This window comes from Sturnira hondurensis, unplaced genomic scaffold, assembly GCF_014824575.4.
Source record: "Sturnira hondurensis isolate 20B ecotype Veracruz unplaced genomic scaffold, ASM1482457v3 Scaffold0011291, whole genome shotgun sequence".
NCBI classification, from domain to species: Eukaryota; Metazoa; Chordata; class Mammalia; order Chiroptera; family Phyllostomidae; genus Sturnira; species Sturnira hondurensis.
This window is the reverse complement of record NW_028083922.1, coordinates 4,774,920-4,919,098: the sequence shown is the minus strand read 5'-3', so window position 1 is coordinate 4,919,098 and position 144,179 is coordinate 4,774,920. Positions and strand designations below refer to the sequence as shown.

General features: G+C 41.4%; 1 protein-coding gene across 1 annotated transcript; it reads right to left on the bottom strand.

Annotated features, from left to right (window-relative positions):
- Positions 1 to 76,550: 76,550 nt before the first annotated feature.
- MAMLD1 (mastermind like domain containing 1) lies at positions 76,551 to 134,244 on the bottom strand. Its single transcript, XM_037059746.1, has 3 exons — positions 132,475 to 134,244; positions 79,991 to 80,075; positions 76,551 to 78,696 (listed from the first exon to the last, which is right to left on the bottom strand). The coding sequence occupies exons 1-3, from the start codon at positions 134,143 to 134,145 to the stop codon at positions 77,609 to 77,611; spliced, it is 2,844 nt and encodes a 947-aa protein (XP_036915641.1). The 5' UTR covers positions 134,146 to 134,244; the 3' UTR covers positions 76,551 to 77,608.
- Between the last annotated feature and the right edge of the window lie 9,935 nt (positions 134,245 to 144,179).

Sequence of the window (144,179 nt, the reverse complement as noted above, 5' to 3'; positions counted from 1 at the left end):
ACAACCACACCTAAAACAAGAGCAAACCAAGAGGACAGCTAGATCAGGAGTGGAACCATAGAAGCGAAGAACACATGGAGGGTTAGCAACAGGGGAGAGGGAGGAGGAGAAGTGGGGAGAAGGTACAGAAAATAGCATAGACAGTAGGTAGAAAATAGATAGGGGGGAAGGCAAGAATAGTGGGGGAAATATAGAATCTAAAGAACTTGAGACACGTGGTTATAAACTAAGGGGGGGGAGAATGGTGGGGGAGTGTGCGGGTGGAGGGGAATGAAGGTGGAGGGAATAGAACAACTATAATGGTATAATCAATAAAATATATTTTTAAAAAAGAAATAGTTGTATGTAGTAGGTGCACAAAAAATTTGTTGTATGACTGTTTGCTACACAGATACTTTTTTTAGTATATTTTATTGATTATGCTATTACAGTTGTCCCAGTATTTTTCTCCTCTTTATCCACATTCACACCACCCTTAGTTCATGTCATTGGTTATACACAAAAATTCTTTGGCTTCTCCATTTCTTATATTACTCGTAACCTCCCCCTATCTATTATGTAGCTACCATTTATACTTCTTATTCCCTGTATCTTCCTCCTCCCATACTCCCCTCTCCCCACTGATAACCCTCCATGTGATCTCCATTTCTATGATTCTGTTCCTCTTCTAGTTGTTTGCTTAGTTTTTGTTTTTCATGTTTTGTTGTTGATGGTTATGAGTTTGTTGTCATTTTATTACTTACATTTTTGATCATCTTCTTTTTCCTAGATAAGTCCCTTTAACATTTCATCTAATAAGGGCTTGGTGATGATGAACTCCTTTAACTTGACCTTATCTGGGAAGCACTTTATCTGCCCTTCCATTCTAAATGAGAGCTTTGCTGGATAGAGCAATCTTGGATGTAGGCAAAGGAATCCTTGCCTTTCATGACTTTGAATACTTCTTTCTAACTCCTTCTTGCCTGCAAGGTTTCTTTTGAGAAATCAGCTGATAGCCTTGTGGGCGTCCTTTGTAGTTAACTCTCTCCTCTCCTCTTGCTTTTAAGATTCTCTCCTTATCTTTAATCTTGGGAAACTTAATTATGATGTGTGTTGGTGTGTTCCTTCTTGGGTCTAATTTGTTTGGGACTCTCTGGACTTCCTGGAAGTCTATTTCTTTTGCCAGTTTTGGAAAGTTTTCCTTCATTATTTGTTCAAATGATTTTTCAATTTCTTGCTCTTCCTCTTCTTCTTCTGTCAGCCCTATGATTTGGATGCTGGAGTGCTTAAAGTTGTCCCAGAGGTTCCTAAGCCTCTCCTCATTTTTTTTTTGCATTCTTGTCTCTTCATTCTATTCTGGTTAGATGCTTATTTCTTCCTTCTGTCCCAATCGTTGATTTGAGTCCTGGTTTCCTTCCCTTCACTGTTGGTTCCCTGTATATTTTGCTTTATTTCACTTTGGGTAGACTTTATGTCTTCCTTTATTTTGAAACTGAGCTCAGTGAGTTCCGTGATCATCCTGATTACCAATGTTTTGAACTCTGCATCAGATAGGTTGTGTATCTCCTAGTCACTTAGCTCTTTTTCTGGAGTTTTGGTTTGTTTTTTCATTTGAGTAATATTTCTTTGTCTCAGCCCACCTGTTAAGTTGTAAGGGGGCTGGGCCTTAGGTATTTACCAGGACAGGGCAGCCCACCTCACTGCAATGTGGTGCTGTCTGTGGGGGAGGGCTCAGAGAGGGAGAAATGCTGTTCACTTGCTCCCCTCTAGCCCGACGTTCCAATGAACTCCCCTGAGAGACTGGGACTTTCTTCTGCCTTTGCAGCCCCCACAGTATTTTACAGCTAGAGGTTTTGAGTCTTTTGTTTCCTGGCGAGCCATCCCTACCTTGCCTGCATAGTCCACCATCTTACTACCAGTCCTCTCCACCCAGATGCCCGTCTCTGCTCTTCCTATGAGTCTGGATGAATGTTTCCTTAACTCCTTAATTTTCAGAGTTCCATGCAGTTTGATTTTATGGCAGTTTGGAACATCTATTGTTTTTAAACTGATTGTTATCCTTCTTTTGATTGCATAAGGAAGCAAAGTGTTTCTACCTATGTCTCCATCTTGATCAGAATTCTCAGATCTGGATCTTTAAAATAATTTCCCCCAAATGCCTCTAACTTGTGAAAAAGCAAACAAATCATTGCTAGTTTGATTTTTCTTCCAGTGGCTAGCATATTTATTTTAGGCCAAATTAAGTTCTGGTTTTATGTGAACTATGTACCCTTTGTGTGGCCTAGACCTTGAATAACCGTATCCATGGAAAACTGATCCCCAATGACAAACCCCAAACCCCCTTTTCTCCATTTTCAGTAATTCTCCAGGTTTAGATAGCTGCTAGGCTAGGTATGTGGTGGTCATAGCTACAGTTTCTCTGATGTCAGACCCTCAGTCAGGAAGCCCTAATATGGCAAATGTGCAGGCAGCTGTTTTTGAGACATGAACTCATTCTGCTCTGCCACCAGCAAAGGGAAAGCTCAGAGGGAAAGTATGCCAGGTTTTCTTAAAGGTAGCCTCAGAGAGAAAGAAGAGGGAAAGGCACAAGGACTGGGTATGACCTGGGGCAGGAGCTTAGGGTGTCAAGTGGGATGTCTTCTGGCATCTTCCTCAGGTGTTGTTACAGTTCCTAGGGACCATGCCTGCACTCTGAGAGGGAGCCCTGAATTGTTGTCATACTCTTCTCATTCCTGACTGGACCCCAGACCCACTATAGTGTTACCATTCTTGCTCCTCTCCCTTTTTTGTTGCTCATACCCAGAGGGAAGCACACAGTCAGCCAGCACCTTTCCATGTTGAGGCAATTGACCAATTCCACAGCCTCTTAGGGTTCTCAAGGCTTAGTGTCTGGTGTAGGTTTGGGCCCCTTTTAGAAATCATCTCCAGGTCACCTCTAACCTTCATGCTTTTATTCCTCTATTTCTCTCTTATCCCACTAGAGGCTGCTTCTCCTTTATCACACAGTTTTGAGGAAACAATAGGCTGCTTCAGTGCTTCAAGACACTGGGGAGATATTTTTATCTGAGGGGTGCCTCATACTTCAGACTCTGGTTACTAGACCCCCCCCCAACTCTTCCCAGACCAGATCTCTTTGGGGCATTGCCACACCTCACTCCCCAAAGTTCTCAGACTTAGAAAATAGAAATACAGATTACCTAGTTACATTTGAATTTCATGTAAATAATGATTATTTTAGTATAAGTTTATCTCATGCAATATTTGAGATATACTTATATTAAAATATTTTTTCTATTTGTTTGTTTGCTTATCTGTAATTCAAATGTAACTGGGTATCCTGTATTTAACCTTACACCCGATTCAGGCAGCTCAGTGACTCACAAGCTTAGGTTGACACAGGGCAGCAAGTCAGGCTTCTAGCCTGCACTGGTGAATGAAAGGATTGCGGTGTTTGTAAATGATTTGAGCTTTCCCACCCTTCTAAGTAAAAGGTTCTGCTGTGCTCTCCTCCTAAAGCCTGGCCTGTTCACCGTGCTCTGTGCCCGTAAAGTCATGCCTTGGGCAGAGCACTTACTGGCTTCCAGTATAATTATGGGTTTTCATGTCTTATTCTCCACTGGGCTTTGAGCTTCTTGAGAGCTGGGTGGGGCTCATTAATCTTGGCTCTTGTTTCCGACTCTTTCCCTCTTTATAAGATGCCTGGCAGAATTTGGGGCCCAGGGTGGGAAGACCTTAAAGGAACACACGCATTAAATGAACCAATGCCTCTGATTGCATATAAGTACAAAGGAGCTGACTTGTGAAAGTTAAAGCCTGGCATTGTTCTGCTTTATCCACTAGAATGATGGGTCCCTAAGGGCAGGAACCTTATTTCTTTGTCTCCTTATTCTATCCCCAGCACTAACCAAGTGCCCCAATACCCAGCAGGTACACAGTAAATGTCGGGAGCTGACCAGCAGCCGTCCCTTGACACAGTCGGGACGGATGAGATGCATCTGCACAGCAGAGGCAACTGTGGCTGGACTTCCTGTCTATCTCTCCTTGCATGTTTGTCTTTGCAATTAATAGGCAGTGGGATTTTTAGACACCTGCATTTCAGGTCCAATGATCCACATAATTCCAATGAAGTCATACAAAATAATTTCTTGGCCAGAGAACAAAGTCCCCCCCTAATGAAGTAGCCCCTGAATATCCAAAAGTTGATGGAGTAATAGCCCCTCCTCTACCTTGGACAGGAATATGTATTAATTAGAATTAGACAGGCAAAGAAACAGGAGAAGCTGGTTAGCTATCACAAACCAAGCACATACAAAAAATTACCAAGGAGTTAGAGTCCATATTACATAAAGGAACATTTTAGACAGAAAGATAGATAGCTAAGTTAAACATCACAAAGGCCTTATAATGAATTTCCTATAACCTCTGCCCAGTCTAGTGTACCCTTTTGCCCTATTCCAAATTCTAAGAGCTTTAATAAACAATAAGACATCTAAACTCTGTACATACAGCTATTTCTAATTGTCTGATTAATGGTTCTCCTGGTCAAAACAACTTTTGTTTAACATAACTGAAACTATGGAAATTCTTGTACTTTTCCTGGTTGCCCCTGTATTGGTTTTTTCTGCTTAATTGATCATGCCATGCACCCGTTCCTTTAATGTTATGTAACAATCTCCATAAAAATAAAGCCGAAATCAAACTCTAAGAGTTTGGTCAGACCCACAGAGGCTGGCTGTTGTCTGGTATCCAATTGGGTGTCTGACTCTTCATTCCTTGCCTGCACCGTCTGTCCTTCGGGGACCCTGAACCCTGTCAAGGCTGGACACAGGCAAGCAAACACACTGTTGCATGAATCAGCAGTTGTGTTCGTTATATATCCTGCCCAGTCCATTAACATTTCAGTTGTGCCTAGTAGCCATCTCCCATGGAGGAATGAGTTGACAGTGATTACCTCTACGAGAGTCAGAGGCAAAGCAGTTTGAAAAACCAGAGGACATAGGGAGGTGGTTTCCCTATCACAACTGGAGGAGGCCACAAGATCGGCTAAGGGTAAGGAGACAGGGCTTAATGAGGTGGGAGGCTTGCAGTGACTTGTTGGGATGGAGGGGGGCTAAGTCCTGAGAAGCCCAACTGGGGCTGCTGGAGAGTCTTCAGGGAAGGCAGCAGTGCTGAGCATTGGCAGGATGGCTTTCCCAGCCATCCTGAGCTGGGAAAGAGAGTGTCTGGCAGCTTCATGCCAGTGCTGGCAGCAGGACTGCGGGGATTCCTGAGAACCAGGTTCAGTGGTCATTCTGTCACCGGCTGGGGATAGGCAGTGAGCACACGGCCTGCCTGGCCAATGGGGAGGCAGCAAGCTCCATCATCAAGAGCATCTGTGGCTTGGAGCCTGGCCCACCACTGAGGGAACTACACGAGACCTTGGGGGCTGCCAGCCCTTTGGGAGCAAGTGACGGGGGTGCACGGTGTGGGAGAAGTACCAGGGCCATCCCACCACTTGGCCCCTGGGCACATGCCCCAGGTAAGGGTTTGGGGGACTGAGCTTTCCATTGGTCACAGTGTGGGTGGGAGCGGGAAGGGAGTCACTGCCAGCAACACAGGTGGGACTCCCACTCGAGCCAAGTACAGAGGGAAGCTGGTAGAGGGGAAGGCAGGCCTGCTGGTGGACCTCTGGGATGGAGGACTGCCTGCTCTCCCTCTGGGGAGGGCCTCTGATGACCACAAACTCCAAAGCCCACCCTGTACTCTGCCAGGTGCAGCTTTTGAGAACTTTCTTGCCCTGTCTCACATACCTGGAACCTGAAAAATGGCAGGAGAGGTACCCAAACTCTAGAGAATGGTTTGTGAGGGATCCCCACTATCTTTCACTACCAACACAAGGGCTGGGCCATTCACCCACATTACCATGGGACCTCACACCCAGAAGGTGCTGAAAGAGTGTTCATTGCTGAAGAAATGAATGCATGAACGAAACCTGGCAATTGTTGCTGAAGCTGAGGACCCGCCTTTTAAAGGGTGCCTCCTGACTGTGGGTGTCTCCATCTGAGAGACTGTGACAGTTCTTCAGTGCTTGTGGCTTTTAAAACAGGGTGGTGGAAGAGGACAATGTTGATTTCTTTTGCCAAAGAGGGGTGAGCTCAAGCTAAATAATTGCAGTGAACATTTTGTGGGGACATCATAAGTCTGCATAATGTGATAAAACAAAGCTCCTTTTTGTCCTGATGTCTACTCCTTCCAGTATCACTGTCCTCTAGCAGGGCTGTGGGACTCTCCACTTCAGGAGAGTGAGTATGGGTCCCTAACTCCATACCTCCACATCTTAGAGGTCCTCCAGTTCTTCCAGGCTAGCTTCACATGCTGCCTCCTTTAGAAAGCATCCTGCCTTCTTCTATCAAAGGCAACGAACCTCTCCTCCACCCCTGATACCCCCTGCACATTGTGTTGAGGTTCCACTTCTGAATATGCCCTGTCTCCTAGTGACTGAGAAGCTTTAGTTGAAATCTTAGCACCTCCACTTTCTAGCTTATATCTTTGAGCCACTTTACCTCCATCTATGAAACAGAGTGATCATAATAGCATGGCATTGTTGTGAATGCAATGACCCATAATAAAGCATCTGGCACAGAAGTGGTTCCTGGCAAATATCAATCTTTGGGATCCTACAGGGTAGGACTGTATCTTCTTTAATATCTTGCAGACAGCCCATGTAAGTGGGCACTCCAGGAAAATATGTTGATTGTGCTATTGCTCACTGCCTTATTTGACCAGGAATGATTCCCAAACTGACCAGGGCTGAGCTTGGAGGCTGTTGCCGAGGATGGGGAAAGGAGTGGAGGGGCTAGGCTGTCTGAGGGTAGTACTTCTAAAAGTATCAGCCACCAAAACCAACTGCTTTTGGAACTGGGTGTCCAGAGGGATCAACTCCCTTTAGCTTCCTCTACAGTCCAGCACAGACAAAAATCAGTGTACTTGGCTGTCTACTTCTTTTAGTACCACACACAAGATAGCTGCTTCTGGAGGTCTGGACCACAGGGCTGGAACTCAGGCAGGTTTCATTCCCTGCTGCAATTTGCCTAGTGACCTATATTTGTGCCCAGGCACCAGTCTAACTCCTGCCTGGTTTGGCTGAACCAAGGGTTTCCGTTTTAGCAAATAAAAATTCAGGATGCCCAGTTAAATTTAAATGTCAGATATACGACAAATAGTTTTGTAGTAAAGGTATTGTATGTTCCATGCAATCTTTGGGACATACTTACACTATGCAGTTATTTGTTGTTTATCTGAAAATCCAATGTAACTGGACTCCTTGCATTTTTCCTGGCAAATCTAGGGTTTGTCCAGCCGCTGAGGATTGGAAGGGAATCAACCTTGAGGGGTGGAGTGCGAGAGAACTGCTCCCACCAAAAGCACTTTGAATTGATGTCAGAACAATGACATGGGTTGTTCTGTTTTTCTTTGCATAGAAAAAAATTCCATGTTACTCAAAACAAAACAGAACGGTAAATTTTAGCTCTCTGCTTTATTCTATTGATGTTGATCTAGAACATGCCTAGATTCTGAAAGGGGCATTGACTGTTACACAAGTGGCTCTTTCATTTTTCTCTGCAACACTCCTAATGGTTGGTACTACTAGCTTGTTTCCTATTTGTAATGCACTCACATTGGATACACAGTGGCCATTTGTCTCTCCAGAGGTCCCTGCTCTCCTGGGCTCTTCAGATGCTCCAAGTAAAAAAGCCACTTTATCAAGTGGCCTGAGCCTCAGACTAAGGAAGAGATATTACCTACAAAAAAGGATAGTTAAATTTTCCCAAGTACCTCTGAAGTGTTGGGTCCTGTATGTTAAACAACCTCTAATCTTTACAACTCTGAGAGGCCACGTTGTTATTACCATTTGACAGATGGGAAAACTGGGGTACAAAGAGGGAAAATGTTTTGTGTGGTTTCATACAGCAAGTGAAAGGTGAAGCTGTAGTTCAGAATTGTTCTCTCTGAATTCAGTACCTAAACTCTTCCCCAATATCTTCTCTGTGAAACCTTGTGCCTGCCAGCTTGATCAACCCTGCTCCAGGCCTCAGTCTCCTTATTTATTAAATTAAGGGGGATAGACAGTTTTTTCTGAGATCTCTCCAGTGATTCTCGTTTCATAAGCATCAACAAAAAGATGAGTTCACTCACTGTTTTCATGTATGTGCTTGCTGCAGGGACAGAGTTTTCTGAGATATTTTTTTCTTTCCTCCAGAGCAAAACAACTGACCAACATTTATATTGCAAAGTTTGGACAGCAACTGGTGGGCTGCCTGTCCTGCATAGCATGGGCCTGGTGGTTGTACATACATACTGGAGTCAAGGTCTCATAGTATTTTCTGTGTAGGCTGTGTGCTGTTGCACAAAACCCTTGATCTCCAGGCCTGAATAGGAGTGGGGCATTAGGATTAGCTAAGTGCCAAAAATACACATAACCTACCTGCAAGTTATGAAGCATGGTCTTGGCCTTTCTGCCTGGACTCCACACTCCCCCAGACATCATGAGAACAGAGGAAAGCACAAGTCTGAAAGACTTTCTCTACACTTCCCTCCCAGATCTGTTCCAATGCAGCAAGTAGCCAAGACTCTTCATAGATGCCACCAAATACCTGCCCATCAGAAACTTAGTAGTGCCATGACTAGAGCTTGTTTGGGCCAGGCTGAGGAACAGAGGGTGCTGTTCTCTCTGAGTGGTGGCAACATCATGGTTATTGGTGTTCATAGCTTCCTTTTGTCCTTCTTTCTCTGACTAACTCTGGCCTGTTATTCAAGACCCAGTTCAGGAATCCTCTCCTCATGGGTCTTTCTAGTTACTTTGCAGTAAATGTTTGCCACTGGGGGCTGGGCCCACACCATGCAGAATGGTCCTCTACAGTGTGGTAAGCTAATATTTTCATGTCTTAGTTTAAATGTTACTTCCTCAGAGAGAAACCTTTATTGACTTCCCTGGCTAAAACCCACCCAGAATGACCCTAGTTATTCTTTTTCAGTGTCTACATAGCACTAATCACTACTGAAATCAAGTCATACATTTGTTTTTCTTTTAGATGAAAGTCACATAAAATAAAATTAACCATGTTAAAGTGTACAGTTCATTGGGATTTAGTGTATTCACAGTGTTGTACAACAATCACCTCTATTTATTTCCAAAAGATTTAATTATCCCAGAAATAAACCCCATACCCATTAGCAGTCTTCTGATTCCTCCTTCCCCCAACTCCTGGAAACGACTAATCTGCTTTCTGTCTATACGAATTTACCTATTTTAACTATTACATATAAATGGTATAATTAATAAGTGGCCTTTTGTGATTGGATTATTTCACTTTACATAATGTTTCCAAGGTTCATCCAATTTGTCTCATGGATTGGTGCTTCATTCCTTTGTATGGCTGAATAATATTCCATTGTATGGATAGACCACAATTTGGACATTCAGGTTGTTTTCACCTTTTGGCTGTTGTGAATAGTGCAACTATGAATGTTGCTGTACAAGTTTGAGTGAACATCTGTTTTCAATTATTTTAGGTATATAACTAGGAGTGGAATTGCAGGATCAAATGATGACTCAATGTTTAACTCTTGGAAGAACTGCCAAACTGCTTTCCAAAGTGGCTGCATTCTTTCACATTCCCACGATAAACATGCAAATGTTCCAATTTTCCCACTTCTTTGCCAATGCTTATTATTGGTCGTTTTGATTATAGCCATCCTGGTTCGTGTCATTTACAACCTGGTTGTTGTATTTGTTTTTATTTCTTCTTGTTCTTCCTTCCCAAAAGTGGGTTTCATGAGGCCAAGGGGTCACATCTGACCTGTTCTTTGCTAACCAGCACCTACTTCTGGCACATGATGGAGGTTGAGGAAGTGCATGAACAAATTTATTCAATTCATTCATGAATAAATCTTGAGCTCACAGACAAGGACCTAACATAGAGAAGGCCTGTAGTCGCTGTTTGTTGCTTGTCCTGAACAAATGGTCCCCAGATGTGATTGTCTGGCCTCCAAGGGAAGAGCCTTTCAGGGTCATCCAAATGGCTGGACCCAAGAAACTGTCTTGCCTTCATGGAACCTGGAGTAACAAAGCATGAACTGGACTCAGACTTAGCCCATGACAAAGACATCTGCTACAAATGAGGGTATAGAGGGAGGTACAAAAATAAGGGCAAGGAACCCCAGGAGCACTAAATCGCAAGCCAATTGCTCCTTTGCAGTCTTCTTTGGAAATTTTTCTTTTCTTTTCTTCTCTTCTCTTTTCTTTTTTTTACAAAGGAACATCCACATCACTTTATTGTTCAAACTTCTCAGTACTTTTACAAATTTTTTAAATTTATTTATCTTTAGAGGGGGAGGGAAGGAGAGAGTGAGAGAAATATCAATGTATGGTTGCCCCTCGTGCATCCCTTGCTGGGAACTGACCTGCAACCCAGGCATGTGCCCGGACTGGGAATCAAACCACAATCCTCTGGTTTGTAAGCCCGCACTCAATCTGCTGAACTACACCAGCGAGGGCCAAACTTCTTGTACTTTTGAGCAGAAGAAATATTTTCAGAAAAAGTGTTTAGTAAAGAAACAAACTTTAGACTCTTAAAGAAGGACAAAGTTTGAGGACACACAGTTCCCAATTTCAAAACTTGTAATAAAGTGTAATCAAGACAGTGTGATACAAACATAAGGATAGACATATATCGATAAAAAAATATTGAAGCGTCCAGAAATAATCTCTTACACTAATGGTCAATTAATTTTCAATGAGCAGGGGTTGGGAGAAACATATTATTTTCAACAAATGACAATGTACAATGATATATCCCTATACAAAATAATGAATTTGTACTTCTCCCTTACATTATATAAAAAAATAACTAAAAATGGATCATAGACCTAAATGCAAGAGCTAAAGCTAAAAAAATCCTCAAAAAATGCAAAAGTAAATCTTTGGAATTTGTTAAAACTAAAATATTTTGTGCTGCAAATGATATCATTAGGAAAGCGAAAAAATGAACCAACAAAATAGGAGAAAATATTTGCAAATATTATAGCTGGTAAAAGATTAGTATCTGAAATATATAAATACTTTGAGAACTCAATAATTAAGAGATATATCACCAAATTACAATTTTGGCAAAGGATTTGAATAGTCATTTCCCCAAAGAAGAAATACAAATGGCCAATAGGCACATGAAAAGATGTTCAACATTATTAGCAATCAGGGAAATTAATATCAAAATCACAATGAGATACCACTTATACCCACTACAACATTTTAAAATAAAAAAGACAGACAATGGCAATGTTCGAAATAATATGAAGAAATTGAAACAGTGGTGGCTAAAAAATTTTTTTTTTAATTTAATTATTGTTCAAGTACAGTTTTCTGTCTTTTACTCCCATCCCAGCCCAACCCCCTGGTGCTCCCCACCTCTCTCCCATTGCTCTCCCCCCCCCTTAGATTTTGTCCATGTGTCCATTATACTTGGTCCTGTGAATCCTTCCCCTTTTCCCCTGAAATTCTCTCCCCTCTCTCCTCTGGTCCCTGTCAGTCTGTTCTGTATTTCAGTATCTTTGGTTATATTTGCTTGCTTGTTTGTTGTGTTGTTTAGGTTCCTGTTAAAGGTGAGATTATATGGTATTTGTCTTTCACTGCCTGGATTATTTCACTCAGCAAAATGCTTTCCAGTTCCATCCATACTGTTGCAAAGGGTAGGAGTTCCTTCTTCCATTCTGCAGCATATAATTCCATTGTGTAAATGTACCATAGCTTTTTGATCCAGTCATTTACCGATGGGCATCTAGGTTGCTTCCAACTCTTGGCTATCGTAAATTGTGCTGCTATGAACATTGGGGTGCATAGGTTCTTTTGGGTTGGTGTTTCAGGGTTCTTAGGATATACTCCTAATAGTGGAATTGCTGGGTCAAAAGGCACGTTCATTTTTAGTTTTCTTAGAAAATTCCATACTGTTTTCCATAGTGGTTGTACTAGTCTGCAACCCCACCAACAGTGAACTAGGGTCCCCTTTTCCCCACAAGCTCTCCAGCACTTGTTTCTTTCTTTGTTCATGGTAGCCATTCTGACTGGTGTAAAGTGGTATCTCATTGTGGTTTTGATTTGCATCTCTCTGATAGCTAGCGATACGGAGCATATTTTCATGTGACTCTGGATCCTCTGTATGTCCTCCTTGGAGAAGTGTCTGTTCAAGTCCTTTGTCCATTTTTAATTGGGTTGCTTATCTTCTTACAGTGGAGTTGAGTGAGTTCTTTGTATATTTTGGAGATTAAACCTTTGTCTGAGGTATCATTGGCAAATATGTTTTCCCATACAGTTGGTTTTCTTTTTATTTTAATACTGTTTTCTTTAGCCATGCAGAAGCATTTAATTTTGATGAGACCCCAGTTGTTTATTCTTTCCTTTATTTCCCTTGCTCTAGGGGACATATCAGTAAAAATGTTGCTGTATGAAATATCTGAGATTTTCCTGCCAATGTTCTACTCTAGGTCTTTAATGGTGTCACAGCTTGTATTTAAGTCTTTTATCCACCTTGAATTTATTTTGGTGTATGGTGTAAGTTGATGCTCAACTTTCACTTTTTTTGCACGCAGCTGTTCAGTTCTCCCAACACCATTTGTTGAAGAGGCTATTATTAGTCCATTTTATGTTACTGCCCCCTTTGTTGAATATTAGCTTCCCATAGAGATTTGAGTTTATATCTGGGCTCTCTGTTCTGTTTCATTGGTCTATGTGCCTGTTTTTACACCAGTACCAGGCTGTTTTGATTACAGTGGCCTTGTAATACAGTTTGATATCAGGTATTGTGATCCCTCCTACTTTGTTCTTCTTTCTCAAAATTGCACCTGCTATTCGGGGTCTCTTATGGTTCCATATAAATTTTTGAAGTGTTTGTTCTATGTCTGTGAAATATGCCATTGGTACTTTAATAGGTATTGCATTGAATCTGTAAATTGCTTTGGGTGGTATGGACATTTTGATTATGTTAATTCTTCCAATCCATGAGCACAGTATATGTTTACATTTGTTTATGTGTTACTTAATTTCTTTCTTCAGTGTTCTGTAGTTTTCTGTGTACAGGACTTTTACCTCCTCAGTTAGGTTTATTCCCAAATATTTAATTTTTGTTTTTGCTATATCGAATGGGATTTTTTTCTTGATTTCTGCTTCCGCTGTTTCATTGTTGGTATACAAAAATGTCTTTGATTTCTGGATACTGACTTTGTATCCTGCTGTTTTGCCAAATTCGTTTATTACGTTGAGTAGTTTTGGGGTAGAGTCTATAGAATTTTCTATGTACACTATCATGTCATCTGCAAACAATGACAGCTTTGTTCCCTCCTTTCCAATTTAGATGCCTTTCATTTCCTTTTCTTGTCTGATTGCTCTGGCTAAAACTTCCAATACTCTATTGAATAGAGGTGTTGAAAGTGGACAACCTTGTCTTGTGCCTGATCTTAGTGGGGAAGATTTTAGTTTTTTCCCATTGAGTATGATGTTGGCTATAGGTCTCTCATATATGGCCTTTATTATATTGAGGCATGCTCCCTCTATTCCCACTTTGCTGAGTGATTTTATCATGAATGGGTGTTGTACCTTATCAAAAGCTTTTTCCGCATCTATTGATATGATCTTGTGATTTTTGTCTTTGCTCTTGTTTATATGAAGTATTACAAATACTGATTTGTGAATATCGAACCATCCTTGCATCCCTGGGATGAATTCCACTTGGGCATGGTGAATGATCTTTTTAATATATTGTTGGATGCCATTTACCAATATTTTGTTGAGGATATTAGCATCTATGTTCATCAGTGATATTGGCTGCAAGTTTTCTTTCTTTGTTGTGTCTTTACCTGGTTTTGGGATTAGGACGATGCTGGCTTCATAAAAAGAGTTTGGGAGTTTTCCATCATTTTCGATTTTTTGGAATAGTCTGTGAAGAATACAGGTTAGCTCTTCCTTAAATGCTTTGTAGAATTCTCCTGTGAAACTACCTGGTCCAGGGCTTTTGTGTGTCGAGAGTTTCTTGGTTACTACTTCAATTCCATTGGCTGTTATTGGTCTGTTCAGGCTTTCTGCTTCTTCTTCATTGAGTTTTTGAAGATTATATTTTTCTAGAAATTTGCCCATTTCACCTAGGTTTTCAAATTACTTGGCATACAGTTCTTCATAGCTATTTCTTACAATCCCTTCTATTTCTGTGGTGTCAGTTGTAATCTCTCCTCTTTCATTTCTGATTGTGTTTATCTGTGTCCTCTCTCTCCTTTTTTTGATGAGCCTACTTAAAGGCTTGTCTATTTTGTTTATCTTTTTTAAAAAACCAGCTCCTGGATTCATTGATCCTTACAAATTTGCTTTTAGTCTCTATGCCATTTAATTCTTCTCTGGTCTTGGTTATGTCCTTCCTTCTACTTACTCTGGGCTGTTTTTGTTGTTGTTCCTCAAGTTCTTTTAGGCGTTGGGTTAGGTTGTTTGTTTGAAATGTTTCTTTCTTTTTTTTAGATAGGTCTATATTGCTATGAACTTCCCTCTCAGGACTGCCTTCACTGTGTCCCATAAGTTTTGCGTTGTTGTTAGTTCATTTTCATTTGTTTCCAGAAACTTTTGGATTTCTTCCCTAATTTCAATCTTGACCCATTCGTTGTTTAATGTATGCCATTCAGTCTCCATAATTTTGGGTGTTTTGTTTTTTTTCTCTTGGGGTTGCTTTCCAGTTTCTGTCCCTGGTGGTTGGAGAAAATGCTTGGTATGACTTCAATTTTCTTGAATTTGTTGAGGCTCGTTTTGTGTCCTATCATGTGGTCTATCTTTGAAAGTGTTCCATGTGCATTTGAAAAGAATGTGTATTTAACTTCTTTGGGATGAAGGGCTCTACATATATCAGTTAAGTCCATTTCATCTAGGACGTTGTTCAATGCCACAATATCTTTATTGATATTGTATTTGGAAGATTTGTCTATTTTTGACAGTGGGGTGTTAAAATCCCCTACTATAATTTTGTTGCTTTTAATATCTTTCTTGAAGTCCTCTAAGATTTTCTTTATACATTTGGGTGCTCCTATTTGGGTTACATATATATTTATGATGTTTATGTCTTCTTGGTGGATTCTTCCCTTGAGTATTATGAAGTGACCTTCTGGGTCTCTCTTTATGGCCCTTTTTTTGAAGTCTACTTTGTCTGATATGAGTATTGCTACCCTGGCTTTTTTTCTTGTCCATTTGCTTGGAAAATTTGTTTCTAGCCCTTCACTTTTAGTCTGTGTAGGTCTTTTGTCATGAGGTGGGTCTCTTGTAGGCAGTATATGTATGGGTCTTGCTTTCTTATCCATTCAGCTATTCTATGTCTTTTTATTGGAGCATTTAATCCATTTATGTTTAATATTATTATTGATAAGTACTTATTCATTGACATTTTTGTACCTATGTTCCTTTCTGTCTTTCTCTCTTTTCCTTCCTTTCCTTAAAGCAGTCCTTTTAGCATCTCTTTGAGAGCTGGATTGGTGGAGGCGTATTCTCTTAGACTTCTTTTGTCTTGGAAGCTCTTTATTTGGCCTTCTATCTTGATTGAGAGCCTTGCTGGGTAAAGTAGCCTTAGTTCCAGGCCTCTGGTTCTCATTACTTGGAATATTTCCTGCCATTTTCTTCTTGCTTGGAGTGTTTCCATTGAGAAGTCAGTAGCTAACCTTATTGGGCCTCCCTTGTATGTTACTTCCTTTTTTTCTCTTGCTGCCTTTAAGATTCTGTTGGAACTTTTTTGTATAGCAGCTCCTTGGTAAGTTCCTTTTAGCTTTGCCTCTCCATCTCATGGTGTTCCTTTGGGATTTGGAGACTAGTTTCTGGGCTAATAGCCTAGGGAATTGAACTGCTTCAGGTGCATCTCCCAGTAATTGTCCCTCTGTTTCAAACAGAGGGGTGGGTCTTCTAGTTCTTCCTAGTGGGGAAAAGAGATGGCTTAGGGGGAGCTGGTGGTACTGAGACTTCTAGCCTGTCTGCCTTGACTCTTCCGTCCTTTAAAATGGGGCACAGTAAAGCTGGAAGGCTACTTATCTTGGGTGGCTTGGGCTCCACATAGCCCACAGGTGCCAAGGTTTTTCTCCCTGCTACAGCAACATGCACAGGCATTTTCAAAACAGCCCTTGGGAAACATTTTAATGGTTTCTCTAAAAATTAAGTACATAGAGTTACCATGTAACCCAGCAATTCCACTGTTATGACTATACCCAAAATAATTGAAAACAGATGTTAAAAAAACTTGTATTCAAATATTTGTAGAATTATTATTTATATTTACAATAGCCCAAACCTGCAAACAACCAAAATGTCCATCAATGGATGAATGCCTAAAATGTGATATTGCCACAAAATGGAATACTATTTGATCATAAAGAGGAATGAAGAAACTTCTGGTTAAGGTAGAGGGGTAGATAGACACGCTTTGCCTCGTTGTGCAACTGCAGAGAGAATTACAATTATTTCTCAAAACAAATAAGAACTGGAACCATCAGAAGATCAAGCTGTATGGAAGTCTGACAGCCAGGGATTTGAAGAAGTCACATTTGTCCATGTGGGTAGGAGGGGTGGATTTGTGAAGATGGGCAGAAAGGCATGGAGACAGTGTGGTGTGGAGAGGCAGCAGCAGCACTGGTGGTCCCACATTTATGTTTGGTGGGCAAAAGTTGGGAAGGATACCTTGGGAGCAAGCAATACCAACTGCAGGCCAGATGGCACAGCCCAAGGCTCCAGTACCAGGAAGATAAATCCACAACTTCTGGCTGTAAAAACCAGTGGGGGCTAGAGCAGCAGAAGACACTGCTGGATTTTCAAGATACTTCATTTAAAGGGTCTGCAAGGACTTAGAACATACCAAAACCTACCCACTGTGAGATTCACCACCAGGGCAACTGCTGGAAGGACACCAGTCACATACAGGAAGTGGGTAAAGTGACTAGAAATGGGGCAAGTGGCGAGCAAACCTTCAGAAACCAGACAGCTGCATTGTCCACTCTCTGAACCCTGCCCCCAACACAGGGCCACAAAATGGTGAAATGGGTTGCCCCACCCTGGCAATTACCTAAGGATCCATCCCACACAATTTATAGGTGCCCTCTACAAGGAGCCAAAGAAGATTTACCTCATACACAGAAACAAACACAGGGAGACTGCTGAATCGAGGAACAAAGAAATATGGCCCAAATGAAAGAACAGAACAAAACCCCAGAAAAAAACTAAATGAAACAGAAATAACCAATCTATAAGATACAGAGTTCAAAATACTGGTCATCGGGATGCTCAAAGAACTCACTGAGTATGGCAAAAACATAAGGCAAGAAATAAAGTTTTCACTAAGTGAAATAAAGAAAAATCTATGTGGAACCAACAGTGAAGAGGAGGAAGCCAAGAATCAAACCAACGATTTGGGACATAAGGAGGGAAAAAGTATTCAATCAGAATAGCAGGGAGAAAAAACAATTTAAAAAATTAAGTTAGACTTAGGAACCTCTGGGGCAACTTTAAACATACCAACATCTGAATCATAGGGGTGCCAGAAGAAGAGGAACAGCAAGAAATTAAAAACTTAGTTGAAAAATGATTAAAGCAAACTTCCCTAATTTGTTAAAGGAAATAGACATACAAGTCCAGGAAGCACAGAGAATCCCAAACAACTTGGACCCAAAGAGGACCACACCAAGACACTTCATAATAAAAACGCCAAATGTTAAAGAGAAAGGGAGAATCTTAGAAGCAGCAAGAGAAAGGAAGAGAGTTAATTACAAAGGAGTCCTCATAAAACAGTCAGCTGATTTCTGAAAAGGAACTTTGCAGGCTAGAAGGGACTGGCAAGAAATATTCAAAGCAAGGACCTACAACCTAGATTACTCTATCCAGCAAAGCTGCCATTCAGAATGGAAGGGCAGATAATGTGCTTCTCAGACAAGGTAAAGTTAAATGTGTTCATCATCACCAAGCCGTCATCACATGAAATGTTAAAAGGACCTTTTAAGACTTCTGCCAAGATGGAGGCATAGGTGGAAACACTGTGCCTTCTCCCACAACCAAGTTTGAATACAACAAAGGTTTGTTAAACAAAGACGCAGCCAAAGAACAGAAAATTGAACTATATGGAAGTCCAACAACAACGAACCATTCAACCGGGACTGGTAAGAGGGGCGGAGCCAGCACTGGAGCAGGGTCGGGCAGGAAAGATCCCCCAACCCAGGCTCTCAGGCAGCTGGAGTACCAGCGGGTGGCAGCTCGGACCCAGTGAAGGTGCGGGGAAGGGTGGCCAAGGTCACACATTTGCACGCACATAGACCAGCAGAGGAGTGGGCAGTGAAGCGGACTGCGCAGGCCCCAGCGGGCGAACCCAGTGAGTGCGCGAAGTGGCTGGCTGACCACAGTCACACATTTGTGTGCAGTGGGACGGACCCATGACCCAGTGGAAGGTGGCAGACCAGACCGCCACTGCTTTCCTTTGACCCCACCACCACATACAGCGTCACAACCCAGTGACTGAGTTGCCCCACCCTGGTGAACACCTAGGGCTCCACTCCTCATATGTAACAGGCATGAACAGTCCAAAATATGGCTCAAGAAGAACTCAAAGCCCCAGAACCTATAACTCTAAACAAAAAAGAAATAGCGAACCTCTCAGACACACAGTTCAAAACACTGGTGATCAGGATGCTCACAGAACTGGTTGATTATAGTCACAAATTAGAGGAACATAAGAAGGCTAAACTAATTGAAATGAAGGGAAATGCACAGGAAACCAATAGTAATGGAAAGGAAACTGGGACTCAAATCAATGGAGTGGACCAGAAGGAAGAACAAAACATCCAACCAGAAAGGAATGAAGAAACAAGAATTCAAAAAAATTAGGAGAGGCTTAGGAACCTCAAGGACATCTTTAAACGTTCCAACATCCGTATTATAGGGGTACCAGAAGGGAGAAGGACACAGCCACGAGTGGAAAACTCATTTGAACAAATAATAAAGGAGAACTTCCCCAGTCTGGCAAAGGAAATAGACTTCCAGGAAATCCAGGAAGCTCAGAGAGTCCCAAAGAAGGTGGACCCAAGAAGGAACACACCAAGGCACATCATTATTACATTAGCCAAGATTCAAATGAAGGAGAGAATCCTAGAAGCAGCAAGACATAAGGGAACAGTCACCTACAAAGGAGTTCCCATCAGCCTGTCAGCAGATTTCTCCAAAGAGACCTTACAGGCAAGAAGGGGCTGGAAAGAAGTATTCCAAGTCATGAAATCCAAAGACCTACAGCCAAGATTGCTTTATCCAGCAGAGCTTTCATTTAGAATGGAAGGATAGATAAAGTGCTTCTCAGATAAGGTCAAGTTCAAGTAGTTCATCATCACCAAGCCCTTATTATATGAAATGCTAAAGGGACTTATCTAAGAAAAAGAAGATAAAAAATATGAAAAGTGAAAGCGCAGCAAACTCACAGTTATTAACAACCATGCCTAAAACAAAAGCAAACCAAGAGGACAGCTAGATTAGGAGTGGAACCATAGAAATGAAGATCACATGGAAGGTTAGCAACAGGGGAGTGGGAGGAGGAGAAGGGGGGATAAAGTACAGAAAATAGCATAGACAGTAGGTAGAAAACAGATAGGGGGAGGGCAATGATAGTAGGGGAAATATAGAATCTAAAGAACTTGAGACATGTGGTCATAAATTAAAGGGGGGAGGAATGGAGGGGGGTGGTGTGCAGGGTGGAGGGGAATGAAGGGGGGAATAGAACAACTGTAAGGGTATAATCAATAAAATATATTATTTTAAAAAGGACCTTTTAAGAAAAAGAAGAAGATCACAACTGTGAACATCAAAAGGGCAACAAATTCACAACTATCAACTGAATCTAAAAAAACAAACTAAGCAAACAAACAGAACAAGAACAGAATCATAGATATAGACATCATTTGGAGGGTTGTCAGCTGGGAGGGGAAAGGAGGAGAATGGGGGGAAAGATACAGGGATTAAGTCACATAATTGTCAGGTACAAAATAGCAAGAATAGTATAGGAAATGAAGAATCTAAAGAACTTATATGCATGACCCATGGACATAAACTAAGGTGGGGATTGCTGGAGGGAAGGGGTTTTACTGGGTGGGGGGGGGCAAAGGGGGAAAAACTGGTATAACCGTAGGAGCATAATCAATAACATATATTTTTTTTTAAATAAAAAAGAATGGCCCTGGCTGGTGTAGCTCAGTGGATTGAGCACTGGCCTGTGAACTACACGATTGTGGTTTGATTCCCAGTCAGTGCACATGCCTGGGTTGCGGGCCAGTTCCCAGCAGGGAACTCACAAGAGGCAACCATACATTGATGTTTCTCTCCTTCTCTCCTTCCTTTCCTCTCCAAAGATAAATAAATAAAATGTTAAAAAAAAGAAAAAAGAAAAAAGAATGAAGTGTTCAAGTATTATTATATAACTGAAACTCATGTTATATGCCAATTATATCTAATTTCAAAAAATAATAAAGTACTGATATACACTACCACATGGGTGAACCTTGAAAGCCTTACTGTAAGTGAAAGAAATCAGATACAAATGCCACACCTTGTATGTTTCCATTTATATAAAATACAAGCAAATACACAAAGAGAGAAAGAAGATTACTAGCTGCCAGGGGCTGGGGGTAAGATGCGAACTAATGGCTTAATGAGCACAGGGTTTCCTTTTGGTATGATGGAAATGTTTTGGAAATAGGCAGAGATGTTGGTACAGCATTGTGAATATACTAAATGCCACTGATATGCCCACTTTAAATTATTCACTTTTATGTTATACGAACTTCACCTATATTTTTTAAAGCAGCCTTCTCTATCTAATGCCACATTAAGGCTCAGGATTACTAGTCCACAGGATTCAGTTTCAGGCAAAAACAAAGAAAATGATAGGCAGGTTCAGGCCAGGAATCATTGGGCATTGGCATAAGTGCCCACACAGTGCACAGGAGGACCCATTGCCCTGTTCCAATAAATTCCCTTGGCATTTTCATTCTTGAGAGAAGCAACCAAATCAATACCTATTGTTTGTACCCTTGTGACCTAGTGTCCAGAAAATTCATGATTGGAGACTCCTATAGCTTCTTACATTCAGGAAACCTCTGGAAATTTCTAGGACTGGCACATAGCCAAAGTGTGGAAGGGTTCACACTCAATTTGACAATGGAAAATAGCAAAATACAGCTTCTTCTGGGAGATGGATAAAGTAACTTCAGAGAGCAATCTCTGTTTCAGGCCCACAGTGTGTAGAGTAGTCCGGGAGCATGACTAGTGTGTAAGTATTCAGATGAGTTGTGCTACTGATCTAAGCCCTGATTCTCCCTAAGGCTTTCTGAAATACAGGGAGCCTATGAAGACTTCAAAAAGACAAATTTGGTTTTCAGGACCCACCCTCCCTTCCCAGGAAAGTTCCTAGGGTATTTAGGCTGATGTAGTACTCAAAAGGCCACCATGATTAAGAGCCAGAACCTAGCCAAAATGTTAGGTCAGCCCTAAGGTAAAATCTCCCAAGGCCAGCTGATTCTTCTGACTTGCTCAGGCCAGCAGGGGCCTTCCCAGCTCAGGTCTGCTTTGAATCTTGAACTGCTTTCAACCACAACTCCTGATGCCAGGGACATTTTTCTAAAGCATAGATCTTAACAAGTCTGTCCCTAGCTTAAAAATTTCTTAAACCTCCCTATTGCCTTTGGAATCAAATGTAAGCTCCCTAGCCTGCATTTCAGAATATTTGTATATCTCACACTTATCCTTCTGGCTGTAGTTTTATCTCCCACTATTTGCCTGACTCTCTCCCCAACTCCTCCCTGCTATTACTTCCCAAAACAGGAACTTGGTAGAATTCCAACCAAAACTTGTAGATCTGGAGTGTAGGAGCACGGAGTGGGCCTTGGCAAGCCATAGGCTGGGGACTGGAGGGGCCAGAGAGGCATGAGACGTCTGGGGAGAGGCTGCTAACCATGCAGAGACATGGCCTGAGCCCCAGGACAATAGGCTTGGTGACTAAAGCCAGAGCAGGTGTGCTCTGGATCTACTCTGAGCTGCTCTCAGTGGGTTGGGTACAGGCCTTCTGACTTTTGCTTTGCCACACCTTAAAGTTGTCACCCAGGCCCCGTCACACTGCTAACAACTCAGTACTGTGGAGCCCTCCCCTGACCATGGCTTTCAGGAGTTTGTCCATGGTTTCAGCTTGCAATGTCTTTACACCCAGTTATTAAATTTTAAACAATAAGGAAAGTTATTAACTTATAACAGAAATCTAAAGATGGGGAAGGCCCCACAATATTGTTGAGCACTCGGATTTTTTCTGCCTCTATTCATTGTCATCCATAGCACCCGCCCAAAAGCTGATTCTTTTTGTGACCCTAATATAGCTGCTGATAAGAATTTTGACTGCTGATTTCTTGTTGGCATCCACAGGGCAAGACAGCCTGTAGAGGTCTTGATGGGCCTGCTTAGTTCAAAGGCTCACCCCTGGATCAGTGGCTGTCATGGAAGGAAATGCCATGTGCCTTTTGGCTTAAACCTAGGTTCCTGCTTTCCACCCTGATGTGTGGAACTGTATATGTCACCAATCCCTGCTCAGTCCCTGTCCCACAACCTCAGGCTGAGTCGGGCAGGCCATTCTCAGAATTTCCCTAGCCCCTGTGCCTCCTTTGTCACAGCACTGCTGCCACTGTGTGGTCATTGAGGTTGTTTTACTATTAGCTCTAGGGAAGGGGGGGGGGCAGGGAGGTATCTTGGGTGCTCTGTGGCCCCAGGGCCTCTTCTGGAAGAGCTGCTTTGCATTATTTGAAAATTACCATGAAATTATCATTATCATGAAAGAGAATGAGTGAATGAATGGTTGGGTGGGTGCAAAACCTGAGCAGTGTGAGCCTGAGATAGAATAGGATGAAGTGGAGGGGGTAGCGGGAAGCTGGTTCTGGTATATAGAGGCCAGACTCAGGTGGGATGTGTCTGTGTGTGAGCAACTGAAAGTCCTCATCGTTCTCTTCCCATCTGCAAGCTTTGAGCTGCAGCCACAGACAGACCCAAGTTATCAGAGGTTGGCCTGGTATGGCTCTTTTAAGAAGCTGGACTTGCACCAAACTTGACCTATCCTCCCTCTCTCCTCCTGGCCTTTCCTTGCCACTGACTTCACCACTTCTTTGTTTGCCTGTCCTTATCTCAACCTGTGGATTTGACACACACTGGTGCCCTCTTTCTGGTTATTAATAATGCTCAAGGGTCATGCTAACAGTGCCTGTTCCCAGAGTACATACTTAGCACCAAGCTCTGTGCTAGGAGCTACACCCAGTGCTGAATCTCTTAAGTGAGCTGTGACATAGGAATCATCTCCCTGACTCCCAGACCTCACTGGGGTTATGGGTATAGGCAGAAGGGTACTGTTTGAGAAGTTGCAACTCTGTTTCTGTGTCTGAAGAGAAAACCTTAGATGAGGCCAAAGTCAGGATGCAGCAAAGGCAGCAGATCTGCTTCAGAATGCAACTCCACTTCATCCATAGCTCTTCTTACCATCTCTCAACCTGCCATTTATTGGCCCAATCCCCTCTCTATCTATGTATCTGTCCATCCATTTATTCATGTGACAAATATCTGTTGGGTACCTACTATGTGCCAGGCACTGAGCTGGGCACTAGAGAGCCCCCCTTCAATATCTCTGCCCTCATGGTGCAGTTGTGATTATTTGGTGTCAGGAAAGCTGGACTAGGGAAGCATCACAGTCACCCCAACACTCACCAAGTGCCAAAGGACAAATCCATTCACATTTCCCCAAGGTCCTGTTCAACAGAGGATAGAATCCTAGTACCCCTGGCCCTCACCCTTTCTGCTGGGAAGGGTCTGTCCCTTCCCTTTCACCAGCCATTTCCCAGAGTTCTTCCCTGGGTCCTGGAACAGACACATGTGCTGAACAGTCCTGAGCCCAGGGAGCCCTGTTGAGGCCACTCTAGGTAAGCTCTTTGGGGCTCAACTCAGGTATTAGACAATGCCTCCCTCCATTGTGGATCTGAAATCCCTTGGACTTAGTTACTCTGGCCAAGGGAAAGAGATCATTTGCTTTACAAAACTCCTATGTATGTATGTGTGTCCTGTAGCCTGGAGTAACTTTTTGGGCATGCTGTGGTTTCAGTCCACTCTGATTGCTATAACAAATTGCCACAAACTAGGGGGCTTATTAACAATAAATACTTATTTCTCACAGTTCTAGAAGCAGGAAATCTGAGATCAGGATGCTAGCATAGCAATGTTCTGGTGAGAATACTCTTATGGGTTGTAGATGGGCACTTTTGCACTGTATCTTCAAATAGCAGAGAAGGGAATCAAGCTATCTTGTGACTCTTATAAGGGCACTGACTCCATTCATGAGGCTCCACCCTCATGACCTTATCTAATCTTAATTACCCCAAAGGCTCCACTTACTAACACCATCACATTGGAGGGTAAGGCTTCAAGATATGAATTTGGAGGGGGTTACAATATTTAGTCTATGACAGCCACCTTCTCTGCCATGGACATGGGTCTATGGAATACCCCTCCAGTGAGACAGCCACTGTCTTTTACTCATAGATCTCTCAACTTGGGTGATGTATGCAAGGCCTTGAATCCTCACAGGGGCAGAGAGCATACACATGGCTTACCCAAGACAGCATGAGGGCTGCTGGAGGAACTGGTGCCATCTCTGGGAAGGGGAGTGAGGAAAGCCAGAAATGCTGGGGGAGGCATGACCCTCTTGGCCTGCACTCTAGGGGCAGTGTGCAAAGAGGCATCTCCTGTTTCCTGGAAAAAAGGGGAAATGATAAGGGTGTAAACACTTGTTAGTACCAAATGACAGCCTGGTAGAATGCCAGGCCTCTCCAGCTGGGATCCATGTAGCCTGTCTTCTTGTACTGTCAATTTTACTCTAGAACTGGGGGAAACAGTTACTTTAAATGTTAATAGAAAGATTATTTTATTATATCTAAACAAATGTGGATGTAGCATGCCTTTGAATGCATGCTTCCTGTGGGTTTTTTAAAATCTGTATCCAAGAATATGCTTATTGAGTTTAGAGAGTGAGGAAGGAAAGGAAAAAGAAAGAAAGAAAGAAAGAGAGAGAGAGAGAAAGAGAGAGAGAGAGAGAGAAAGAAACATTGGTAGATTGCCTCTCATACATGGCCCAACCAGAGACTGAACTTGCAACTTAGGCACATACCCTGACCAGGAATTGAACCTGAGACCTTTCAGTACACAGGACAATGCTCCAACCAACTGAGTCACACTGGCCAGGGCCTATGGATTTTTGAGCTATGTGGTATCAAAAGAGCAATGTGGTGCTGTCCCAGACCATCCTCAGGCCTACATCTCATGGTTTTCAGGAGACCCAATGAAAAAAATTGAGAAGCAAGTGCCCATTGGTGGAAAAAGAGGTGGCATTTGGCATCAGATAGGCTTAAATTCCCATCCTGCTTCCCTCCATAGCTTGATATGCCTATTGATTAGATTGCTGGGTCATCAAGCAGGTGATTATAATACTTGGGGATAGTGATGTCTGTCTTAGAGACTGCCATGAGAATAAGACAAGGAAAGAAAGCAGAAGTTAATATTTAAAATTTATAAAGTACTTACAAAACTTAACACCAAAAAAACCAACCCCCTTAAAAAATGGGCAAAGGACTTCAATACACACTTCTCCAAGGAGGACATACAGAGGACCAACGGACATAGGAAAAGACGCTCATGTCACTAATAACCAGAAAAATGCAAATTAAAACCACAATGAGATACCATCTCACACCTGTCAGAATGTCCATCATCAATAAATCAACAAACAATAAGTGCTGGTGATGATGTGGAGAATGGGGAACCCTTGTGCACTGTTGGTGGGAATGCAGACTGGTGCAGCCACTGTGGAAAGCACTATGGAGATACCTCATAAAATTAAAAATGGATCTGCATTTTGACCCAGCTATTCTACTTCTGGGAATATATCTGAAGGAACCCAAAACACTAATTTGAAAGAACATAAGCACTCCTTTGTTCATTGCAGCATTATTTATGGTTGCCAAGATATGGGAGCACTCCAAGTGTGTATCACTACATGAGTAGATAAAATTCAACTATGGGACATTTACACAATGGAATACTGCTTGACCATAAAAAGAATAAAAATTTACCTTTTGTGACCGTATGGATGGATCTGGAGAACATTATGCTAAGTGAAATAAGCCAGTCAGAGAAAGACAAATACCATATTTACACTCATTTGTGGATTCTAATGAGCAAACTGAACTAACAAGGAAAATGGGGACAGACTCATAGATGGAAAGCAGGATGACAGCTAGTGGGCAGGGGTAGGTGAGGGGATAGAAGGATTGAGCAAAAAAGAAAAAGGGGCCCTGGCTGGTGTAGCTCAGTGGATTGAGCACAGGCCTGCGAACCAGAGTATCGCGGTTCGGTTCCCAGTCAGGGCACATGCCTGGGTTGCAAGCCGGTTCCCTGCAGGCCAACTCCCAGCAGGGGACGCACAAAAAAGGCAACCATACATTGATGTTTCTCTCCCTCTCTCCTTTCCCCTCTAAAGATAGATAAATAAATAAATAAATAAAATCTTTAAAAAAAAAAGAAAGAAAAAGGACTCATGGACATGGACAACAGTTTGGTGATTCCTGGGAGGAAGGAGGATATAAGGGGACTAAATAGCAAGTGGGAACAAATACATTAAAGATTAAATTGAAAAAAGGAAGGAAGGAAGGAAGGAAGGAAGGAGAAAGAAAGAAGAAAGAAAGAAAGAAAGAAAGAAAGAAAGAAAGAAAGAAAGAAAGAAAAACAGGAAGTCCTATTCAACCCGTGCCTGGCCGTGGGCGTGATTGGAAGTGCCTGATGTTCTGGGAAGCACTGCTTTGAGAGCCTCTTTCTTCTGTTGTCTGGTGGGACTATGGGCATTCTCGAGCCTATGTTGCATCTGTGCCAGGCACCAGGTTGAAAAATTTACCCCCATTTCTGCCATTTTTCTACTAGCTATAGAACACCAAGGGCCTTTGGGGTTTGGGGGAGGAGAGTAGGCAGGGGCCTAATAGCCCAGGAAGGTTTTACCTTGGACAGAGTGACAATTCACTGCTTCCACCCTTGGAGAAGTACCTCCCCTCTCCCTTCCGTGGCCACCCCAGGTTGTAGGTAAGCCTTCACTGGTCTGGCTTCTCCATGATCCCAAAGTTAGATTGATTCAGCCTGGTAGCCCATTTTGATCACTTCTCCATGCTGACTTTGACATCTCCATATGTGTATATTGCCTGGTTTATGGCCCAAGCAGGAATGTGAGCAGGGCCTGCTTTCCTTATTTAGTCACTCATCCTCCCACAAAATTCTAAGGCAGGTGTCATCATCTCCAGGAATTAGCATCACCTGCTTAAGGTCCCAATGATCTTCTTAATGGTGAAGTCAAGCCATGGAGGGAGATTTTATTAGATTTCTGAGGCTGCTGTAACAGAGTACCACAAACTGTAAGCAACAAAAATGTATTACCTCCCAGTTTTGGACACTAGAAGCCTGAAATCAAGGCATCGCCAGCATTTGTTCCTTTTGAGGGCTGTGAGGGAGAATATGTTCCAGTTCTCTCCCCTAGCCTCTGATATTTTGCTGGCAATCTTCGGTGCTTGTTGGCCTACAGAAGCATCCTCCAGATCTCTGCCTTCATCTTCACAAGGCTGCCTCCTCCCTGTGTGTATGTCTGTGTCCAAACTTCCCCTGATGATGAGGACATTAGTTATACTGGATTAGGGGATCCCGTAATCCACTATGACCTCATCCTAACTTATCTAATTCAATCTTCAATAATGCCATTTCCAAATAGGATCACATTTTGTAGTATTGGAGTTAGTGCTTCACTATATGAATTTGCAGGGAGAGACACAATTCAACACATATCAGAAGTGAAATGGAAATTCAAGTCTATCTGATGGCAAAGACTATGTTTTATCTCAACTGGCTGGTGCTTTCCAAGTTTTGCCACGAAGTTTGCCTAACAACAAAGGAGAATGAGATGTAGCATTTCAGTTGGTATGCACTCAAAGAAATGAGAGGGGATTTTGATTGATCACCAACAGTACAGCCCTTCCAGGATGACTGTTCAGGACCACCTACTGCTGTTTCACATGATTTGGTCTCTGGCTTCCTCTAAGCTTCCCACCCCCCACCTGAAGCCAAATTCAGGGTAGCTTTAAGCTCTCCAATTTGCTCTAGAGCTCTAATCTCAGTATCACAGATTTTCTTCTAAAGGGGAGGCCCAGGAACCCAGATTCAGAAAAGGTTGTTCTTGGTCTACTATCTAAAGTCCCAGAATGTCCCTAGAGATAGCCAGATTAAATTTCTATGGGCACCCTTACTGCATTTAATTATCATATACATTCCTGACATTCTCTAGACTGGGAGAGAAGTCATTCTGGCCCAGGTTTCTGGGTTTGTTGGAAGCCTCCACATAGCATCTTAAAAAGCAAATGCTTAGGGGACCACACAGAACACTTCTCTGGAAATGTGCCTCCTTGTTTACTGTGGGCTGTGGTAGTCAGAGCCTGAGGTTTCTATCACTGCTATTTCTACATGTTAAATGCATGTTTATTTTACATTCATTCCAGGAAAACCTGCTGTGATTTAATTCCTTTCAAATAATTGAAAAAAAATAAGGACTTTTCCAGACAAAAGAAACCTCAGAGAATATACCTCATCCAAACCAGCACTGCAACGGATGCTAAACCGTCTGCTTCAAGAAAAGAAAAAAAATAGTGAGAAAGAGAGAGAGAGAGAGAGAGAGGAACACAGGTACGAAGGAAGTAAAGTGGCAATGAATAAGTACCTATCAATGGTAGCCTTAAGTGTAAATGGATTAAATGCTTTGATCAAAAATATAGAGTAGCTGAATGGATAAGAAACCATGACCCACACATATGCTGCCTACAAGAGACCCACCTCAAAACAAAAGACCCACACAGACTGAAAGTGAAGGGCCAAAAAAATATTCCAAACAAATGGACAGGAAAAAAAAAGCCAGGGTACCAATACTCATATCAGAGGAAATAGACTTCAAAACAAGGGCCATAAAAAGAGACCCAGAAGGTCACTTCATAATACTCAAGGGAAGAATTCATCAAGAAGACATAAACGTTGTAAATATATATGTACCAAACATAGGAGCACCCAAAACATAAGGAAATTCTTGGAGGCCATCAAGAAAGATATTGAGAGCAAAACTATTATAGTGGGAGATTTTAATACCCCACTGTCAAAAATGAATAGATCTTCCAAACAAAAGATCAAATGGTCTTAACTGGTATATATAGAGCCTTTCATCCTGAAGAATCAAAATATACATTCTTTTCAAATGCACATGGAACATTTTAAAAGACCACATGAGAGGACACAAAAAAGTCTCAATAAATTCAAGAAAACTGAAATCATATCAAGCATTTTCTCTCACCATGAGGAACTGAAAATAGAAATCAATCTCAAGGAAGAAACTCAAAACCACTCAAACTCATGGAGATTGAATAGCATGCTATTAAACAATAAATGGGTCAAGAATGAGATCAAGGAAGAAATAAAAAAGTTTCTGGAAACAAATGAAAATGAACTGACAACAACTCAAAATTTATGGGTCACGGCAAAGGCAGTCCTGAGAGGGAAGATCATAGCAATGCAGGCCTACCTAGAAAGTTAGAAACATTTCAAATAAACAACCTAACCCTAAACCTACAAGAATTCGAAGAACAACAAAACAGACGCCCCAGAGCAAGTAGAAGGAGGGAAATAATGAAGATCAGAGCAGAATTAAATGACATAGAGACTAAAAGCACAATTCCAAAGAACAATAAATCCAGAAACTGGTCCTTTGAAAAGATAATCAAAATCAATGAGACTTTAAGCAGGCTCATTGAGAAAAAAAGAGAGAGTACCCAAATAAACATAATCAGAAATGAAAGAGGAGAGATTACAACTGACACCACAGAAATACAAAGGATTGTAAGAAATTACTATGAAGAACTATATGCCAAGAGATTTGAAAACCTAGGTGAAATGGACAAATTTCTAGAAAAATATCATCTTCCAAAACTCATTGAAGAAGCAGAAAGCCTGAGCAGAGCAATAACAGCAGATGAAATTAAAGCAGCAATCAAAATCTCCCCACCACAAAACCTCTGGACAGAATGGTTTCACAGGAGAATTCTACAAAGCATTTAAGGAAGAGCTAAGCCCTGTTCTTCACAGACTATTCTAAACAATCCAAGAAGACAGAACACTCCCACACTCTTTTTATGAAGCCAGTATCACCCTAATCCCCAAACCAGATAAAGACACAACAAATAAAGAAAACTTCAGGCCAATACTGCTGATGAATATAGACGCTAAAATCCTCAACAAAATATTGGCAGACCACATCTAGCAATATATTCAAAAGATCATACACAATGACCAAGTGGGATTCATTCCAGGTATGCATGGGTGTACAATATTCACAAACCAATAAATGTAATACATCACATAAGCAAAAAGAAAGACAAAAATCACACGATTATATTAATAGATGCAGAAAAAGCATTTGATAAGGTACACCACCCATTTATGATAAAAACACTACAAAGTGGGGGTAGAGGGAGTATCCTCAACATAACAAAGGCCATATAGAAGAAACCTACAGCCAACATCATACTCAAAGGGAAAAAACTAAATTTTTTTCTACTAAGATTAGGAACAACACAAGGATGCCCGCTTTTACCACTTCTATTCAACATAGTATTGCAAGTCCTAGCCACAGCAATCAGAGAAGAAAAAGAAATGAAAGGCATTCATTTTGGAAAAGAGGAAATAAAACTGGCATTGTTTGCAGATGACATGATAGTGTATATAGAAAATCCTATAGAGTCTATCAAAAAACTGCTTGATCTAATAAGTGAATTTGGCAAAACAGCATGATACAAAGTCAATATTCATAAATCAAAGGCATTTTTGTATACCAACAATGAAATATCAGAAACAGAAATTAGAGGGGGAAATCTCATTTGATATAGCAACAAGAAAAATAAAATACCTAGGAATAAACCTAATCAAGGAAGTAAAAGACGTGTACTCAGAAAACTACACAACACTGAAGAAGGAAATCAAGGAAGACACAAACAAATGGAAGCATGTACCATGTTCATGGATTGGAAGAATTAATATCATCAAAATGTTCATACTACCCAAAGTAATTTATAGATTCAATGCAATCCCTATTAAAGTAGCAGTGGCATATTTCACAGATATAGAACAAACATTTCAAAAATGTATATGCAACCATAAATGACCCCAAATGGCTGCAGTAATTTTGAGAAAGAAGAACAAACTAGGATGAATCACAATACCTGATATCAAACTGTATTACCAGGCCATGATAAACAAAACAGCCTGGTACTGGCATGAGAACAGACACATAAAGCAATGGGACAGAATACAGAGCCCAGAAATAAACCCAAATCTCTATGGTCAATTAATATTTGATAAAATGGGCAGAAACATAAAATGGAGTAAAAATAGCTTTTCAACAAATGGAGTTGGGAGACCTGAACAGCTACATGTAAACAAATAAAACTCAATCACCAATTTACATCATACACAAAAATAAACTCAAGATGGATAAAAGACCTAGAGGAGAACATAGGCAGGAAAATCTGAGATATTTCATGCAGCAATCTTTTCACTGATATGTCCCCTAGAGCAAGGGACATAAAGGAAAGAATAAACAAATGGGACCTCATCAGATAAAAAGCTTCTGCACAGCTAAAGAAAACAGCATTAAAATGAAAAGAGAACCAACTGTATGGGAAACATATTTGCCATTGATACCTTGGACAAAGTTTTGATGTCTAAATATATAAAGAACTCACATGACTCCACTATAGGAAGATCAATAGCCCAATTAAAAAATGGGCAAAAGAGCTGAACAGGCTCTTCTCCAAGGAGATTATACAGCATGCCCAGAGACATATGAAAGAATGTTCAGTATCACTAGCCATCAGAGAGATGCAAACTATAACCACAATGAGATACCACTTCACACCAGTGAGAAAGACCATCATAAATAAATCAACAGGCAACAAGTGTTGGAGAGGTTGTAAAGTAAAGGGGATCATAGTGAACTGTCAGTGGGAATGCAGACTGGTGCAGCCACTATGCAAAATAGTATGGAATTTCCTCAGAAAACTAAAAATGAAACTGCCTTTTGACCCAGCAATTTCACTACTGGGATTACATCCTAAAAATCCTGAAACACCAATCCAAAAGAACCTATGCACCCCAATGTTCATAGCAGCACAATTTACAATAGCCAAGCACTGGAAGCAACCTAGGTGCCCATCAATAAATGAATGGATCAAAAAATTATGGTACATTTACTTGATGAGATTCTATGCAGCAGAAAGAAAGAAGGAGCTCCTACCCTTTGCGACAGCATAGATGGAACTGGAGAGCATTATTCTAAGTGAAACAATCCAGGCAGTGAAAGACAAATACCCTATGATCTCACCTGTAAGTGGAACCTAATCAACAAAACAAACAAGCAAACAAAATATAACCAGAGAGAGCACTGGGGGGGGGGGGCAGGGCTGTGAATATAAGACAGAAAACTGTAGTTGAACAAGAATTAAATAAAAAAATATATAACCAGAGACATTGAAAGTAAGAACAATCTGATTTATCTTGGCTTGGCAGCTCCAAAGTAGAGCCAAGCTGCTCTTCAAAGCTGGGTTATATCAGCAGTGGGTCCAGGGGTGTGTCAGCAAACATGTCCAGTCACCACAGGATCTGCCTTGCCTGTTTTTGCTTGCTGACCTGTTGTCAATCCTAGACTATCTGCAGATCAGACTAAATTCGGTAAACGTCCCAAGTCACTACAGAATATGCCATTGCCTTGGTAGAACTTCTAGGTGTGGGTTGGATCTCCAGTTGGGGCATGTACAGGAGGCAACTGATCGATGTTTCCTTCTCATACTGATATTGTGCTCTCTCTCTCTCTCTTTCTCTCTCTCTCTCTCTCTCTCTCTCTCTCTCTCTCTCTCTCTCAAATCATTAGAATATTTCTGTATGCACAGACTTCTTTCAAGTCTCATATCATCTTAGTCCACCAGGCCGACTCTCCCCATGGGCTGCAATGGCACACTAAGTCCAAGGCACTGCAGAGATGGATGGCTGGGTGCACTCACCATAATCCCACAATGGTCCAGCCTGTAACGTCTGGCTCACAACAAAGTCAAGGATCTTGAAATGAAGATCATCCTGGATTTCCTGAGTATCTTTGGATTTGTTTTCAATCCAAAGGTGAATGCCTTTACAAAGTAAAAAGAAGAGGACAACATCATGTGAGGACAGAGAGAAGCAGAAATTTAAGTAATGGTGTCACAAGCCAATCAATGCTTGTAGCCACCAGACACTGGAAGAGGCAAAGAATGACTCTGCCCTAGATTATTCAGAGGGACTGTTGCCTTCAAAAACCTTGATTTTAAACTTAGACTCTAAACTGAGACAATGCATTTCTGTTGTTTTAAACCACCACTTTGTTATAATTTCTTTTTTTTCTTTCTTCATTTTTTATTGTCATTCAGTTAGAGTTCCCCCACGTTTTCCCCCATTGCTCTCCCCTGCCACATGCCCCACCATTCCCATAGTCGATCTCTCCTCATTGTACATGCCCATGAGTCCTCTATTCATGTTCCTTGACTTGCCCCTTCATTTCCTTCCATGCTGTTATCTCCCTCACCATTCCTCTATGGTCACTGTCAGTTTGTTCTTTATTTCCATGTCTTTGGTTCTATTTTGTTCATTTGTTTTGTTGATTAGGTTCCACATACAATGAAATCACATGTTATTTGTCTTTCACCACCTAGTTTATTTCACTTAGCATGATGCTCTCTACTTCCATCCATGCTGTCACAAAGGGTAGGAGCTCCATCTTTCTCTCTGCTGGGTGGTATTCCATTGTGTAAATGTACCATAGTTTTTTGATCCATTCATTTACTGATGGGTACTTAGATTGCTTCCAACTCTTGGCTATTGTAAATTGTGCTGCTATGAACATTGCGGTGCTTAGGTTCTTTTGAATTGGTGATTCAAGATTCTTAAGGTGCAATCTTGGCAGTAGGATCACTGAATCAAAAGGCAGTTCAATCTTAAGTATTTTGAGGAAATTCTATACTGTTTTCCACAGTGGCTGCACCAGTCTCTATTTGTACTAACAGTGCACTAGGGTTCTGTTTTCTCCACAACCTCATCACCATTTATTTTTTTATTGGTTTGTGATGGTTATTCTGATAGGTGAGAAGTGATATCTCACTGTGGTTTTAATTTGTATCTCTCTAATGCCTAGTGATATTGAGCATTTTTTTTTTCGTATGTACATAGGCACTTTTTATGTCCTCCAGGAGAAGTGTCTGTTCAGGTCCTTTGCCCATTTTTTAATTTGGGTTGAATGTCTTCTTGGTGTAGAGTCTTATGAATTCTTTACATATTTTGGAGATCAGACCCTTACCCAAGGTATCATTGGCAATTAAGTTTTCCCATAGAATTGGTTCCCTGTTCATTTCACTGACGGGTTTTTAAATTTTTTTTATTTATTTATCTTTAGAGGGGAAGGGAAGGAGAGAGTGAGAGAAACACCATGTATGGTTGCCTCTCGTGTGTCCCCTGCTGGGAATTGGCCTGCAACCCAGGCATGTGCCCTGACTGGGAATCGAACCGCAATCCTTTGGTTTTCAGGCCTGTGCTCAATCCACTGAGCTACACCAGCCAGGGCCTGATGTTTTTTGTTTTTTGTTTTTAGCTGTGCAGAAGCTTTCTAATTTGATGAAGTCTCATTTGTTTATTCTTTCTTTCATATCCCTTGCCCTAGGAGATGTATCAGTGAAAATATTGCTGGGTGGGATATCTGAAATTTTTCTGCCTATTATCTCCTCTAGTGCTTTTATGTGGTCATGGCTTATATTTAAGTCTTTTATCCATCCTTTTAAAGTATATTTTATTGATTATGCTATTAATATTTTCTCAATTTCCCCCCACTTATCCCCATTGTGCCCTGCACCCCCCAGACCTCCAGCATTCCACCCTTAGTTCATGTCCATGGGTTGTACGTATAAGTTCTTTGACTTCTCTGTTTCCTATACCATTCTTTATCTCTACCCATCTATTTTACACCTACCAAATATGTTTCTTATTCCCCGTACCTTCCCCTTCCATTCTTTCCCTCTCCTTACCACTGAAAACCTGCCATATGATGTTCATTTCTTTGATTCTGTTCCTGTTCTAGTTGTTTGCTTAGTTTTTGTTTTCATTTTTAAAGAATCAGTTGTTGATAATTGTGATTTTGTTGTCATTTCACTGTTCATAGTTTTGATCTTCTTTTATTTCTTAGATAAGTACCTTTAACATTTTATATAAGGGCTTGGTAGTGATGAACTCTAACTTGACTTTATCTGAGAAACACTTTATTATCTTCCTTCCATTCTAAACAATAGCTTTCCTGCGTAGAGAAATCTTGGATGTAGGTCCTTGACTTTTATGACTTCTAATACTTCTTTTCTGACCCTTCTTGCCTGTAAGATCTCTTTTGAGAAATAAGCTGACAGTATTATGGGCACATCTTTGTAGGTGACTCTCTCCTTTTCTCTTGCTGCTTTTAAAATTCTCTCCTCTTTAATCTTGGGTAATGTAATTATGATGTGTCTTGGTGTGTTCTTCCTTGGGTCCAATTTCTGTGAGACTCTCTGGGCTTTCTGGACTTCCTAGAAGTATTCTTCCTTTGCCAGTTTGGGGAAGTTTTCCTTCATTATTTGTTCAAATAAGTTTTCTGCTTCTTGCTCTTGTTCTCCTTCTGGCACCCCTATGATTCTGATATTAGAGTGTTTAGTTGTCTTAGAGTTCCCTAGGCCTCTCCTTATGTTTTTGAATTCTTGTTTCTTCACTCTGTTCCAGTTAGATGCTTATTTCTTCCTTTTGTCCCAAATCATTGATTTGAGTCCTGGTTTCTTTCACTTCACTCTTGGTTCCTTGTATATTTTGCTTTGTTTCACTTGGGGTAGCCTTAATTTCTTCCTTCATTTTGTGACTAAGCTCAGTCAGTTCTGTGAGCATCCTGATTAGCAGTGTTTTGAACTTTGCATCAGATAAGTTTGCTAACTCCTCATCATTTAGGTGTTTTTCTGGAATTCTAATATATTATTTCATTTGGGCCATATTTTTTTTCTCTCAGTGCCCCTGTTATGTTGTAAAGGGGTAGGGATTTAGGTATTCTCACCAAGGTGGGGAAACCCTCTTTGCTGTGTTGTGGTGCTGTCTGTGGGTGAGTGGCCAGAGAGGAAACAATGCGGCTAGCTTGCTTGGCTTTAGCCCCACTTTCCAACAAACTCTCTCATGTGAGACTGGGATTTTCTCCTGCTGTGGTAATCCCTGCAGTAGTTTACAGCTATCTTTGGGTCTTTAGTTTCCTGTTCAGCCAGCCTTGCTTTGAATGCACTGTCCACTGCCTTGCTGTGCCTGTCCTTTCTGCTTGACTGCCCACTTATTGGTCTCAGTAATTTTTTTTAATTCTTTGGTTGTAGCAGTTCCATGCAGTTTGATTTTCTGGCACTTCTGGTTGCTTATTGTGTTTAGATTAGTTGCTATCCTTCTTTTGGTTGTGTGAGGAAGCAAAGCATTTCTACCTGAACCTCCATCCTGGCTAGAACTCTTCTTTTATCTATCTTGAGTTTATTTTTGTGTATGGTGTAAGTTGGTGATCGGGTTTCAAACTTTTTGCTGTCCAGATCTCTCAACTCCATTTATTGAAGAGGCTATTTTTACTACATTTTATGCTCCTCCCCCTCTGTCAAATATTAATTGGCCACACTGACATGGTGTTATGTGTAGGCTCTCTATTCTGTTTCTATGGTATCTCTGCCTCTTCTTATGCTAGTACTAGACTGTTTTTTATCACAGTGGCCTTGTAATATAATTTTATATCAGGTATTGTGATCCCTCCTATTTTGTTCTCTCTCAAGATTACTGAGGCTATTCAGGGTCATTTATGGTTCCATATAAATTTTGAAATATTTGTTCCATATCTGTAAAATAGGTCATTGGTATTTTGATAGGGATTCCAATAAATCTATAGATTGCTTTGAGTAGTATGGATATTTTAATTGTGCTAATTCTTCCAATCCATGAACACAGTATATGCTTCCATTTATTTGTGTTTTCCTTAATTTCTTTCTTCAATATTGTGTAGTTTTCTGAGTAAAGGTCATTTACCTCTTTGGTTAAGTTTATACTTCAGTATTTTATTTCTCTTGTTTCTATAGTAAATGAGATTTTTCATAATTTCTGTTACTGATATGTTACTGTTGGTGTTCAAAAATGCCTTTGATTTTTGAATATTAATTATGTGGTTATGTTGCCAAATTCTTTTATTAGGTTGAGTAGTTTTTTGGTGGTGTCTATAGTATTTTCTATGTATACTATCATATCATCTACTAACAGTGACAGTTTACTTCCTCCTTTCCAATTTGGATGCCTTTTATTTCTTTTTCTTGTATGATCACTGTGGCCAGAACTTCCTATACTATGTTGAATAGAAGTGATGAAAGTGGACACCCTTACTTGTTCCTGATTGTCTACTAAAGTGGGAATGTTTGTTTTTTTCTTTCCTGTCAAGTATGATGTTGGCTGTTTCTCACTTATGGCTTTTATTATGTAGAGGTAAGCTCCTTCTATTCCCACTTTGCTGAGTGTTTTTATCATAAATAGGTGCTGTTTATGATAACAGCACCTATTCATGATAACAGCACCTTATCAAATGTTTTTCCCACATCTATTGCTATGATCATGTGATTTTAGTCTTTCCTTTTGTTTATGTGATATATTATGTTGATTGATTTGCAAATATTTTGCCATCCTTGCACCCCTGGGATGAATCTTGCTTGATCATGCTGTATATCTTTTGAATGTATTGCTGAATGCAGTCTCCCAATATCCTGTCGAGGATTTTAGTGTCTACATTCATCAGCGATATTTGCCTAAAGTTTCCTTTCCTTGGTTTGTCTTTATCTAGTTTTGAGATTGGGATGATGCTGTCTGAATAAAAGGAATTTTGGAGTCTTCCCTCTTCTTGGAATTTTCGGAATAGTCTGTGAAGGATAGGGGTTAGCTCTTCCTTAAATGTTTTGTAGAATTCTGTTTTGAAACCATCTGGTCCAGGGGTCTTGTGTGTAAAGAGTTCTTTGATTACTGCTTCAATTTCATCATGCTTTCTGCTTATTCTTCAATGAGTATTGGAAGATTATATTTTTGTAGAAATTTGTCCTTTTCACCTAGGTTTTCAAATTTCTTGGCATATACTTCTTGGTAGTAATTTCTTACAATCCTTTGTATTTCTGTGGTGTCAGTTGTAATCTCTCCTCTTTCATTTCTGATTTTGTTTATTTTGGTCCTTTCTCTATTTTTCTTGATGAGTCTGCTTACAGGCTCATCAATTTGTTTATCTTTTCAAAAAAAACCTAGCTCCTGGATTAATTGATCCTTAGAATTATGGTTTTAGTCTCTATGTCACTTATTTCTGGTCTGATCTTGGTTATTTCCTTCCTTCTACTTGCTCTGGGCTGTCTTTTTTGTTGTTCCTCAAGTTCTTGTAGGTGTAGGATTAGACTGGATATTTGAAATGTTTCCATCTTTTTTAGGTAGGCCTGTATCACTATGAAAGTCCTTCTCAGGACTGCCCTACTTTGTGCCATTAGTTTGGGGTTGTTGTTCGTTCATTTTTATTTGTTTCCAGAAACTTTTTAATTTCTTCTTTAATCTCATTCTTGACCCAATCATTGTGTAGTAGCATGCTGTTAAAACTCAATGAGTTTGAGTGTTTTTTAATTTTTTCCTTTTGGTTGGTTTCTAGCTTCAATTCCTTATGCTCAGAGAAAATGCTTTATTTGATTTCAATATTTTTGAATTTGTTGAGGTTTGTTTTATGTCTTATCATGTGGTCTATCTTGAAAATGTTCCATATACATTTGAAAATAGTGTGTATTTTTCTTCTTTGGGATGAAAGGCTCTCTCTCTCCATATATATATATATATTCAGTTAAATCCATTCTATCTAGGGCATTGTTCAATGCCACAATATTTTTTTTGATATTTTGTTTGGAATGTCTATCTATTTTTGACAGTGGGGTGTTAAAATTTCCTAGTATAAATATATTGCTGTCTATATCTTTCTTGAAGTCCTCCAAGATTTTCTTTATGTATTTGGGTACTCCTATGTTGGGTGCATATATATTTACATTTCTCTCTTTTGGATGGATTCTTCCCTTGAATATTATGAAGTAAACTTCTGGGTCTCTCTTTATGGCCTTTGTTTTGAAGTCTATTTTGTCTTATATGAGGATTGCTACCCCATCTCTTGTTTGCCGTTCATTTGCTTGGAATATTTGTTTCTAGCTCTTCACTTTCAGTCTGTGTAGGTTTTCTGTTCTGAGTTGAGTCTCTGGTACGCAGCTTATGTATTGGTCATGATTTCTTATCCATTCAGCCATTCTTTGTCTTTTAATTGAAGCATTTAATCCATTTACATTTAAGGTTATTATTGATAGGTATTTATTCAGTGCCATTTTTTCATACCTCTGTTCCTCTCTCTCACTCTTTGTCTTCCTTCTAGTAAATCAGACCTGTTAGCATCTTTTTCAGAGCTGTTTTGGTGGAGGTGTATTCTTTGAGGCTTCTTTTGTCTGGCAAACTACTTATATGGCCTTCCATTTTAATTGAGAGCCTTGCTGGACAGAGTACTCTTGGTTGCAGGCCTCTAGTTTTCATTATTTGGAATATTTCTTGCCATTCTCTTCTGGTTTGGAGTCTTTCTGCTGAGAAGTCAGCTGCTAATTTATCAGGGCTCCCTTGTATGTTGCTTCCTGTTTTTCCCTTGCTGCTTTTAAGATTCTACTTTGTCTTAGAATTTTGCCTTTTAAATTATGATGTATCCTGAAGTGGGCCTCTTTGGGTTCCTGTTGATTGGGACTCTCTGTGTTTCCTGGATTTCTGTGACTTTTTCTCTCATCAAATTAGGGAAGTTTTCCATCATTACTTTTTCAAACAAGTTTTCTATCCCTTGCTCTTCTTCTTCTCCTTCTGGTATCCCTATTATATGGATATTATTATGTTTCATGTTGTTCTACAGCTCCCTTACCATCTGTTTGTTCTTCCTGAGTGTCTTTTCCTTTTCTTGCTCTATTTGAGTATTTTTTTTCTACCTTATCCTCCAGCTCATTGATTTGATCCTCTGCTTCATCCAGCATGCTTGTAGTTCCTTCGAGTGTGTCTTTTATTTTTGAGATTTTATTATTCATTTCTTAATGTTTTTTGTTTATGGTTTCTATTTCCTCTTTCATGCTGATATAGTTCTCACTCAGTTCCTTGTAGTTGTCTCTGAGTTCCTTAAGCATCCTTACAATCATTCTTTTGAATTCTATATCTGATAGTTTGATCACCCCACTCTTTTAGTGGGGAGTCTTCCATTCCTTTTAATTGCATGTTCTTTTTTTGTCTCCCCATTTTAGTTGACTCTTTTGTTTGTTTCTATGCTTCCTGATGTTTCACTTTGCTAGCTGTTTGTAGGGTGACCTTCTATGGTAGGAATTTTATAGGGTTCAGTGGTGTAGTCTCTTTGATCTCCTTGTCTGGGTGCTCTAGGTTTGCCCTTTCTTCTGTTTGTGTGGGATCTCTTATTGTACTTGGGTTTGTACATTTTGGTGTTTCCTTTATTGGTGTTTTTTTTATCCTCCAGCAGGTTTACTGATGTTTGCAGCTCCCACCTATTCTTGCATGTGATAAGTGGCAGGGGTAGGTAAAATGGATTAAGACAGCAGGAATGTATTTTATGGAATTTAAAGTACCAGCAAGTAGAGAAGAGAGAGAAGATTATTTGGATAAGTATAGCATTAGCTGTGATATTTCCCCCAACTAGCCCCTTTTTATAACAGGTGAGAGATAAGACTACCGTTAGAAGGGTAGATGATTGTGAGCTGAATCCAGAAATCAGAGCACTTGTGCAAGGTTAGATGATGGAATATAGTGAGAGTAAAGGATAGAAAGTATACATAGTGTGAGAGAGAATAGAGTTAACCACAACAATAATAATGCTCAGGATTAAAGTGATGTGGGCTAAGATCAGGGAGTGTTGCTATGTAGTATGTACAATTATATGGAACAACAATTATTTACAATAGTACTGGAACAACAATAATATCACAAGATATATATGGTTTGGATAACCAGGATAGAAAGTACACAATCAAGAGTAGTATGTCATTGAAACACATGTGAAGTAAAAGAAGGAAAATTAACATACAATGGAAAGTGAATAAAGAAAACCAGTCAAACAATGCGATTAAACAGAGAAATAAAGTGAGGAATACTGAACAGAAGGAAGAGAAATAAAAAAACTAATAATATAAAAGTGGTAAAAATAATGAAATAATAATAATACACATGAACAATAAAATGCCAGCTCTGTGGGATAGCAAAGTGATATTTATCTTAGTTGCTCAATTTGGGGGGTTAACCTTGTGCTCTTCCTTTGGATCTGTCTCTGGGTCTTCTGTAATTCCACTTCTTATTGTCTCACTTGGGGGAAAAAAGAAATAGAGGAAAGAAAAAATAAGCTTCCTACTGACTTTAAACCTGTTTAGTGAGTTCTGCTGCTCTTCCTGGATGCCAGGGGGAAAAGGGGGCTGGGCTTCACTTTTCTCTGTTCCTATGGTTTTGAAAGGATGGGACCAGATGTGGGCTGCAATATTCACAGTTGTGCAGCATCTGGCCCAGGTCCTCTATTGTATCTGGTAGCACAGCGCAAGTCAAGCTTGGTTGCATGGTTCTACTTAGCCACTCAGTCTCTGGATGCACGCAGTTCAAATCAACCTCAGGGCAAGCCAACTTTTTCTCAGTAGTTCCTTACAAATCAACTTCCTGTGGTGCTTAACAAGGGCACAGCCTTTCACACAGCCCAACTTTCCCTCCAATGTGGAGACTATCTGAGTCAAGGTCTAACACAACCCAATTCTTCCCTTCTCCAGGTGTTGCCTGGCACCCCAATTTCTCTGGTGCTGGTGTACACAGTCCCAGCAGATGTATACTACCCCTGTATGTCTCCCACTTCATCTCTATTCCCCGCAGTGACTTCCAGCATCCAGTTCCCTCCTGGCTCCAGGCTGCTCTGGTAAGGGAGGGAGCTGGTGATCTAACTCTCCTTTCCATATCCTACGGCAGTAACCTAGGTCCCAGCACAATATCCTCATCATCTGTTTTTCAATGTCCTCTATAATTTTTGGCCTCCAAACTTCATATAATCTGGGATTCCATTGGCTGTTTACTCTGTTCCTCAGAAGATTGGCCAGGTATTCCAGCTGTGCACAAGGGGAACTGAGTTCTCCTCCCACAAAATTCACCACCATCTTGAACCTCAAAAAAGGAGAATCTTAAAGGCAGCAAGGGAGAAACAGGAAGTAAATACAAAGGAGCCCCAAAAGGCTAGCAGTAGACTTCTTAACATACAGTACAAACCAGAATAGAATGGCAAGAAATATTCCAAATAATAAAAAGCAGAGGACTGCAACTAAGACTACTTTATCCAGTATGGCTAAATTGAAATGGAAGGCCAAATAAGGAGTTTCCCAGACATAAAAAGGCTGAAAGCATACATAAACCTCCACCAAACCAGCACTACAAAGATATGCTAAAGGGACTGCTCTAAATAAAGAAACAGAAAGAGAGAGAGGAACACAGGTATGAAGGGAGTAGAATAGCAATGAGTAAGCTTATCAATAATAACCTTAAATGTAAATGGATTAAATGCTTCAATCAAAAGAGATAGGGTAGCTGAATGGAGAAAAAAACATGACCCACACATATATTCTCCAGTATAGACCCACCTCAGAACAAAAGACCTACACAGACTGTAAGTAAAGTGATAGAAAAAAATATTACAAGCAAATAGGGAAAAAAGCCAGGGTAGCACAACTTTTATCAGAGAAAAAAACTTCAGAACAAAGGCCATAAAAAGAGACCCAGAAGGACACTTCATGATACTCGGGGGAAGAATGCATCAAGAAGACATAAACATTGTAAATATATATGCAGCCAACATAGGGGCACCCAAATATATAAGGAAAATCTTTGAAGGCTTCAAGAAAGATGCAGACAGCAATAAATTTATACTAGATAATTTTAACACCCACTGTCAGAAATGGACAGATCTTCCAAACAAAATACCAACAAAAATATTTTGGCATTGAAATATACCCTAGATCAAATGGACTTAATTGGTATATAGAACCTTTCTCCCAAAGAAGTAAAATACAGTCTTTTCAAATGCACATGGAACATTTTCAAAGATAGACCACATGCTAGGGCACAAAACAAACCTCAACAAATTCAAGAAAATTGAAATCATATCATGCATTTTCTTAGGCAAAAAGAGTCTGAATCTAGAAACCGACCCCAAGGAAAAAAACTAAAAAACACTCAAATTTGTGGAGATTGAATAGCATGCTCTTAAACAATGAATGGGTTAGGAATAAGATCAAGGAAGAAATAAAAAGATATCTGGAAACAAATGGAAATGAACTCACAACTACCCAAAACTTATGGGATACAGTGAAGGTGGTCCTGAGATAGAAGTTCATAGTTATATAGGTGTATTTTAAAAAAATAGAAATATTTCAAATAAACAGCCTAGCCCTTCATCTACAAGAACTGCAATAACATCAAGAAAAAAAAGCCCAGAGTGAGTAGAAGGAGAGAAATAACCAGGATTAGAACAAAAGTAAATGACATTGAGACTAAAAAACCAACCAAACAAACAAACAAAAAACCCTATAGTTCTAAAGATCAAGAAATGCAGGATATTGTTGTTTGCCAAGATAAACAAAATTGGCAAGCCTTTAAGCAGACTCATCAAGGAAAAAGGAGAGAGGAACTGAATAAACACAATCAGAAATGAAAGAGGGGAGATTATAACTGATACCACAGAAATACAAAGGATCATAAGAAATTAGTATGAAGAACTATATGCCAAGAAATTTGAAAACCTAGGTGAAATGGACAAATTTCTAGAAAAATATAATCTTCCAAAAGTGAATGAAGAAGAGGCAGAAAGCCTACCAGATAACAAAGAACAAAAACTACAGGCCAATCACTGATAAACATAGATGCCAGATTCCCAACAAAACATTTCCTAATCACATCCAGCAATGCAGTAAAATGATCATACTCCATGATCAAGTGAGATTCATCCGAGGGATGCAAGGATGGTACAATATTTACAAACAATAAATGTAATACATCACATTAACAAAAGAAAAAACAAAAATCATATAATCATATCAACAGATGTAGAAAAACATTTAATAAGTTATAGTATTCATTTATAATAAAAACAATTAACAAATTGGGGGTGGAGGGAGGATTCCTCAACTTAATAAAGGCCATATATGAGAGACCTACAGCCAACATCATTCTCAATGGGCAAAATCTAAAAGCTTTCCCACTAAGATCAGAAACAGGACAAGATGTCTGCTTTCACCACTTGTATTCAACATAGTATTGGAAATCCTAGCCATGGTGATCAGACAAGAAAATAAATACAAGGCACCCAAATTGGACAGGAGGAGGCAAAACTGTCAGTCTTTGCAGAAGACATGATAGTGTACAGAGAAAACCTGATAGACCCTATCAAAATACTATTCAACCTAATAAATGAATTTGGTAAAATGGCATGATACACAGTCCATATTTAGAAATTGGTGACATTTTTGTATTTTGTACACCAACAATGAAATATCAGAAACAGAAATCAGGAAAAAATTCGATTTGATGCAGCAACTAGAAAAATAAAATACCTAGAAATAAAGCTAACCAAGGAGGTAAAAGAGCTGTACCTGGAAAACTACACAACACTGAAGAAAGAAGATAAGGAAGACACAAACAAATGGCAACATATACTGTGCTCATGGATTGGAACAATTAACATCATCAAAATGTCCAAACTATGCAAAGCAATTGATAGATTCAATGCAATCCCTGTTAAAATACCAATGACATATTTCATAGGTACAGAACAAACATTTCAAAAATTTATATGGAACTATAAGTAACCCTGAATAGCCACAGAACTTTTCAGAAAAAAAAGAAGAAAGTAGGAGGGATCACAGTACCACAGTACCAGATAGCAAATTATGTTAAAAGGTAATAAAAACAGTCTGGTACTGGCTAAAGAACAGACACATAGCTCAATGGAACAGAATAGAGAGAACAGAATTAAACCCAAGTCTCTATGGTCAATTAATATTCTACAAGGGGGGCAGCAGGATAAAATGGGGTAAAACTAGACCAGATAACAAATGGTGTTGGGAGATCTGGACAGCTACATGCAAAACAAATGAAACTCAATAACGAAATAACACCATATATAAAAATAAACTCATGATGGATATAAGACTTAAAGGTGAGTCACAATACCATAAAGGTCCTAGAGGAGAATGTAGGGAGAAAAAATTCAGATGTCCCATGCAGGAATATTTTCACCAATATGTGCCCTAGAGCAAGGGACATAAAGGAAAAAATAAATGGGATCTCATAAAAATAAAAAGCTTCTGCACAGCTAAAGAAAACATCATCAAAATGAAAAGAGAACCAACTATATGGAAAAACACATTTTCAAACGATACCTTGGACAAGGGTTTGATCTCCAAAATATATAAAGAACTCACACGACTCCACTCCAGGAAAACAATCCAATGAAAAAATGGGCAAAGGACCTGAACAGACACTTCTCCAAGGAGGATATCCAGAGTGCCCAGAGACATTTGAAAGGATGCTCAGTGTCACTAGTCATCATGGAGATGCTAATTAAAATCACACTATAACAAAACTTTACACTGGTCCGAATGGCCATGGTAAACAACTCAACAAACAACTAGTGCTGGGAAGGCTGTGGAGAAGAGGGAGCTCTAGTACCCTGTTGGTGGGAATGCAGACTGGTGCAGCCACTGTGGAAAACAGTATGTAATTTCTTCAAAAAAAGTTAAAATGGAGTTGCCTATCAACTGATTTCTTGATATTAATATTCTGTCCTCCTACATTGCTGAATTTATTTGTCAGTTCTCATTGTTTCTTTGTGTAATCTTTGGGGTCCCATACATATAGGATCATGCCATCTGCAAATACAGATGGCTTTACTTCTTCCTTTCCAATTCATATGCCTTTTGTTTATTCTTGTCTGAATGTGGTTTAGACTTCCAGTACTATGTTGAAGAAGAGAGGTGAAAGCAGACATCCCTGTCTAGTTCCCAATCTTAACAGAAATAATTGTACTTTTTCTCCTGACACATGATGCTGGATGTCTGTTTGTCATATATGGACTTTATTATGTTTAGGTGTGTTCCCTCTGTTCCCTTGTTGCTGAGAGTTTTTATCACAAATGCGTGTTGGATTTTATCCAATTTTTTGGCATCTATTGATATGATCATGACATTTTTATTCTACAATTTGATTATGTGCTGAATTACATTTATTGATTTATTAATGTTCTACAAATGCCACTTGACCTTGGTGTATGATCTTTTTGATGCATTGCTGTATTCAATTTGCTAATATTTTGTTGAAGATTTTTCGGTCTAGCTCATCAGGCATATTGGCATAGAATTTACTTTCTTTGTAGTGTCTTTATCTGGTTTTGGAATTAGGGTAATGCTGGCCTTGTAAAATGAGTTAGAGAGCTTTTACTCCTCTTGAATTTTATGAAATAGTATGAAAAGGAGAGGTGTTAGTTCTCACAAATTTTGGTGAAATTCACATGTGAAGCCATCAAATCCAGGTATTTTGTTTGTTGGGAGTTTTTTGATCACTGATTCAATTTCACTAGGTGTAATCTGTTTGTTCAGATTGTCTGATTCTTCCTAATTTAGGTTTGGAAGAGTGAATGTTTCGAGGCATTCATCCATTTTGTCCAAGTTGTCCAGTTTGTTGGCAGATAGTTGTTCATAATATTTTCTTGCACTCCTTTGTATTTCTTTGATGTCAGTAGTCATTTCTCCTGTTTAATTTATGATTTTATTTTAGTTTTTTGGTTCCTCTCTCTTTTTCTCTTGATGAGTCAGGTTAAAGATTTGTCATACTTGTTTGTCTTTTCAAAGAATCAGCTCTTGGGTTCATTGAACTTTAGTATATTTTTGGACTCTACTTCATTTACTTCTGCTCTGATCTTTATTATTTCTTTCCTCATACTCATTTTAGGCTTTCTTTGTTTTTTTCAAGTTCCTTTAAGTGTAAAGTTAGATAATTTATTTGAGCTTTTTCTTGTTTTTGAGGTAAGCCTGTAATGCTATGAATTTTTCTTTTATGGTTGCTTTCCCTTTGTCCCATAGATTTCAGATTGTTGTGTTGTTTATTATTTTGATTTGTTTCAGGCAGCTTTTTATTTCTTCCTTGATCTAGTAGTTGACCATTCACTGTTTAATGACATGTTATTTAGCTTCCATGTTTTTGTGTATTTTTCAGTATTCTTCTTGTGATTGATTTCTTTTTTTAATATATATATTTTATTGATTATACCATTACAGTTGTTCTATTCACCCCTTCATTCCCCTCCACCCGCACACCCCCTCCCCCACCATTCTCCCCCCCCTTAGTTTATAACCACGTGTCTCAAGTTCTTTAGATTCTATATTTCCCCCACTATTCCTGCCCTCCCCCCTATCTATTTCTACCTACTGTCTATGCTATTTTCTATACCTTCTCCCCCCTTCTCCTCCTCCCTCTCCCCTGTTGCTAACCCTCCACGTGTTCTTCATTTCTATGGTTCCACTCCTGATCTAGCTGTCCTCTTGGCTTGCTTTTGTTTCAGGTGTGGTTGTTAATAACTGTGAGTGTGCTGTCCTTTCACTGTTAATATTTTTCATCTTCTTTTTCTTAGATAAGTCCCTTTAGCATTTCATATAATAAGGGCTTGGTGATGATGAACTCCTTGAATTTGATCTTATCTGAGAAGCACTTTATCTGCCCTTCCATTCTAAATGAAAGCTTTGCTGGATAGAGCAGTCTTGGATGTAGGTCTTTGGATTTCATGACTTGGAATACTTCCTTCCAGCTTCTTCTTGCCTGGAAGGTCTCTTTTGAGAAATCTGCTGACAGTCTGATGGGTACTCTGTTGTAGATGACTGTTCCCTTATGTCTTGCTGCTTCTAGGATTCTCTCCTTCATTTGAATCTTGGCTAATGTAATTATGATGTGCCTTGGTGTGTTCCTTCTTGGGTCCAACTTCTTTGGGACTCTCTGAGCTTCCTGGATTTCCTGGAAGTCTATTTTCTTTGCCAGACTGGGGAAGTTCTCCTTTATTATTTGTTCAAATAAGTGTTCCACTTGTGGCTGTTTCTTTCCCCCTTCTGGTACCCCTATAATCTGGATGTTGGAATATTTAAAGATGTCCTGGAGGTTCCTAAGCCTCTCCTCATTTTTTTTGAATTCTCATTTCTTCATTCCTTTCTGGTGGGATGTTTCGTTTTTCCTTCTGGTCCATTCCATTGATTTGAGTCCCAGTTTCCTTTCCATCACTATTGGTTTCCTGTGCATCTCCCTTCATTTCAATTAGTTTAGCCTTTATATGTTCCTCTAATTTGTGACTATAATCAACCAGTTCTGTGAGCATCCTGATAAACAGAGTCTGAAACTGTGCTTCTGAGAGGCTGGCAATTTCTCGGTCGCTTAGAGTTATCAGCTCTGGGACTTTGAGTTCTTCTTGCACCATCTTTTGGGCTGTTCGTGCCTGTTCTGTAGCAGGATCGGAGCCATAGGTGTTCACCAGAGCAGGGCAACTCAGTCGCTGGGTTGTAACGCTGTATGTGGGGGCGGGGTCAGAGAGGAGCAATGGTGGTCTTGTTTGCCGCCTAAGCCACTGCCACCGCAGTTGCCACCGTTACTGGGGCTCGCGCGTTTTGTCTCACTGTGCATGTCTGTGCGACCTCAGTGAGCCCTCCACCACTGGGTTCGCTCCCTGGGGCCTGCGAGGTTGTCTCACTGTGCGCAAATGTGCAACTGTGGTCAGTCTGCCCCGCACCCTCACTGGGTCCGCGCTGCCTGTGTGCCTGGGTTGGGAGGGATCTTTCCTGCCCGATCCTGCTCTGTTGCTGGTTCCGCCCCTCTTACCAGTCCCGGTCGAAGGGTTTGTTGTTGTTGGACTTCCGTATAGTTTAGTTTTCTGTTCTTTGGCTGTGTCTTTGTTTACTAAACCTTTGTTGTATTCAAACTTGGTTGTGGGAGAAGGCACAGTGTTTCCACCTATGCCTCCATCTTGGTGGAAGTCCTTCTTGTGATTGATTTCTGGTTTCATAGCATTGTGGTCACATAAGATGCTTCATATGAGTTCAGTCTCCTGAAATATATTGAGACTTATTTGTGTCCTAACATGTGGCCTATCCTAGAAAATATAGTCTATGCTGTTTGAGGGTGAATTGCTCTGAAGATATCAATTAAATGCATTTGTTCTAGTGTGTAGTTTAAGGCTGTTGTCTCCTCATTGATTTTCTGACTGGAAGATCCACCCATTGAAATCGATGGGGTGCTAAAATTCCTCACTATGTATTTCTGTTGATCTCTCCTTTTATGTCCATCAAGATTTACTCACATTTTTAGGTGCTCCCATGTTGGGTTCATAAATATTTACTAGGGTTGTATCATCTTGTTGGATTGTTTCCTTTACCATTAGATAGTGTCTTTCTTTGTCTCTTACTACAGTGTTGGTTTTAAAGTGTGTTTTGTGAGGTATAAGTATCATTACCTCAGCTTTTTCCCCCTTTCCATTGCATGAAATATCTTTTTCTATCTCTTTGTTTTCAGTCTGTGTGTATCTTTCGATCACACTTTGATTTCTTGGAGGCAGCTTGTTATAGGTTTTGTTTTCTTATCCATTCAGCTACCCTATGTATTCTGGTTGAAACATTAAAGGCATTTACATTTAAGGTGGTTATTGATAGATATGTATAGTGCCTTTTTGTTGTTAGAATATTTCCCTCTGTTTTTTTTTTCTTTTTCTTCTTCTTAAGGGAAATCTTTTAACATTTGTTGTAGTGCTGGGTTGGTGTTAGCAAACTAGGTTCTTCTTGTTTGGGAAGCTCCCTATTTCTCTTTTGATTTTATATGATAGCCTACTGGGTAAAGTAGTCTTGGTTGTATGTCCTTGCTTTTTATCACCTTGAATATTTCATGCCACTCTCTTCTGGAATGAAATGTTTCTACTGAGAACTCAGATGACAGTCTGATTAATCCTTCCTTGTATGTAACTACCTGCTTTTCTCTTGTGGTTTTTAGGATTATCTCCTTGTCTTTAAGCTTTAATATTTCTTCTTTTTAAAAAAATATATTTTATTGATAATGCCATTACAGTTGTCCTATTTCCCCCCTTCATTACCCTCCACCCTGCACACCCCTCCCCCACCATTCCCCCCTTTAGTTTATGTCCATGTGTCACAAGTTCTTTAGATTCTATATTTCCCATACTATTCTTGCCCTGCCCCCTGTCTATTTTCTACCTATTATCTATGCTACTTATTTTCTGTACCTTCTCCCCCTCTTTCCTCCTCCCACTACCCTGTTGCTAACCTTGTATATGATCCCCATATCTGTGGTTCTGTTCCTGTTCTAGTTGTTTGCTTGGTTTGTTTTTCTTTTGTTTTAGGTGTGGTTGTTAATAATTGCATGTTTGCTGTCATTTTATTATATATGTTTTTTATCTTCTTTTTTTAGATAAGTCCCTTTAACATTTCATATAATAAGGGCCAGGTGATGATGACTCCTTGAACTTGACTTTATCTGAGAAGCACTTTATCTGCCCTTCAATTCTAATTGAAAGCTTTGTTGGATAGAGCAGTCTTGGATGTAAGTCCTTGCCTTTCATGACTTGGAATACTTTCAAATAAGTTTTCAATTTCTTGCTCTTTCTCTTTTTGTGGCACTTCTGATTGGGATGTTGGAACATTTAAATGTGTCCCAGAGGTTCCTAAGCCTCTCCTCACGTTTTTGAATTCTTATTTTTTCATTCTGTTCTGGTTGAATGTTTATTTCTTCCTTCTGGTCCAAATAGTTGATTTGAGTCAAGGTTTCCTCCCTTCACTGTTGGTTCCCTGTACATGTAGCTTCATTTTACTTTGCATAACCTTCACTTTTTCCTCTATTTTGTGACCATAGGCAACCATTTATTTGAGCATTCTGATACCCGTGTTTTGAACTCTGCATTTGATAGTTTGGTTGTCTCTTCAGCATTTAGTTCAATTTTTGATCTGTTATTTCAATTTGGCAGTATTATTTTTTTCTGTGCACCTGTTGTAAGGGGTGGAGCCTTAGGTATTAGCTTGGTTGGGGCATCGCATATCACTGCATTGTGGTGCTGTATGTGGTGGAATGGTCCAAGAGGAAAGAATGCCCCTTGTTGGTTCCTGGATGGCTTTTAATCACTTCCCTTGCTACTCACAAACAAATGGGGCCCTTCTGGGCCTGATTCCTGAGTGGGTTGGTTTGTGTATGTACTAGACCACTGGTGGGTCTCTCCAATGAACTTTCCTTTGAGGACAGGAGTTTCTCCCACTGTCCCAACCTCCTAAGGTTTTTATAGTGGATTTTACAGAGGTTTTGAGGCTTTGTTTCTCTGCACTCTAACCTTGGTTTGTGCGGTCTCGGTTGCTCCCCATTTGTTCCTCCCGAGTTATCTGCACACAAATGTAGGGCCATCCATCCAGTTCTCCAGCTACCTCCTCACCCACCCAGTCCTCCATCTGCCACCTAGCCATGTGTGCTGTCTGCCCTTCCTGCCCATTTTCTCCCCTCCTACCAGTCTGGATGAATGTTTCTTTTAAAAATCCCTGGTTGTCTGACTTCCATACAGTTTGATTTTTTGGCAGTTGTAGTTGTTTTGCATTTAAAATGTTATTGTTCTTTTGGTTGTGGGAAAAAGCAAAGTGTATCTACCTATGCCTCCATCTTAGCCAGAAGTTATTTTCTTCATCTTCTTAAAACAATCCCCTTAGCATATCTTGCAGTGCTGATTTGGTGGAAGTGCATTCTTTTAGCCTCCTTTTGTCTTGGAAACTCTTTATTTCACCTTCCATTTTAATTGAGAACCTTGCTGAATTGAATAGTCTTGGTTGCAAGTCTTTGCTTTTCATTACTTGGAATATTTCCTTCCATTCTGGCTTGTGGTGTTTCTGTTGAGAAGTCAGCTACTAGCTTTACCTGGGCTCCCTTTTATGTTACTTACTGTTTCTCCCTTGCTGTCTTTAAGATTCTCTCTTTATAAATCTCCCTTTGTCTTTCAATTTTGCCATTTTTATTAGTATGTGTCTTGGAGTGGCCCTCTTTGGTTTCCTGTTGCTTGGGACCCTCTCTGCTTCCTGGACTTGTATGACTTTTTCTCTAATCAAATTAGGGAAGCTTTCCATCTATACTTTTTCAAACAGGTTTTTTATCCCTTGCTCCTCTTCTTCTACTTGTGGTGTCCCTATTACATGGACACTACTATGTTTCATGTTGTCCTGCAGCTCTTTGAAACCCTCTTCATTCTTTTTGTCTTTGTTTACTTTTCTTACTCTTTTTGGGAGTTTTTTCTACCTTGTTCTCTAGTCACTGATTCAATCCCCGGGTTCATCTAGCCTGCTTTTTATTCATTCTACTGTGTCCTTCAATTCAGAAATTGTATTATCTATTTCCTCTTGTCTTTTGTTGATAGTTTGTTCTTTTTCATGCTGATATAGTTTGTAGTAAGTTCTTCATAGTTTCCCTGCAGGTTTTGGTAATTCTCACTGAGATCATTGAGCTTCCTTATAACCACTGTTTTGAACTCAATATCTGATAGTTGACTTGCCTCTACTTCATTTAGCCCTATTTCTGAGGATTCCTCCTTTCCTTTTGATTGGAAGTTGTTTCTTTGCCTTCCCATTATTTGAGAGACTCTTCTTGTTTGCTTCTGCTTCCACTTCTTAAATTGATGTGTTTTGACTCCCTGACTTTGTTGTGTGAACTTCTATTGTAGGAGACCTGTGAGATTTAGTGATGCTGTCTCCTTGATCACCTGTACTTGATGCTCTTGGGATGCCCTTTATGCCATTTATGTTGGCTCTCTGCATGTCTTTGGGTTTTGATTGTTGTTGGGTCATTCCTTGTTGGGTCCTTCCCTCAAGCTGGTTGACTGAGAGTCACTCCACCCACTACATCTTGTATTTCTTTGTGCAAGTGTTGCCAGAACAAAACCACAAATCCCAGGAAACAAATCCAATGTGTTCAAAAATAACTCCGTCCCTCAATCCCACTATCGACAGTGAATGAACCAGTACTCGTAAGGGTGTAAAAGATTAAGACTACTATAAGAAAGAAGAGTGAATATGAGATGACCTACTAAAAATTATTTTGTGAGGGTAGAGGGGGGAGCACTAATAAGAGTTGGGCATCAGAACAATGTGGAGAGAGAAAATAAAATTTACATCATAAATTAAAAAGAGTATGAAGAAGCAGAATGGAGTATGAGAAGGGAAGCATATGGTATTAGGTTTAAATAGAAATTAAAATAAAATGAAAGAGTGAAAGCAAAGAGAAGGGAAAAGAGTGAATAAGTAATAAAAATATAGGAGCCAAATTAGAAATATCTACCACAGGACTATCAAGTGCAAATGAGCTGAAATTAATATAGGTGGGTTGGGAATAAGAGGGAAAAAAGAAAGAAGGAAAAGCTTAAGAGATGTTTAGAGAAATGGGAAGTGATTTTGAAATGATAGAAGGAGAAGAAATACTAAGAGTGAGGAATGAAAACCAAGCTATGACAAGTAAAAATTAAAATTTTAGAGGAAAGGAAATAAAGGAATGAAAGAGAAAAAGAAGAAAGAAAAACAAAGAAGAAAGAGGCTAACACAGAACAAAATTTAAAAGTTGAGACAAAAATAGAGTACGAGAGGGGACCAGTAAAATTCGAGATCTGACAATCAAAATTAGTGAAGATCTAGAGATATAATTGAAAAAAATGCTACAACTACCCTATCCACCACCAACACACAAGGATTGCTAAAGGTGGAAAGAGAATGCAGGTATTTTAAGAGCTGGGAAAGAGAATGTAAGATGATCGTTGACAAGAAAACTGTGTTTGTGAGGCTGCGTGGGGGAGAAATAGTAAGAGTGCAAAATGGAAACAAGTTGTAGTGAGAGAAAACAAAGTTAAAAATGAAAATGATGAGAGGAAAGAAGAAGGTAAAATGAGGTAAGAGAAGGGAGGGGCAAAATATGTATTGAAATAAACTATAGAATAAAATCTAGTGACTTAATATATACAAACTTGATGAACAAGAAATGAATGTTTAAAAACTATGCAGGAAATAAAATACTGCAAATCATGAAGAAGGCCACAGTGGATTTTGCCTCAGTAGCCTCTAGTATTTATCACTGTTTTTTCTTTCTCGGTCTGCCTCTGGTGATGTCAGATGTTGACCCCATTTGATCTTAGGCACCTATTAGAGGATTTCAGGTATTTGCTGTCTGTGGCTGACTCCCTCAGTTGTTATTATAGTCACACTGCACTATAGGAGTCAGGGTTAAGCACCACAGGGCCCAGGAAGAGTCCCTCCTGGGGTTGTGGCTATTGCTTCTTCTCAGGCTGCTGCTGCCACTTAGAAGGAACTAATCTGGCTGGACACAACATCTGCTGCTGTGTGGGTGATGACTCAGCACCCAGATCCCAGCATCTACTCTCTCAGTTCTCTCCCCAAAGCTTCAATCCCCAGTCTATTTTCAGGGGTCTCCAGTCCACTCTCCCCACCTTTGCCAGAGCCCAGGGTAAGTGCCTGCAAATGAAAATTTGTGTGTTGGCCCCTTAAATGGCTCTTTGTGTCTCCAGCCATCTGTCTCTGGCAGAAAGCAACCCTGTTGTTTTTTTGCCACTGGTTGTTATCTGTGTACTTTTTGGGCTCTGGTGCTCTATGCTGGGGATCTGAGCTTAGGATTTAGATCCCACACTTCTCAGTGGGATCCAACCAGTTGCTTAATTATCCCTCTGGTGCCTCTGTCTGTGGGTGCCCAGCCAGCCTTCTCGAGTATCTACTATACTCCTTACCAATCACGTTGTGCTGAAAACTGATTCTTCTGACTGTCTGAGGTTATAAGGCTTCTCAATCACTATTTTTCACTTGTTTGTTCTGGATGATTTCTCCACAGTTTAGTTGTAATTCCAGATTGGTCCTAGGAGGAAGTTAGTGTGACTTCCATTCACTCCTCTACCATTTTGCACCCTCTTTAATATAAGATTTTCAAGGTCCACCAAAATTGTAGCATGGATCAAAATTTAATTATTTTTCTTGGGTGAATAATATTCCATGTATGGAGAGAACACATTTATTTAGCCACCTTTCTGTCAATGAACATTTGGGTTATTTCCACTTTTTGCTATTATAAATAATGCTGCTATGAGCATCTCTGCACAAATTTTTGTGTGAAAAGTTTGTTTAAATTTATCTTGACTATTGGCCCGGAATATTATGTGGTAATTCCAGCTTTAATCTTTGAAAAATGTATTGGTTCTTTAATTCCTCAAAACATCTCTATTAGGTATAGGTACTATTATTATCTTCATTTGGCTTATATGGAAACTGGGGCACAGAGAGGCTAAGTGGTTTGCTGACCTTGCCCAAGACCACAGAGCAAACAAGTGGTGGGGCCAGGTATTGAACCCAGGAACTCTGGCACCAGACTTCTAGTGATTAACAGCTACTTTGTGTTGCGCCTTGGGTCACAGACTGTGTCCAAGTCTCATAATGCCCTGAGCCAGCCAGATGTTTGCCTTTGACCTGAGTCCAGGCTTGTGGAATCCTCTCACTGCTGCTTTCTGGTCAGAGTGGTCAGAGTGCCAAGCCAGTAACTTTTGTCTCCAGAAGAACATTGTAGCCACAGCCACTCAGAAGAAAGCAAGGCTCTGAGTGGGCATGTGAGCAGGGCAACCAGGGCCCTGGGAGATGCTTTGAAGTGCCTACACCTCCTCTCATTTGTTGCTGGCTATGGGCTACATTACTGAGTGTGAGGAGATTGAGTTATCAAATTGAAAGGCAAAGTGACACAGAGTATAGGAATGAAGATGCTATATTTCCACAAAGCCTCCATGGCCCATGCCTTGCATTCTCAATGATCAGACGATTTCAATTTCTAGAGAACCAGCAGATACTTCAGCAGCCATGGCGAGCCTCTAGATTTTCTAATGGAGAAGCCCCCTCCTGTGGCCATAAGGTGTGAGGGGTTGGAAAAAAAAGAAAATCTATTTTAAAGAAAAGAAGTGGAGTTCACTGTGCCTGTGGAGGTGGCTTGGAGGCTGGGGCCAAAGCCAAGCAGATGGGGCAGGTAAGAGCCTTCTGCAGTCTGGCATTTGGAAAACCTTGTGTCTAAATCAATAGGCCTATTGCCATCTCATCCTTGAGAAGACTCACCCTGAACCCTTTTCAAATGTGGGCCAGGTGACTCTGGGACAAATTAAACCTGCTGGGGGCAGAGCTCCCCCATTTCAGATAATATAACAATAAAATGGGATCACATTCACTCTTGTCTCTACCTCAGGGACAACCTATGGTAACAGCTTTGTGTACTTTCTTCCTGATAGGCAGACCAGGTTTCTGCATGTGGCAAGACCTCTCATGAAAATATCACTCTGTGTGTGTGTATGCGTGAATGTTCTCCTGGTAGCCCTCATCTCCAATTTCAAGCAGGGGGCCTGGCCTGGCTTTTTCAGTTATCCCTGCTTTAGGAGAGGTTAGAGGACAAGCAATAGTGCTTTGAAACCCACTTTTCTTCCTATCATTTGAAAGGCAATGGTGCACAGTGCTGCACAGGGCAGAGCAGAGAAATCTTACATAAAAGTGGGTATCAAGTATATGGGTTTGGTGGACTCCTATGGCACACTTTTTAAAAAGATTTTATTTATTTATCTTTAGAGGGGAAGGGAAGGAGAGAGGGAGAGAAATATCAGTGTATGGTTGCTTCTTGTGCGTCCCCTTCTGGGAACTGGCCTGCAACCCAGGCATGTGCCCTGACTGGGAATCGAACCTTGATCATTTGGTTCACAGGCCTGCGCTCAATCCACTGAGCTACACCAGCCAGGGCTACTGCATACTTTTTAAAAGCAAAACTGAATTTTAATGGTAGATTCCTTTAAGCACATTTATTTAGTATTGAAAATTGAGACACTTGGTATGGAGCAGGAAAATATTTACCTTATTGCAATCATGTTTGACCAAAACACTGCCATATAGAACCACTGATGTCTATTTCCACCTCTCTTTGCCCCAGCATTCTTTGGCTCATACCCTTACTACTAGGTCTCATCTTATCATCAATTTTAGAATCTGAAGATACATGCAATGTACTAAAGGAATGACCAATCATTCCAATAAGCATAATTCTTTGGCATAATTCTGCCCATTCTTCCTTGTTTTCAATTCCCACAAAGCATCTTTGCAAGGCACCATGAATATCCACACCTGTATTCAATTACATCCCCATCCTATGTGCAAGACAAGCCTTTAAACACAAATGGTGGGTACCTTGGGGTTTCTCTTTTGTGGAGAGCCGTCAAGTCCTATTTTTGATGGCTTTCTGTTGAATCTTTTCTTTTTTGTTCTGCTGTTGGAAGAACCGTTCTAGTAGGTATTACAAGGATTGATGGTTAAGCAACTGAGGCCCTTAGCTAGCATTCATGCAGAGGACAGGGAAAGTATACTTTCCAACTCTAAGGTTTAAAGAACACTTAGTAGAGTGATGTTATTCAAATTCAAGTGTCAGTTGACTCTGATAATGAAAATGCTGAGTGAGTGCTAGGTACTGAGTGAGAGTTCTCTGTTTTATTAGTCTTTAAACATCCAAAGTAATCATAGCTGCTACAGTGGTTTTGTTGTTTTGCATCTCGTCTTCAATATTCTGCTCTTGAAGCAGTCTTTTTGTTGTTGGGGTAGTAATAGTTGGTACCAGGACTGAGGGTTAAGTTTCTGAGGCTCTCTACCAGTACGCCTGACCAGGAAGGATGACTAGCTGCTATGTCTTTCTGAGATTTTTCTTTTTAAAAAATGTATTTTTTTGATTATGCTATTACAGTTCTCCCATTCCCCCCCTTTATTCCCCTCCGCCCTGCATACCCCCTTCTACTCACATTCCCCCCCTATAATTCATGTCCATGGGTCATGCATATCAGTTCTTTGGCTTCTACATTTCTCATACTATTCTTAACCACCCCCTGTCTATTTTCTACCTACCATTTATGCTACTTATTCTCTGTACATTTCCCCCCTCTGTCCCCCTCCCAATCCCCTGCTGATAACCCTCCATGCGACCTCCATTTCTGTGATTCTGTTCCTGTTCTAAGCAAACTAGTTGTTTGCTTAGTTTGTTTTTGTTTAGGTTCAGTTTTTAATAGCTGTGAGTTTGCTGTCCTTTCACTGTTCATATTTCTATCTTCTTTTTCTAAGATAATTTCTTTAACATTTCATATAATAAGGGCTGGGTGATGATGAACTCCTTTAACTTTACCTTATCTGGGAAGCACTTTATCTGCCTTTCCATTCTAAATCAGAGCTTTGCTGGATAGAGTAATCTTGAATATAGGTCCTTGACTTTCATGACTTCCAATGCTGCTTTCCAGCCCCTTGTTTGCCAGGTTTCTTTTGAGAAATCAGCTGATAGTCTTATGGGAACTCCTTTGTAAGTAACTCTCTCCTTTTCTCTTGCCGTTTTTAAGATTCTCTCCTGATCTTTAATTTTGGGTAATATAATTATGATGTGCCTTGGTGTGTCCATCCTTGTGTCCAACTTCTTTGGGACTGTCTGAACTTGCTGGACTTCCTGGAAGTCTATTTCCTTTGCCAGAATGGGGAAGTTCTCCTTTATTATTTGTTCAAATAAGTTTTCCAATTGTGGCTGTTCCTCTTCCCTTTATGGTACCCCTATAATTTGGGTGTTGGAACGTTTTAAATATGTCCTGGTGGTTCTTAAGCCTCTCCTCATTTTTTTGAATTCTTGTTTCTTCATTCTTTTCTGTTTGGTCGTTTTTTCCTTCCTTCTGGTCCTCTTCCTTGATCTGAGTCCCAGTTTTCTTTCCATCACTATTGGTTTCCTATGCATTTCCCTTTATTTCAATTAGTTTAGCCTTCATTTGTTCCTCTAATTTGTGACTAAAAGCAACCAATTCTGTGAGCATCCTGATCACCAGTATTTTGAACTGTGCATCTTAAAGGTTGGCTATTTCTTGGTTGCTTAGAATTATAGGCTCTGGGGCTTTGAACTGTTCTTGAGCCATAATGTTTTGGTCTGTTCGCACCTGTTATGTATGAGGGGCAGTGCAACCCAGTTGCTGGGTTGTGATGCTGTATGTGGGAGCGGGGTCAGAGAGGGGCAATGGCCTTTGTTCCTCTCTCTCTCAGATTTCTGTCCCCTCTGCAGCTTCCCACAAGCAAATTGGACCCTTCTGGTGCTGGTTCCTGGGTGTGTGGGCTTGTGTAGCCTCCAGGACCCTCTGGGTCTCTCCAATGATCTGTCTGTGAGCCTGGGAGCCTCTCCCAGCACTTTGACCCAGAAAGTCTTTCCAATTGGTGCTTTCAGGCTCTAATTTCAGTCACTGGGGCCCTAGCTTGAGTGGTCTATCTCACTGTTCACTCCTTTGCTTGGTTTATCTGCGTGCGAATGTGTGACCGCAGTCAGCCAGCCGCCCTGAGCCCTCACTGGGTCCATCTGTTGCCACTCCATGCCTGGGATCTGCCAACCACAGCATGGGATCCACCAACTGTCGCCTTCGCTCCTGGGTTGTCCAGACTGAACGATCTTTCCTGTCTGACCCTGCTCCGCCACTGACTCCGCCCCTCTTACTAGTCTGGCTGAATGGTTCCTTGTTGTCGGACTACCATACAGTTCAATTTTCTGTGTTTTGGCTGCGTTTTTATTACTAAAGCTTCATTGTCTTTAAACTTAGTTGTACGAGGAGACACAGTGTTTCCACCTATGCCTCCATCTTGGCTGGAAGTCCTCATTTTTTATTAACATTTTTCTCTCATGTAGTTTACATCAATTTATAATAATTACATAAGTTGAAACAGAACATAGAGAAAAATATCATTACCAACTCATTAAAGTCAAATAGTAATGAAGGGTCCCATCCTATCTGTATCAGCAAAAACCAGAAGCCCGTAGATACTGCTAGTATGGACTGGCCTACCAGGATTCCTGTAGCCTCTCTGCTGAGCCTGTTGGCACAGCCTGCACTGATGGTCACACTGGCTGGGGGTCCTGGGATACACAGTATCTTTTTCTTAGGGGAATCCATGGACTATTTTGTACCTTAGTTTTTAAATCAATTCATCTACTGATGGGCACTTAGGCTGTTTCCAAATCTTGGCTATTGTGAGTAGTGCTGCTATAAACATTGGGGTACATAAGTTTTTCTGAATTGGTGTTTTGGGATTCTTAGGGTATATTCCAGAAATGGAATCATTGGCTGAAAATTGAATATTTTCTTCATACTTTCACCTTCAGCCTGTGTGTATGTTTTGTTATGAGGTAGGTCTCTTGTAAACAGCATATATGTGGGTCACATTTTCTTATCTACTAAGCTACCCTACATCTTCTGATGGGAGCATTTAATCCATTTATATTTAAGCTACTTATTGAAAAGTACTTACTCATTTCCATTTTTCTCACTTTGTAATGTGTTCCCCCCTCCTCCTCTCTTCTCCTCTTCCTCCTCCTCCTCTTCCTCTTCCTCTTCTTCTTCTTCTTCTTCAAGCAGTCTTTTTAGAATCCGTTGCAATGCTGGTTTGGTGGAAATGTTCTCTTAGCCTTCTTTGCTCTGGGAAGCTCTTTATTTTGCCTTTTATTTCAAATGAAAGCTTTGCTGTGTGGAGTAGTCATGGTTGCAGGTCCTTGCTTTTGATTACTTGAATATTTTGTGTAGCTTCCTTCTGGCTCACAGTGTTTATGTTGCAAAATCAGCCGATAGCCTTATTGGAGCTCTTTTGTATATTACTAGCTGTTATCTCTTGCTGCTTCTAAGATTCTCTCTGTCTTTAAAATTTGCCATTTGGATGGAAATGTGTCTTGGACTGATCACACACAAAAAAAGAGTAGGTGGAAATGGCAAGCACCAGGATACCCAAAGGAAGAGGAAACCCAACAACAAAGAAACCACCAACAGATAACAACAGAGGAAGGTGAAGGAGGGAATAGAAACCACACAAACCTCTACCCAAGACCTATCTGGAAATACAACTAAACAGCAGAGAAACTACCCAGAGCAAACAACTGAACAAGAGCAAAAGAGAATCCTTAAAACCCTGTACACGCATAGGAACTACCTTCAACGCAACCTGCCCTCACCAGCACAGTAAATTAAAATGGGTAGTGGAGAGAGGGACCATCGGTTCATCAGCTGGTGGGAAGGACCCACAAAAAACCCCTCAGAAACAACAAAAACCCAAAGACAAACTCTGAGACAATGTAAAGGACAGCCCAAGACCAGTGAGCTGGGGAAATAAAGAAGACTATCGACCACTGAATCTCATAGGTATTAAACCACAGAAGTTCATGCCATAAATCCAGGAAGCTAGAACAAACCAATATAAGAAGCTGAAGCTAACAAGAAGAGTATCACAAACAATGGGAAGACAAAGAAACAACCCCCCCAATGAAAGGAAAGCAGGAAACCTCAGAAAGAATGCTAGATGAAATAGAGGTGAGTCAGCTACCAGATACTGAATTCAAAGCACTGGTTATCAGGAAGTTCAAAGAGCCCACAATGAGCTACCAGAAACTCCAGGGGAGCTACAATGAATTCACCGCAAACTATATCAACATGAAAAAGGAAATAGAAACTATCGGCAAGGGACAAGAGGAAATGAAGAATACAATTTCGGAGCTGAAGAACACAGTGGAAGGAATCAAAAGCAGGATTGATGAGGCAGAAGATCGGATCAGCGAGTTGGAGGACAAAGTAGGGAAAAAAACTGCCAGAAAGAGCAAGAAAAGGAAAAGAGGCTCAGAAATAATGGAGAGGGATTAAGAGAAATGCAAGACAATATGAAACATGATAATATATGAATAATAGGGATGCCAGAAGGAAAAGAAGAAGATCAAGGGATAGAAAATCTATTTGAAAAAGTAATGATGGAAAATTTCCCTAATTTGATGAGAGAAAAAGTCACACAAATCCAGGAATCACAGAGAGTTCCATTCAAGAGGAACCCAAGGAGGCCCACTTCAAGACACATCATCATTAAAATGGCAAAAGTCCAAGACAAAGAGAGAATCTTAAAGGCAGCAAGGGAGAAAAAGAGAGTAACACACAAGGGAGCTCCAATAAGGTTAGCTATTGACTTCTCAATGGAAACACTCCAAGCAAGGAAAGAATGGCAAGAAATATTCCAAGTAATGAGAACCAGAGGCCTTCAACCAATGTTACTTTATCCAGCAAGGCTCTCAATTAAGATAGAAGGCCAAATAGAGCTTCCAAGACAAAAGAAGTCTAAAAGAATACACCTCCACCAAACCAGCTCTGCAACAAATACTAAAAGGTCTACTTTAAGAAAAGGAAGGAAAAGAGAGAGACGATGAGAAGCACAGGTATAAAGATAACAATACATAAGTACCTATCAATAATAACTTTAAACATAAATGAATTAAATGCTCCAATCAAAAGATATAGAATAGCTGAATGGATAAGAAAGCATGACCCACACATTTGCTGCCTACAAGAGACCCACCTCAGGACAAAAGACCTACACAGACTAAAAGTGAGAAGCTGGAAACAAATTTTCCAAGCACACGGCCTGGAAAAAAAAAAGCTGGGATAGCAATTCTCATATCAGACAAAATAGACTTCAACAGAAGGGCCATAAAGAGAGATCCAGAAGGTCACTTCATAATACTCAAGGGAAGAATCCACCAAGAAGACATAAACATCATAAATATATATGCACCCCAAATAGGAGCACCCAAATATATAAAGAAAATCTTCGAGGGCATCAAGAAAGATATTGAAAGCAACAAAATTATAGTAGGGGATTTTAACACCCCACTTTCAAAAATAGACAAATCTTCCAAACACAATATCAACAAAGATATTGTGGCATTGAACAACATCCTAGATGAAATGGACTTAACTGATATATATAGAGCCCTTCATCCCAAAGAAGCTAAATACACATTCTTTTCAAATGCACATGGAATTTTTCAATGATAGACCACATGATAGGACACAAAATGAGCCTCGACAAATTCAAGAAAATTGAAATCATACCAAGCATTTTCTCCAACCACAAGGGACTGGAACTGGAAAGCAACCCCAAAGGAAAAAACCCCAAACACCCAAAATCATGGAGATTGAGTAGCATGCTATTAAACAATGAATGGGTCACGAATGAAATTAGGGAAGAAGTAAAAAAGTTTCTGGAAACAAATGAGAACGAACTCAGGACAACCCAAAACTAATGGGACACAGCGAAGGCAGTCCTGAGGGGAAGTTCATAGCAATGCAGGCCTACCTAAAAAAGATAGAAACATTTCAAACAAACAACCTAACCTTACACCTAAAAGAACTTGAGGAACAACAACAAAGACAGCCCAGAGCAAGTAGGAGGAAGGAAATAACCAAGATCAGAGCAGAATTAAATGACATAGAGACTAAAAGCACAATTCTAAGGATCAATGAATCCAGGAGCTGTTTTTTTTAAAAGATAAATAAAATGAACAAGCCTTTAGGCAGGCTCATCAAGAAATAAAGAGAGAGAACCCAAATAAACACAATTAGAAATGAAAGAGGAGAGATTACAACCGGCCTCACAGAAATACAAAGGATTGTAAGAAATAACTATGAAGAACTGTATGCCAAAAATTTGAAAACTCAGGTGAAATGGACAAATTTCTAGAAAAATACAATCTTCCAAAACTCAAAGAAGAAGAAGCAGAAAGCCTGAATAGACCAATAACAGCAAATGAAATAGAAGCAGTAATCAAAAATCTCCCAAAGCACAAAAGCCCTGGACCAGATGGTTTCACAGGAGAATTCTACAAAGAATTTAAAAAAGAGCTAACTCCTATTTTTCACAGGCTATTCAAAAAAATCCAAAATGATGGAAGTCTCCCAAACTCTTTTCATGAAGTCGGCATCATCCTAATTCCAAAACCAGATAAAGATACAACAAAGAAAGAAAACTTCAGGCCAATATCGCTGATGAACATAGACTCTAAAATCCTCAACAAAATATTGGCAAACTGCATCCAACAATACATTAAAAAGATCATCCACCATGACCAAGTGGGATTCATCCCAGGGGTGCAAGGATGGTTCAATATTCGCAAATCAGTAAATGTAATACATCATATATAAAAAAAAGCAAAGACAAAAATCACATGATCACATCAATAGATACGGAAAAAGCTTTTGATAAGGTACAACACCCATTTATGATAAAGACACTCAGCAAAGTGGGAATAGAAGGAGCATTCCTCAATATAATAAAGGCCATATATGAGAGACCTACAGCCAACATCATACTCAATGGGCAAAAACTAAAAGTTTTTCCACTAAGATCAGGAAGAAGACAAGGCTGTCCATTTTCACCACTTCTACTCAATATAGTATTGGAATTTTAGCCACAGTGATCAGACAAGAAAAGGAAATAAAAGGCATCCAAATCAGGAAGAAGGAAACAAAACTGCTCTTAGTGTTTTTCTACTTTGTCTTAGAAATTGTTGATTTGATCCTCTGCTTCATCTAGCCTACTTTTATTTTTTTATTTTTTTGCATTTTTATTTTTTAATTTAATTATTGTTCAAGTACAGTTTTCTGTCTTTTACTCCCATCCCAGGCTACCCCCCCTATTGCTCCCCATCTCCCTCCCATTTCCACCCCCCGCCCTTAGTTTTTGTCCATGTGTCCTTTATACTTGTTCCTATAAAGGTAATTATTTTCAAGTAAAGATTCAATTGACTTTGGCATGGAAAGAGCCCTTACATGTGTTCTAGCCTCTTTTCACCATTTTTTAAAATGAAGAAATTAAATCTGCAGTGGGCAAACTACACAGACATCTTATCTCAGGTCTTTTCTCTCCCATTCAGTTTTCCTCTCTATTCCAGGTTGGATTGTAATGGCACCGTGTAAAAGTTGGTAAACAGTCAACCCAGATGGCATAGGAATGGCATACATTTATTTTTCCTTCTTTACATTCAGGATTCAGTTGATTCATTCTACTTCTCAGTAAGGTTTGCAGAGAAAGCCCAACCACATTGGTCAACCCATTGGCAGACATTTTTTACCTTTGGTTACCCATGCTCACTATAAAGCCAAACTTCCATGTATGGGGTTAAGGACCAAAAATAATTTTGTAAAAATATAATAATTTTATTTATAAGGCATTTCTAAATACAAGATTTATTTCTGGGGACCTGGGTTGTACTCTCTGATTTTTTCCTCTGGGATAACTTTAAGCAAACTTGCTTTTGTAATCCCTGATTACATTGAATCATTCTTTCCTTAATTTAAAACCTTTCTTCCAAGGGGGGAGATCACATTTTATAACACAAACTTTTTCCATTTAAAATAGTATGTAATACCTTTAGGAATCATTATGACAACTTGGTCTTATTTTCATTAATAGTAAACATCGTATAAATATCTTTCTGAGACCAATATATTAATACATTTTCAAATATATTTTTATAATCTGATAATTGGGGTGTTTTTTAGTGTTCTGTGCCTTTTGAAGGTATCATTAGGTACATAATTTTTAACATTTCTTCAATTTTTAAATATATTTTCATTGTCACTCCTAGTCTGCTTTCATGACATCTAGCCTGCTTTTAATACCTTCCAGTGTGTTCTTCATTTCAGATTCTGCATTCTTCATTTCCAACTGGTTCTATTCAAGGTTTTTATGTCTTCTTTCATGCTGATGTAGTTCTCACTACATTCCTTGTAGTTCCCACTAAGTTGCTTCTAGTCCTCCCTAAGTTCTTTGAGCATCCTTATAACCATTACTTTGAACTGTATGTGTGATAAATTGCTTTCCACACTTTCATTTTGCTCTTTCTCTGTAGATTCCCCCTTTTAGGGGTTGTATTTCTCACCCCATTTTAGTAGTCTCTTTGTGTTTGTTTCTATGTACTAAACACTTTTGCTTTCACTCTCTACCTTGTGGGGTGGCCTTATGTGTTGGGAGTCTTGTGGGACCCAGTGGTGCAGTGCCCTTGATCTCTTGATCTGGATGGTCTAGGAATGTCCTCTGTGTGGGTTATGCAGACTTTCCTATTGTATTTGGTTCCTGATTGTTATTGGATCTTTTGTTATTGGGAGCTCCCCTCCAGCTGGCTGACTAAGAGACTCAGTACCCATTGTGTGCTGTATAGGTGCTGGCATAACAAAGCAAAACTGCAAAAATAACACCAAATCAAAAATCCCTTCCCCTGATCCACCACAGCAATATCAATGACAATAGAACAAACAAGAATAAAAACAGAGAGAGAAATGGAATAGTAGAGAAAGGGGAAAAAGAAAAAGAAAATGAGAAGACCAAAGGAAACGAAAGTGATTATGAGAGGAGAAGGGTAAAGAACTACTACTCATAATGAATTGAAAGAGGAAAACAAGGAAAAGGAACATGGAAAAATAACAAAAATCATAGAAGAGAAGAAGAGAACAGTGGAGTAATCAAAGATAACAGTAGAATAGGAGATATTAAAGAAATGTTAAAGCACCAAAAATAAAAGAAAAATAGATTAAAAATGAATAAAAAGGCTATGAAAAAGAAAAACGTAGGTAAGATAAGAAAAAAGACCCAAGTAGATTTGTCTCAGCACAGTTTAGATCTTGCCTTTTAGTTTCTCCCTATGGATAGTGCTCTGATGTCTGAGTCTGGTGTAAGCCAATGTCAGGTGCTGTCCATGTCTGGCCCTCAGTATCTGTATCAAAGCTGTAGGCAATCCACAATTTGTGGTTGATTCCTATGGGTTTGGCTGCTCCCAGAGTGGGCCAAGCTGCTCTGTAAAGCTGGGTTTTATCAGCACTGGGTTCAGGGGGGGTCAGGAAATACCCTAAGTCACCACAGAATCTACCTCTGCCTGTCTCTGCCTGCTGCCATGCTGTCAATCTTAGACTAGTCACAGATTCTACTGTTTGAGAGAGCTCCTGGCAGAAACAAAGGATTGCAATTCCTGGATCTCCCCTGGCAGGTGCCTTTCAGACTTCAAAGAAGATAGTGGATGTGTTCCCCCTTCCCTGAGACACTAGTCTGAGTCTGTCCAGGATTATTTTCCTGTACTCGGCAGGGTGGGGCCCCTAGTAGACTTCCAGAGCCCCAATTTTGAGGATGTTTATTTGGCTCTTCTGTGAAGGGGAGTACCAGTCTTTTTCCCAGGATAGTGTATGGGTTGGCTATGCCCTATCTCCAGTCTCTGATGACCCCTGAGTTTATTTATGTTGCTTTCTCCTCAGCAAGGATTAAGATGCAATATGGGAAAAAAGAGAAAATAAAGAAACAAACAAAAACAAAACAAAACAAACAAAAAACAAAAAAGGAACTAGCAGAACAGAACCCTAAAACAGAACAAAACTGAAAAAAGAACAAAAAAAGTTGCTGAGTGAAGTTAACAGGATTTCAGAGGTTGTCCTGTGTGTTTTTTAATGGCTGAACAGTACTCCACTGTGTGGCTTTAACCACTCCATATTTTGGACACTTGGATTGTTTACAATTTTTGGTTAGGTCACACGATGCTATAATTAACAGTTTTGTGCTCACATATCTAAACACTCTTGCCAGTTTTCTGTAAAAGATTCTTACAATATCAAAAGCCAAACCAGTTATTCTCAATCTTGGAACTTTAAATACAGATTCCTGGGCCCTACCCTAGCACCTCTAGTAACGAACTATAGAAATGATCCCTGAAAGTATAGTATTCCTAGCACCTCTAAATGATATTCTTTGAGGTTAAGGTCCATGAAGGTGTATTTTTCAATCAACAGCCAAAGTTGGAACTCTCCTAAGAATTACCAAACTGCCCCACAATAGTTGCACGTATTTCCCCTCCAACCAGCAGTAAAGGAAAGAAAGGGCCCGTGTGCCCACGCTCCAGCTACAGCACTTATTATCAGTTGTTACATTTAGGACCAATCTGATAGACACCATGGCAGAGTGTCATTGGTATTATTGACATTCCCTTTATTATCATCAGGCCAGATTAGCATCCTCTCCATGTTCACTAGCAATTTGCAGTTCTTCTGTTAACTGACTATTCCCATCCTTTGTCGTTTCCTCCTCATTGTGTAGTTAATATTTTTCTTAGTGATTTGAAGGAGCTCTGTTTTTTATTTTTTACATAGTACATACAAAAGCATAAATGTTTATCAAGGTAAGTAATTTAAATAAGATGAGCCCTGGCTGGTGTGGCTCAGTGGGTTGAGTGCTGGCCTGGGACCATAGAGTTGCCAGTTTGATTCCCAGTCAGGGCACATGCCTGGGTTGCAGGCCAAGTCCCCAGTAGGGGGCATGCAAAAGGCAACCACACATTGATGTTTCTCTCCTTCTCTTTCTCCCTCCCTTCCCTTCTCTCTGAAAATAAATAAATAAAATATTTTTTAAAAGTTTATAAATAATAAGATGAAAATACAAAATTTTTAGAGAACAAATTTTAAAACATTGAGAATACAGAGAAAATTCAGTTGAGTAAAACAGGTGAACAATGGTTAGAGTGATCAGTTTCTGCAAAATGTTGTCAGAATAAGTGAGATAAGACCAATCTGACTGGTTGACTCACATAGGGAGTGACTATTTCACTCCCTGTGTTTAATGCTAACCTATATTGGCTCCTGGAAAAGAAGTTTTAGGAAAATTGAACACCATTCTCCTTCCTCCTTCTAAATATAAACTTGGTCTCTGTGGCCTTTTTTCCCCCACCTCAAATTTCTAGATTTGTACTTTAAAGTGAATCTGTAATTTAAAAAAATAATTAGTTTCTCCCAATATTTTATTGTGAAAAATTTCAAGTAATCAGAAAAGTTTGAAGAAATGTACAGTGAATCCTTCTAGACCCATCTCTTGGTCTCTACCACAAGCAGACTACTCTACTTTCTTTTTCACATCTCTATCTCTCTACTCATCCTTCTTTTATTTTAAAGTATATTTAATTGATTATGCTCTTAAAGTTGTCCCACTTTTTCTCCCCTTTATTCTTTTCTGCCCTGCACCATCCCCTGCAACCAGCATTCTCCTAACCTTGCCCCAACCTTAGTTCATGTCCATGGGTCATACGTATAAGTTCTCTGGCTTCCACATGTCCTATACTATTCTTAACCTCCCCCTGTTTATTTTATGTCTACCAATTATACTTCTTATTTCCTGTACCCCCCCATTCTCTCCCTCCCCCTTACCACTGATAACCCTCCGTGTGATCTCCATTTCTGTGATTCTGTTCCTGTTGTAGTTGTTTGCTTTCTTTTTCTTTTTAGGCTCAGTTCTTGATAGTTGTGAGTTTTCTGTCATTTTACTGTTCATAGTTTTGATTATCTTCTTCTTAGATAAGTCCCTTTAACATTTCATATAATAAGGGTTGGGTGATGAACTCCTTTAACTTGACCTTATCTGGGAAGCACTTTATCTGCCCTTCCATTCTAAATGTGAGCTTTGCTGGATAGAGTCATCTTGGATGCAGGCCCTTGCCTTTCATGACTTGGGATACTAATTTCCAGCCCCTTGTTTGCCAGGTTTCTTTTGAGAAATCAGCTAATAGTCTTATGGAAACTCCTTCTCCTTTTCTCTTGCTGCTTTTAAGATCCTGTCCTTATCTTTAGTATTGGCTAATGTAATTATGATGTGCCTTGGTGTGTGCTTCCTTGGGACTCTCTGAGCTTCCTTGATTTCCTGGAAGTCTACTGCCTTTGCCAGATTGGGTAAGTTCTCCTTCACTATTTTTTTCAAATAAGTTTTCAATTTCTTGCTCTTTGTCTTCTTCTGGCACCCCTATGATTCAGATGTTGAAATGTTTAAATGTGTCCTGGAGTTTCCTAATCCTCTTCTTATGTTTTTGAATTCTTGTTTCTTCATTTTGTTCTGGTTGAATGTTTATTTCTTCTTTCTGATCCAAATCATTCATTTGAGTCCTGGTTTCCTTCCCTTCACTGTTGGTTCCCTGTATGTATTTTTTTAAATTTCTATTTGCATAGCCTTCACTTTTCCCTCTATTTTGTGACCATACTCAACCGATTCTGTGAGCATCCTGATTAACAGTGTTTTGAACTCTGCATCTGATTGGTTATCTATGTTTTCATTGCTTAGTTCTATTTTTGGAGTTTGGTCTCTTCTTTCATTTGGGCCATATTTCCTTGTCTTGACATATCTGTTATGTTGTAAGGGGCAGAGCCTTGGGTATTTGCCAGAGTGGGGCAACCCATATCACTGTGTTGTGGCCCTGTATGTAGGGGAAGGGTCCTAGAAGGAACAATACTGCTTGCTCAGCCACACTTTCAGTTACTTCCCCCTCTATCTACAAGCAAATTGGGCCTTCTGGTGGTGATTCCTGGGTGGGCTGGTATGTGTATATTCTAGGACACTGTGGGTCTCCTCAACTATCTCTTCTATGAGATTGGGAGTTTCTCTCACTGACGCAAACCCCACAGGTTTTTGCAGCCAGGGGTTTTGAGGACTTCTTTTCCCAAGCTGGGCCCCTGGGTTGCATGCTCTGTCTCACTCCCCAGTTGTTCCTCCCAGTATATCCATACACCAGCCGCCTTGCTACACATTGTCTCCACCCTTCCTACCAGTGTGAATGAATGTTTCTTCTTCTTTCTTTAACTCCTTTGTTGTTGGACTTCCATACAGTTTGATTTTCTGATAGTTCTGGTTATTGTTTACTTTCAAATTTGTTATCCTTTTAGTTGTTTGAGGAAGTAAAGTGTATCTACCTACTCCTCCTTCTTGGCCAGAAGTCCATATACTCGTCCCTCTTTTCATCCATTAATCATCTTTTTTATGTGTTTCAGAGTAAGTTGCAGACATGAATACACTTCACCCCTAACTCCGGCAGATCATTAACTGGAGTTCAATACATTTTAAAAAGATTCTTCTATTTTAACTAAAATTAACTTGCAATAAAGTGTCCAAATCTTAAGTGAATCATACTCTGAGTTTTGGCAATGCATACACCTGTGTAACCCACATCCCTAACATAAATTTATCATCATCCCAGAATGTTCCCTATGTTCTCCCATCCAAGTACTAACCAGGCCCTACCCTGCTTAGCTTCCGAGATCAGACGAGATTGGGTGCGTTTGGGGTGGTATGGCTGTAGACTTGTTCCCTATGTTCTGAGGATCCCATTGTTCTGATTTTTTTTCACCATGGATTTCTTATATCCATAAATTGGATCATACATGTGCTTTTGTGTCTGGCTTCTTTTCAGCATAGTGCATGGGAAATTTATGCATGTCGTAGCCTCTATCGGTAGTCTGTTGCTTTTCATTGTTGTGAACTATCATTGTTTACTGATGAGTAGTATTGCATTGCATGAACATATTAGAGTTGACCTGTCTACTTTCCTATTAACAGGTACCAGGGATGTTTGCAAGTTTTGGCTACTGTGAATAAAACTGCTATAAAATTCTTGTACTTCTCTTTTCTGAACAATTAACTGCTTTTATCTGTATTAGGCATGGCAGTCTTTGCCTATCACGTTTTCATTTTTTTTTCTAAATTTGTTATTTATCTTTTGACTTCCATTTTTCTCTATGCAAGTTTTAAAATTTCATGTGGGCTATTTCATCAGTCTTTCCCTTATGGCTTCTGGGTTTCATGTTATAATTGGAGAAACTTGATATTCTAAAAATATCCACCCTTATTTTCTTATGGTGATTGTATGAGTTTTTTCTTTTCTTTTTTAAAAAAGATTTTATTTATTTACTTTTAGAGAGAAGGGAAGGGAGGGAGAAAGAGAGGGAGAGAAACATCAATGTGTAGTTGCCTCTTGCATGCCCCGACTGGGGGCCTGTTCTGCAACCCAGGCATATGCCCTGACTAGAAATTGAACCTGCAACCATTTGGTTCACAGGCCAGCACTCAACACACTGGGCCACACCAGCCAGGGCTCTTTTTTCGATTTAAATTTTTAGTCATCCGAATTTATCTTGATATCAGGGGTGAGGCAGAGGATTCAGATTTATTGTTCAAATGGCAAATCAGTTTTCCCAACATCGTTTATTGGGTTTAATACACGGTGTTGGGAAAACACTGATTTAAATTGTCACCTTTCTCATTGTCTCAATTCCCACATATGCTCCTATTTCATTTCCACTGACTTGTCTGTCTTTTTCTGTGTCAGGGCTAAAGTGCTTTAAATATAGTAGCTTCATGATACATTTTAATACCTAGTAGTATTAAAAACCCTTTCTTGATTTTTCAAACAATTTTTTAGAAATTTCCTGGATATTTTGACTTTGTTTTCTCACCAGGTCAATCACCTTGAATCATTCTGTCATATTACAAAAAATAATCATGCTGCGATTTTCATTGTGATCACAAAGATTTTGCAGATTAATTGGAGGACATATCCCATATTTCCAGGATAGAGAAGGGGTGAGAAAAAGACAAACATCCAGGATGACTCCCAGATTCTGGACTTGGAGACCAAGAGGATTTGGGGCCTTAAAAGTGTAGTGGAAAGGTGCAATACCTGTCTGCCACTGAACAGGACAGTCAGACTTGGAGGAATGGAGTGGAGTTAAGTTTAGACATTCCAAACTGAGGATGTCCATGGAAGCCTGTAGAGAGAAGCCCTGGACATAGAGGCCTTCCTTATTGGCCTCCCTAATTCATTCTAGAGTGAGTCTATCCTCCACACAGAATGACTCAAGGCTTCTCTTGTGGAATGAAGACAGCCTGCAGGGCTCTGTGTGCTCTGGTCCTGCCAACCCATGCAATCTTTCTCCTGTCTCACCTTCTGTTGCTCACTGGGCCCACCCACTTGCCTCTTTTCCATTTCTTGTAGAGTTTGTACTTGCTGTTCCCTCTGCCTGGAACATCCTTGACCACACACTAAAGAAAGCAACACTATGTGCTTATTCAGAACCCCATGTCCACTTCCAGATGCCCTGACTTTTGGGGCTGAAAGTCAAGCAAGACATAATACCTTACCCATGGCCCTGACTGTGGGACCTTCAGGGATCTGAGTCTGCTCTAATGGAAGAGGGAGTTTCTGATGTCTCATTTACCTCCCTAGAGATTTCTCTCATTTTCCCTGGAGCTGGATTCAAAGTTGTGGGGAGGGTGATGGGATAGAGTATGGAGAAAGCACTTCCCCATAATGATTGTGGTTCTTTTTTCACCCCCTATGGAGAGGCCTTCAGGCACCTCCTGCAAGCTCCTCAGGAGCCACTGGCAGCTGAGTGCCTTCTTCCTCACAGCTCTCTCAGGGAAGGACTTTTGAGGGGCTGGGGAACCTATGAGGGATTCCGGTCAATGCTGCTGCCTGAAGCAGGAATTAAAGGTGAACCCTCTTCATGGAAGACATCCAGCAGCCTCCATGCTCTTGCACTTTTTTTTCCAGGGGGTTAGAGGGCTTCAGCACAGTGTGAACCCCAGTTCAACACTATTACCCTGGGGACTAAAATTTAGGACTCTGCCCAGATGCTCTTTTTGACCAGGCTGCAATGCTGAGGTGCTGAGGTGCAGGCTCATGGACTTATTTGTCTGCTCAGGGAAAGAACCTGGAAGATAGGAGAGGATAAAGAAGGCCTAGTCAAGTGAAAGGAAGTAATAGAAACAGCAGGAGAGAATGATTTTCAGAAGAGGAGAGAGGACCAAGCTGCAGGCCAGAGGGGAAGAAAAGTCCCAAGGGACTGTGGGTCTCAGGAGCCAAGGGCAGCACTTTTCTGAGAGGGAGAGTCTAGTGCTGCTGAAGAGGCAATTCCACTGAGGACTGAAAAGTTTATGGCCAGGAAGAATTTAGTATTTTGACCAGTGTATCTCCATACTTGGGAGGAGAGGGTACTGGAGCCAGATCACTGCAGGTTGAAGAGAGTGGGGTGGGGGGGGGCGGTGACAGGGGCTAAAGCTGTATAGCTGGACAAGCTGTGGTGTTGAGTGGCTTTTAAAAAAAATCTTATTGTTCAATTACAGTTGTCCCCATTTTCTCCTCATTACTCTCCTCTACCCTACCCACCCTCCTCCTACATTCAATCCTTCCCTGCCATTGTCCTTGTCCATGGGTCCTTTATAAATGTTTAACATGGTTCAGTTGAAAGTTCTGTGGAAGAATCCAGCAAAGAGAGGCTAACAGTACAATGGCAGAAAAGGTGGGAACTGGCATTTCCTGGATGGAGCAACTTCAGACAACAATAGTGGGAATGGAGATGCAAAAGGACTGCTGAGGGGCAGTGAGGCCAGGCCGGAGTCAGGTGGCAGAAAGTGTTCAGGGAGCTGTCTATACTGCTGTCCACACTGGCTTAGCCTTAAGGTTACTGCATGTTTGCAGTGTGCAGTGAACCCTCTGGGAGTAGAAAATGAAACCTGAGAGCTCAATGGACCAAGCTCAGCTTTTATTTGGGGTCTCCGAGGACCATCAAAACTGAGTGGGGACAGTGGTGATCCCAAATCTCTGTCAGGATAAGGAAGCCCTACTGGCAGGGCTGGGCTGGGAGATGTACAGGGCATGGCTTCAGTACCCCAAATAGTTGGCTGTGAGCAATAGTCACTGGGCAGCTGGGTCCAACACAGAGCCAAGGAAGGGCACCTGACCCAACCCCTACTGCTCCTGTGCCCACTGGAAGGAGGAGACAGGAGATGTGGGCCCAAGAGTTTCAGTGTGGCCCTGAGGAAAAGCCGGGGCCTGGCACCACTGGGGCACTTGAGGCAACATTAAGAGGCATGGTGAGGACGGCTTCTGGGAGGCTTCCTGAGGAGGAGCTGCCTTTGAGGGGCAGGGGCAAAAGAGGCAGAAACTATGATTGGGAGTGATGACTGAAGTTGAAGGATACCCTGGGACACGTCCATTACCCAGACTTGCAAAGAATGCTTTGCAGGAAGCAGGAGGGGCCTGGATCTCAGTTCCATGACTCCCCTGGCCCCATGGGCTGGAGAGGCCTGTTTTACCCCTGCTTCTACCCCAAAGATCTATTGATCTTTGTTCTTAGTCATAGTCACTGAGTGGTGAATGCAGGCATCTTCCTAGACCATTTTAGATTCTGCTGGACAGAACAGGTCTGTCTCAGTGCATGGGCTTCCTGAAGCATGACATTATGTTGAAACATTTTGTACTTTGAGAATGAGGTATAAAAACTTTTCCAGCCAATTAGGGGAATAAATGTGATATACTCTCTTATGACTACATCTAATACCAACTGGTGTTTCATTTGTGCTTTTACAGCACCTGAAGTGGTATCCCAACTAGCTTCCTCACTGCCTTTGGGGAGATTTGGTTCCACCTGCAAATCCTCTCACCTTGTGACTGCCCTGGGAGAGGGACAGGGACAGGGACAGGGACAGGGACAGGTCCCAACCATCCCATTATGGTCCCCCTGGAAATGAGATCTAACTGTAAGCCAAATTCAGATGAAGCTCTGTAGAAGCCATTTTATTGCTGTGAGGGGATGGCCCTAGTGTTGGGTGAGAGGAATGCTTGTTTCTGTGTAGTTTTAATTGGAAACAACTAGCAGCTAACCCACTTGCTGTGAATGCTAGAGGGTGGGGTAAGATGGGGTTAAAAGGGACTGGATGGAGCTCAGCAGGGTTTGGACAGTCAGGCAAGCTAGAACAAAGACTCATTCTGCTGTGGTTCCTATATCCCAGCCCAGCCTGCTGAGCTCTTCCTGCCCTAGCACTCAGGATGATCAAGGCTTTGGGAAGTGGAGGTGGAACATCCCTCCACCTTCACCATGCACTGCAGGGGTACTCAGCTGCCCAGTGGCTTCACCAGGCCTTGTTGGTTGTCTTTGAAGTGAAAGACATTTACTCTTCAGAACAACAGACATGCCATGTGCCTCAAGGTATCCCTCCATCCCCAGCTGCTTTATATGGATGTTACATGGGAGGAGATAGCACATTATTTAGGTCTGTCAACCTCTCAGCTGAAAGAGGATGGTGGGGCAGTTTACATTCTCAGTGCAAGCCTTCCCTGCCCACACCCTCAAGCTGAGTTGCCTTAGTGGCCTCCCATCCCTTCTGTTTCTTCAGGTATAAAATGACGGGCTGGGACCCAAAATGGCAAGCTTCTGTGCTGTGATATGAAACTGACTGTAGCTGGCCCACACAAACTTTTCACCCTGCACCCTTACGTGCAGCATCTTTCCAATGTGCAGGATATCAGCAGCCCAGGAAATAACCAAAGGCACTGGCTGGCTTTGCTGACATGGGCTTGCAGGTACTGAATGCTTCCTTGAAAAATAAAAATTGAGGCACTTTTCTCCAGGCTGTTTATTACAGAAAGAAAGGGAAAAAACATTCTGGCTTAAAACAGATGACAGATTTCAAACATAGCGGCAAAATACAAAGTGGCAATTAAAATCTGATTACATTGAGTTTGGACACAGAAAAGTTTGCAGTACAGTGGGCCTGGGTTTTTTCTATAACGGACACCGAAATAGACATGATGATAGCTACAGATACAAACCACCAAACACAAACCAAAAATCAAGTATTGATGTTTACAAACTTTCCCCCGCAAACCACAAAGCCTTACATCAGAACAAGTACTGAAAGGCTTTAAACCAGGAACATCTCACTTACACCCTGCAAGGGTGCCACTGGAGAGGTACAAAGCTGAGGTTCTCTTGTCTGAATGATAAAGGGAGGACCCTCTAGATCCCCAAGGTTGATAGCTCAGAGAGTGTTTATCTCACATACTCTCTCTTTACCTCTCCAAAATCTACAGAACTCTCTCAGCCTCCTTGCAATTTTCCTCTGTGGGGCACTTACAATAAAAGCAGCTTCTGCTGTAATGTGCTTATCAGGAAAGGGCTAGTAGAGACTGAAAGGTTTGCAAAGAAGATTAAAAATTACACAGGGCAATCACATTTGCAGTGAAAATGGAAATAAATGGCCAAGTGGTTTTATATGTGGCATTTGTAAGCTTGTACAACACCTCTTGGTTATATCCACATCTTCTGTTGCATCAAAATCATAAGCAACTTAGCCACCTGGCTTACAAGATATCATCAGAGTAAACAACACAGTCTGCATATTTGTAACAATGTATAATAAACACAAACAATGTATAATAAACACAACTGTATTGAAAGAAAAGCTGTCACTTTATTTATGAAGTCACAAAATGAAGTATAAATACTTCTGTCATTAATGTTTAAGAAAACCATTTACAAAATTTTCAAATATGTACAGGTATTTTGAAAACTCACCAGCTTTCCACTGTTACAGGTAGAGAGAGAGAGCTGGGCATGAGCCAAACACTTGTGTGGTTGTCTGGGGCAGTTTGTGCATTTGCTATCGATCCACACCACTCCCTAAAGTGATGTCAATGTAGCAGGGGGCTATTCTGGGTGACTAGATCAGCATTCTGGGCTGTGGCATTTGGGGTATCAGCATTCTGCTCTTCCAAAATGTCATCAATCAGCCTCAGGTTGCACAACCAGTCTTCATCTGGGCTTGTGCTCGGGCCTTTCAAGAGAGCTTCAATGAAATCCACCTCATTGGAGTCAGGTGATGAAATCACATCATTTAGTAGAGGCTGGGTCTGGGGCAAAACGTCATAGGGTGGCAGCTCAGGAGGGGCCCCGATTCTGTTGACTGGATCCAGAGACAAGCTGGCAGCGATGGCAGAGGCAGCAGAGGCAGTGGCAGCAGCAGCCACATAGCTTGGCGGCGGCTCAATGCCATGCACGGGACTCATGGGACCAAAGCTGGCTATACTCTGCTGAAGGGACTTGGCAGCATTCAGCACAGGCACAGGACCAAGCACTGGGCTCTGTCGTGGACAGAAGTTGGGGTTGGGTAAGACAGCATTCACCATCTGGCCAGGCCTGCCTCTTGGGGTCCCCTGACTGGGAAGCCTGACTGCCTGCTGTGGTGGACAGGCTGGGGCTACCAGGGAGACTCTTGCAGGCACCTTGGTGAAGATTGAGTTCTTATCAAATTGCTGCTGGATGCTATTACCCACTTGCTTTGGGGTTGGGACCCTCGAGACCACTGGGGTTGACATGGCTGCTGCCACCCATGTGGCATTGTTGAACATGGTGGGCATTCTTGACACACAGGTCTGTCTGACCTGGTGGGAACTGAGGAGCTGGCTGACCCTGGGCAGGAGCACTCCCAAGGGGGATGCCTTGGGCATATGTATGTGCTGGCAGACAGAGCCAAGGCTGCCCAGGGGATTCTGGCCTGAATATGACGGTATGGGAAATCGGGGGCTGGGACTGAAAATTCCCTGCTTTTTGCCCAGGATCGGTGAGATCATGCCTTCATGGGTCTGGTGTCTCCTGGGTGGGATCATTCCTGGACTCAGATTGTTCCGAAGGAACCCAGCTCTGGGTGGCATCATGTGCTGGCTGTATGGGGAGTTTGCCTTGGTCTGGCTACGCTTGGAGATGACTTGTTCTTGGACGGCTACAGAAAAAGAGAAGGGGGGTCAGTTCCAAAGGTGCTCTCAATTTGGGCTGCAGCTGCTGGTGGGGAGATACCAGCCCAGCACTGACCTCTCACCTTCTACCCTTGGCTCCTACTGAACATCTCCTATTTCCCAGTTTTTCTCAAGTCCCCTTCTCCCTCCACCCTCACTCTGGACTACAGTTCTTCTAGGGAGCTCTCCTAGACTCTAGAGTCTGTGCTCACAGACCTCCCCTACCTCCTACCAAGTCTTATACATAACACTGGATGAAAAATGTCAGCTTATCTCTCTGTCTTTTCAAGTAGATTGAAAGCTCCATGAGGCCAGTGTCTCGGTGTGCTTTTATATACTCAATACTCAGTACACCGGTGTGGCACTGTCCATCTCTTGACAGACAGAATTGCCTTCCTGGAACTTGTTTGTCCTGTCTCTACAGCTTAAGTGTGCCTGATCTGGGCAGGTGGGATATTTAGCTGGTGTTAAGCCCAAAGGAACAGGGGGTTTTGCACGAGACTGGAGGAGCAATGTTACATTGCTTAAAATGAAGATGCTGACCACCTGTTGAAGGGCAAGAGGCCTTTCTCAGCCCTACCTGAGAATAACCTTGGTCTTGCACAGTATCACTACTGGCTGTTAAGGAAAGCTTACCACATGTCTCCTCAGCTAATCTGCAAGTGCCAAGAAGTAGGAACCAATGCTTGTTTGTTTTTGTTTTTTCCCCTCAAACAGCTGTATTCCTGACTAATAAATGTTGATCACATTCATAGCTGTCATGGTAGGGTGGGGACCCCTGCTATCTGAGGACACTCTGGGAGCCCCCTACCACAAACTCTTTAAGGCAGAGCTTCAACCCCTTTTCCATTGCCCACACTTGAGAGGTGGCCCATGATCCCATTAGAATAGAAGGTCACTGGGGTGAGGGCAAGGAGGGTAGGATCAGAACCCTTGGGTTGTAGCAGCCCTCAGTTTATTCTGATAAAATCCTAGGGGTTGTGCTTTTCTCTCTCTGAGAATAACTTCTTTAAATTGCCTAACTGAGTTTAATCAATTTGTTGAATTAAACAGTGATATCAGAGTCATTAAGACATGGCCTTCAATTGGGATCCTACTTAAGTTTCCAGCATGAGAAATCCAACCAGGGTGCTGCTGAACTGACTTGTAGACCTCCCTCTTTCCCTTACTGCTTTCAAAATCACCCACAGTAATTGCTTACTCTGGGGTCAATTCTCACTCCACCTTCACCTACATAGTGCCTCGCCAGTCCCTTTAGGAACATTGATCTTAACTGCTTACCTTGAAATTGATTCATCTCTTGGGTGATATATGCACTTTGCTGTTCAGGGGTCATTGCCATAAGAACTGATCTCTGTTTCTCTTGCTAAATAGAAGATGAAAAAGATGTGTTAGAATAAGGCTACCAAGAAATATTTGTCTTGGGGTCAAATACTTGCCAGGTCTTGGCTTTGCTGTAGCAGAAAGCATGGGTGAGCACACAAACACAAACTGGCATGCATGCCCCACCCTCCCAAGCGAAACTCCACAGTTTTGCTCCTAATAAACTCCTAATTTATAAATAAAATTAGTATTCTGCAACTTGGATTAAAAAAAAAAAAACAACTGCGACAGCATAGGGGTTGCGGCGGCAGACACAGAGCTTAACAGCAAGTGCGCATAGAAAAATATTTAGGCATTTGGGATGTCCTTCTGCTCAGGATGGGTCAACAGTGAGATGTGGTCACCAAAAGAGCAAATGTAACATTAGGCCATATTAATAGAAGCAGAGTATATAGAATGAGGGAGGTGACAGTTCTACACTATCCTGTTTTGGCCAGACCATGTCTATAAGTGCTGACAAGAGTCTGGGCATGGCAGCTATCAAGGAGACACAGATAAACTGGTTGCTTTCAGATGACACTAAATGACGGGTAGGGGTTGGACTCTAAACCACACAGACAAGGAATGGTTGAACAAACCAGGGATGCCAGGACTGGGACAGAGCCAACTCTGGGCTATGTGATGGTGGGTACCCAGCCTCTGCAGGATTGTCATGGGGAAAAGCCGAGGATTGTTCTGGGTGTTCCTGGCATGAACAGCAGGATGATCACATCATTGGATGGATGCACTGTCTAATACTAGGAGTAGCCACTCACTGCCAACTTCCCTTCATTCTCCTGACTCGCTGCAGCAAGTGCAATTGGGATGAGCTTCCTGTCTCCATTTCCAAGTTGGGTGGGCAGGGGGAGGAGCCAAGCTTCAGGTCTGCAGTCCCAGCACTGAGTGTGAGAGTGTGAGAGGGCCAGCTGAGAGAGAACTAGATAAGGGCACATGGGAGGCATGACTCACCCCTTGCACAGAGATCCTCAGCCATTCCGATCCAAGTCTGATTCCCAATCCAGTATTTACCCACTGCCATCTCCCCACCCTTCTTAAGAAGCTTGCTCACAAGTATACCAACAACCAAGGCAGCTTCATCATGGAATAACCTTCCTAAGTCCACTTTCTGAGCTGTGTCACCCTATGTCAAGATGCCAGACAACTTGACTTTGCAACATGGGCTGGCCTGCTTTACTGCATTTAGAGGGCTGAAATGGGGGTGTGGCATAGACAGGCAGAGGGCCAGTACTTGGGAGAATGTCCAGCTCCTAGGCCCGGCGGCAGTTTCTGGCCTCAGTTCCTGCCAAAGCAGAGAGGACAAACACATGGCACCAGGCAGACTACACTAGAAACAATTTCACCATCCTGTCCTTAGCCTGATTCCTGTTCAAGCTCTTGCCCCCATCCTCTGGGGCATGGGCCCTAGAGGTGCTTTTTCTAAGCCAGCCCACATAGCTGCCCTCTTCCTGTTAAAGCATGGAGGTGACAAAACTGCCTTCATGTGTGCTCACTGTACTGAGAACTTTGCACCTATTATTTCACACAATGTTTCAACAATGCTTTGAAGTATGCATATTGTTATCCCAATGATACTCACTTGGTCACTGAGGAGCACAGAGGCCATATGACCTCCCAAGGCCATACCATCAGGAAAGTGGGGAGCTAGGATCTCCCTGAGATGCTCAGGATGGGCAGGCATTTCTGAGGAAGCCTTTCACTTATGGTCTTTCCTTTCACCCTTACATTAGCCTTGGCCAGGAGATCTGGGCAGAATATCTACAGACCCCAGCTTACTGACATGACACCATGTCTTCTAACCGCAGACCCCATGCTTCTGCCTGTCCAGCCCGTTGCTTCTGGGGACTGGTTCCTATGGCCAGCTAGGTCTATACCGATCCTAACTCCTTCCCCACTGCCTGCCCCAATAGTTTCATCAAATAACACGGTTGCACAGGGGCAGGGGTTGGGGGAAGGTGTAGGCTAGAGTGTGACCAAAGAAGAAGCAGGGGAAGGGCAGAAAAACCAAGAATGGAAGAAACAGAGAGGAAAAATACTCCAAGAGCATGGGAGACAAAAGTTAGAGGGTTGAGGAACTGGGTCGTGTCTGTCAGATAAAAGGGAGTGCTCCTCAAACAGTCCAGGGTTATAGGAAGAACAAGGTTGTTGGCAATGCACATCCAAGGAAGCAGAAACCCCAGAGCATCCAGAGTTGAAGGGAAAACCTGGATGGTGGCATGGTTACACAAACCCCCAAGTCCGAAGGGCACACTTGACATCCAGCCTACAAGGTGGGTGGGCCCTCTAGCACCCTGGAAGGTTCTGGGGCACTACCGTCAAGAGGGTCTATCATATTGCTGAGGTGGTCCAGGCCACTCTTAGTCCTGGGCTCTGGGTCTGGTTCTGTTGTCCCTGGATCAGCAGCCAGAGCATTCTACCAGGCCTCCCTTGGAGGATGCTTCCTTTGTTTTGCAGATGGAGGCCCCAATCCTTTGTTCTGAATCAGTGGACTCCAGAGATAAGCCCCAAGAAAATAGTTGTTGCCTTTTGAAACTGACAATTAGAATTTTTGGAAAATGGTGAAAACAGGAAATGACAAATGTTTTCAGTGACCAGGAGGAAACAATGGCTAAAAATTGCTGCTTAGTGATGGAGACTTGTAAAGGATGTCCCAGGTACCCTGTGGATTTTCATAAGCATGCTTATGGAGAAGGTCATCAAATGACTCATTTTTGAAGGCTGTGATTGTCATGGTACTTGGCCTTATTATGCCAAGGGACATTGACAGAGCAGTGTTTGTGGGTCCCTTCAAGTGTAGGTGTGCTTCCCCCATGCTAATCACCATGGATGAGCCTGAATTGGTGCTAGCAGGAAGTCTTCCAGAGAACTAAGGGACCTGGATCTTCCATCACAGTGCCTCCCAGTCCCACTGGGCCAAGGGGCCACATTCATAGACAGGTCTCAGCCAGAATGGTGACCTGTGAAGTCACAGGGTTGCTTTGGTGGAAGCTTCTTGCTGATGTTCAGGAAGCTGCAAAGTCCTGCTCCATGTGTGGGGTTTTTGGCAGGGCTGGTGCTTCACCTGTGTACTAGTCAGGAGAAAGATGCAAAAGGCTGGCCCAGACCTCACTGCTACCCCCTGGCACAGTTGAGCCCAACAGTTCCCTCCACAGTAGACTAGGACAGGTGCTGTGTCCACTTTGCTTTTCAGCCATCAGAGGTGAATTGCTTCTGAAAGTTTTATGGTATAACCTGGATGCTTCCTCTCACCACTATAGGGGAATAATAGTCTCCGGACTGATTCAACCACTTAATCCAGTAAAGGAGGATGGATGGGGCAGATAATCAGCAGGACTCCACACAAAGGGTTCCTGGATTTTCAGCAGGACTTAGACTGAAGCTACTGGCCCTGCAATTTCCAGGAGGAAAGCATTCTCACTGGGAAGGGGATTCCAACGGAATAGCTTCTGGGGGACGTCAAGAAATGGGTCCAAAGCCTTATTGTGTGTATCACAGATTGATATAGGGAAGGAGAGGGCAGGAGGAAAGGAAAAATGGGGTTAGGGAAGGAAGAAGAGAGGGAGGGGATATAGAGAGAGGGAGTGAGAGAAATAAAAGGGAAGGGTGAAGGACAAAGGAAGGGAAGAGGGAGAGAGAGAGAATAAGCAGAAGTAGAATGAGGAGCAGGAGGAAGAGGAAAAGGGGGAGGAGGAGAGGAGAGGAGAGAAGAGGAAGAGGAGGGGAGATGTTTTTTTCTACCTCTAGGAAACCCCAGCCTCTTTTCCCAGCAAATGTAGCTCATGAGTACTCTCACACTGAACTATCTTGCCCTGCACCAGAAGGCACTCAGCTGCGTTCAAAGGTCAACAAGCCCCAGTGTCTGGGTTTGTTTATTATTCCACTAGGAAAATGCCTTTTGTATTTTTTTGGAAACCAGATTTGGAAACACCACCCATGCCTCTGACTTTTCCTTTGAGATGACAAGAAGACAGTATTCTGCACTAAGATTGTGAAATAAACACCTGAATTCTGGAAGCTCCCAAACCTATATGGATGAGAACATCACATACTTGCATAGCCCATGGATGAAGGCAACATAGACACTTCCATCAGAGGCCCCATTTGAGGGGGTGTGGTTGCTTTTAGGCATAAATTCTCCTTCAGAAGCTACAGAGGTTTATTATAGAAAATGACAGGTGAATTTCATTTCCTAGTTTCTCTTGACTCTCAGAGCCCCTGATTCAGTTTCTCCAGAATTACTCCAGAGAAGACTAAACCATTGGGAGTGATGTGTGTGCTATCAGACCACTTCTTCCCGTGAACTCGAAGCCAAGATCTTGAGGGAGAGGGAGGTCTGTCAAACACCTGACCTTTTGTGTGGCCTTTGATCAATGACTTTCCCTTCCCAAATGCAGCAGCCTGCAAGATGTCGGCCTCATTGACTCTGGTCCCCCAGAACAAACCTGCCCAAATATGCAATGGGAAGACAGGGTTTCCTTGGCATCCCAGTGTGTCCCTCTGTCAGTCAGTTGACCAATATTTCTCATGGGTTTACATTGGGCCAGTCTCTTTCCAAAACATGGGGACAGCACTGTGATTCTCCACTTTTATGGCATTTACAATGCAGGGGAGACTGATAAGACACATGTAAGTCAATCAAAGCTAATTTTGGATGGTTACACATCTTCTAAGGAAAATATAATGTGTGAAGGGAACAGGAGTGTGTGGGGACACAGCAGAAACCTCAGGTCAGGGCATGGGTCCCTGAAGGTAATCAGAACTTGTCACAAGGTTCTCTAAGCTAAGTGAAGCCAGGGTAGCACTGGCCTGGCTGGAGTCTTTCTTTGCACCTCTGGGCCCCTTGCACAGGAGCCAGGGATCTTCCTCACAGTGATGGTGCTGTCCTGGGGTCTGAACTGGTCTGAAGCTGTCAATGGGGCTTTAATAAAATCCATGGCATCAAAAGCAAACAGCTGAGAGCTGTATGTCCGCTCTTTCACTCTCCATTTTCTGTCTTTCCACTGACTTCCAACAGCAGGAATTCTATTCTGACTCTTCTTTTGTCTCCTCCATGGTTTCAGGGCTGCCTTGTCCCAGAAGCGTTTGGTCTAAATGCTGAGAATATCCCAGGACAGAGCAAACAATGTCTTTACAGCTCATCTATCTGCTTCTTCTGCGGTGCCTACCTCTTCTGTTTCACACTAAGTCTGGCCTTCCTGGGCCACAGGTCGAGCTGGCAAGGTCTTGTCCCTCAAAGTACCCCCATGTAGGCTCAAATTCCAAGTTTTGTAGGAAAGATTAAGGGGCTGAGCATCTGCCTTACCCTTCATTACTGGGTAGAAGGTATTGGCTTTGGTAGACATAAGGAGGGTGAGGACAGAAATTCAATAGGCAGGCTAGCAGGGATCTTTTTTTGACTTCTGAGGACAGGGAAAGGCAATGACATCTTCAGTGGATGATGCCCTCATCCATGTTTTCAAATCTGTTTCCCTGGCAGCTTTTGTGGGACAAGATTTCTCAAGTTTTAGCTGAAGAGCACTGTGACTCAGAGTGCACAGAAAAAAAGTTGGGGGAGAGAAAAAAATCAATACCCCTTGAATGGAAAGTACTGCTTGTTCTTCCGGGCCGGGGCAGACAGATAAAGCGAACAAGGCTGTCTGTAAAACAGCAGAATTTCCATTAAATGCCAGAATCCTGTAGGTCCTTTCAGCCTGATGACCCTCTTTAGATCACTATCATTTAACAATGCTCATTTCTCCAGTCTTCTCTGCAGACAGGGCAGATATCTTACGCACACTGCTATTTCACGTGCCAGAACAATAACTCCGCAATCCAAATGAAATACTCTGCAAAGGCCCATTTTGGCTGGTGTCCTCCATCTTGCTCTTATGACCATTACCGTGACTCTTTAGGGCAAGTCAAGCCCTTCCTAATGTAGACTCTGTAGCATGATTCAAACTCACAGCCATATTGGAGAAACTTGGCTAGAATTCCTCTTGCCTTCCCTTCCCAGGCTGCCAGTATTCCAGTGGGGAAATCCAACTACCCACTTTTAGGGTGTGTGAATTTTGGGTGGGTCAAAGAACACCTTGGGGTGCACAGTCCACAGTGGTTTGCTGTTGGGAGAGGCAGTTCCTGTGCACCTGCTAACTATGGAGCAGGTGGGCAATTGGGGGATTCAAAGTGCAGAAGTGCAGATCTGTCTCCCTCAGGGTCACAGTCTGGCTGCAGGGACAGGTAGGGAAGGAACTGGGATGCTGGACGATGAACAGCAGGGAGGGTGGGGTGTTACTCTCCCAGTAACTGCACCTGGGACAAACCCCACTCAATTCCCAGGAGGTGAGGCTGAAGTACCTAGAGCATCCATTCGGCTTGCTTAGCTGTTCTGTGTGCCACAGACTGGCCAGGACACAGTAGAGAAAGTACTGGAAATCCCTCCTGGGTGTACAGAGCTTTATGGGCTGTCACCTCCTGTGTTCTTCCCAATAACCCTGTAAGGCGGATGGGCAAGCAGAGCAGGGAACTGCAACCCAGTTGACAGATGAAAAAAGCCAGGCTCAGGGGAAGTGACTTACCCACAGTGTCGCAGCTAGGCAGTAGTGGAGCAGACACTTGCCTCCAGGCCTTCGGATCCCAGCTGCCCCAGGGCGCTGCCTCTGAGGTGCTGTACGAGGAGGTGACTTGGGCCAGCTCATGAGCAAAGGAGCTGGTTGGCAGGAAGAACTCACTCCCCAGGGCCTGGTAGGATGGGGCCTGTTGCCCGAGGTTGACCTGGGGAGGACTGGTTTCCCCAAGCTTGCAGGCTTTGTCTACATGACTCTACAACAACCGATTGAACAATCTATCAGCTACTTGGCCACAAAGTGGTTCTGACTGATCTTGTCACTTCCCTGAGCACCTTACTGGGTTGCTTACTGGGTGTTCTGGTTATATACACCAGCTGGTCTGGGGCAACAAAACCAAACAGACTTGCAGTTTTAATTGTCTTGGGTCACAGACTCCTCTGAGAATCAGTCATTGTCTCCCTCCACAGAAAAAGCACTTATAGTGCTGTCTCCCCCTTCACAGCCTACCAACATTTCACATATAATTTCAGGGTTTTTCTAGACTACTTAATACCCATCCATGATGGAACTCTTAAGGATCCTCCGCCTTGACTGTTCACTGTTATGTTGGAAGTGGGAGTAAAGCTAGGTGAGATATGTGGTTTACCAGCAATGACCTTGACTAATCTCCATCCCTCCCTACCCGCCTGCCCCCCACAACAGAGCACATGGTTCTAAACTGATTTGTAGGTATATATGTAGACATGCTGAGAAATCTGCAAAACCAAATGGTGAGTGCAAAATCAAACAGTCAAGTGAAAAATCTCACAACAGTCCTTACTGCAGCCTTTACTGCACTTCACCTTGCCAGGGTCCCAAGGTTTCAAGAATTGTGTATGGGTGGACCTGTCTTTTCCATTGTGTTTTAGAAGACAGGAATTTCATCAGAATTGAACATATGACCTAATTCTTTCAGCTAAAGGCAATAAAAAACCCCATACTTGATATCCACATCAGAGAAAACTTTAAGATTCAAATGAGCTACTAATATAGCCCTGACACCCCGATGAGCACACCAAGCAACAGTGGTGTCCAAAAGAACAGGGGAAAAGCCAGCCTTGATGAGAAGTTCTGCTTTTTATGTGAGTCAGCTTTTTCGCTCTCATGCTTTTAACACCCAAACTGCAAGTGATCATCTGCATCTCCTACCAAACATCCCAGTAGAAATGGAAATAGTTATCTCCCCAAACTAAGCTAAACATTTGCAGTCAATTTGATTCATTGCAATAAACACTAAGCATTTACTGTGGGCAAGTCTCTGCAGTTAATGATAGGCCAGTAGATAGCTGGATGCATTAATTGATCAAAAATAAAATTTGTCGCCACTAAATTTACTGAGTATTTGCTATACACCAGGCATGAATCCAAGTGCTTTCAATATTTGGACTCATTCAATCTGTACATGAGGCAGGAACTATTGTTATTTCTATTTTACAAATGAGGACAGTGAGGCCCATAGAGGTTAACTGAGTTGCCCAAAGTCACATAGCTAGTTTTCAGCAGAGCAAGATGAAAACCCAGTTTTACCTGTTTCCCAAGCCCACATGAAGTTTGCCATGGTGTGTATGTGTGTAAAATCATTAACTTGCCATATAAAAACAAGTTTTGAAATGTAACCTGCTAAAATATGCCATTGAGAAAACTACAGGCAAGGTTTTACAAGGGGCTCTAAACAGTTTTTTAAAGATTTTATTTATTTACTTTTAGGTAGAAGGGAAGGGAGGAAGAAAGAGAGGGAAAGAAGCATCAATGTGTGGTTGCCTCTCATGTGTCCTCTATTGAGGACCTGGCCCGAATCCAGGCATCTACCCTGACTGGGAATTGAACTGGTGACCCTTTGGTTTGCAGGCTGGTGCTCAATCCACGGAGACATCATCCAAGGCAGGGCTCCAAATTATTTTTAAAGAACAAATTATAACTGCTTAAAGATGGGAATAGGAAAACAATCTAATACCTGGAAAGTTTTAGAAATTATACCATTCCACAAAACAAAACAAAAAATAAGAGGAAATATTCTTAGCAAGTAAACTCAATTCCTTTGGGAAAGAAAACTTCTTTGCCATTTAATGGTATACCAACTTGGGAGGGCCCTGTGCCCCTCCCCTTGGTGTGGTTCAGTACAGAGCTGAGCTCACTGGCCATCTCTAGTTTCACTGCATTAAGCATCATTTTGTCCTTGGATCAAGGTCATCTGGAACTGAGCAGAAATACTGCTTTCTAAAATTGACAATTCTTTATGCCTGAATACCTAGTTCCTTGATCACTAAACATGATTTTATAGCCACATTGAAGTTTTTACAATCCTAAAATGCAAATACTACTAGAGTTCTGATTATCAGCCCATTTCAAAATGACATTCTGAGAGCAATGATAGGGATTTACTTGTAAGCTTTTGCTTAGGAATCTCTGGGTAGCTTCATGTGACTTGTACCATATAAGTGATGGCTCAAGAAACATCAGTATTAACATAGAGATGCATGTAGTACTGCAGGAGGGTGCAGCCAGGGGGCGCCCAAAAGAAGAATTTGTAATGGGGTCCAGAAGTTAGGGTGTCCAGGAAATACTAAAAATATGGGATGTCCTCACCCCACAAGTCTGAGCTGTGGGGATGGGATACATGGAGCAGGGTCATTGAGTTGTTTTGCATAGCAACAGTTTTGAAGATAACCTCTAGAATGGTGATTTAACATATCTATAACCTTTAACTGGTTTCATAGATATGTTAAGTAGCTGTGGCCATGCTTTGAGCCAGGGAGAAGGGAATGACTTCCACTCAAGATGTAACTGGGAGGCAACTCCCCAGCTCTCTTACAGTGCCTGCCTCAGAGCTTGGAGACAATAGGCTCCACACCATGGGGCCATGCCTGCCCAGACTCACTATGGCAGCCCAGTAAAGCTGGGAGGATATGAGAGTCCTGGCAGGTGTCATCGATTGTGGGAGGAGTCGGAAATGGGACTGCAGAGGAAGATTGGTGGGGGGATTTAAACGAAGATGCGGCAGCCATTGAAGAGAGAACCACGCGCTTTTGGCTAGAATGGGGACTCCCACAGCCATGTGAGAGAGAATCACCATGTAACTTTAGCAGAGAGAACTACGTGGCTTTGGCCAGAGTGGGGGGGACCCACCCTCCCGCAGCCATGATAAGAATCATTGTGCAGCTTTAGCAGATAACCACCACGTGGCTTTCTATTTCTTTTCCTGAGATACAGTACCTTGGACTGGGCAAAGGGGGAAAGAAGGACTGTATGTGTTTGTGGGTGTTTTAAGAGACTTTGGGATTTTGATGAAGACATTAAGTCATTACTCTTAAGTCTATATAACTTGAATAAATAATTCCTTTTCACCAATCTCTAACATGGGGAGCTATAATTCTCTGGTGAAGGGAAAGGCGAACCTAGTACAGGGGGACCCCAGGAGAAGGGGGGTCAACTAGATAACATTGTGGAACCCCTTCCCTGGTGCCCAATCTGGGAAAACCATGGGAGACCCCCTGTGCAGTAGCTTTACAACTACTTGTCACAGTAAAAACCTGCCAAAACTAGCCAGGAAGGATCCACCCAGTAAGAATAGTCCCTACAACCCATGAGGTCTGTCTCTGCTTGGAGTTGGCCCGCTCCCTTGTTCTCTACTATAAACTCTGGGTGTTCAGTTCAAATCTTTGTCCCGATCACCAAGAAGCTGGTTATCTATGCCCACCTGTGACAGTACCTCAGTAGTTCATCTGGCAGAAACAAGTGCAGATAGCACACAGAAATTACCAGCAGCAAAAGGTGCCACCACAATGGGAAGTTCTATTCAGCAGCAATTGGGAATGCAGCTGGATGCACTTACTCAGGTGGAGCAGAAAGAGAAAGCAGTTCACAGACCAGTCCAATCCCACTAAAAATATATATAATAATAAAATAAAATATGTAAGATTTAGTCTTGACTCTGACTAGGAGCTTTATGGCTTGTGCTTGTGAAACTTCTCCATTTTATTTAATCTGGACCCCCCCTGCTTATCTCACACCCTTTAAAAGTGTGAGATGCAAGTTCCAAAGAAAAGGTTCTTAGGGACATTTCTACTCCTAGGTTTCCAAATATAAGGTACACCCATCTGTCTCCATGAAAACCTTAGAAAAGCAAGTCTGTCAGTAATTGGTCGCCATGATTAAACAGCTCTTGGACTGGCTGGTCACATGTGATTCCGAATTTCATAGAATTTAGATCATGGGATGGGTAACGTCTGACAGCTGTGTCTAATTTCAAAAAGCTCACACCCACTCAGCACCTCGGACCTGGGTTTCCCATGGTTACTAGAGAGCTTGCTAGACCTAAGTTGGCCCATGATCCCTCCCTCTGAAAAGTCTCCGATGGCTTGCAGGTGGCTAGAGACAGAAGCATATCATGCTAAACTCTGTTCCTTGATTTCCCACCCTCTTGGCCACCAAGTTTCACGTTCCATATTGTCAGGTACTCTATCCTCCAGTCATATCAGTCGCCTTGGATGTTTCCAGACAGGCTGCCATGTGTGTTCAGCCCTCTGTGCTTGTGCTCCTTGGTTCACCAAGATTGGAATGGCCTTTCATCAAGTTTCCACTCCAGCTCCTACACTCTGGGAATTATGGTCTTCTCTGGCCCAGCTCCTGTGGCTAAGCACCTCTGGCTGACGGAATATCTCTGCTGTGCCAAGTCTTAATCATTTTTAAATCTCTCTGGTGCCTAGACAGTGCCTGGCATAGGCATGGGGCTCAGCAAATACAGCAGTGAGCAAAAAGGTTTACAGTTATGAGTATGCAAAACAGATATACTTATATAATTATTTATTAATTATTATATTATTTATTTGTATTGCATCTATAAACCTACTTTTGCTCACCCCTGTACTTGGTAAATTCAATCGACTTTACTCTGTTATGAGTTTGGCATGATGACCCAGGCACTTGGGAGATGATCATCTGGTGAACATTGCACTGACTTCTTTTTGGATTGGATATTAATGATAAACTGAGCATTGACCCTCATTTAAGCACATCTACTCATCCCTTTTCAATGCTGTTATGTTAATAAAACCCATCAAAGAACATAGAAGGATCATAATCACATCATGAAAATAACATCAACTAACCCATTTTTGAGCACTCACTATATGTCGAGCACTGAACTTTGTGCACATATGCATTTGAGACTATCTCTAGTTTATAAGATGAGGAAGAGGAGATAGTCTTACTCAGGATACACAGTGGCAAGGTAGGGTACACACATGGATCTGATCTACAGAGTGACTAAAACCTAAGCAACTCCTGGGTTTGGAGGTGCAAAGGCTCCTTCTCTGCACATCAAAAGGAATGGTCAGGTGTCTTCCTTCATTCACCCAGGAGTAGCTCTACTTGGTTGGCTATTCCATGGCTTCACCATAGTTCAAATGGACTCTGATGCAAGAAGCTAAGATTATTATTAACCACGATAGATACTTGGCTGCTTTGCAAGATGTGGATAATAACTGTTTAGATTTTGTAAATTATTGCCTGGATTAGATATTGGTCCAATCTTCACCATGGACTATTCATGCACTGGCAAGGCAATAGTTGTATACTGTGATTCCACTGGCTTCTGGGAGTTTGTAGATTTCTAGAGTTAATCATCCAGGAGTTCAGACAATAAACCCTGAACTCCTCTCTTACCGTTCTCTAGTCTTTACTAACTGTGTAACAGAGATGAGCAAAGAAAGCCCAAGAAAGGGAACTGGAGATGTAGTGCATGTGCCAGAGACTCACAGAACTTAAGGTCTTCCAGGGCTGGACAGATTTCAGAATCCAGCCTCCATTGTTCAAGTCACTAGTGAGATGAACATGCTAAGGTACTAATGTTATGCAGATAGCCCAGAGAGGTCAAGGCAGAGCTGTGGAGGAAGCTGGATCTTTGAGCAAATTGGTAAATGTCCCTACTTGTCCAAAAGAGGTGACATGAGACAATTTATAAATCTTAAGTAATGTATTAGGAAAGCAGAAAAATTTTATGTGACTCAGACCTCTTGGCCTCTTGCTTGCCATTAGGCAAGTGCAAATGTGATTTCAATATATCACAAACATGTGTCTATTAATAACAATACAAGGAAGCTATACAACTGAAGTCTGAGATTTTGTAAGAAATAAATTCCCAGAAATGCTATAAGCAATACTGCCCAACAGAACTATACCTGCATTATCCAATACGGTAGCGACTGGTCATATGTGGCAGTTGAGCACTTGAAATGTGACTAGTGGAAATGGAGAACTGAATTCTTACTCTTACTTACTTTAAATTAATTTGAGTATAAATAGCTACATGTGATGGGAAGATGGGTGAGGGGCTGGGTAAAAAAGGTGAGGGGAATAAGAGGTACAATTTGTAGTTACAAAACAGTCACAGGGATGTGAAGTAAAGCATATGGAATATGCTCAATAACACTGTAATAATTATGTATGCCAGATGGTTACTATACTTCAGTTTGTAAAGTATACGTTTAACCACTATGCTGTACACCTGAAACTAATATAAAATAATATTAAATGTCTACTGTAATTGAAAAAAATGCTGTTGGATCCTAAAACTCAAATAAATAAATAAATAAATAAATAAATAAATAAATAAATAAATGCCTATATGTGGTTGCTGGCCACATATTGAAGAGCACAGCTCTTTGGCATAATGGCAAGCTCTGGAGAAAGATGGTCTGGGATTAAATAATGGGTTTACCATTTCTTAATTATGTAATTGTGGGATAGTTCCTTAAACTTCTCATCTGTAAAAGGGAGGTAATGGTTGTATCTTATTCACTGAGTGATTATAAACATTAATTAAATTAGAAAACTAGTTAGTGATAGTCTTAATAATAACACCTTTGCCATATACTGACCACTTTTACAATGCTCCAGGCACTGTCTTATGAATTTTATGTGAGTTAGTGTAGAATTGGACATGTTGCACTAGGCATGGTCTGGCCAACAGAGTTCATCATGGCTATCATATTGTTTATCTTTTGGCAAAATAGACTAAGAAAAATGATATTTTTTTCTAATTTTGATAATATTAGAAAACTTTATTGAGAACTACTCAATGCAAGACATTGGGCTCAGCCCTTTCTTGGGGTCATTTCAATTAATTAATACTCAGGACAATCCTATAGGGAAGGTACTATTATGATTGTGTTGTAAAGATGAGGAAACTGAAGCACAGAGAGGTTAAGCAACCTGCTCAAGGTCACTGATTAGTAAGTGCCAGAGCCTGGACTAAAACCCAGATATTGTCTGACTTTAAAGTCCATGTCCTAAGTTTTGCTTGACCAAATTGCCCAACAGAAACCTTTGTTTTTAGGGTAGCATCAATCCCAGCCATTTCCTGGATCTCTTCTATAAATTTGCATTGTATTAGTTTCCTTGGAGCAGACTATTCTCTATGCAAGAACTGGAAGAGTTTGAGCTCTTCTGAATTTTCCCCCTTTAAATGTATATATTTTAGCCTTAATATTTTAAAGTTTAAATGTCTAAGTTTGACTATAACTGATGGTATCCAAAATCAAGTTCACTTGGTCAACCAGCTCTCAGACTTGGAATTTAATCACAGGGTTAAGTTGAACTGGTAAATTGCTACTTTGCCTAAAGAAAAAAAGTAACCCAGTAACATAAAATGATAAAATCAATAATGTACAAATCAATGAAGAAATGAAGGAATAAATCTTTTTTTGCACCATTCATTCCAATGAATAAGCAAATAGTATGTTTACTCCTTGGGGTAAAGATTGTGGAATGCCCTCCTGCAATGCTAGGCACAGACCAGGGTCTGCAATACAATCTGCCCTTTAGCCTGGCCATTTTTTCTAGGGGCAATTTGGCAGGGTGCCCAGTGCCGCACCTGTCATCAATAATGCTGGATCATGAGGTAGGAAGACTGTGTGGTTGGCCAGGCTTGGTGGGCCACTGGGAATCATCCTGGGAACAAGGTGAGGTCAAGAACACTGCTACAGGGAAAATCAAGGGCTGGGTCAAAGGACAAGGTCATCAAAGTTCTCCAGGCTCTAGAGCCTCAGTAACCAGGAGAGACTGTGGCTCTGACAGCTTCTCCAAAGATTGCTATTATCTTAAAATGATGATGGTGATGATGGTAACAACTACCATGTACTGAACAGATACAATGTGCCAGGCACTGAATGAAACACTGGTTAGTTTTTATCTCCCTTGAAAGATAGGTACCATTATTATTCCCACAATATAGATCAGGAAAATAAGGTTCAGAGAAGCAAAGGAACTTGTTCAAAGTTACATGGTAAGTAGGTGGCAGAGCTGGAAGTGAAACCTGGGTCTGAGTTACTCCAAAATCCAGACTCTTAATCACAAATACTAAAAAAAGCAATGTTTGAAGCCTAACCCTTATGCTTATGCACATCCTCTCCCCCTTTTTTTTCCCCAGTGTCTTTCTGTCGAATACAGTAAGCACTGCTGACAGGCCCCGGGGGTTCCAAAGGAGCCATCCAACTAACCATCACATTTGGGTAGCTGAGGAAGAGAGCAGTAGGATTTCTTTTGCAGACTTCTGGATTTAGACAGCAGATTTAATGCATACATCTAACTCCAGTCCTTCTTATGGGCCCACTGAAAGTACAGTTTTGTTTATAAAGACATGATCCTGCAATGATAAGGAGAATGCACCAGAAGATAACAACATCATAATTTGCCAAGCTCAAAAGTAGCTACACCAAGGTCAACTGACTACACAGCCCCATGGAAGCTAAATCACAAGACTGCAGAGGGGATAGTGGTAAAGCAGCTTTGTCTGTGTGAAATAATCTTCATAAAACTCAGGTCCAGCAGCCCCAGGTTGTCTCTGGAACGGGGAGTTAAGGTGGATGGGGTTACCATCGTAATGGGGAAGATCCCTGGATTGCCTCCCTGGCTTCACGTCCTGGAGGTCTGCCTCTCTCCTGACTCGGCAGAGATCTGACTTGACCATTGTTGCTTAATTCCCTGCTTTAACTTTCCAGATCCTGCTTCCTGAATCACCTGGGGGTGCTCACTTTAACCCACAGAAGTGTTCTGCCTTCACCTACATCTGGAAGCCGAAGGTCCTAGAGGCAGACTGAGAAATTGAAAGCAAAAAGAGCAGTCCAATCTCTTCAGTTATATGTGTGTGGGTCCAGTGCCACAGTCACGACTCTGCCCAGCATCCTGGTGGTGGTGGGCTCCATATGTTCTCTTTACGGGGAACAAGCATGTAGCCATTGACTCCCTAAGAGGGAAGCTGGGGCAGCTTCCCTCTTCCCTCTTTCCCTATAAGTCTCTTTTTCTTCCCTCTTTTTCTCTAAGTCTTTTTCTTCCATCTTTTTTTCTATAAGTCTTCAACTACTAGTGGCACTGTGGCTCTTGCTGCTTATGGATACATCCAGACTGTGCTCGCCACTCAGTTCTTCAAAGCGAAGTGATTGTTTGCTCGAGAGTTAATTGATAAGTGGTGAAACTATATAGAAATGCAAGAGAATGATTGTTGGAATCAAGATAGTGATCACTTATGTGGGGAGGGAGAGAAAGTCTAACTGGGGGGTTGATGCAACCTAATTGGTGGTGAAACTACACTTCTTTAAACTGTGTGTGTAGGCCTTGCGCTACCCTGTATCTATGTTATATTTCATAATAAAAGAAAAAAGCTATATATACAAGGTAAAGTCAGTAATGTGAAATATATATCTCTGCAAACAAAAAATAACAAAATATTATATGGCAACATGTTAGTGGTGCTTATCCCTGACTTATTTATATGTTATATACTTATGTTTTCTACATTTTTCAAGTTTACTACAAAAAAGTATATATTACTTTTATAATGAGAAGATCATAAAATGTATTGAAAAAAGACAAGGTGCCCATCTAAGATGAAAACTAATGAGGATCAACACAAGATAGATGAATGAGAAATCTGTGGAAATCTATGCAGAAGGTAACTATCTAAAAGAGATTGGTGGTGTGCATGATTTAACCAGGATGAACTCAAAGCTCACCAAGGAGCCTAGGTTGGTCCTAGAATCAGCTCTTGGAAGTCAGGATAGTTGTCTCTGGGAAGAGAAAAGCCTTCTAAGATATTTAAAAAGTTCTATTCTTAATCTGGTTAATGGGTACATAAATGTTGGTTTTGTTGTTTTATGTTTTATACACTCCTGTATGTGTATCATACAAATTTAAGAAATAGAATTAGAAAAAAACTAGAATCATGTAAATAGAAAATATTGTGCTATGTCAAAGAACAACTCAAGTTTGTGTAAAACCATCATCATTTAGAGGTTAAAAATTGCTTTAGAATTTGATCTTCTTTGCCCTGTCATTCCCAGCACCAGTCACAGGAAATTATGGTGGGGTCAAGGCTGTAAGGACCTAGCTCAGCACATTCTTCACAAAATTTAGGGTTGGCCTGGTGTTGACTGAGTCTCATCAGGAATGCCAACACTTCCAGGGCTCAGGATTTGGGGTCTGCTTTCTTCCCCAGATTTTGTCCACAGAGGCACATAAGCAGATATTCTGGTATTCCAAGTAAAAATGAACCCATGCTTTCCAGCTACTCTCTTTTACAGCTACCTATCTCTCTTATGGCTACCTACCTGGTCTCCCTCCTTCCATACCTATATGGGTCAGGGCATCATTCTTTACTTTCCTTTTATTGAAGACCTCATCTTCTGTCTTCTGACCTATTTTGTTTTCTGACCGATTTTGTCTCCCTGGGGTTATGCCTCTCCTTATTACCTTAGCAAGTTTTGTAATTTGAGAAGAAATGATAGATCACCTGCTCAAGTCACCGTTCTTTATAGATAAAGGAGAGGTCATAGCTTCCTCAAGATTGTCAAACAATAGATATGTTTTGCCCTAGGAAACTCACCTTCCTAATCATATGTTCTTCCCTGCCAGGTAAGTGTAGTGGTCATGGGGAGTTACTGTTTAGTGGAAACAGAGCGTCAGTCTTGCAAGATAAAAAGAGTTATGGAGATAGGTGGTGGTGATGATTGCACAATATGAATGTACTTAATGCCACTGAATTGTACACTGAAAATGATGAATTTTATATTATGTGTATTTTACAATAGTAAAAAAAATTGGGGAAAAAAGATCATCAAGTATGTTAAAGATAGAGTCTGAGAGTCAGAGTGACCTACAGGGAGCATTTATTGCAGCTGTCTTGCAGGTACTCAGTCTCTGGGATTGGACCCCTGTAATACCACCTTCTGAGAAACACTGATTGCTATAAACTCCCTACTTTGTTGGTGGAGACACTGAGGCTCATGGTAGGGAAGGGCGTTTCCCCAACTCAGAGAAGACTAGAACTGAGTGCTCGTGATTCCTAGCCTAGGGTGCCGTCTCACAACCCTTCTATTCCAAAGGAAGCAACTTTCTTTGGTCTCAATGCCAGGAATGGAGAAGAGGAGGGTGGAAGCTAGAATATACAGTTTTATGTGCATCCTGGTAGAAAAAAATCTTTGCGAAAAGCACATAGCATGAGGAAAAGAAGAGAAGAGAAGAGAAGAGAAGAGAAGAGAAGAGAAGAGAAGAGAAGAGAAGAGAAGAGAAGACAGTACTATTCAAAGCTGACCTCTTTCAACCTCCCTGTGGTTCTCACTGAGAGTAAGGGACTAGCAAAAAAACATAGAGGAATGATCCATGGGCATTGGTGTGGGGATTGACTGTAGGAGCGGGGTGGGAAACAGGCTTGGCAGAGGTGAACAAAGGGGGAAAATTGGTACAACAGTATTAGAATAACCAAAAAAGAAAAAAGAAAAGAAAAGAAAAGAAGGGGTATTCCATACTTCTGAGTTGAATAGGCAGGCTAGTGCTGGAAAAGCCCTGCTCTGCATACTGCTGACAGCCATTCTACCCCCACCATAGCTCATTGGCTGTGCCTCCAGAAATAATCTGCAGCCTTGGTTCTTGGCTTTGGGGTGGTTCTTTCCAGAATGAATTTTTGAGGCAGTTGGAAAGGCTTTTGGAGGCATATCATAATAGGAGAGAAGATTGGGTGAGATAGGGATCCTCTTGATAGTGAACCAGATAGAAGGACAGTAGACAAATGTTAGGCTTCCTTCTTTTGTGATCCAATTCAAAGACTCTGGGCACCCTTCTGGGGAGAAGCATCAGGTATGCCGTCTCTCCAGTGACTCAACAGTGATAACATTACATCTCAGGCAGGTGGTCATTTGGAATGCAACCTTACTAATCTTAACTGGGAGCACTGCTCAGGGGCTGAGCAAGGTGCTTATGAAGCACTAACCAGGCCCTCAGCACAGCTCTGTCTGAGATGCCCCGATATGAGGCCAAAAGGAGAACTGTCTTTACTAAATCCTGGCTCAGCTACATCTCTCTCTCCTTGACTCTCTGAAATGTCTGTCTTCTTTTTCTTGCACTATGAGAAAACCAGAGTTCTCACTGGACCAGGTTCCACCAGAGGCCAGGCCAGCCTGTTCTCCAGCTCCTTCAGGAGCAAAGAACAACCTTATTCCTCTACTCACTGCCCTCCACGTCCCAGCCATTTGGCTTCTGGTTTCCCCAGAGCTGCTTACTTCTTTAAAGTCCTCCAGTTCTTGTACAGATGATCTAGTCCTCAGCACATATAAATGTCTACTACCCAGATTACACCTAGGCAGGTTAATAGCCTGGGATCTGAGAGTTGTGACACACTGGCATAAGAGAAGGAGTTCTTCCCCCAGAGAATTTGGCAGATATTCCCACCAGCTCACAGGTAAAGGCCCATCTACTTGAGTGGGCAGGAGATGATCTAAGAACTAATGGAACCAGGTAAATTCAGTGGCACCAGTCAATGAGGGGAACAGTGAAGGAAGGATAAGGGAAAGTGCCAGAGGGGGAGGCAAATGCCTGAGGTCTAGGCTTAACTCCTCTATGTGCTTCACAGCTGGGTGGCTTCAGGTAAGTCAAGTTACCTCTATAAGCCTCAGTTTTCTTGTGCAGAAAGTAGGGATAACAACAATGTCCACTGCCAGTGGCTGCTGGGAAGACAGGATGGAAGGACAAGAGGAAAGTCTTTAATGTGGGACTCAGTGCAGTACACATATGTGCTAGGGCTATTCCCACCCCTCATTCCCATCCCTACTACTATTAAGAATTTTGGCCTGGAAGTCAGGTGGCCTGGGATGTGCCATTAGCATTATGAGCTTGAGAAAGTCCCTTTCCGGAGAGAGAAGATGGCAGCTGGATAAAAGGGAACAGATTCTACTTCTCCCTACACACGGGAGAGAAACCTGGTAGATCTACCGAGGAACAGAGCAGACAGCCAACAGTTCCCCAGCATATATGAAAATAAGAGACTAGAAATTGTAACAGACATTGAAAAACCAGATGGTAAGGAGACTACTGCAGGATAATAAGGGCCCAGGGATCAGCGCTGGGAACTGAGAAGGCTGCAGCCCCAGACCTGGGCCTGCAGGGCTGGCCACAGGGCTGTTGGGAAGGAGCTGGGTTGGTGCTCCCTCCCCAGCCAAGCAGGGTTTGAGCAGCACCAGGCGATACCTGGTTGCTTGAAGTAGCAGAGAGGGCAGTAAGGACTAAGTGGCAAACACACGGGGGCTGTGAGCACCCACAAATAGCCCTGGGAACACTGTGCGCCAAAGCCCGTGTGACTGGACACGGCCTGGCCGGGCGCATGCCTGCAACCCAGGGAGAGCTTTGTGGAACACCCGGGGATGACACCTGAGGACCAGGACCAGAGAAACCTTGCGAGCCTCCAGAGACACTGAGAGCATGCCTGTCAACTCCGACTGATCTCGAGTGCTTCTGGGGACATAGGGACCACCTCAGGAGACCCACCCACATGTAAACACACCCCGCAGCATGCTGCAATCAGCAAAAACAGAAAAACCGGTTTGGCCAGTTTGAACCCAGCAAGAGGTTTTTTTTGTTTGTTTCATCTTTTTATGTTTTTGGTTTTTGTTTGTTTGACCTTTTTAAAGTAATTTTTATTTTTTAAATTATTATTATTTTTATCTCTCAATTCCTTTTGCTTCTTTCCTTCTTTCTTATTTTATTCCTTCTTTCTTTCTTTCCAATTTTATCTCTTCTACTTTCCCTAGTGTGCCTTTTTAAGAAAATACACACAAATGAGACAAAAAAACCAGAACTGTGAAAAGACCAGAGTTGGACCCAAAGAGGGGGCATCCCAACAGCTGAGATACAGAGATAAATTTTGCTTTGCTTTTACAGAGAACCTGCAAGATATTGCATATCTGTATTATTATTTTCAATATTCTTATATTTTTATTTGAATGATATTTTTGTATTCCTCTTCCTTCTGCTTAGTCTTTTTTGCTTGGCTGATTATATTGTATCATATGACAGATTTCCCCTGTCCTCTCATTCATAGTGTATTGCTAATTTACTGTCCTTCACTTCACCTGTGTTCCATTAGCACACTACTGAAGGTCTGATACTCCCTATTCTTGGTATCTAGATCTCATAGATTCTGTCATATGATTGTTGCTCTAATATTATTGTAAATAATAGCTGTTCCATACTATTGTAAATACTACACAACACCCCTCCCAGCTCTCAGCTCACTTCCTGGTTTCCTGAATTATATTACTGTAGTGGTTAACTCTATTCTCTCACACACTACACCTGTTTAATATCCTTTACTCTCACCTTACCTTAGAATCTGACCTCCCACAACCTCACTGTATTCTAGATCAAGCTCACAATCCTTCTCTCCCCCAAAAGAGTCTTATCTTCTTCCCATCCTTTCTAAAAAGTGGCTAGTTGGGTGGAATATAACAGTTAACACTATACATAGCCAAAGGATCTCCTATCTTTCCCTTACTGGCTGCTACTGTAAATAGAAAAGAAAACTCTCTTGCTGTCTTAAACCATTTTGCCTTACTGCTCCAACTGATCACAAAAAAGAGTACGTGGAAGTGGTGAACACCAGGATACCCGAAGGAGGCTGCACCACTGAATCTCGCAGACATTCTACCACAGAAGTTCACACCAAAACCCCAGGGAGTCAGAACAGATCAATTTAAGAAGCTGAAGCTAACAAGAAGAGTCTCACAAACAATGGGAAGACAAAAAACAATCCATAAATGAAAGAAAAGGAGGAAACCTCAGAAACAATGGTAAGTATAATAGAGACAACTCAACTATTAGATATTCAGTTCAAAGCAATGGTTATCAGGAAGCTCCATGAACTCACAGCGAATTACCAGAAACTACAGGGAAACTACAATGAACTCGCTGCAAACTATGTCAACATGAAAAATGAAATAGAAACCATCAACAAGGGCCAAGAGGAAATGAAGAACACAATATCTGAACTGAAGAACACAGTAGAAGGAATCAAAAGCAGGGTCTATGAAGCAGAAGATTGGATCAGCGAGTTGGAGGACAAAGTAGAAAAAAACACCCAGAAAGAGCAAGAAAAGGAAAAGAGGCTCAGAAAGACTGAACAGGTATTAAGAGAAATACAAGACAATATAAAATGTAATAATATCTGAATAGTAGAGATACCAGAGGGAGAAGAAGAGCAAGTGATAGAAAACCTATTTGAAAAAGTAATGATGGAAAATTTCCCTAATGTGATGAGAGAAAAAGTCACACAAATCTAGGAAACAAAGAGTCCCAATCAAGAGGAACCCAAAGAGGCCCACTTCAAGACACATCATCATTAAAATGGCAAAATTCCACAACAAAGAGAGAATCTTAAAGACAGCAAGGGAGAAACAAGAAGTAACATACAGGGGAGCTCCGCTAAGGTTAGCTGCTGACTTCTCAATGAAAACACTACAACCCAGAAGAGAATGACAAGAAATATTCCAAGTAACGAGAAACAGAGGATGATGAACAAGACTACTTTACCAAGCAAGGTTCTCAATCGAGATAGAAGGCAAAATAAGAGGCTTTCCAGACAGAAGAAGTCTAGAAGAATATGCCTCCACCAAACCAGCTCTGCAAGACATGCTAAAGGGACTGCTTTAAGGAAAGGAAGGAAAACAGAGAGAGAAAGAGGAACACGGGTATGAAAATTATAATGAATAAGTACCTATTAATAATAACCTTAAATGTAAATGGAATAAATGCTCCAATCAAAAGACACAGAATAGCTGAATGTATAAGAAAGCATGATCCACACATATGCTGCCTACAAGAAACCCACCTCAAAAGAAAAGACCCACGCAGACTGAAAGTGAAGGGCTGGAAACAAATTTTTCAAGCAAATGGATAGGAAAAAAAAGCCGGGTAGCAATACTCATATCAGACAAAATAGACTTCAAACAAAGGGCCATAAAGAGAGACCCAGAACATCACTTCATAATACTCCAGAGAAGAATCCACCAAGGAGACATAAACATTGTAAATATATATATATACTCAACACAGGAGCACCCAAATATACAGAGAAAATCTTAGAGGACTTCAAGAAAGATATTGACAGCAACACAATTATATTAGGGGATTTTAACACCCCACTGTCAAAAATGGACAGATCTTCCAAACAAAATATCGACAAAGATATTGTGGCATTGAACAATGCCCTAGATGAAATAGATTTAATTGATATATATATAGAGACCTTCATCCCAAAGAAGCTAAATACACATTCTTTTCAAATGCGCATGGAACATTTTCAAAGATAGACCACATGATTGGACACAAAACGAGCCTCAACAAATTCAAGAAATTTTAAATCATACCAAGCGTTTTCTCTGACCACGAGGGACAGAAACTGGAAACCAACCCCAAAGGAAAAACCCAAAACACCCCAAATCATGGAGACTGAATAGCAATGAAATTAGAGAAGAAATCAAAAAGTTTCTGGAAACAATGAAAAGGAACTGACAACAACTCAAAACTTATGGGACACAGCAAAGGCAGTCCTGAGAGGGAAGTTCATAGCAATACAAGCCTACCTAAAAAAGAAAGAAACATTTCGAACAACCCAACCCTATGCCTACAAGAACTCAAGGAAGAACAATGAAGACAGCCCAGAGCAAGTATAAGGAAGGAAATAACCATAACCAAGATCAAAACAGAATTAAGTGACATAGAGACTAAAAGCACAATTCTAAGGATCAATGAATCCAGGAGCTGGTTCTTTGAAAAGATAAATAAAATCGACAGGCTTTTAAGGAGGCTCATCAAGAAAAGAAGAGCAAGGACCCAAATAAACACAATCAGAAATGAAAGAAGAGAGATTAGAACTGACACCACAGAAATACAAAGGATTGTAAGAAACTACTATGAAGAACTGTATGCCAAGAAATTTGAAAACCTAGGTGAAATGGACAAATTTCTAGAAAAATGTAATCTCCCAAAACTCAATGAAGAAGAAGCAGAAAGCCTGAATAGACCAATAACAACAGATAAAATTGAAGCAATATTAAAAAAACTTCCAACACACAAAAGCCCTGGACCAGATGGTTTCACAGGAGAATTCTACAAAGCATTTAAGGAAGACCTAACCCCTATTCTTTACAGACTATTCAAAAAAATCCAAACTGATGGAAGACTCCCAAACTGTTTTTATGAAGCCAACATCATCCTAATCCCAAAACCAGATAAAGATACAACAAAAAAAGAAAACTTCAGGCGAATATTGCTGACGAACATAGATGCTATAATCCTCAACTAAATATTGGCAAACTGCATCCAATAATACATTAAAAAGATCATACACTATGACAAAGTGGGATTCATTTCAGGGATGCAAGGATGGTTCAATATTTGCAAATCAGTAAATGCAATACTGATGTATTACATAAACAAAACAAAGAGAAATAGTCACATGATCATATCAATAGATGTAGAAAAAACATTTGATAGGGTACAGCACGCATTTATGATAAATACACTCAGCAAAGTGGGAATAGAGGGAGCATTCCTCAACATAATAAAGGCAATATATGAAAGACATACAGCCAACGTTATACTCAGTGAACAACAAGTAAACTCTTTTCCACTAAGATCAAGAACAAGGCAAGGTTGTTCACTTTCACTACTTCTATTCAATATAGTATTGGAAGTCCTAGCCACAGTGATCAGATAAGAAAAGGAAATAAAAAGCATCCAAATTGGAAAGGAGGAAACAAAACTGTCACTGTTTGCAGATGACATGACAGTGTACATAGAAAATTGTCTATACTCCACCCCAAAACTGCTCCACCTAATAAATGAATTTGGCAAAACAGCGAGATACAAAGTGAATATCCAGAAATTGAAGGTATACCAACAATGGAACAAGAGAAGCAGAAATTGAGAAAAAAATTCCCATTCGATATAGCAAAAAGAAAAATTAACTACCTAGGAAAAAACCTACCCAAAGAGATAGAAGATCTATATGCAGAAAACTACACAACACTGAAAAAAGAAATCAAGGAAAACACAAACAAATGGAAACATATACCATGTTCATGGACTGCAAGAATTTACATCATCAAAATGTCCATACTACCCAAAGCAATTTACAGGTTCAGTGCAATACCTATTTAAGTATCAATGGCATATTTCAGAGACATAGAACAAACACTTCAAAAATTTATATGGAACCATAAAGGACCCTGAATAGTTGCTGTAATTTTGAGAAAGTAGAGCAAAGTAGGATCACAATACCTGATACCAAAGTGTATTACAAGGCCACTGTAATCAAGACAGCCTGGTACTGGCATAAAATAGACATAGTGGAACAGAACAGAGAGCCCAGAAATAAATGCAACTCTCTACAGTCAATTAATATTCACCAAAGGGGGCAGCAACATAAAATGGACTAAAAATGGCCCCTTCGACAAATGTTGTTGGGAGAACTGGACAGCTCCGTGCAAAAAAATGAAACTTGAGCACCAACTTACACCATACACCAAAATAAATTAAAGGTGGATAAAAGACTTAAATATTAGCTGTGACACCATTAAAGTCCTAGAGGAGAACCCGGGCAAGAAAATCTCAGATATTTCACCCAGCAATTTTTTTTACTGATATGTCCCCTAGAGCAAGGGACATAAAGGAAAGAATAAAGAAATGGGATCTCATCAAAATTAAGAGATTCTTCATGGCTAAATAAAACAGTATTAAAATAAAAAGAAACCAGAGGATCGCGGTTCGATTCCCAGTCAGGGCACATGCCTGGGTTGCAGGCCAGTTCCCTGCAGGCCAACTCCCAGCAGGGGACGCACAAAAGGCAACCATACATTGATGTTTCTCTCTCTCTCTCCTTCCCCCCTAAAGGTAAATAAATAAAATCTTTAAAAAATAAAAATGAAAATAAAATAAAAAGAGAACCAACCATATGGGAAAACATATTTGCCAATGCTACCTCAGACAAGGATTTGATCTCCAAAATATATAAAAAAAACTCACATGACTCCACTCAAAGAAGACAAGCAACCCAATTAAAAAGTGGGCAAAGGATTTGAACAGATACTTCTCCAAGGAGGACATACTGAGGATTCAGAGACACATGAAAAGATGCTCAATATCGCTAGCTATCAGAGAGATGCAAATTAAAACCACAAGGAGATACCACTTTGCACTGGTCACAATGGCCATCATAAACAAAGCAACAAACCACAAGTGTTGGAGGGGTTGTGGGGAAGAGGGAACTCTAGTCCACTGTTGGTGGGATTGTAGACTGGTACAACCTTTATGAAAAATAGTATGGAATTTTCTAAGAAAAATAAAAATAGATTTGCCTTTTGACACAGCAATTCCACTGCTGGGATTATACTCTAAGAACCTTGAAACACCAATCCCAAAGAACCTATGCACCCCAATGTTCATAGTAGCACAATTTACAATAGCCAAGTGCTGGAAGCAACTTAGGTGCCCATCAGTAACTGAATGGATCCAAAAACTATGGTACATTTATACGATGGAATTCTATGTAGCAGAAAGAAAGAAGGAGCTCCTACCCTTTGCAACAGCATGGATGGAACTGGAAAGCATTATGCTAAGTGAAATAAGCCAGGTAGTGAAAGACAAATACCACATGATCTCACCTTTAACAGGAAGCTAAACAACAAAACAATCAAACAAGCAAGATATAACCAAAGGCACTGAAATAAGAGAACAGGCTGACAGTGTCCAGAGGGGAGAGAGGAGGGAATTTCAGAGGAAAAGGGGAAGGGTTTACAGGAAGAAGTATAAAAGTCACGTTGAAAAAAACTAGGGGGGTGGAAATGGGAGGGAGTGGGGAGGGATAGGTGGGTGGGCTGGGAGTAAAAGACAGAAAAGTGTACTCAAACAACAATTTAATAAGTAAGTAAGTAAATAAATAAATAAAATCTCCTTTTCTTTTGTGTCTATAGAGGTGATCATGTGTTTTTGTCCTTTGTTCTAATAATATAATTTATTACTTTGATTGATTGTCATATATTGAGCCAACCTTGCATTCCTGGGAGATATCCTACTGGGTCATAATGTATAATCCTTTTTATGTTACTTCATTTGGATTGCTAAGGTCTTATTGAGAATTTTTGCAAATTTTTCCCTAAGTGATGTCATATATTGAGCCAACCTCGCATTCCTGGGAGAAATCCTACTGGGTCATAATGTATAATCCTTTTTATGTTACTGCATTTGGATTGCTAAGGTCTTATTGAGAATTTTTGCAAATTTGTCCCTAAGTGATATTGGTCTACTTTCTCCCTTTAGGTAGATTTCCCCATCTTAAAATGATATAGTTGAATCAGATAATCTTCAAAGTCTCTTTTAGAATTTATGCTTTCTGATTTCATGATAATAAGACAAAAGTAGCATTTAAACACCAGATACATGAAACTTAGATTCTTCCTAGCATAATTAAGATTGGATATTCACTTTGCTTATTTCTCAAATAAATTTAGCCTTTTTTGTCTGCCCTGCTTCCAAGGCCTAATAATCTTTAGATATTTAGGATGTAAACTAATTAAAGCCTGCCAGTTAATTCATTTTTAACTTTAAAAAATATTTATTGTTTTATTTTCTTAGATCTGAAGTCGGGGGTGGGGGAGGATTGAACAAACAGGAGGAAGGAGGGGAAAAAATAAGAAGTCAAACACTGAGTGAAGAAGCACTGTCCACATACAAACAAGTCAAACCAGTCTTGGCCTTGTTCTCCAAAGTAGTCACTCAGTTATAGCCACTGTCTCTGTTCCTGTAGCTTCTTACTGTCCACCAGGGAATCATGAAATGGCTTTCCCAGGCACAGCTACTGAATGAAGGATGTACTAACCATTCTAATGGATGCTCAGATCCCCTGCCATGGGGAGTGTGATCGACTGATAGCCTTCTAGAAACCATCCTCGTAAATCTGTTAATGAATTTGGGACCTTACTTCCAACCAATGACTGAATATGGTGGGTGTACTAATGAAGGCCCATTCCTGTGAGGTGCAGGAATCCTCCGATAGTTACTTTAGCTCACAGACTCTCAACTGGCCTGGCCAAACCTTTTGTGGATCTGCACTGTGGTTTAAAACTCTTATTACCCAATCCTCCTGTGTCCCCCATGGGTCAAACCACCTTCACTGTGGTATGAGGCTGTCCCAATTTTTCTTACTCTCTTCTATCTTAACCTTCACAAGCTTTTCCCCTAATATATTTCTTACATATCTGACCCTGTACTTTTTGGCAGATCCAAACAGACATAAAAGAGCACTCGGCTACTTAGCTCTTCTTTCTGCCAAAAATATAGAGAAAATCTTTTTTCCTCACCTCTCTGCCATTCCCCACACTGCCCCAGTGAATGTCCAGAGTGAGTGGTGAGTGACGAGCACACTCTTGTCTCTTCCATTAAACACTTGGCTCACAGCTTGGAGAGTTAATATCTTTGTCTGAACTTTATTGTAGTCTTTGTAGATTTCTTAGGTTATATTTATTTTTGTTATTTTCCTTCCTCACCCTAGTCATGAATTGATTGTTTGAAAATAGACAATGCAGGTGATCCAAGATGGTGGACAAGTAAGAGGAAGCTACACACTAACCTTCTCCCAGGACCAATCTGGAATTACAACTAAATTGGAGAAAAATCATCCAGAATAAATGACTGAACAATATGGGGACAGAAGCCTTATAACCATGGACAGAAGAAAGAGCTTCACCACAATGTGACTCATAGGGAGTACAGAGGAGATGTGAGAGAGCTTGGCTAGGCTCCCATGGGTACCAGCTGGAGAAATATTTCAGCAGCCAGGGTGTTTCCCCTGAGAAGTGTGGGGGTCTTAACCCCAAGCCAAGCTCCCCAGCTTAAAGCACCAGAGCCCAAAAAGAACTCAAATAACATCCAACTGTGAAAAGCAGCAGGGTTTCTCTTTGCCAGGGAGAGAGGGATGGAGTCACAGACAGCCTTTTAAAGAACCAATGAATAAAACTTCATTTGCAGCCACTTACCCTGGGATCCAGCAAAGAAAGAAAAGAGTGGATTAGAAATGTTTGAGGAGAGTCTGAGGTTGGTGGCTATGGGGAGAGAACTGAGGGAGCAGCCACCAGGAATACTATACTGAGTCATTGACCATACTGCAAGAGCCATCTTTCTAAACCAAAACACTCTGCTCCCAGTGGAATCAGCCTGAGGGCAAGCAATAGCCCTGTCCCCGGGAGGTACTCTGCCCCCACTTATGGTGCTTAAGCCTGACTGCTGAGGGCAGAGTGACTAGGTTAAAAACTGGAAATGTCAGCCATAACTGTGGATCCCTGGTAGTCTTGAACAAGCTGCCTAAGGTCAGACTGGGACACCATAAAATATCACCAAAGGCAGAGACAGAGAGAAAAAATGGTGCCCCTGAATAACAGTATATAAGACATGGAGGGCAGAGTGATTCTTAGTCAGCTAGCTGGAGAGAAGGACCCACCAAAGAATGACCCAACAAAAAAATTAAAACCCAATTACAATGAGAGAGCAAACATATATGATATAAAAGCATCCCAAGAGCATCAAGTTCAGGAGATCAAGGAGACTGCACCATTGAAGACCACAGGTTTCCTACCACAGAAGGTTGCACCATGAAGACAGGAAGTCAAACCAGCCCAATCTAAGAAGCAGAAACAAACAAGAAGAGTAACTAACATGGGGAGACTAAGAAACAACCCCCAATCAAAAGGAAAGGAAGAATGCTCAGAAAGACTGCCAAATGAAATAGAGGCATGTAAACTATCAGACATTGAGTTCAAAATTATGGTTATAAGGGATCTCAATTGGCTCAGTGAGAACTACAAAGAACTACAGGGAAGCCACAAGGAACTTACTGTGAAAGACATTGGCATGAAAAAGGACTTAGAAACTGTCAATAAGAGCCAGGAGAAAACGAAGAATGCAATTTCTGAATTGAAGAACACAATAAAAGCAATTAAAACCAGGCTCGATGGAGCAGAGGATAGAATCAGCAAGCTGAAGGACAAGATAGAAAGAACTTCCCAGACAGAGCAACAAAACAAACAAACACAAAAGACTCAAAAAGAATAAATAGGAGTTAAGGGAACTGCAGGACAACATGAAACATGAACAATATCCACATCATAAGAATACCAGAAGGAGAAAAAGAAGAACAAGGCATAGAAAACCTGTTTGAAAAAGTAATGACAGAAAACTGATGTGAGGAAAAGTCACATAAGCACAGGAAATGTGCTTATGTGACTTTTGGGGACCGCCCTTTGTCTAAGGAGACAAAGCTTATCTCCCTGGCATAAGCGCCTTTTCTGCTCCTTTTTCCAAAACTAGTCTCCAATGTTTGATCAGTTAGCCAATGCTGGGTAAGATTCCCCAAGGGGGGAACGACCTAAGACAGGCATGATCATGTGGAGGCACCAGGGAAGGACTTGGGGGGCTATGGAGAAAGGGGGTGATAGATCCTTACCCCCTAGCTTTGACGCAGCCTCAGTCCTCATTTGGTCTGCGAGAATTCTCCAAGAATTCTTTGGCTATCTGCCTCCTCTGCCTGACTTAAGCCTGAAAACAATGGCAGAGGGTGGTGCAGCCTTGTGCTGGGAATGGCGGGTTCCCTTGGGTGATCTGGTGAGAAAGAATTCCTAACAATCCTGTGAAGCCTGCTTTGCTAAGAATGCTCTTAGTTAAATGATAAAGGCCTGAGCAGAAAAATAGTTTATGTTCCCAAAGTTCTATAGCCTTTTAGCTGACAGACCCTGATTTAGAAGAAGCCCTAATGGTTCTTTGTATGCTATTAACTGTTTACTGCCTGACAATGATTAATAAGTTGTATCTGAACTCCTGTGCAAACAAACAAACAAATAAACAAACAAAAAAACAATAAAAGCCTGTCTAGGCAAGTGTCAGGGCACTCTCTCTCTCTCCCTTTGAGAGAGTTGACAGGCCACTCCAAGCCGTTCTCCCCTTGAGAGGGTGTCCCAGCCATTGTGAGGCTCTCCCCCCTTGAGGAAGTAGCTGTGCCATCCCTTTTCCTCCACAGGACTTGGTAGTCTGTGTGAATTTGTCTCATGTGTCATCCATGATGCCACGGGCACTGCCGGTCAGTGCACACGTCAAGGAAGCACAGAGGGTCCTAATTAAGATGAATCAAAGAGGCACACTCCAAGACACACTATAATAAAAATTATAAAATTCAAAGACAAAGAGGATATTAAAGGCAGTAAAAGAGAAACAGGAAGTAACATAAAAGAGAGTCTTGATAAAGCTATCAGTTGATACTCAACAGATATAATACAAGCCAGAAGGAAATGGCAAGAAATATTCCAAGTAATGAAAAGCAAAGGCCTGCAACCAAGACTGCTCTACCCAGCAAGACTCTAATTTAAAATACAAGGCTAAATAAGGAGCTTCCCAGACACAAAAGATAAAAGAACACATCTCCAGCAAACCAGCATTGAAAGAGATACTAAAGGGACTACTAGGAAGTTGAAGAAAAGGAAGGAGGGAGGGAAGAAGAGAGAAACACAAGTACAAAGGGAAAAATGGCAATGAATAAGTATATATCAATAGTAACCATAAATGTAAATGGATTAAATCCTCCAATCAAAACACATAGGGTAGCTGAATGAATAACAAAACATGACCCACATGTATGCTGTCTACAAAGGACCCACTTCAGAACAAAAGACCTACACAGACTAAAAGCGAAGAGATGGAAACAAATATTCCAAGCAAATGGGCATGAAAATAAGCTGGGGTAGCAATACTTATATCATACAAAATGCATTTTAAAACAAAGGTCATAAAAAAGACAAAGGAGGATACTAGATAATACTTAAGGGAACAATCCATGAAGAAGATATGACCCATGTCATGTATGTACCCAACATAGGAGCACCACAATATATAAGGAAAATCTTGGAGGACTTCCAAGAAAGATATTGACAGCAACACACTTATACTAAGGGATTTTAACACCTCACTGTCAAAAATTCATAGATATTCCAAGCAAAGAATCAAGAAGGATATCATGTCACTGAACAACACTCTAGATCAAATGGACTTAGTTGATATATACAGAGCCTTTCATCCCAAAGAAGCAAAACACACATTCTTCTAAATGCACATGGAACACTTTCAAATATAGTCAACATGGTAGGTCACAAAACAAGCCTCAACAAACTCAAGAAAACTGAAATCATATCAGCATCTTCTCAGATCCCATGGCTTGAAACTAGAAACCAACCTTAAGGAACAAACTCAAAAACACTCAAATTCATAGAGACTGAATAACATACTGTTAAACAATGAATGGTTTAACAATGAGAGCAAAGAAGAAATCAAAATATTTCTGGAAACAAATGAAATTGAACACATCAGCCCAAAACCTATGGAACACAGAGAAGGCAACACACTTAGTCCTGAGAAGGAAGTCCATGGAAATATAGGCCTACCTAAAAAAAGAGAGAAAAAAATCAAATACACAACCTAATTCTACATCTACAGGAAAAAACAAAGCCCAGAGAGAGCAGAAGGAAGGAAATAACCAAGATGAGAGCAGAATTAAATGGCATAGAGACTAAAAGAGCAATCCAAAGGATCAATAAATCCAGGACCTTGTTCTTTGAAAAGATAAATAAAAATCAAATTGCTTTTTAACAATATTCATCAAGAAAAAAGAGAGAGTATCCAAATAAATAAAATCAGAAATGAAAGAGGATAAATTACAACCAATATCACAAAAATACAAAGGATTGTAAGAAACTAATATATGCCAAGAAATTTCACAACCTGGGTGAAAAAGGACAAAATTCTAGAAACATATAATCTTCCCAAACTGAATCAAGCAGAAAGCCTAAATGGACCGATGACAATTAGTGAAATTGAAGCAGTAGTCAAAAAACTCCCAGCACACAAAAGCTTTGGACCAAATGGCTTCACAAGTGAATTTTACCAAATACTTAGGAAAGAGCTAACTCCTATCCTGCTAAAACTTTTCCAAAAAATTCAAGATGAGGGGAGACTCACAAACTCTTTTTATGAGGCCAATATTATCCTCATTCCAAAACCAGGTAAAGACACAACAGAGAAAGAAAACTACAGGCCAATAGTGCTCATAAACATACATGGTAAAATCTTCAACAAAATATTGGCAAACCAGATCCAGCAATACATTAAAAATATTATACAACATGATCAAGTGGGATTCATCCCAGGGATGCAAGGATAGTACAATATTCTCAGATCAATAAATGTAATATACCACATGAGCAAAATGAAAAACAAAAATCACATGAGCATATCAATAGACACTGAGAAAGCATTTGATAAAGTACAGCACCCACTTATGATAAAAAATATTCAGCAAAGTGGGAATACAAGGAGCATACCTCAATGTAATAAAGGCCATATACGAGAAATTTACAACCAACATCATACTCAATGGACAAAAGATAAAAGCTTTCCCCCTAATATCACCAACAAGACAAGGATATCTGCTTTCATCATTTTATTCAACATAGTATTGGAAGTCCTAGCCACAGTTATCTGACAAGAAAAAAGAAACAAAAGACACTAAATTGCAAAGGAGAAAGTAAAAGTGTCATTATTTGCAGGCAACATGATAGTGTACATAGAATACCTTATAAACTTCACCAAAAAACTACTCCACCCAATAAGTGAATTTGGCAAAGTAGCAGGATACAAAGTCAATGTTCAGAAATTGAAGGCATTTTTATACACCAACAAGGAAATATCAGAAACAGAAATCAGGGGGAAAATCCCATTTACTACAGAAATGAGAAAAACAAAGTACCTAGGAATAAATTTAACCAAGTAAGTAAAAGACTTATACTCAGAAAACTACAGAACACTGAAGAAAGAAATTAAAGAAGATACAAACAAATGGAAGTATGTACTGTATTCATGGAATGGAAGAATTAACATCATCAAAATGTTCATACTACCCAAAGCAATGTATAGATTCAATGCAATCCCTATTAAAATATCAATGGCATATTTCACAGAACTAGAACAACTATTTTAAAAATTTATATGGAACAACAAAAAAACAAACCTCTGAATAGCCTCAGCAATTTTGAGAAAAAAAGAATGTTGGAGGGATCACAATAACTGATTATGAAATGATATTACAAGGCCATTGCAATCAAAACAATCTGGTACTGGCATAAAAACAGGCATATAGACCAATGGAACAGAATAGAGAACCCAGAACGAAATACTAGTCTCTATTGTCAATTAATGATCGATAAAAGGGAAAGACGCATAAAATGGAGTAGAAATAACTTCTTCAACAAATGGTGTTGGAAGAGGACAGCTGCATGTCAAAAAACTGAAACTCAACCACCAAGTTACAGCAGAAACCAGAATAAACTCAAAATGGATAAGACTTAAACATAAGGCATGACACCATAAAATTTTTAGAGGAAAATATGGGCAGTAAAAGTTCAAGTATACCGCACATCAATATTTCCACTGATACATCATCCTCTAGGGCAAGGGATTTAAAGGAAAACATAAACAAATGGTACTACATCAAATTAAAAATCTTCTGCTCAGTTAAAGAAAACATCAGCAAATGAAAAGGGGACTGTTGGGGACTGCTCTGCCTGGTTTCAGGAATTGTAACTACCCCGGATGGCTAAGGATGAGGGAATGACCTCTGGAATGCAGAGCCACAGGAGACAAGGCTTATCTCTGATAGTGAATTGCTGCCTCAGTTTCCTCCCCTTGTCTCCAAGGCATGGTCGGAAGTCAATGATGCGTAAGACTCCTCACAGCCAGGGGCAACCTAAGCCAGACTTGATCACTTGGAAGGCCATCATGGAAGGACTTGGGGGGCTGTGACAAAGAGGGAGCAATGGACCCTTGCCCGCCAGCTATGTGACATAGCCGAGTCCCCATGTCTTCTGAGAGAAGTGCTTCCTGGTTCTAATCCACTTAAGCCTGAAAACCTGTGTGGGGAGGCAGTGCAGCTCCTTGCCTTGCTAGAGCAGTATCCAGGGAAAATCTGGCATAAGAAAGACTTCCTGATAAACCCGTGAAACCTGCTCTGATAAGAGTGCTTTCATTCATATGTTAAGGTTCCAAGTAGGAAATGAGTATGTCTCCCAAAGTTTCTGCAAACACCCTTCCTGGCATATTCTCACTCAGACTAAGCCCTCAGATTTCTTTGAAATGTTATCTACTGTTTGATCCTTGCCACCCTGTATTCCTGTGTATTACAAACCAATAAAAGCCCCTGGAGGAAGGGGCTCCTAGCCTTTTTCCTTTGAGAAACTGGCCGCCTCTCCTCCCCAAGCAGATTATGTCTTGGTAGTGTTTACTTTCATCCATGGTGGACAGGGGGACTTGAGGCCAAAGTTGCCCCCACAGGGGGCCAACTGTATGGGAAAACATATTCTCCAGTGATACTTTGTACAAGGGTGTGATCTCCGAAATATGTAAAAAGCTCATGTGACTCCACCCCAGAAAGACAAACAACCCAATTAAAAAATGGGCAAAGGATCTGAACAGACACTTCTCCAAAGAGGACATACAGAGGGCCCAGAGACACATGAAAGGATGCTCAGCATCACTAGCCATCAGAGAGATGCAAATTAAAACCATAATGAGATACCACCTCATAAGGGTCAAAATGGCCTCATTAACACATCAACAAATAACAAGTGCTGTTGAGGTTGTGGAGAAATAGGAACTCTAGTGTACTGTTGGTGGGAATGTAGACTGGTGCTTCCACTGTGGAAAACAGTAATGAGCTTCCTCAAAAAACTGAAAACAGAACTGCCTTTTGACCCAATGATTTCATTGCTGGAAATATACCCTACCAATCCTGAAACACCAACTCAAAAGAACCTATGCACCCCAATTTTCACAGCGGCATTATTTACAATATCCAAGTGCTGGAAATAGCCTAAATGCACATCATTAAATGAATGGATCAAAAAATGTGGTACATTTATACAATGGAATACTGTACAGCAGAAAGAAGGAAGGAGCTTCTACCCTTCATGACAGCATGGATGGAACTGGAGAGCATTATGGCAAGTGAAATAAGCCAGGCAGTGAAAGACAAATACCATATGATCTCACCTATAACAGGAACCTAATGAACAAACCAAACAAACTATCAAAAGAGAACCAGAGGCATGGAAACTAGGAACAAACTCAAAGGAACCAGAGGGGAGGGGAAGGTGATAAGGGAGGAAAGAGGGGAAGGGTCTAGTTAAAGAACAAGTATCAATGACCCATGGGATGGACAACGGGGTGGGGATTGACTGTGGGAGCTGGGGCAGGCAGGGCAAGGGAGACCAATGGGACAAAATGGGGACAACTCTAATAGAACAACAATAAAAAAAAAAAGAAAGACAAAAAGGCAATGCAAGTTGTGTGGAAACCCCAGACAATCCACTTTCCTAGGATTTTTGGTTAACTTGGACTTTAATTGAGGTTTCTGCCTGTCTCCACCTTCCCAAGTCCAAGAGTCCTCAGTCAGCACAGCACTGTGCCCTATGGAAAAGATTCTAGCTTTCACCATACTGCTCTGTCTCCTTCATTAGGGCCTTGCAACCCAGCAAATGTGTAGATCACGGGTCTGTTTCAAAGGAAGAAGGGCCAGCACTGGGAACCAAAAAGGCAATCATAAGGGTAAGCACTGTGCCTGGGCAAATTGACATCCTTTCTGATGTGTAACCATTCAATGAAATTGGGATTGATTAGTTACATTAAATTTGGGCAGAGTCTTCAAAGTACACATCTGTAGGATATACTTTTAGTTATTTCGTGGACTTTGTAATAAATAATCTGCCTTCTCTAAATAAATTATTTAAGTATTTGCTTAGGCTACTTTAATTATAATTTTTTAATAGCAAAGAGTTACAGCAATGATGATAAACTATAAAGAGTGTGTGAAGCTGAAATCCAATTCCCAGATCTGAGGCTGCCTCCCTGCCTCACAACTCAAAATGCATGAGCCTGGAGTATGAGCCAGAAATCAAAAGATGCAAGCAATTGCTCCAGGCCAGTTATTTCGCAACCTTCCGAAACTTCCATATCTCTTGCGAAAATGGGGGGGGGGGGGTTGTTCATCCAGATCAGCTGTCTAGGACCTGCTGTCTGGGGCATATTGTGCATTGGAAAAGCTTCTATTTCCTTCACCTAAGTTCCTATGCACACACTATATGGTTGTGGTAGAGGATGATTATGTGTGCTCAAGTGGTTATTGCTTGGAGGGAGGAGATCTTGGGTGACCAATATGTAGGGAGATATCCTGATCCCCTAGTGCACCTGGTTCACAGAGGGGAGGTGTGGGGCTATGAAAGAGTTGGCTGTAGTTGCCAGGGAGACTGGGGTTCTCCATCAGTGTGTTTGTTTCTTCTGAGGGCTTATCTGTTTTGTTCTTCTGGAGCACTCGACTTTGTATAGTGTAGATTGTTCAATCATTCTCCACTGTAATAAAATACTGTGGCTGGAAACTGCTCAGTCTGCATTTGACAGCAGTCACACAACACATCTTTTATAAGCACCTATCATGATCCAGACCCTGTGGTCTGATAATATTGGTGGACAAGGTGGATATGGTCCTTGCCATTTTAGGGCTGGCACATTCATATAATGGAAATGTGCTTAAACAAGAATTTTCAATGCAGATCAATAAGTGATGTATGAGAATATTACAGATCACTAGAGAAAAATAACAGGAGAACCCAACTTAGGCTGGGAGGGTATATGGTTAGAGGAAGCATCTTTGTGGAACTAAGCCTCAGGGAGTGATCTAAATATTAGAGATATTGGCTAAGTGAAGGGCTGTGGGCAGAAAGTTACCTAAGTTCCCAAATCAATGTTATATCCATTAAAGTTTCACCCAGTGCCGCTCCTATTCTAAGACCTGATGGATACTCGGATTGTATAGAGAGAATACTTGCAAAATGAGGCCTAAGAATCTGGGTTCTCCATGGGAAAAAGCTGCTTTCTGGAATCACGTAGAGTTATCCTAAAGAGGTCCATACTACAGTGGATGAGGACTGTGAGGATGAATGAACAATATTCATATTTCTGTTCTTTACTTATTAAATTCAAAGAAATTGTTAACTTTCTTGCAGCCCTTGGCATCTTTCACTTTCAGTTTTGCTTGTTGAAAATTAGATTACAAACCAAAGCAGGATCTTTAAAACGTTTTTAGCTGTTCACATGGTAGAGTTGGGTATGTACCATTTATAAATCAATCTGTTGCAAGCAGAAGAAGAGAGTGCTGAGAAAAGTCAGAGTCCTAAATGTCAGAATCAGAAGGGCTCTTAGGAGGTATGAGTCATCTACACCAGAGGTTCTAAAAGTAGGGGTTCTTGGAGAATCAGTTTTCCCCTGAAAACCTGGTAGAAATGAAAATTTCTGGGCCCCTTCCAGAGCTACTGAATCAGAAACTTTGGGAGTGAAACCTAGTAATCTGTACTTTAATAAGCCCTCCAGCTCATACTGAAGCAAGAGCCACTGATTTAATTCAACCTTCTGTTCATACAGAATAGGAGACTGAGTCTCAGAGAAGGAAGGAGTACTTGACCCTGTCAAGTGGGATATGACCTGAATATTGGGTCTGTGACTACTGTGTGCTGCTTTTCAGCTTTCCCTTGCCAAAAAAAAGAGTTGTTTGTTCTTTCTTGTACTCCTGCTCTTTCTCTGCTGTGATGAGCACGGTGGCCAGAGGTCCCTGGAACACAAGGAGTTATGTTGAGAGGGCAACATGTTACCTGGAATTTCTAGATTGGAGCTGAACCACTTTGGGGACTGAGTAAATAGGTTTTATGTGGGGTGGGCATTTTGGGAGGCATATGTATTGGAAAGAGAGAGATTAAGTATATGGATGGCCAAATAAGTTGATTGTAGAAAATATAGTTGGTTGCTTAGCCAACATCTAGCCTTCCTTCTCTTGGTGCCCTCCCCAGTTTTCATTCAGGTCACCTCACTTGCCCTATGCTACCTATATGCTTTGGGGAAACCTGTCTCCACCAAGGGTTCTAGAGAGGTGAGGCACTTAACTTAGCTCAGTTAGAAGTAGCATGTGATTAATTCAAGCTACTACACCCTAAGTTCCTGTGGGTTTCTGAGAAAGAAGCTTCTTTACTCTTTTGACAGAGTTTTTTGGAAGCAACTCTGTTTTCTGCTCCCTTGGCCAGGGGCAGGAGAAAGCTTGTAGCCCAAGGAATTGATGGCAGCTATTGTGTGTCCACTAGGGGGAGTCAGCCTTAGGATGAAGCTGATCTAGAGAAGGCAAACTAGATATAGCTGGAAGTAAACATTTTTGGTCACACTGTTGAGCTGTTGATGCAAAGTATTCCCAAAGTTTGCCTAACTGCTGGACTTTCACTTACAGGCCCAATAAGTTCATTTTATTGTTTAAACCATTGTGGATTGTTTTTCTGCTTCTTGCAACTCACTACATCTCAACTGATAAAGAAACTAGCTTGGCCTCTCAGACCTCTGAGTTCATAAGGATTGCATTGTACCTCCAGCCTCACATTGAGGAGCATCCCATTTCTGATGATAAAGCATGGAGTCTTGCCTTGAGTCATGTTCTTTTATCCACAGATTAGTTCATTTAAAAAGGAATCCAACAAATCTAACCTGTCTGTACAACGTGCTCCAGCAAATGCATCTAGTGCAGGTCAAATACTTCAATCTGGAGTTCCTCATTCAGATCACAAGTGTGGTACTCAAGTTCTTAAATGTTTTATTTTTCATTAGTTGAATGTGATATACTGTACATTTTAAAAGCAATAGCCTAGCTTAAGAACATTAATGATTTATAGATCATATTCAATTCCAATGCAAATTTGAATATGTACTTTGTGGGTTTCTGTGAAGAAAATAATTGATAATCCAAACTGGAATTCATCTATAGACACTAGGTAGTGCTAGCTCCTAAAAGCAATTATTGGCACCAAGCCCCTGAATTTTTAAATTCCTTGAAAAGTCTAGGAACATACCAGAAAGTCAAGATTTGATTTTAGAAGTGATAACTGTAAACAAAAAAATTAAAAGCCTGTGAGAAGTGTTTCTGAGTAGCATGCTGATAGCTTTCTAAATGGTCATGAGGATTCTCTTTCTCAGTCCCTAGTCCAATATTGTATCAAAAACTTCACCTATCAGGAGAGTTGGAAATAAACATGAATCAATCAAGCGTAGGGTTACAGAAAAATACTTAGCCTTCAGGAACCTCTTCTGGGAAGGGAAACTTAGAAGCTGTAGTTTGCCTGGATAATGATCTCAGGCAAGGCAGATGGGGGATGCAGCTACCACTGTTGCAAGTGAGACTTAGGGGTAGGGCAGAAACAAACAGTATTAGTGGGAACAGTGGAAATGAACTCCTGCTCTCCTCTGTGCAGGGTGGATACACCTGCCACATTTTGGTCAGAGCTTTATCCACACAGAGGGCCTTATTCCAATACCCTGCACTCAGTTCAGAGGCAAGCAACTGGGAATGGGGTAAAGAGCTGGGCAGTGGGAATATCATCATTTTTCTTCAAATCTCTAGAGTGCTCTGAAGTCTTAGGTATCATATTGGACTAGATTATTGATCACCACAAGATTTTGTAATTTGTCTCAAAAATGAGGCATGGAGAAGAATTCAAAACCCTAAACTGGATATTAGTCTAGCTCTAAATCACAAGCAGATTTCCTGCTTGCAGCAGACTTAGTGGGGGTCTGGTAAGTTTCCAGGCCATGCTATCATTCCACAAGCGAACTAACATAGGTTTGTGTTGTTGTTTTTTAAACTAAGGAATGAGTCCTCTATTACAATCTTATTTTTTTGTAGTATGAGGTAATGATGTTATCAACAGAGCTCAGAAATTTTGTCCTATCAACAAGATGTGGAGGAAAGAGCCAGGTAGAACAGATCTGCATTATTCTAGAACTATATAAGTTTAGAGGAAATCAACATGGTCAAGGCCATTGCCAGAGTATTCCCTTTTCCATCACATTCTGCTCCTTCTATCTGTATCAAAGGGAGGGGTGGGAAGGACTCTCCTTGTGATGTAATTATTCTACTAAAGAACACAGTTTCAAACAAAAAGTTAATAAAGCAAATAAAAGAGACTAACTGTATATAGTTGTCAAAATGACAAAAACAAATCAAAATCAAAACCCCTGGAAGATCATCTCCACCAAGGATATAAAAAAATCTGTGCTCATGAACTAGTAAAATAAACCTGTTAATCTTCTTAAAAAACCCCTTAACTAATGGTGGTAGCTTATTCAAATACAGTCAAATGTCATTATGTTACATTTTAAGACTGACAAGAGAAAAACATATGCTGAATAGCCTTCAAAACATATTCACTTACTACTGCGCTAGTTAAAAGAAGGAGAAATAGTAGAAGAAAGAACTGTGTGTAAGTGAAGACCATTCACCACTCTCAGGGTTGACTTAAATCAATTGATTTACGTTAGGAATATTGGTGCTGCCCCAGAGGGGCATAAATGATTCTTTTTTAAAAAGATTTTATTCTTATTTTATTTTTAGAGAGAGAGGAAGGGAGGGACAAAGAGAGGGAGAGAAACATTGATTTGTTGCCTTTTGCATGGCCCCAAAATATGCTCTGACCCGGCATCAAACTGGCGACCTTTCAGATCACAGGCCTGTGCTCAATCTACTGAGCCACACCAGCCAGGGGCATAAATGATTCTTAACTAGGAAAAAGCAATGCAATTAGCGACCTGAATTTCTAAGCCAGCTTTTTTTTTTTTTTTTTTTTTTTGCTTTTCTTATATCACGTGCTGCTGTCACTGTGGCATGTGAAATGGCAACCAGATGTCCTTTTTTGCTCTAAAATGTATGAAACTACCATCTCCACTGTAACAGAACCACCCATGCAAATTATCACTACAGGGATACAACTGTGTATTTGGTGGAGATTAAAGAAATCACATTATTCAGATATCACACTTGTAGAATGGTAGGCAAGTGTTTTCCTAGTGCTATAGAAGGACAAGCCCCAAATGGAACAAAAAATGCATAATGATCAGGAGGTGGAGGTCTTATGTGCAGATGCAGAGTTCACCCTTCGGCCCAGTGCCAGAATATGAGTTCATCAGCCTCTAGACCTTGAAGACTAGGAGTTTTGTTTAAATCAATAATTAAAGCACTCAAAAGAGTTTCAAGAGCTTAATTTTGGAAAGACTAGCAGATGCAATTCATTTACCAGTGCATCCCTTCCTGCATTCTTCAGTTCATTTATTCAAAGGGTCTACTCACTCAGTTCACATTTACAGGACTAGGTAAGACATCTTCCTGTCCCTGAAGAGTCTGCTATCAAGTGTGGTGCAAACAAAACACTAACTACGATTAAAAAGTGGACACCACTAAGCCTTGAAAGGCAGAAACCAAAGGTCTTGGGACCAGGGATATGAGTAGGGACACAGAGACCAGGTGTGTCAACTTTCCAAAAGGTATTACAACACTGGTCAGAGGTTCTTGTTTTCTACTTTGAAATCCAGTGTCAAAGTCTTAGAAGCTGGTTCTTATTGTTGTTCAGATCCTTAACTTTTCCAGAACTCTACACCAGGGCCTAGCACTTGCTCCAGAGAAAAAGTTTACACAGAAAGCTAGCCACATACAAGAAGTTCCTGACATTATTTTGTTGGCTTTTATATTGATCAATAAACTTTGAGTCATTCTAGTGTTTCTAGGCTTGAAGAGGCACCAGGGAACTGATGAAACAAGTGGAGTTTGTTTTTTAAAAAATTTTTATTGTATTATTTCCATTACTACTTAGCCCCCTTATCCAGGTGGGATTTCTTATCCCATTCAAAAGTAGAGATAATGTCCCTTCCCATGTACAGTCATTTCTTTGTTCCCCCGCCCACATGTTGTCATCCAAAAATGCACAAAAAAGGCATAAATTGTGTTCAATTTACCAGGAAAGTTATTTCTAAGGCTATGTACAGGAACCCTATCTTGAGTCTTTAACATGCATGCATTTCATTAAGACATCCCGAGCACCCAGCAGGCCCACACAAATGATGAGTGTATTTGCAATCAATAATGCTCCTATCTCTGACAGAAAACAGACAGGAAGCTTAGCTTGCTGCCACCTTTACATCAGGTGTTATGTTATTTGAAAAAATACTATTCCTGGTTATGACAGGATTAATGAGTGTTTTAAACTTCAAGCTTTCTTTTATTTATTGTGGTAAAATATACCATTCTGAACCATTTAAAAAGATTTTATTTATTTACTTTTAGAGAGGGGAATGGAGGGAGAAAGAAAGGGAGAGAAACATCAATGTGTGGTTGCCTTTTGCACACCCTCTACTGGGGGACTGGCCTGCAAACCAGGCATGTGCCCTGACTGGAAATCAAACCAGAGACCCTTTGATTCACAGGATGGCACTCAATCTACTGAGCCACACCAGTCAGGGCCATTTTGAACCATTTTAAGTGCACAGCTCTGTGGCATTAAGTACATTCACTATGTTGTGCAGTCATTACCATCCTCCAATCTTCAGAACTTATTCATCCCAAACTGAATCTCTGTCCCCATCAAACAATAACTCTCCATTCTCCCTCCCCCATGGCCCCTGGCACCCACCATTCAGCTTGCTGTTCTTGTGAATTTGATTATTATAGGGACCTGACAGATGTGCAGTTATACAATATTTGCATTTTTGTATCTGCCTTATTTTACTGAATATAATATCCTCAGAGTTCATCCATGTTGTGCATGTGTCAGGATATTCTTCCTTTTAAAAGCTGAATAATATTCTGTAATATAGACATATTGTATTTTGTTTATCCATTCAACAGTTGATGGGCATTTGGGTTGTTTCCGCTTGTAGGTTATTGTGAATAATCCTGCTATGAACATGGCTGAACAGATACCTCTTCAAAATTGTTGAGTCATATGGCATATTCTATGTTTAATTTTTTGAAGAACCTCCATACTGTATTCTGCAGTAGCTGCATCAATTTACAAATCCCACGAACAGTGCACATTGTTTCCAGTTTCTTCACATGCTTGCTTGTTATTTTCTGTTTTGTTTTTTTTTAAATAGTACATTTTAATGGGTGTCAGATTTTTGTATTTTGAGCATGTAAAACTGGACAGCCATGTTTAAGTGCTTTGTTCTTATTTTCCAGAGCTCATTGTTGAAAGTGTTGCCTGATAGAAGGAAATGGTCATAGCATTGTTCACACTTAGGCCCACTTAGGGTGGTTGGGGCCTGTCACGCATTTCAAACCTTTGTCACATGAAAATAAATAATCACTACTCAAAATTGCAAATGAGGAATCCACCTTCATCTATTGGCCTACTGGGTCAGCTGGCTTTGACAAAGTCTCTTCTCATGCTACCCAGACATGAGCCTAAAAAAGTCTGAGTTCCCACAACTATACTCACCTCCTCTGCTCAAAAATGGAGAATGGCCAAATATGGTAGCAGATGACAGAGGGCAGGAGGAATCCAGGTAGAACCTGTGCATTTAGTTTCAAATTCAAAGATCCCAAAAGCAAAGCCAGAATTGGAATAATTTCTGATGAAGTAGGGGTATGCATCTTTCAGGCCTTCAGGGCTATATGATAATTTAGGTCATGACTACATGATAATTCCTTGAAATACACACTTCCACCTGTGTACCTAGCTTCAAAACCAAATCAATGTCTGAGGACTCTGTGGGATTCCAAGCTGCACATTTGCTAATCTAACATTAAACTTGATTAACATGGGAGAAGGGCCAAAATATGGAAGAAATGAATTAGTGCTGCACTTGCATTCCACTCTTTATCATAGAAGCTGCTATTGCATTGGAAGTCAGGAGCCAGGGCTGGGTCTACTTGGGATGTCCATAGGTTCTCAGCATGGGCCTGAGAAGGGGGGTGTGATCCTTTTAGATCTTTACATTACTTTTAGCTTTCAACAACTTCATTGCTTTTGATGGGAGGAACTAACATAATAAACCCTCATCTAACAATAATAAAACAGACAAATTAGCATCAGTCACTGTGGGCAAATTATCAAGAGCAAATAAAAACCCAAACTTTTCAACTCCTTAGGAAAAAAAGCAGAAAGTCTTTCTTTGGGGCTGGGAGGTGGAGTGTTTTAACTCTAAGTAGTGTTTTACCTACCCTCTGCCGTTCTCTTCATGTTCTAAAGTAGCCAGCCAAGAACATACACATGGTTGCTTTACACAGCAGGCCCAAAGGACAGAAGAGGCTACAAGTATAAATGGATGTAGACAAGGTTTCCGTGAATCTGTGATATGGGCCATTGGTGGATTTGAGAGAGGGAAACTGGAGAGAGGGGGCAGGAAAGAGGAGAAAGATGAAGTCTAGCCCTTTTCATTTGCATCCCTTGTTCACCTGAATGGGTCACATCTCGGACCCACATGGCCCCTCTGGCACCCTCCACTCCTTTCCTTCACTCAGTGACAGTGCTGGCTGTAGGCATTAGGGCCACAGCTGAACAGAGGAAGTCCACTGTGATGTTCCATCTGCCTTGGACAGTTTTTATATTTTGCTAATTTTTCACTTGGGATCATATTCTGGAATACGGCCACCTCTCCCTGTGCTGTTTCACACTTTGGGTTTGTATGCATTCACACAATGTTACAGTTTAAAGGAGCACAATGTAACAATGAATGTCTGCCCTCTTCTCTTCTTTCAAAATGGAAATGAGATTCCCTTCCTTGTTTTACAGTGACAAATAAGCAGGTGGTTTCAATGAATTTAGTATAAAATAACTTACACACTTCGTTTTTAAAATGTGTGATTTTGGGCACTCCAGCTTTGGAAAAGTTAAGTGTTTCTCTTCAGGTATATTAAGACAAAATGAACAAACAAAAGATAGGAGGTTTCTGAAAAGGGTTGCCTTTTCAGGTTTCATAAATCAGTTATGAAGCAATTACAGAACTATACCAATTGATTTGTATTATTCAGGCATCTGTATTGGGGAGATTTTTGCATCCCTGTAAATTTTGGTGTTGACCTCACTGAGTGATGGTTGGTTACATGTCATCTCACTCATTCTTCAACATAGGACAGAAGGAAAGGTTGATGTTTAAAAGGTTCCTATTTGACCACAAGCTCATCTTAAATTTATGCTTGTTGAAAAAGGAACATAACATTGAGGTGGAGGATCATGGATGACTCTCAGAAACCAAAAAGAAACTGAAAAAATCTAATTTTTGGTAAAATTAGTACCAAGTGCTGAGCATGCATTTCCCAAATTCAACAGCCTATGGATTTTCATTTCCTGGCAATTCAGAGTGGTTAAAACAAAGCTTGTTCAACACTGAGTCACTGGTCCCTAAATTTTCAAAATATATGTTACATTGTGTCTAGTTGTACTTCTCCCAAAGCAGCTATAAAAAGTTTCCCCAAACTAAATAGTTCTTTGAAGCCCTATTTAGAAAGAAAGGAAAAACTAAGCTTGTATATAAAGTCATGCTTAAGTGCAAAATAAAGATGCTTGTTCAGTAAAATATTGTCATGTCTTATAGAGAAGATGTGAGCAAGATAAGACCCCACTTGGACAGGACCCATGGGCTCTTTGAAACCTGAATTGCTCCGCCCTCCTTCCTTAGTGTATCCCAGAGCTTTTTCCAGAGATCTCTGCTCTTGCATTTCAGCAGGACTAACCTCTTGTAAAGAAATCTGTGATGCTCCTCACCAGAATTAATAAAAGACAAATGCAAAGAAAGTTTTCTCTTAACACAGGGAGCAGTATTGCTCTTCCACAATCTTACTCAGAATTAGAGAAGTACAGAATGCCAGAGAGAGATTTGCATTCCAAGGTCATAGGTACTTCCTTGAAATAAGTGGTACCTTTGATTCCAGGGGGCTCAACTATTTTGGCAAGATAATGGTCACTTACTTTTAATGTCAACGAACAATGTTAAGAATAGGAGAAGGTTCAGTAGCCACCATCACTCCTGGCTACTGGAAAATGGAGCTGATGTAACTTTGACAAGATTAGGGGATTGTCTTGCTCTAACGAACCAGGTTTATCGTTTTAATCGGTGGCCTTTTGGTTTGCGGGACAACTCCCAACCCACTGAGCCATACCAGTCAGGCAGGGCTCAGGGCCTTTCTTGACATAGTACCAGCTAACACTGATGGAGTATTACTGTGTGACAGGTCCCATGCCAGGCACTTCTATCTCATCACATTTAGTCCTCCTCACAACCCCACTAGATAAGTATACTAGAATATCCATTTTACAGATGGGGAGATTGAAGCCCTAAGAGGGTAAACTGCTTGCAAAATGACAAGAAGCAGAGCCAGGATTTGGACCTATGTTATCCAAAACCTGGGCCCTCTTGAGTCTGGTCTCAAGCCCAGCCCCCATCTCTGCCAAGGGCCAAGGTCCAAGGGCCAAGTGCTTGGTGTCCCCTGCCCTGTGCTGTCTGCCTTCAGCCCTGGGTGCTGGGAGTGCTGCACTTTGGAGTGTTCAGTTTCCCAGGGACAAGAGGAATCCATGAGTGAGTTGGGCAAGAGGGCTTCCCCAAGACTTCACCTAAGATCTAACTGCCTAAGTGCCCATCAGAGGCCCACTAGCCAATATGAGGAAGGAAGATGGCAAGGTCTCTCAATTCACCCACAATTGCTGGGTGTTTACAGCTACCTATGCTAAAGAGATGGAGGGCTTATATTAAAGGTAGAAAGTACAGCAAACCTGGGAATGGCCAAGTCCAGCCTTCCTCAAGGAAGGCTTTGTTACCTTCTCCTGCCTCTCTCAGAATCTGTCTAAGAAATATCATGTGCTTCTTTGGTCTTTCTCTGCAGCTGCCTCCTTCCTCTGGTGTCTTGGCCTGCCTCTGATCATATTTCAGGCTATTTTTTTTGTTCTTATTCCAACTGGCCACCCTCCCCACAATGTTGCACTTCCAACTCTGCAAATGTGTCCTGAGGGCACTCTGGGTGCCTCTTGCTATTCCCAGTCTTCCAGAGCACCACCCCCATCTCCTTGATGGACCTTTTCAGTGTTTTAAGTTTCATTTGCCAGTGGTAAAGTTGGCTTAGAGTAAAAGTGAAGCCCTAACACTGATAGTTTGATTTTTCCAACCTAAAGTGATTTTCAACAGTCTGATTAAAAATGAGAGATGTCATCCAGCCTCAGGAGCAGGGTGGTGAGTGCACTGAGAATATTTAGGGCCATCAAAATCTAACACACCAGAGCTGGGTGTCACAACTCTGAAATGAGTCCCTCCCTTAGTAATGCCAGGTCTACACCCCTTATCTGTGATTTCATGTCCAAGAAGCTCTGAAAACGTATTTTATTTTTGTAATTTTAGTGACAAAATTTGACCTGGACTTAGTTAAATATTCATATTTCTTTGCAAAAATAATAAAAGGCAGCCAAGATTTCACTGGAGGGTTGTGTGATGTTTGGTATATGTACCATATTACCTTTCTAAAGTCTCCAATGCTTTGAATTTGGAAATGTATTTGAACCCAGGGGTCCTCAGATCCAAGACCAGGAGCCTGAAGAAGCCTTCACTGAGTACATAGTGTGTACCTGGCCGGAGTCTGAGCAATTTCCATTTAATGCCTCCTTTGTCACCTAATGCCCTAAGAGTTGGGATAATTTCTTTCCACATATGCAGTTAAGGCTTAAGGGGATAAATGAAATTGCTCCGGGCACATGGCCTAGTCAGTATTGGCACCTGCACTTGAACCCAAGTCCTGTCTGCCTCCAGTACTCTTGTGTAAACCACCATGCTGAACTGCTGTCCTGATGTCAGATGGCATTTGATTTTACCTTCACTACAAGCAAATGGTTCACTGAAATTACATCATTCACTCAACTGTTCAAGTGAAATTTCCCAATATGAGAAATACTAGTCTGCAAATAAGAGTGGGTTTCTATAGACAGTGGGATTTGGCACTTCTGCTTACTAATGCGTTGATTGGTCATCTTACACTTACAAACTTCACCTTAAAAAAACCCTACGATCTGGATCAAAATGAATGCTCAGTCCTTCTATGGTGACCACCATCATCCATGGAAGATCAATGACCTAGTCAAAGCCATATAGTCAGCAAGGAGTGTCTGCTCAGGCTGTTTGGCCATCAGTAAAATTTGATGAGTTCGCTCTGCTGGAAGCAAGAAATAGGTCCTTCCCTACCACTAAGGCTGCACTCAGTCTGTGCACGGGTGACCTACTTTTTTCCTCAAACACTTTCCTCCACTTTTTTTTTTTTTGCCCCTAGAAGACTGACCAGGGCTGAGTTCTTAGGCCTTCAAGTGAATGGAGAAAGGAACGGGACAGCTGTTCATGTGTCCAGCTTGGAGACCTGCTCAGTGCATTCTGGCTAGGAGAATAATGCCACGGACAGAACAGTGCTGTATAGAGGAGTGGTTTGAGAATGTGAGAGAACTCCAGAAAGAATGTAGGGGAAATTGCAGCCAGCTGAAAAAAGATGGCTCTCGTTCTTTTTCCACCTGGCCTGGAGTTGTCTAGGTAGACTGAGCCTAGAATAGGAAGAAGCCATAAGACTAGAAGGCTCCACAGCTCCTGTCAATCTCATGGAAGGCATGGAGTCTGGAGAGAACACTGTTCATATTCTGTCCTGATGCAGCACCAGTTTTGATAGTCATATCTTAGCTCCCAGAAAACAGATCTGAAGGCGCAGGTCCAGGAGTTGAGTCATAGTTAAAGCAAACCTTTTTTGGCAGATACTTTGTGCCAGGCCCTGTTCAAAGCAATTTAGATGAAGTAACACATTTAATCCTCAAACAACCTATCATCATGCCCATTTTGCAGAATAGGCAATGATTACAAATTTAACACAGGAACACAGCCACTAGAGGCAAAGCCCATGCATGGGGTTATGAGTGTGGAGTTTGCAGCCAAACTTCCTGCTCCGGCCCTGACTTGCTGTGTGGCTGTAGGTAACTCTGATGAGTTCTTTGTGCCTCAATCTTCTCAGCTTTAAAAGTAACAGCCCCTACCTCTGAGGAATAAAACGAGAAAAGACAGGTAAAGCACTGGGTTGCATGCCTGGCCCGTGGGCACTGGCTGGTGCTGGCTGGAAAGGCAGCTGTTAGTAGCAAGAGCATCCTAACTGGGGAGTCCAGCTTCATGCTTCTGCTGATAGAGGCCACCTGAGGCCTTCCTAGCTTCAGGGAGCTTGGCTGCTTGGTCTTTCTTTTGAAAGGTTTCTGCACTCAATGTGGTCATTGGTTGGGTGTGATTTTTATAACCCCTTTCATTAAGAATTCGCCCTCTGAGCTAGCTCTGAGGCCACACAGTCAGGCTACAATGTACACCACTGAAGACATAAAAAACCAAAAGGCTCACAGTATTAGATTGTAACTTATCCCCAGGCTGAGGATTTTGCCTGCTAAAGTAGGAGTTCCAGTGCTGGTACTGGTATTTCACTGGCCAGCCACAAACATCAATGAAAAAAAGATGGCAGCCAGCCTATAAAAAAATCAAACCAAAGGCCCCTGAACTATGGACAAGGGCCTGCTATTCATCTTGGCCACCCCCTCAAGAGCTCTGCTTGCTGTGTGCATCCATTGAAGGGCTAGTTCCCTGGGGTGGAACACTCTGCTTGGCTATGTTTCATGAGACGTGGATAAAAAAAGGCACAGTCTCAATCCTCCAGGGACTGACAGGGTCATACTCATCCAGGGCCCTCAGAAAAGAAGGCAACCCAACAGGTGTTTTTCTTGGGCCATGTCCCTGGCCAAGCACTTCATGGACATCTTTTCCTTGGATTCTTTAAGAAGAGGAAAGATGAATGGGAGACAGATGTACCAAAAACAGTCAAGGAAAAGCTTCCTGGAGGAGTGCCTGAGCCTTAGGAACTGTAAGGGTAAGATAGGAAAGATAAGGTGGTAAGGGGAAGGCCAGGCACAGGGAACAGTGAGAGTAAAGGCCAAAAATGCAGAGTGGACCAGGAGCTACAAGCACTTCTGGGTTTTGGATGAAGTGCCAGGTAGGGCCCAATGAATACTGCTAAAGAAGTAGATGGGGGTTTATAGGCCTCTAGAAACTTCTGAGCAAGTATGAAACAGGATAAGGTTTTTATTATTGCAAAATAATGCTTAGAGTAATGGATGGTTTACTGGGGGAAACCAACGTAAGAGTCAACTGTACGAGTTCAGAACAAGGATCAAGCGGGCCTAAAAGTTGGCAGGGATGAGAGCTGTGGAAAGGAGGGACCATGGAATCAGTATTCTGTCAGACATCAGTGATCCCTGCCTCCTGGTATTCACACTTGCATCTAATGAACAAAATACAGCAAAAGTGATGGGGATGTCGCTTTCAAAACTAAGTTATAAAGACTGCAACTCCTGAGTTCCTGGCATTCCCCCTGCCTCTCTTGCTCACTTAGATGAAGCCAGATGCCATACTGTGAGACATTCTGGGAAGAAGACCCCATGACAAGGAACCATGGGAGGCCTCTGGCCAATGGCTCAAGACAAACTGAGGCTTCAGTTCAACAACCTGCAAGACACTGCTTCTTGCCAACAGCTATGGCAGTGCACTTGAGCCTTGAGGTAACTGTAGGCTTATGAGAGACTCAAAACAAGAAGACCCAGCTAAGCTGTGCTAGGATTCCCACTAAGAGAAACCATGAGGTAATACATGTATGTTGTTTTAAGTAGATGTTTTGGAGTAATTTGGTACATGGCAATAGACAACTAATACAGATAGGGATCAGAACAATAAAAAGTGGAAACTGACAGATACCACCCAGGCAGAATCAGTAGCATTTAGTGACTGATACATCTGTATAAATGAAGGAGAGAGAAGTCACAGTAATCTGGAGAAGAGCATAGGCTCTGGAGCAAGACTGCCTGTCTTCAAGTTCCTGCTGTGCCCCGCTAACTGTGTGACTCCAGGAAAAGTCATTTCAGCTCTATGAGCCTCTGTTTCTTTGTGTGCAAAATGGAGATGGTAAGAGTAACTACCTTACATGCATCTGTCATTTCCATTTAGGACCTATTTCAGCATCCAAAGCAGTGGTAAACAATGTAGTGGATCCAGAGCAGAGCTGCTCATTGTAAGTCTGCTGTGGCACTTCTAAAAGCCTTCTGCCAACAGGGACACGATTTAAATGCTTCAGTGCAATTTCCTTACAACCTATGAGGCCACTGCTGGTCCTGTGTGAGGGAACAGGCTCTATGACTGAGTGCAGGGGAAGGCAATTATGTACAATTGTGACTTGTCGCCCCGGGTTCCTTTCCCTGGCAGTACAAGTGGGTGTAGTTTTCTCCTGCACAGGAACTGAAACCATAACCTTGGACTAATTAATTCTGTGCTTCAACCAGGCAGAATTAGCTAGCTTCAATAGACTTTTCCAGAGTCAAGTCCAGTCTCAGAGAGGACTAGAGCCTGGATGTACCTCCAAAGCCAGGTACCAATAGCACAAAACACAGTTCTCTTTTCCAAAATGAAGGAACCCAATCAGACAAAAGACTGTCTTACCTGTCTCAGCAGAGGAGGCATGGACTGTGAGGCTGCTGGTTGCTGAAAGTACTGGGGCTGCTGCATCATCTGCTGCAGAAGGAATGAAGAATGGTCAGGCTGCTGATGCTGCAGGTGCAAGGTGGCTGTGGCTGTGGAGGAGGCAGTGGCAGAAGACACCCCTGTCAGCATAGGCTGCTGTAGATAATGGAGCAGGGAAGGTTGCCTAGAGGTGGCAGGCATGGAGGGCATCTTCTGGGGGCCCAGCTCAGAAACAAAATGTGACAAAGGCTTGGTGTTGCCGAACGTAAATGGCTCCAGGGCTCTGGTGCTTGGGTTGATCAGTCTCTGCTGCATGATCATGCTCAGGGTCTTGGGTGAGTTGGTGATCATAGGCTTGAAGATGGCATTTGTTTGGTGGTGGTGGTGCTGCTGCTGGCGCTGGCGCTGGCGCTGGCTTAATGGATTACTACAGGGAGGGAGGCTCCGGGTCAGGGAGCACTGTGGAGTAAAGGACTGCTGTGGCAAGCCTGGGCTGGAGAGTTTCTCTGGGTGGTAGGGTGGAGAAGGCCCCGAGTTGATGGTGGGCAGAGCAGACATCAGGTGGCCTTGAGGATTTTTAATAGTAGAAGACACTAGGTTGGCAAGAACTGAGCTCTGTGGGCTGAACTGCAGCTGCTGATTGAGAGCTGGGTTGGGGAGCTTCTCAAGAGCACAGGACATGGTGGGCACAAGAGCAGCATTGGTGCTGGATGCCATGCTTGAGAGTAAGGCATTGGGAGATCCTTGGAGAGCGCTCCCTGGCAGGTTGCTGGATGACATACAGGATACCATGAGGTTCTGTGGGTTGAAAGGCGGTGGTGGGTGTGGTGATGGCCCTGGGCAGTAAGGTGGAGTGAGGCCTGGAGGAGTCAGGTTAGACCAACTGGAAGTGGGCCCTGGCTGCTTTGTAGCAGGTCCTCGTTTGCTGGCTGCCAACACCTTCAGCTGGTGGGCATGATGCCATTGAGGTACTTGGAGTGGGGGCAAAGCCATGGGGAGCATTGATTGGACCTGGCTTTTGGCTTGTGCTGTCACAGAACTGGGTGAGCCCATCTGCTTACTGGCAGAGGGAACAGTATAGCTGATCCCTGTGGAGGAGGGTGGGATTTGAAGTGACATGCCAGTGACCTGGCTGCAACCAGAAGCAAACTCTTTGCTGGAACCAAGGCTCTCCAAGTGTGGCATCTTAGCCGAAGGCTTGGAAGTTGTGCCCAGGGTTGCCTGGGAGTGATCTAAGACCGATGGTTCTTCTAGCTTGTTCCCCAGTAGCTTCTCAAGATCTAGCTCATTTGAAGAAGGGTCCTGAATATTTGTTAGCTCTTCCAGCAGATCTTGAAGTTCCTGGTCCTGCTCCATAGCCATGATGTCGTTGGTTTTGTCATAGTAAGGAATACTGGGCCCTTTGAGTCTCATTTCTGCATTTGGTGGTACCATAAATTGCTGGCCCATTACTCTGTCATTCATGGGATTATTTTCAAGTAGTGATGAATGGCCCACCACTCCCATAGCTGAGGAGCTAGTATTCATTGTCAATGGAGGAACCTGTAGGTCTGTACAAGGTGTGCTGGAATGGACACTTGGGCCCATAGAAAGGGTGACATCTTCGAGGCAAGGCCTCTTGATTTTATTAGGGTAACCCCCATCAGCCATGCCTGAAAACTGGAAGTTGTCTCCTTCCTGTCTTCTCTTAATGGTTCCCTGTGGCTGAGAGAGAGGGAGAGCAAGAAATTTTTATAAAGTCTTGGCACAATAAAGTCAATGAACAGCAAACTTGTAGGATAAAATATATCTCAGTTTCAAGTCTTATAATTGTCAAAACTCTACAATACAGCCTATATTTGGAACCATAATACTTATTTCTTTGTTGTGTTTCATTTATTGCTGTGAGCATACAAACATAACTTGGGAGAACATATAATGCAACTGTTTGGGATAGTGACCTCTTGGGGAGGAGTGGCAATTTCTTTCTATTCTTTACATTTTTGTATTGCTTCCTTTTAATGGGAATGACTTGTAATGCAAAAAAAGGTGTGAAACTATCTACATAAGAAATTCCCCTCTGCAGATGCATCCTCAGGTTGAGAAGATATGAAACAGGAAAGGAGCTCAATCTGAAATTGGCACCATGGGGGGAATTACCCACAATTTGTAAAAGGATACATTTAAGAATGAAGCAGTAATGCAGTATTTCCTACTCTTTCACACTTTATACAGTCATCTATATGTAGCTGTTATGTTAATGGCTATGACCTGCAAGTAAAAGGGAAAGGGAGTGGAGTGAAATGAAGGAATATGACGGGGTAGACAGGGGCTTGGAAATCACCTAAATGCCAACAGTGTAACAGATATATTTCTCTTCAAGCATTTTTTTTTTCATGTAAGAAACCCCCTTGTACCTTTGGAAGTCTTACCGGGACACCCAGTACCATCCCTTCATGTTTGGCTCACTGGGGGGTCAATACACGCATGGATACATGCTAGCACAACAGTGGTCATGACTCTCATGGCAGACTGGATATCAAAAAGCAGCCCCAGGGCTGCATGTCTCAGACCTTGCTACACATTAAAATCACTTCGAAGCATACAGATTCTCAGGTTCTCCCACCATAAATGAACTGCTTCAATCTCATCTGGGGTGGTGCTCAGGCATCTGAGATTTTTCAAAGCTCTTTGGGTGATTCTAAATGGACAGTCAAGTTGAGAACCAGTGACCTGGAGCACAGGTAGAGGCAGTGTGGCATAGGGCCCTGGTGCCTAGACAGACATACCTATGTCTTGGCCTTGCCACTTAACATCTCTGAGATGCAATTTCTTCATTTGTAAAATGAGCATAACTTTAGTTCTCATCTATGACACTGCTCTGACTCTCATGTAGAATGGGACAGATCCTGTGGTAGTAGATCCTCACTAACTGGTAGCTGACATCATAAAGGCCAGATCTGGAAGAGTCCTGGGAGTTCAAAGTTGCCCTATTAAAGACAGAGACCCTGAGACACAAGAAGGGGGCAGGGCTTGTTCAGAGTAGCTCAGCTGAAGGGCAGATGTAGTGTCCCTTAGTGACAACTCAGCTGCCTCCCTACCCGCTGCTATAATCCACCACAGGGCCGCACACTGACTGCCTCATCCCTAGAGAAGGGGCTCCACCACTCTGAGTGAGGCGACTTGCCTACTTCTTTGCCTTTCCTTTTGAAATGATCAAACCACATATTTTCCTGGCCATTAATTCAATCAATATGGAGCATCTCACAAAGAAGTCACTGAGCCCAAACTAAAATTTGGCCTTTTCTACATTCCTCCAAAAGGTCAAAGAAATCCAATATACTGAAAGTAGAAATGTATGAAATGGATCAATAAAGAATGACTGAGTGTGGGTTTTATATAAGACCCCCTGTAGGGAGACTGAGATAGCAGTGGTTGGACCCAATGTGCTGTTCCTGATGTCTTGAATTGCAAGACAGGTTTGATAGTGAAGTCTATGTAGAACCAGGCAGGGGAGAGATGGGTTTGGAGGATGGGAAGGAAAGGAGGACAGAGGTTATGAGTCGCAGTGGCCTGGAATACCTGGAAGATTCTGTGTGCTCCTAGAGTTTACATTTAATTGTAGGTCTGCCATTAACTTGTTGGGACTAAGGTGGCAGGAGGTGGAGAAAGAGGGAGTGACCCCTAGATGCTAAATGTCATATTAGGAACCACTGACAAAGGACAGGGCTCTTCAGCTCTCACACAACTTTTCAGACACCCAATGGTGCACCCAAGCCAGTGTTCCCCACTCAATTCCAATTAGGAACCCAACCAGCTTCTCAATGACAAAGTAGACCCCTGTGGGGCATTAATGACAGTCCCATTGCTGTGGATCCAATTGCTGGAGTAGGTGTCACCCTCACTGTCCCAAATCTGCATGCAGCTGGACAACCACTCACTTCATGGAATGCTTTGGGTGTGCGGTGTTATTATTAGTCAAGGCTGCAGTTTCGGCAAAAGGGCTGATGAGAGCCTCTCTGAGCTCTTGTTTTTTCCAGTGGACTTAAAGGAGACTCTACTTTATCAGAGGTCATGTGGCTTTGCATATGAGATTTTACTGTGAGAGCTTTCAAAAGTTAATCTTTAATACCCTGACTGGCCAGAATCCTGAGCTGAAACAAATCTGCCTGAGTTTATAGAGAACTACCCAGACTCACTCTAAATGCATCTGCTTTCATCAGACATTGGTGAGGTGTGGAAATCTACTATCCAGTTAATTTTGCCCCTAGATACAGATTTGTCTCAGTGCCTGTTCTTGTGCAGTCCCACGATCTGTTAGTCATCTCAATTGCAAGAAGTTGGTTGGACTGTCCCCCATGGCCAATGTACACTGACATCTTAGCTAGCTCACTTGGGCCAGTGGGTGCTGGGTTGAAGTCTGCCTTCCTGGGCTGGTGTTGACTGGCTTCCAAGGCCATCATTTTAGATTAAAGCAGCAGATAGCTTGTTACTTCTTAACTTCCCCTTTCAACTTTGCTTTGGGGGTGATAGTTCCCCAACCAAACTTTCAGATCCTTCTAAACAAACCTTCCAGCTTCATGCATGTGGTGTTTTCCAGTCTCCGTGGATTCCATAACAACAAGATACTGGTCCCAGCTACCAGCCAAACCCTACCTCCTTCAGGCCATGCATTGCTCATGATCCTGCCCACTCACTGTGAGGTTTTTAAGATTTTCTCTTTTATAAAAAGTGAATCAGTAGACACTGGCAGGATTTTTAGAGAACACACCTCAACTTCTTCTTTTTACACAAAACAAAATGGGATATGATTTGCTTGTGGTCATACAACTAGTTACGGTATAATGACAACACTACAGCCCAGGTGTCCTGACTCCTAGCCTGAGACCTTTAGTGTCTGTCGGAGGAGGGTCCCAGGAACAGATAGTTGATGTCCTGGAATGTTAAAAAAATTATTTGTTTACTTTTAGGGAAAGGGAGGAAGAAAGACAGAGAGAAATATCAAGTGTGGTTGCCTCTTGTGCACTCCTCACTGGGAACCTGGCCCACAACCCAGGCATGTGCCGTGACCTGGAATTGAACCAGTGACCTTTTGGTTCACTATGAGCATATAAGCCCTGGGCAAAATTGTCAAAGGGGGAAATTGTTTATTAGTTTCCCCTTTATTCCTCACTAGTGTTTCCTCAGTTCACCTCAGGCCAATCTGTTTGTTAATTCTTAGTCACTCTCTCTCACAACTGTCTGCATACTCCATCAACAATCACTTCAATAGTGGTCCACATACCCCCGTGACTGTCTTAGAAACTGATGTTAGCCAATTACATTGGATTTCAAGCCTTCTGAGACAAAGATGATCCCTAGACTTGCTCAGAAGAAAGAAATAAAGACATTGTGGGGCACAGCAGAGGTGGCCCCAGAAGAGATAACACAATGCTACATCAGGATTATGTTTGAAGAGAGAGAAGATAAGAAGAAGGGGAAGGAAGGAGAGAGAGAATATGCTTGAATATATACATGGGATCAGATTAGTATCCATGTATATAGTATAAATCCCTATATTTGGGCATATGTGTCATTTGCATTTTTTTCAGAAGAATGTCCCCATAAACTTAAATTGGCCTTTCTATAGAACAAACAGGATTTTCAGTATTTCCAGAATTGCAAGCTGGAGAAGCCTAGGGTAGCTGTGAATGGCAGGATACCCTGAATGCTGATTGGCTTCAAGAGCAGTCAGTCGGTTTCTTTTTTTTTTTTTTCCATGAATGGATTTTAAATTTATTTATTTAATTATTGTCTAAGTAGTTTTCTGTCTTATATTCCCAGCCCTGCCCAGCCCACCCCCCACAGTGTTCCCCGCCTCCCTTCCATTTTCACCCCCCACCTTAGTTATTGTCCATGTGTCCTTTATACTTGTTCATGTGAATCCTTCCCCTTTTCCCCTGTGATTCTCTCCACTCTCCCCACTCATCCCTGTCAGCCTGTTCTGTATTTCAGTATCTTTGGTCATATGTTGCTTGCTTGTTTGTTTTGTTGTTTAGATTCCTGTTAAAGGTGAGATCATATGGTATTTGTCTTTCACCGCCTGGCTTATTTCACTCAGCATAATACTTTCCAGTTCCATCTGTGATGTTGCAAAGGGTAGGAGCTCCTTCTTTCTTTCTGCTGCATGGAATTCCATTGTGTAAGTGTACCATAGTTTTTTGATCCATTCATTTACTGATGGGCATCTAGGTTGCTTCCAACTCTTGGCTATTGTAAACTGTGCTACTATGAACATTGGGGTGCATAGGTTCTTTTGGATTGGTGTTTCAGGGTTCTTAGGATATACTCCTAACAGGGTCAAAAGGCATGTTCATTTTTAGTTTTCTTAGAAAATTCCATACTATTTTCCATAGTGGCTGTACCAGTCTGCAATCCCACCAACAGTGAACTAGGGTCCCCTATCCCCCACAACCTCTCCAGCACTTGTTGTTTGTTGCTTTGTTTATGATAGTCATTCTGACTGGTGTTAAGTGGTATCTCATTGTGGTTTTAATTTCTATCTCTCTGATAGCTAGTGATATTGAGCATCTTTTCATGTGTCTCTGGATCCTCTGTATGTCCTCCTTGGAAAAGTGTCTGTTCAAGGCCTTTGCCCATTTTTTATTGGGTTTCTTGCCTTCTTAGAGTGGAGTCATGTAAGTTCTTTGTATATTTTGGAGATTAAACCTTTGTCTGAGGTATCATTGGCAAATATGTTTTCCCAAACAGTTGCTTCTCTTTTTATCTTTCCTTAGCCATGCAGAAGCTTTTAATTTTGATGAGATCCCATTTGTTTATTCCTTCTTTTATGTCCCTTGCTCTAGGGGACATATCAATGGAAACACTCCAAGCAAGAAGAGAATGGCAAGAAATATTCCAAGTAATGAGAACCAGAGGCCTACAACCAAGGCTACTTTACCCAGCAAGGCTCTCAGTCAAGATAGAAGGCCAAATAAAGAGCTTCCAAGACAAAAGAAGTCTAAAAGAATATGCCTCCACCAAACCAGCTCTACAAGAATTACTAAAAGTGCTGCTTTAAGGAAAGGAAGGAAAAGAGAGAGATGGAGAGGAACACAGGTACATAAATGGCAATGAATAAGTACCTTCCAATAATAATCTTAAATGTAAATGGATTAAATGCTCCAATCAAAAGACATAGAATAGCTGACTGGATAAGAAAGCATGACCCACACATATGCTGCCAATAAGAGACTCACCTCAGGACAAAAGACCATCACAGACTAAAAGTGAAAGGCTGAAAACAAATTTTCCAAGCAAGTGGACAAGAAAAAAAGCCAGGGTAGCAATTCTCATATTAGACAAAATAGACTTCAAAAAAAGGGGCCATAAAGAGAGACTCAGAAGGTCACTTCATAATACTCAAGGGAAGAATCCACCAAGAAGACATTAACATCATAAATATATATGCACCCAACATAGGAGCACCCAAATATGTAAAGAAAATCCTAGCCCTGGCTGGTGTAGCTCAGTGGATTGAACGCAGGCCTGCAAACCACACAAGAAAATCCTAGAGGACCTCAAGAAAGATACTGACAGCAACACAATTATAGTAGGGGATTTTAACACCCCACTGTCAAAAATGGACAGGTCTTCCAAACAAAATATCAACAAAGATATTGTGGCATTAAACAACACCCTAGATGAAATGGACCTAACTGATATATATATGGCCCTTCATCGCAAAGAAGCTAAATACACATTCTTTTCAAATGCACATGGAATATTTTCAAAGATAGACCACATGATAGGTCACAAAACGAGTTTCAACAAATTCAGAAAAATTGAAATCATACCAAGCATTTTCTCTGACCACAGGTGACTGAAGTTGGAAACCAACCCCACAGGAAAAAACCCAAAACACCCAAAAGCACGGAGACTGAATGGTATGCTATTAAACAACGAATGGGTCAAGATTGAAATTAAGGAAAAAATCAAAAAGTGTCTGGAAACAAATGAAAATGAACTCACAACAACCCAAAATTTATGGAACACAGCGAAGGCAGTCCTGAGAGGGAAGTTCACAGCAATACAGGCTTACCTAAAGAAGATAGAAACATTTCAAACAAACAACCTAACCCAATGCCTGCAAGAACTCGAGGAACAACAACAGAGACAGCCCAGAGCAAGTAGAAGGAAGGAAATAACCAAGATCAGAGCAGAATTATATGACATAGAGACTACAAGCACAATTTTAAGGATCAATGAATCCAGGAGTTGTTTTTTTGTAAAGATAAACAAAATTGACAAGCCTTTAAGTAGGCTCATCAAGAAAAGAAGAGAGAGTCAGTTTTTTTCAGGAGAAACATCAATGTGTGGTTGCCTCCCACACACCCACTACTGGGGACCTGGCTTGCAATACAGGCATGTACCCTGACTGAATATCGAACCAGCAACCCTTTGGTTCACAGGCTGGCACTCAGTCCACTGAGCCACACCAGCCAGGGCCAGAACACTTTAACTTAAGTCCTAGATCTTCCATTTGCTGTGTGATTATGGGCAAGTCACCCCCACTCTCTGAGCCTCAATTTGTTATTCTATAAAATAGGTTCTTGGTCCGCCCTGTGTACCTCACAATATTGTTGAGGTGTGCACACTGGGGGCAGTAATTGTTACTGATGTTATTCTCCAGGCCCTGTGTTGCCAAGCTGCCATATTGCTCTCCCTAATAGGCCTTGGCTTGCTCTTTAACAAATAAGAACCCATCTACTAGGATGGAGCATCATGTGGGAGAGGCAGAAGATGAGTGGCCAAGTCCTGACAGCACTGACCTGACAGTTAGGAGTGCTTCATTTAAAATTCCACCTCCTGCTGCTCACCACCACTCACCATTCTTGGTTCCCCCACACTGTCTGCAGCACTTACCATAACCTGGAAACTTGTGACTTCGACAAGCTTCAAGCAAAGCTATCTGAACAGTAGCCCCAACAAATGCACAAATGAGCTGGACTGGGTGGGGGATTTTCTACAGCTGTGTTCTCCCTTTCTGTTGTGCAAATACAGCAGTTGAAAGAATTGGCAACTGTAAGAATGGCCTCAGACCTATAGATGCATATGGCATGTGGATTTAATGAGCTCTTAATTCATACTGTACCATCCCATGAGAAGATTTGAAGTAGTCTGTCATTGAACAAACATTTATTGAGTGCTAACCTTATACTCCTGGGCTATCAAATGCCAGGCCCTTAGAGACAGGCTGGACCCTCCTACTCATATTAGGAGTGCTGAGATCCAGAGCCAGGAAGAGGTGTGTCTGTGGGCCACCGTCTCTGACACCCAATCTGACCTCTTCACAGGAAGAAACCCCGAGCTGGTGTCCAAACCCATTCCCATGTAGCATTATTACTGGGATAAAGATGATTACTTAGGGGAGAAGAAAAAGACAGACTTTGTTTCAAATGGCTGAATGGATTTGGCAAGGCTTGCCTATAGATAAAGCAGGTGCTGTCTGGGGGTTGAAATAGAAGCTGAAGGTCAAAGGCAAGGGCATTTTCTTAGTCCAGAAAACTCTGTGCAGGACTCAGGTTAACATGTGTCACCTATGTTTCACCTGCATTAAGCTGATAAGGCAAAAATCATGCAGGGAAGGGGAAAAGTGGAGGCAAAGCTGAGACTGGAGGCCGCAAACCTGAGGCTGGAGGCAGCCAAGGCCACAGGGCAGACCTGGATTTCTATATGTGAAGAGGGCAGAAGGGGTAGTTTGAACTTTGTGGGGATCACACACCATATTGTGTAGCACCAGCTTTCCATCCAGAAAATCTTTAAGATTTCTGCTTATAACTGGGTAAACACAGCAGCAATATCTCTCCTTACAGCAAGGCCCCATTGGATTGCAATGGCAGGGTCAGAACCATAATGACAGCCCTGTCTTCCCAGGAGGCACTCTTCTCCATCACCAGGACACCAACTCTTGTAGTTTAAATGGGAAAAAAAGAAAAACAGTTGCGGACTGCTCAGTACCTTCTATGCCATACCCAGGTGCAGATTTCTGCTTTGTGGGGACTGAAGTTTATATGATTTGGGGCCCTCTCTACAAAACAGAATATAAGGGTAAAAGGACATTAGGTACCAAGCATTGGGAGGTTTGAAGGATGCGTCTTAAAACTTAGGCACAAGTGACTTTGCATTTGCCTGTGCCCCAACAACTGACTAAACAAAAAGGTAAAAGCCTTTAGCCCATGGCAGGAATTTGCTTGCATAAAACACCTGAGAGCTGTGTAGTGGGAGAATTCAGAGACACCTAGTTAGTTCGGTGTACTCTGGAAGTCATGCTTACAAAATAGGTACATTTTACCCTCTGAAAGCCAAATTCTGGCTCTAAAATCTACTAACTGCAGATGGACCTACCCCAGTTAGTAGATTTTACAGCTAGGCTGTTTGAGCTTTGATGACATAAAGGCAGAGACTGGGAAGGAACATGGCATAAAAGCACCAAATCAGTCCAGAGAGGACATCCCCACAGTCTGGGTCCTCTTTATTTCCACCTTAATTGAGGTATGATTGACAAAATAAAAATTGTGTATATTAAGGTTGTACAATGTGATTTTTCTAAAACTGTATAATGTAATGATTTAATATATGCATACATTGTGAAAAGTTTTAGGTTAACTTTTTAATTGAAGTAAAATTCACAGAACATAAAATTAACCTTTTTTAAGTGTACAATTCAGTGCCATGTAATACATTCCCAATGCTGTGCAACCAAATTAGGAGAGTTGGGTCCACTTCACAAATTTGTTATAAAGATCACATGAGCTCATGCATGTAAAGTGAGCACATGCCTGGCATGGCATACATACCAAATAAATATTCTATTTCTTCCCACTCCTGAAAACGCAAATGTATTCTTGATGGTCCTAAAATAGCCTGTAACATGGTTTGTCAGCAGCATTTGCTATTCAAGACAGATCTGCCTTTACTCATTGGCGGTACTCCTGAACAGCTGTGTTCAAAGCTAACTTTTGTAAACTAAATCATAATAAAAATGCAACAAGATTTTGCCACTGAAAGGAAATCTTCAGTATATCATTTTATGAAGTAAAAGATCTCTCATCCAAACGTATCTTTTTTTTAAAGCATGCACTTGGTGATATTGGCCTTTCTTGTAATAAATCCTAATTTAATTTTGGTGACAAACATGGGCTGATGTTCCACATCTGCAAAGCCCACAGCAACAGGAGTAGGTTACATATTGGAAATGATGACAATCTAAAAATATTTCTTTCTTCCTCTGAGCGCATCATGGAGCATGTCAGATATCCTGAAAAATATCCCCTGCCTCTGTGTGTGTGTGTGTGTGTGTGTGTGTGTGTGTGTGTGTGTGTGTGTGTTGATGGTAGTGGTGGTGGTCTGGTGGTATTGATATAGATGAGGGTGACAGCAATAGTGATGGTGGTAGAGGGGGTGATAATCGTGATGTTGGTGGTTGATGATGGAGGTAGTGGTGATGGAGGTGGTAATGTAGATGGTGGTAGTGGTTGTGGTGGTGATGAAGGGAAAAAGAGAGATAGAGAGGAACACAGGTGCATAAATGGCAATGAATAAGTACCTTTCAATAATAACCTTAAACGTAAATGGATTAAATGCTCCAATCAAAAGATATAGAATAGCTGATAAAGGAAGGTGATAAAGGAAGCCATAGAGATAAAGTAATAGTGCTGGAAAGA

Coding starts and splice junctions, on each gene's coding strand:
- MAMLD1 (XM_037059746.1), bottom strand. CDS start 134,145: ATGGCTGATGGGGGTTACCCTAATAAAATCAAGAGGCCTTGCCTCGAA. Junction 80,076..132,474: donor TGCCTCCTCTGCTGAGACAG/GTAAGACAGTCT, acceptor TCTTCTATTTAG/CAAGAGAAACAGAGATCAGT. Junction 78,697..79,990: donor AGAGATGAATCAATTTCAAG/GTAAGCAGTTAA, acceptor CTTTTTCTGTAG/CCGTCCAAGAACAAGTCATC.